We start from the raw sequence: 144,179 nt of genomic DNA, 5'->3' as shown, positions 1-144,179 counted from the left end.
TGAAAGCTTTGCAATTAAAAACTATGAGGTGATCATACTTAACTTCTTTATCTGACCAAACTCTCTGTGGAATATTTTCATCTAGAGGCACTGAAGAAGATCTGTTTATCAAATAAATTATAGTGTGCATTGTTTCTCCCAAAAAATACATTGGCAACTTAGAGCTACATAGCAAATTTTTTATTCTCTCAACTATAGTTTTGTTCATCCTTTATGCAATTTTATTCTACTGTGGAGTATAGAGAACTATCTTTTCATGTCTAATACCATGCTTAAAACAATATTCTCGTAGAGAAGAAACTATGTATTCACCACCATTATCTGTATGTAGTCTCTTCATCTTCTTATAAGTCTCACGCTCAACCGCTTCATGAAAAGTCATAAACATATTACTTACTTCACTTTTGTTTTTCATTGTAAAGGCCCACACTGTAACTGATTACATTTAGATGTCGCATTTATAGGTTCACATACATCTGAATAAACTAAATCTAATACTTAGTTTTTGAAGAACACTTTTTCTGAAGAGAGATTCTATGCAACTTACCAACCAAACAATGATAATAAGGAAATAACTGTACACCATTTGCCTTTAGTAACAAATTTTTCTTGGCGAGCAAATTGATTCATCTTTGACTCATGTGACCTAACCTCTTATGCCACAAATCTGATAAAGTATCATGCGCAATTGCATTTACCTCAACACTACTTATTCGAGACTTCATACTATACAAAGAGCCAAATCTATTACCTCTAGTCAACACTAATGCCCCTTTTGTCAATTTCCAACCTACCTGACTATACGAAGTACAATATCCATCTTCATTTAGTTTTCATGTAAAAATCAGATTCTAAGATATAGAACATGTCTCACATCTTTTAAAGTCAATTTGCATCATGTGCTCGTCTCAATGCAAACATCTCATATCCTAATAATCTTCGAATTGTCACTGTTACTCATGTGAACTACTTCAAGATCACTTGCTCTGTAGGATGAGAACAAATCTCTACATTGTGCGGTATGATAAGATACCCCAGCATTTAATATCTATGTAAAATCACCATTCTCAATTGTAAGACAATCATTTTCCTTAGATAAAAGTAACACTACCTCATCATCTAAAACAACTACAGTGTATTCTTTTAGTTTCACACTCTCTTGACTTTTTTTTGTTCTTTTTGTTCTTTTCATTTTCTGCAATCAATCTTTTTGTGACCTAAAATACCACAAGGAAAGCATTTACCTGTCATCTTGGGCCTTGATTTGGACCTATATTTTGATTTGTCATGTCATTTATTATGACTCTTCTGTCTGCTCCAGTCTCTTCTCACTAGCACTTGTGAGCTAGTAGTACCAAGAGACTTTCTCTTTGTCTCTTCATTGAAAATGTTACTCGTTACATACTTCATTGTTAGCACACCATCTAGAGCGGAGTTGCTCAAAAAAACATTTAAAGTCTTCCAACTATCTGAAAGAGAACTGAGCAATAATAATGTATGTAACTCATCATTTTCATGACTGACAAGTAATTAATTATGCTATGCACTTCATTCAAATACTCTGACATAGGTTTCTCCTCTCTAAGTTTGAGGTTTACCAATTGCGGGATCAAGAAAGTCTTGTTTCTAGTTGTTTTTCTCGTGTAGAGATCATGCAACTTTTGTCATAATGATTTCAAGTTTGTCTCTATTGATACCAAATTAAAGACACTGTCATCTAACTATTGTCTGATGGTACCAATGAGTTTTCTGTTTAATAATTTTCATTTATCATATATCATATTCGTTGGTCTCTTGTTCTCAATGGGTGCATACAAATCTTTATAAATAGAACAAATCCTCCATTTTTACTTTCTATATAGTTCAATTGTTTCTATTTAGAGAGATCATCCTAATGAAGGTCGACTCCATCTTTCAATAAGAATGAACACAACAAATCTAACTCTCTGATACCACTTTGGTTTCCCCCAACAAACATGTTTCCAACTTCACTGATTGCTCCTGCAAACAAATACTTAGAAAGACAATAACCAGCCAAAAACAACACTTAATGTTGTCACAAACGCTTTCAAACTTCAAGCACATATATATCCAATAATTACGCAACTAACGATAGCTTTTAGCATCAACATAGCAGTCCAAACAAGCTGATTTTATATGACGAACTGCACTAAATCGTTGAAAATCAAAAATCACTTGGCTGCTAGCACAAGGTAGAGTTTCCAACACCAATATTGTAGTAATATGTCAAAAGCGTATGCTAGATAATGTAAAAAACAAGAGACACCAATACACGTGGAAAAACCCCCAATAATGGGGTAAAACACCACTGACAAGAGAGAGATATATATTTCAAAGAGGCAATACAACAACATCATTATGTGTTGTTCTTTTTGTATAAAATAGCATAAATCATTTTAAAGAATGAATGCAAAAAAAAACTACAAGAAAAGAAATCACTGCGTGTTCTTCTTTTTTTTCTCTTGTTTTCTTCACTTTCTCTCTTTGCACTTACACCCACACGGATGCAGAAACCCACAACATTGTTCTTCCTCTTTACATCTCCCTTTCTTCACCGTTGGCACACACTCACCCTGCTCTTCTTGCTGCTTTGGAGATCCGTCAACAAGGGGGCTCGTTTGCCTCTTATTCTTGATTTCAAAACGGTGGAGAGTAGGGCACCGTCAGGTGCCCTTCTTCATTTACTCACCCAGAGCGGTTGGGTCGGGTCCGGTCAGGTCCTCTCTTGAAGCTGGACCCGACCCAACAAAAGGGTGTTTGTAATCTTCAATGGATGGATTTCTTGAATGATGTCTTTCATGTTGTTGACTTGCAATAGTGATGATTCATCAATAGTAGATGCCATCGAGGAAGAAACTTGTTGAACGAATTAGCAAAGAAAACACTCATGACGTTGCGTTGATACCATGCTCCAAATGGCAGCACTCACACAAGCATTCACAATGCAAGAGAAGATTTACGTGGTTGGCCTCGAAGAGGGAAGGGAATCTCGCTTCTGTAAGACAGGGGGGGCCCTAATGAACCACAAACCTCGCCAAATCAATTTGGGGCATCTTTGGGGTGCATTTATATATGCCAAGAATAACATATAATTATGTAATTGACTGGGGCTTGTAAGCTATATCCGAGGAAAATCACGCCTCAAGGTTGGCCTTGTAATCAATGGGTCATACTTTTAAAAGTTGATGGGAAAGCTTGAGTTAGGGCTTTTGAGGCATTAATTATGCTACCATTTGTTCAGGTTATCAAGCACAAGCAGACCTTATGATTTTATCTACTTGAGCTTGGCTAAGGACTATAAGTGGATCAACTCAATCAAGTGATCAGGGTTGGTCTGGTCGCGATGTGTTTAGGCAGTCCTAGTCCGAACCGAGGGGATCAACACTAAAAATAAACTGCTGGTTTAGTGGTTTGCAATAATATTTAGTACATATTGGCGTGTGAGCTGCAATTTGATCTCTTATGTGGTTTCAACTTCGTCTGGTTCACATGTAAACTATCCAACTGAAACTTCGAGCCGGTTGGATTTTTATTAATTATATATGGATTGATCCAAGTTCCACCCTTGTTCGTATATGTGAGAGTGCGTGCGGGCGTGCGTGTGTGTGTGTGTGTGAGCGAGAGAGAGAGAGAGAGAGAGAGACGGACAGTTTTAACTAAGACGGAAATAGACAATAAAAGTTGTTTTCATATGATCTTTAAATGAAAACTGTTTTATCTTGAGCTAGCACATGACAACCACGTAAATAGAAAGTATAAAAGAAAGAAGGAAAACAATGAAAACATAATTTACCTCACCCAACAAAACAGATCATACAAGAACTCCAAAGCCAAATGTGCTTAGAAGAGAGTTCCCGCTGCAAGATCCACAAGTTGGGATTTTCATAACCGATATTTATGAAGGAAAGGAGAGAGAGGAGAGGTGGAGGGGAGAAACAAAGAAGAGAACATAAGTTCAACGTACAACAAGGCTAAAGTTGATGGCGAGACGTTCTTCCTCAGATCGGCTTGAACATGACCGTTGAGTGCTTAGCAATATGCAGGCTAAATTGTCCACCTTTCTCAGCGACGTCGATCTTGTCGGTGCCGGGAGGTGGCAGCATTTCGAACTTTGCGACCAGCCTTCCAACAACAAGGCCTAAAATGGGCAACGCCAAGATGATGCCGGGGCAGCTTCTGCGGCCCATGCCGAAGGGCACATATCGGAAATCGACCTTGCCGCCGACGATGGCGTCGGTGGCCTGCTCCTCCTCTAGGAACCGTTCCGGCCGGAACTCCTGGGGGTCAGTCCACCACTCGGGGTTGTTGGCCAACCACCAGGCATTCACAACAACCTTGGTGTCCTTGGGGATGTCGTACCCACCAAGCTGGGCCTGCTCAAGGTTCATGTGTGGCACTAGCAGCGGGATGGGTGTGTGCAGCCTCAGCGCCTCCTTCACCACCGCTTGTAGGTAGGGCAGCCTTTGTAGGTCTCCTTCTGTAACTGGCTTTCCCTCTAGCACCGTTGTGAGCTCTTCCCTCAGCTTATGTTGCACCCTTGGGTGGTTCACTACCTCAGCAATTGCCCACTCCATTGACCAGAGTGTGGTTTCAATGGCTGCGTTGGGAAAGTTAAAAGAAAAACACAAAAGTAATTCTTTGTTAATTACTGGTTTTAAACCGCGTAAACTACAATGATAAAAAGCTTTTATGTCTCTTGATTCTTACTATCGTAACTTACCTTTATTATATTAAAACCTGTCAAGGTGGCCCACTAGCCTCACATTACCACTTGATTTGGTTAAGTATGTATTTTGAGTTGTTTAATCATGATCAGCAGAGCAGCCAACTGATTAGGTTAGAAGTTCGGGTCAGAATCGAATCCGTGTCAAGATGTTCATATATTACCGGATCCGACCCATTTGCACTTGACGTCACAGATACGTGATTCAGTCGGTAGGCAAACCCTGCACGATTCAAGATATGCCCACTAAAGCCTGCCAAACAACTGGCTGCTTTCGCTTGAGGTGAATGTGGACACATTGACGTGACATGAGGGCCGAGTTCATTATGCAGCGAAAGGGGGTGGGGCCTCCGTTTTAAGGGATTTTTTTTGGGGAAAACACAAGCTTTTCGAATCCATATGTGGTAGCAAATACATGTGGGCAGTTATCATTTCGAATCTTGTGCAGCGTGAGTGTTAGGTCATACAAGGAGGGCGTTCTCACCTGCCACGTTGATGTTCTCCACAATGTAAATGGTGTTCGCTTCTGAGATCTCTCCCTTCATCTCTGCTTCAATGATCTGGTCCATGGCACACTTCACTATGTGCTTATCTCCATTAGCAGCCATCACTTTCCTGCAAGTGCAACCCATCTGTTAGATCGGAAGGGAAGAGAGAGAGAGAGAGTCAAACTGTTATGCCATTTGAGAGAGCCTCTCATGAATCCTACTGATCAACTTGTAGGTCCCCACTATCCACCTACCACCCAACCCTCTACCCACACCTTAGGGAAGGAAATGTTGCTTGAAATTCTAATAGTTTGCTGAAATTCCATAAAAGGAATTTGACTTTTTAAAACTTCCTTTTGGAGACTTGAGTTTCTGGTGACGATTGTCCGGTGAGAAGCTCATGTTACTTATTACTAATCCCAACAGTGACTTAAGGAAACTTGCAAATTCTCTTTTTCTTCAAGTGCCCTGCCCATCATGTTTTAAAAGTCAATCATCCAGTAAAGGTGGGACCGATTCTCTTCCGAAGGCCATATCTTTCAAATCTATTCTTATGGAGGCTATCCGGAATTCAGTTGAAAGCTTTGTACGTGTCGTAGAACGTCGAGTAAAAGACTTGATGAATCAGAAGCTTCCCAGTCACGAAGACGATGAAGCCCTGACGCTTCGGAGGATTGCCGATGAGTTGGAATAAAAAAAAGTCGTCACCTAACTAACAGTGAGACACCAACTAAAGGCACTTATGAAAATATCAGAAAATTTTTCTCTTAAGCAGTTCTAGGAGAAATGTTGTCTGAATATATCTGAGAATTTCTCAATTAAGAGAAACGTTGAAATCTGAAGAAGAAATTTTTTCCCTACTTATGGAAAACTGATTAAAGACATATAAGTTCAGAATTTGATCAACTGGTGAAGCTCTAATGGAGGGGCCTGGTTACCATGAACCGAATTGAGATCCACCACATATTATCAGTCTCCAGCTTCTAGGTTTGGTTGGAGAAGGGAAATGACCAAAATTGAAAATGAGAAAAGAAAATTAAAAAGGAAGAGGGTAAAGAGCAGAACCGACCTCCTATGCTGCACATAGTTGTTATTGAAGAAGGCCAATCTTCTGTTCTGGAGGTCCTTGCAGTTGTTGAGGTAGCCCCTCAAGAAAGGCCTCAGAATAGGGATGAAGTCACCATAGTTGTACTCGAAGCTCTGAGCCAACCTGCTCCTCTCGGCGTTGAACTTGGTGGCTTGCTGGAAGAGAGGGTCGTCCATGGACTCAAACCTCGCATCAAACATCATCCTGTACATGATGTTGTACAGCATGAGCTGCAGCCTCCTCCTGATCAGTATCCCTTCCTTCTGGGCCACGTCGCTCTTCATCAGGTCGGCGACGACGGCGGCGATTTCAGCCTCCCACCCTTCCCGGTACTGCTGCACCACCTTGTTGGTGAAGAAGGGCAGGGTCATGATCCGCCGCATCTTCCGCCAGTGGTCGCCGTAGATGGTAAACACCATGTCCTGCCCGTTGCCGGTGAAAATATCGAAGACGACGTTGCGGGGGCGGGAGCCGAACTCGACGCCTTGGCTGTGCAGCACCTCCCTGGCTAAATCTGGCGTCGAGACGACCACCAGATTCCTGACGCCCAGTTTGAGGAGGAAGATGTCGCCATACTTCTTCGCCATGCTGGCCAGGAACCGGTGGTTGAGGTCATTGCCCACTTGGAGCCAATTGCCGAAGATGGGAAGGGCCACCGGGCCGGGGGGCACGTTGCCATCCTTGGAAGAGCCAAGGAAGAAGGAAACCAGAGAGAGGGAGAAGAAGAGGGAGAGGGCCACAGCTAATGGGGAAGCCGGGAGGGAAGAGAGGAAGCTGAGTTGGGGCGCTGCATGGTAGAGAGCCAGCGAGAGGAGCAAGGGGAGGATGAAAGAGGTGACGGCTCTCACAGCCATGGCGGTGGCAAAAACGAGATAAGAGAGATAGCTAGCAAGCAGTGAAGCCAAAGGAAGGGGTTGGGTGAAACCTTATACTTTTGGGGCAACTGGAGTTAGTGGGAGAGAGTTGGTGGAGAGAGGTAGAGAGACTGGCTCTGAAGCAAAAGGAGGGGATTGGGAGAGTATATATATTAGTTGGTGGGTGTTGGTGAGGGTGTGGGTTCCTCACCGTTCATGATATTTTTTAATGACAATATTCATTTAGGTCCCATGTTTTGCTGCGAAATTCAACCACTCGTTTCTAAGGCCACCTCTTTTCAGATTATCAATAAAGGACCTCGATCCAACTCGATCTCCTTACAGAAAATTTACCGTACAATCTCAATCATTTATTTTTTCTCTTCCAAAAGAACTTGCCTGATTTCATTATAGAATGCATGAAAGTATCTTCATATCCCCATCACTTGTATCAAGAGCACAATTAAGTGCAGTTTGGGAGGTTGTCATTTTCGGTTTAACGTACGCCTGGTTAACTCCACCAACAATATGAGCAACCTGGTTCAGTTTCGTGTGTATTTTAGCTTGTTCAAATTCGATCCATTAACTGGCACAGCTTCTCTTTAAAAGATGTGTCCATTACAATAAGCGGTCCCCAGGATATGGGGCAAAAATGGTAAATAGAGTAAGGGTGGTTTTGCATTAATAAGAAAAGAATGGGGGTTGGGAGATATGGTCTGGGTAAGGGGGGAAAACAGTGGGCCGGTTGGGAGGGAAGGAGGAGGAGAGGGGGGTCAAAAGAGGAGGTGGTGGTTGGTGGAGGAAAATGCCATTGACGGGTAAGGCACCAACCACCCCCAACATGGCAACCTAAGTTTATCAACTCGTTGTGGGTCCCAATTAATTGAGAAGGCTAAACTGTCAAAGTTGACCACCCAAAAGCCAATCAGGAAGGAAGAAGTGCATACAAGCATACACAAAGTAGTTGGTGTTCTCACTCGCACACACACACACACACACACTCTCTCTCTCTTTCTATATGGAGAGAGAGAGAGTTGCAAAATGAAGATTTTATGAATATTTTTCCATATCTCTAATCTTTTTCATTTCGTGTTCTCTAATTTAATTTGAATTATGGCGTGGACCAGATTTATTATTTTCTCTTCTTCTTAACATTTGCATGCTCAATATTCCTTGCAAACGTGTGATTTTTTTGTTGTCATGTTTGGGCACAGTTAATTTTTTTTTCCACCTTCCTTGAGACCTTTCAAATATATAGTTCTTTTGTCGGACGAGCTAGAAGGCACTCTATAACTTTATAAACCAACGGCGACTACATTAATAGTATTTATAAACCAACAGAAATGTCTTGTAAATAAAAGTTGAAGTTAAGTCCTACAGTCAGAACATTTGCTACGCATCTGGTGGCTCTTTTAATTAGGTAATCGAGGGGCTAAATTTATGTCACGAATATTATATTTGAGGGAGGACGTAAGTAACAGCTGGTAAAGACGCTCGTGGGAATCGTTGTACTTTATTTGTTCATCCAAATTCAATAGACGACTAATTTTTCTATTAGTTGTCATCTAACTTATTAGGCAGCCCCATCCTTTTTTTTAACGTATGTTTCTAAAAAACTTGGAATTGATGAATATTTCATTGCAGTCCTCAGGGCTCTCGCATTTTCAATTTTCACCATATTGGCCAGAGCATGTTATATGTTAACGTCTCTCTAATGGGGACCGCGTTATGAGCTAAAAGGACCAAAATACTCCTATTGGGTAAACGAACGAAATCCTCCTATATGTTAAAAGAAGAACCCAAAAAATTTTTGCTCTTGCAAAATTACCAAAATGCACTTTTGGTAGGACATGAGAACAAGTCTTCCCATGTTAGAGAAAGACTCTACTCTAATGGTTGTATGCATGCGCGTACAATCTCATTAAGAAATATTGACAAGCCATAGTATCTTCCCTAGGAAAGGAAAAAAAAAAAAACCATTTATGTCAGGTTGAGCATATAATACGTTACAAAAGAAAGGACCTCCTTTTGAACGTAAGTTTTTATGGATCATTTTTCTAATTGGATGTGATAGCTGAAGTGATTATAAATTTATTATGGTTCTCATATTTCAATAAATATGAGGATGGAAGAGATAATCTACAATTTTTTACTTTTTGTTTTTCTCTAAAATTTTCAGGTTCATGTTGGAACTTGACCATGTGGACAAACTCCGGGTAATTGAATTAGTCAGCAGGCTGCTTTTAGGTGATCGGATTCACAACGCGCAAGGTTCCCATAGTTTTGAAGTCAGATAAACCAACACACCAAGAGATGATTTCTAATAAGAGGGCTTTAATATACGAAAGGTTAATTGTAGGGCCCAACTTTAAATGATTGTTTGTCTACCTTCAAAATTTGCAGCTTCACATCATATGGAAGATACAAATGTAAATATAAATATATAATGAAATTGCGGAAGTAAAGGTTTAAAATTCAAACGTAGAAAGGCACACGATGGTAATACGTGAGAATGAAAATGGTGAAAGTTTTGTATACATGAAGGCTGAGTTCTCAGAATATGAAAATATTTCACACAAGAAAAAGTTAGAAGACGACGTTAGTCTTTAGTAGTTCACAGGTTGCTACTTCCATTCGTTTCAAGTGAACATCATGGGGGTAAAAATAAAAACACCTCGCATAGGAAGCGTAATAGAGATCAAATGCTCATTTTAGTTTTATTAGATATGTTTAACAATCACAGTACAAACGTGTGGGCATAACTTAAGTTTCCACTCTGTTTAAGAAAATTTAGACTGAGAAATACTAATTCAACAAATACCGGTACCTTTCGGGGCAGTGTTATATATTAATGAGCAAAAAATGAAATATATCAATACGAAAATAAGAAAAAAAAAAATGGAGCTTGTGTAACCAACTGCTACATATGCCTGGGCTCCGTCAGTGACAAGATTTCTTATTTATAATTGCAAAAAACTCAATAACAAAGAACGTCAAGTTGGTGAAAAGGCCATAGCCAACAACCGGAACCCACTTCCCTTTTTTTTTTCCAATTTTCTTAATAAAAGTGTGGATAAGGTCTTTTTTTTTTTTCCTCACACACGGTTGTGTGCTAAGAGCCCAAAATTATAAAAATATCCTTTGTAGTTGAAAAGGAGGGCTCTCCCCTATAAGTGCAAAAACAGAGAAAATAAGTTACCGCTTTGCAAAATGATGATAATATTCAATTTTGTAATGACGAAAATACCCGTTGCCGCTGGCAGTAGAAGGCAAGCCCATGTTAGCCACGGACCGGCAAGTGGCACTATGAAAAGTATGGTTTTTATTAGAAAGGGCGTAGAAGGTAGTCTTTCCTGGAATTATGGGAGAAAACGAGTTTAGTGAGTAAAAGTTTCCGTTATTTTTACTTAAATTTTGTTTTCTCACGGGATTGAGCATCCTCAACTCAGTTTTATAAAACTAGATTTTATGAAAGCCAAGTATTTTTAATGAGTTTTAAAAACTTTATTTTTTGTTTGGGTGACACATCCAAAACCTAGTTTTGACTAATATAAGGGAACCAGGTTTTCCGCTCACCTTTACAAAACCAAGTTTTTGTCCAAAAATTAGTTTTTTTCAAACCCAGTTTTGATAGCACCCAAACACTTCAAAAACCAGGTTTTTGGAGGTAAAATCAGGCTTTATCTCCAAAACCTAGTTTTGAAGTGTCATGCAAACACCTCCATATGAGTGTACAGGTAAAAAAATCTAGCTAATCATTTATCTCTTGGTCCCTCCATGCCAGATCCAAATCGGTGTGTGTTCCTGTGCAATTGGTTGGTTCTAATTCAAATAAAACGTGAGACTTGGATCTACTCCCATAGATTCCTGTTCGTAAGCAGAACGACTGGTTGGATCTAATTCAAATAAAAGGAGAGACTTGCATCTGGTCTAATAGACTCCCTGTTCTTTTCGGGGCCAAAGAGTGGGATCCACATGCTAGATTTAGACTTGGGAAAAATGGATCCGGGTTCCAATTATTAAGAAATTGGCATAGTAGTACTCATCAATGCCCCCAACTGATTTAGCGATCAGGCTTTCTCAAAAGCAAACTTGATACTTGAATAGGAACTTGAGTATAACCACCCTTGGTAAGACTATTGCGCACACAAAAAGCTTATTCCACCTAAACTTACCAACAAATTCTTACTGAAATGGACATGGGTCAAACAGGCATTTCAATTCATTTATATTTATCAAATTACAATTGACGGCAAAATATGTCCACATATATGTAACCATTAAAGGTCGTTAATTTTGCCTCGAGGAGAATCGTCCTTTTTTTTCCCGGACTCATGAGATCATACGATCGAGTTCCATTGGATCTCAATTTAAGGATTGGAACTTGAATGATAAGAATCTAAAGTTTGAATATCTGGATTTTTCACAATTGAGAGTCAACGGCTGCAATTGCGCCAAATTTGCAACTTCTGTCATATAGATGAAAAACGAGTTGACTAAATGACTTTAGACCCAGTCAAGATGCATAACATTAAATTCAGTCAAGATCCCCTTTTTATATATGGAGGTGAAATCCTCCGGCCATCCAGATTTCTATCCAATCACGATGGATAATGCAAGTACATCGGACAGTAAGCCGTGAGTGGCTGAAGAATTTCTATGTCCAAACTCCGATGGAGAAATCTATAAGAAGTATATATATATATATATATATATATATATATATATATATATATATATATATATATATATATATAGAGAGAGAGAGAGAGAGAGAGAGAGAGAGAGAGAGAGATTCATATTTTGTTTAAAATACTTTTTAATAAAAATTCAAGAGGTCTGGTTTTTATCCTTACCCAAGTGAAGTGATCTGGTTATCAATTTCTCTCTCTCTCTCTCTCTCTCTCTCTCTCTCTCTCTCTATATATATATATATATATATATATATATATATATATATAGAGAGAGAGAGAGAGAGAGAGAGAGAGAGAGAGAGAGAAATTGATAACCAGATCACTTCACTTGGGTAAGGATAAAAACCAGACCTCTTGAATTTTTATTAAAAAGTATTTTAAACAAAATATGAACCTCTTGTTGTGTTTATAAATACTAATTTTTTGTAAATCATGTTTTAGTTCACATTATTTTGTCTTTTCTACTATCAAAATTTTGATGCTGAAAGAGCCCGTTTATGTTTGAATTATAAAAAAAAAGACATTATAAAAGTAAAAACAATAAATTAACTTAATATATGTTTCTCACCAAATCACATAAGCTTAGATTGCAAAAAAAAGAAAGTTTAATAATTACTTTTAATAAGTTTGAGTTTTATCCCTTATCCAAGCGATCTGGTTTTCATATATATATATATATATATATATATATATATATTAATAGTGGCAACAGCAACACTGATTACATATGTTTCCTTAACTTCAATCCATCCGCTTCCACAAAAAGCCCATGAAAATGAAGCACAACCGCGCCCACATGACAGTCAACTTATTCAAGAAAGGCTGGTTAAATGTGATTTACCAAACTTTAGATGGTTAGCATATATGCCTCTTGCTGTTTTTGTTGTCCGCATTGAAAAGGGAAGGGAACTTATAAAACAGGTACATCAATAGAGGTTTGACCTCGTGTTTCTGGGATTTCGTCTTTGGGTTTGGAAAGCGAAGGACATAAATGTAGAGGTGGTTTGGTGGAGTGGGTGGATGAGGAGGGAGTCAATTTTGTCACCAACCCGTCTCCCCTGTTGGCTGTATTATTTGCACAAATTTCTTGGCATTCACTTGCCTCTGCACGCGAAGGTGGAACCCACGCCTTATTATATATATATATATATTAGACCACACTACTCAATGCAACATTTTGACCATTTCTTCCTGCTCCCTCTTTTTCTTTTTTTTTTCTTCTTAGAGCGTACCAACCCACTAATGAATTCACTTTAACAACTATATATATATATATATATAAAAGGGCGGAACCAATATTTTTTTATGAGAGGGGCTAAATTATAATTTCAAAATTTTGATGTAGGCCAAAATACCATTATTCAAAATTATTATATAGGATAAATAATTTTTTTTAGACTTACATGTTAATTTGAAAAAAAAAATTGAGGGGTGGGGGAGGAGGGGTTTTAGGGCTGTTGCTTGAATCAGAAATCTAATCCGAACATGTGAATATCCAAACATGCAGATGTCATAAAAAATATATCAGATTCAAATATGATCTACTGACATCCCTACTCAATGGTTTAATCTTCTAAAAGACTAATTTGTTCATATATTTGAATACACAGACAAAACACATGTATATTGGTTCACTAATTTGTAACTAAATATTATATTATTGTAGACTCATTCATTTATGAGTAGCCCAATAAACTTAATGATGACTTATAAGGTTGCATGTATAAAATTAGCTTTTAAAAAAGCACTAGATAATAATTATGCCTTCAAAAAATTGTATACATATATTGTTAATTATTTCTTACATTTTATGAGACATAGCTCATAATCAAATATCGGACAAAATCTATGATCAATCAATCTACATACCTATTTCTATGGTTGCCCTTTAAATAGATGGCTTCATAAGGTCCATTTGGCAAATGGAATAGTTTGTAACTGCTGCATGAATTTGCCCCAAATGGTGGGGCACATTTATTAGATATATTTTAAGGTGTTCGATAAATTAGCTGTTTTTCTTAAGCTGTATTTACGAAACAATTATAAAATGGTTTACTTACCAAACGGGTCTTAAGGGGCTATTTGATAATAGTAACAATTTGTTAATTTCTCATGGATATGCTCCAAAAGTTAGGATAGGTTTGTGAAACACTATCACATAATATTCTATGGATCTTGCTCAATTCATGGAATAGATTTGTTTTAACAACCTATTCCTAATACCAAACAAACTCCAAAGAAAACACCCTAAGGACAGTTCAATACAATTGTACTAAAAGGGCCAGCCATTGAATTACTATAGTATTCTCTATAACCAGCTGAAATTTAATGGCATAATTATGCAGATGGCACGAGAGGCATAGGACCAACTTGGAGAAATCTCAATGTTTCGATGAATTGCACAAAGAGAGAAAGTGAGAATGAGAGAGAGAGATCATTGCAAAAACAATTTGAGAGGTCCAAAAAGTTATTTTATATTCATTATAGTGGAACTACATTATTACAATTAGTGGTGACATAGTGTTTAGAAAACTTAGTATCTTTTTACAATTGCTTAATTAATAGTTTAGTTTAGAGGAGGAGGTGTTGACAATGAAAGCCTGGATAAGCAGCAATCGCAAAGGTAGGTATATGGCGGCCACCACGAACGCGGGCAATGCCTGCTCTAGATTCCAGTCCCACGGTTGCTAATTTCTGTGTCCACATTATTAAACTTAATATGGATGAGACATGCTATTGTTCTTTATTGGACAAAGTCCTTTCCTATGTGAATATGCCCTTATATTTTGGTTTGGATTCTTTTCCCCAACTTTTAGTTTGGCGGGGCATTCAATCAAGAATATTAATTTTAGAATATTTCATTATAAACATATATGAGAATTTGTGGAGCATGCGAATCATCTAATTTCTTTAGTTTAAGCATTCAGTAAGAAAAGAGGGAGAGATCTAAGTCATCCAATCTGTCCCATTTTGAATGTGATCTCGGAAGATTTTACATTTTTAACGTTTCTTAGAAAGGCAATTATGCAAATGTACATCTACACGTTAAAAACATATAAACTGGCATAAAGTTTACGGTTTCGGGAGAGGAGTTTTGGAAGCTAAAACTTTTTGGATTATTAATTTACCCTCTTAGAGTCATAATGTGTTCAATGTAGAAAACATACTCATAAGGTAACTATTAGACAATGAGTGAAAATTAGGAACAATAATTGGATCCACGTCTCATGTATGTGGCAAGTAAAACCTGATCAAAAGACAATTTTAACACCTCTGACAATTGCTATCTATCTGTTTTAGCAACTCTAGAAACATTTTTTCTTTTCACTTTTCACTGAAGGTTCATTACTAAATATTCAATAAGGAAAGAATATATTCATTGTAAGGGCTGTTAAGATAGGTGATAGCCAAGATATTAGTTTATAGGATTTATGGAGTTTGTTGATCAATTAATTAAATATGAGCACTATGTGAATTTGATATAATTGACACTTATGGTAACTGATACTTAAAAGGTATTGCATGTAAAACAAGATGTCAACATATTGGACAAGAATCCGGTGTATGCTTTATTAGATGTTCATGTAGTAGAATCCAAATACAAATGAAAAAAGTCTATATCATATACAAACCCAAATTCAGATTCACAATCCAAATCTGATTTTAAATTCATAACTCGATCCAAATCTAACATATAGACCAATTTCAAACTGCATTATCTCACCAACTTTCAAAATGAATAGATTTTACATGTAAGTCCTAATCTGATTGGTTATTTATTTAAATCCAAATTCTATTATGATCATATGTGATTTCGGATTTCCTTAATCCGATGTTAAACTTTTTATACATCCAATTTTTTTGAAGCATTTGCTTGGATATCCAATCTGATTTAGATTTATTGGCATCTCTTCGGCCGAAGTAACAGTATACATTTACGAGTGCTCTCCAAATGTATTATATATTGAGTTTCGGTGTAGGACTATAACATATAAGACTAATTTACTATGTAATACCTACTTCAAACCTAAACATTTCACTTTGTAGTCAAAGATAAAATTTTTATATATATCTTGCTACTAAGTCACATAGGTACGAATACGGGTTACGGGTATGGGAAAAAAATTGTGTGTGTCTATAATACCTAGTTTTTCATTTCTCTCGATTCAATCCGATGGATGACTACTATGTCAATCTATGTCATCATCTCCTAATATTAAATTAATTTAATTAAATCAATTTAATTAAAAAAGGAACAAGAGAAAAAATTTACAAGAGAATGTATATATACATATAGAGAGGGGACCGAATTGACCCCATGAGCCAAGTAGCCTGAAGTGTTCATCGATCTCCCTATGACCCTTTCCCTATGACCCTTTTGTATGTCATGTTGAACACTTGAACTTACTTAACAACTAACAGATAAAACAAAGTAGCTGCTATTTACGGTGGAAACTTTGATGGCTTGACCAATAACCTGTGACTCGGCCGCCTTGCTCCGGAGTTCTATAAAAAGCTTAGCAAATACAAAAACATTGAATCTCAACGTCTCACTAAATCTCACATTCAACAAGTAAAACGTATAATGACAAGAAAGAACAGGAATATCACATATTTCATTTGAGCTTAGTTTTAGCTTTTATATATATATATATATATATATATATATATATATATATATATATATATATATATATATATCATCGTTTGCTCTATTGCCTAATAGAAAGACTCGTTCTTCACATTAATGTTGCATTCTAAGAACTCTTTTCTTTTAGGCCCCATTTGATATACACGAAAAATCCTGTGCATCGGGTGAAAAATGTACGGTGAGGGGAAATTCACCTTGGTCAGTGGTGTGTGCATCAAACGCTGCAAAACTTCACCCGTAAAATGTGTACGACGACGATAAAATTCACCCGCAAAAAAGTCCAACCTCAAAGCCGGGCTCTCAAAAAAATCTTGTTTTCTCCTCTTTCCCCTCTGTCACCTCTTCCCCTCTCCTCTCTCTGTCTCTCGTTCCTCTCCTCTCTCGCTCTCTCGTTCCTCTCCTCTCTTGCTCTCTCGCTCTCTCTTTCTTCACACGCAGGCCTTCAGGCACCATCTTCAACAGGAAATTTCTATTCTTCCCTCTTGGCTGCTTCTTTACTCAGGTATATGGCGATTTCTCATTCACTGGTAACAGTTGGATTACTTATTTTACAACAGGAAATTTGGCTTCATCCTTTTGCTTTATTTGATATCTTGTTTTCGGTTTATGATGCATGTTCCATGGTTCGGATTAGTGTTTACAACATTTTTTTCTTTTTGTGAATGTATTAAGCATGTCTGTTGTTTCGATTTTTCCTGAGTTGGGTGCTTGTTTGCTTGTCTTCCTATTATGGTTCTTTTTGATGAATTTGGAGAATATGGTCATGTTGATCTGCTGTTGAAGTGGATATGTATTTTGTTGTGCTTCCTGACTGAGGATTAGTTGTGTTTTTGGTTCCCCTTTTCCTTCTTTTCGTATTTCCTTCCTCCAAGCCCCACTATTTTAAAATCTTCATGATTTTATTTCACTTATTTCTAGCTGTACTGCTAAGTTGTGCAATTTCTCTGGCTTGCAGTATGAGTCGGCAACCTCAGATGAATGAATGGGGGCAAAAATTAGTTGACGTTGCGAGGAAATTGGCGATGGGGTTGTTTAGGAATGCTTCTTCTAAGGTTCTTCAAATTGCATCCATAAATTTTTCATAGGCCAAAACATCGTGTTCCTGCTGAAAAAGCAATATGAACTACATCTTTAATTTCTTAAGCATCTGGCTTTTGCGTGTTCATGTCTTTGATTTCATATTTTCATTAGAAATAATATTCATATATCAACATATTGCATCGTAAATGATAAACTTGTGAAAGTGAGGAACAGAAAGAAAGAGAGGAAGAAAAATATCACACTTTGTATTCATGACAGACCAACATATTTATAGTTGGCGTTACACAGTTTTGGGTAAGCCTCTCAATGAGATAACAGAGATCTTGTAGGGATTGGATCAAGCTGTTGATAAAGATGAACCAAAACTGTTGTGATACCAAGATTTTTGTTATGGAAAGTTTATCAGTTGAGATCTTTCCAACACTCCCCTTCAAGTTGGCATTCCTGGATTGAAGAGTGCCAACTTGCTTCTTAATGTTTGGAACACTTCTCGTCCTAGTGACTTAGTGAACACATCTGCAACTTGCTGAGATGAAGGCACAAACTGAGTCTGAATCTCTCCACTTAGAATTTTGTCTCTGACAATATGGCAGTCAATTTCAATATGCTTGGTCCGCTCATGGAACACAGGATTGGCTGCTATGTGCATTGCGGCTTGATTATCACAAAATAAAGTGATCGACTGTGTGTGAAATATCCCAAAATCTTGTAAAAGCGCTTTAAGCCATATGAGTTCACATGTTGTAAGTGCCATGGATCGGTATTCAGTTCAGCGAAAGACCTAGAAACTGTTGTTTGTTTTTTTGTTTTCCATGTAATGAGACTGTTGCCGATCATAGTGCAATATCCACTTGTAGATCTTCGAGTCATGGGACATGATGCCCAATCTGAATCACAATATGCCTTAAGTTGAATGGGACATTCTGAAGAGAATAATACCCCATAGCCTGCAGTTCCCTTTAGGTACTTTAGAAGACGATTCATTGCTTCTCTATACGGGACGCGAGGTTTGCTCATAAATTGACTTAATATATGTACTGTATGTACGATATCAGGTCTAGTTATAGTCAAATATATGAGCTTACCAATGATTTTTCTGTATTGACTGGCTTCTTTGAGGACCTCTCCTTCTTCATTATCAAGCTTCAAGTGTTGTTCCATAGGAGAGTCATGTGGTTTTGCTCCCATATAGCCTGTTTCATGTAAAATATTGAGGAGATATTTCTTTTGAGATAAAAATATCCCTTTTTCAGATCTTGCGACTTCAATGCCGAGCATGTATCTAAGCTTGCCCAAGTCTTTTAACTTGAATTTTTCATTCATTACAAATTTGAGATTCTTGATTCCCACTAAGTCGTCACCTGCAATAATTATATCATCTACATAGATTACTAGAAAGATGCTTCCTCTAGTCGTGGTTTTGGAAAATAAGGAGTCTGCCTTTGATTGGAAAAACCCCAAATTTGTGAGAAATGTTGTCAATTTAGAGAACCAATTTCGAGACGATTGTTTAAGTCCATAAATGGATTTGTTCAATCGACATACCATATCTTTCTCCCCTTGTCGAGTGAACCCAGGTGGCAAATGCATATATACTTCTTCTACTAAGTCGCCATGAAGAAATGCATTATTAACATCAACCTGAAATAGATGCCACTTCTTAATGGATGCAAGGGCGAGCAAACAGCGGATGGTAGAAATTTTGGCAACAGGGGCAAAGGTTTCATTATAATCAACACCTTCAGTCTGAGTGTATCCTTTGGCAACAGGACGAGCCTTATATCTCTCAACTGATCCATCAGATTGGTATTTGATCTTAAACACCCATTTGCAACCGATGGGGGTTTTGTTGGGAGGTAGCTTGGTGACTGTCCAAGTCTGGTTGTCTTGCAATGCATCAATTTCAGCACGCATGGCTTCTCGCCACTTTGGGTCCTGCATAGCTTGGCTAAAGGATGAAGGCTCATGTTGCTCAAGTAGGGTAGTCATGAAACATTGATAATGAGAGCTGAAATTTGAGACATCAATATATGATGCAATTGGATAACGTGTACCTTTTGGTGTTGTCGAACCATCACTTGTTAACAACTTGTTGAAAACGGGTAGGGCAGAAAAACACTTGTAGTCCTTAAGGTGATTGGGCATATGGCTTGGGCGGGAAGACCTACGGAGTTGGATGGAATCATTGGTGGTGTCGGGGTTACTAGTATCTTGGGTTTGGTTGCCTAGTTCATCACTAGGTTGAATATTGTGGTGGTCATGATTTGTTTGTAAATCAGGAATGGGATCTTGGTGTTGGGTTGGATGTGGAAAGAGCTCATGTTCGCCTAAGATTGGATCACTGAATGGTAAGGGAAGCACTACTATTTCATCTCCATTAGTAATATTCTCACTTTTGTAGGGAAAATAGTTTTCACAAAAACGAACATCCCTACTTGTGAACAAAACATTGTTTTCAAGATCATAAACTTGATATGCCGCTTGTCCATATGGATATCCAAGGAAGATACATCTTCTTGCACGCATATCAAATTTATGCTTTTTGTAAATATTATGGGCATAGCATAGACATCCAAACACACGTAAGTGTTTGTAATTGGGGGCTTTTTGGAACAAGATTTCATAAGGCGTTTTATTGTGAAGTGCATCGGTGGGCAACCTATTTATCAGATAAGCTGTTGTAGTAATGCATTCTCCCCAAAATTTGATGGGAAAATTTGCTTGAAAAAGAAGGGATCAAGCCATGTTTAAAAGATCTCTATGCTTGCGTTCAACTACTCCATTTTGTTGTGGTGTCGCAACACAACTATGTTGACGATCAATTCCTTTTTCATGAAGAAAATTTTGCATATCTTGAGAAAAAAATTATGTCCCATTATCACTCCTAATAAGTTTAATTTTTCTTTGAAATTGATTTTCTATAAGTGTGAAAAAATTTCTAATCATGCAAAAAACTTTAGATTTGTGTCTCATAAGATAGACCCATGTAGATCGAGAAAAATCGTCTACTATAGTTAAGAAATAATGTGCGCCACTTAATGAAGGTGTCTGGTAGCCTCCCCAAACATCACAGTGAATCAATTCAAAAGGTGCATGAGTAGAGATTGAACTAGTTGGAAATGGAAGTCTAGTACTTTTAGCAACAAAGCAAGTATCACAATTATCAGGTGTACTCTTACTGGCCATGCCGACTATCTGAACACCATCGCTGTTCCCAACGGGTCTCTCTGTGCCAGCGCCAGCAAGCAGAAGATAACGGCATTAATCAGAGGAGAGTGAACTCAACCTTGATGACATCTGGCCTACCATAATAAGGATCGATTGGGGCACCCGATTGAAGAGGTGCTCTGATACCATGATAAACTTGTGAAAGTGAGGAACAGAAAGAAAGAGAGGAAGAAAAATATCACACTTTGTATTCATGACAAACCAACATATTTATAGTTGGCGTTACACAGTTTTGGGTAAGCCTCTCAATGAGATAACAGAGATCTTGTAGGGATTGGATCAAGCTGTTGATAAAGATGAACCAAAACTGTTGTGATACCAAGATTTTTGTTATGGAAAGTTTATCAGTTGAGATCTTTCCAAACTCACCAACGTTATGAGCCGTATCTCAGCTAGCAATACCAACCAACACTTGGGTCACGTCAATTCTGCATCTTCATCTGTTGTTGGGACCATGATACCGACCCCAGGTATGCCACAAAGTGCCAACACTAACTGTATTGTAGTTCTAACTTGTAGTTGGTCAGCTACATTGAACTCGTGGATGTTATGGACTTCTTCTGTAATTATTTGTGGATAGTATGAAATGATGTTAATTGTTTTTACAGCTTCAATTTTTTAGGTACTGGATGCTTTGTTTGTTGTTTCGAAAGATCATCTTCCAATTTGTTTCTATGTCAAATTGGAGGAGAACAAAAAAAAAAAAACAACTACTACTAACAGTCTTGAAAAGTCTCTCACATGTCTCTCACATATTTTACCATGTACATCATCAAACATGATTAATTTTATCCTACCAAAATATATCATGTGCATCAAACAAAGTTAATTTTACTATACAAAAAACTACCTTGTCATCAAACAGGGCCTCAGATTGAAAGAGAGAAAATCAAATGAAAAAAAACTGGGTTATATTGACCACCTCTCAGGATTTTTCTAAATTCCAGCTACGGTTATGGCATGGAGATTTGTGGTAAAAAAGTGAATGAAAACATTAAATTTATAATTTATTTTTTGTTTTAATTTAGTAACTGCAGAATCCTCATTGCAGTTACAAAAAAAAGATAGAGCTCAAGGCCACTATCCAACATTTGGGGGGCTTAAGGCAGCATATATCTGTCTGGATGTGTTTAAAGAAAGCCATGTGTGTGATGGCTATGCAGAGCAGAGGGCACCCATGTTCAACAAACGTTGTTCCAAAACTTGAAAATCTCTCTCAGAGTTGCAGATGAAGGTGGAAGGCGGAAGAGCGGGGAAGGAGGAGGAGAGAGAGAGGGCGGGGGCAAATGACTCAAAAATGATAAGTTTTTCGTTCCCCCGACAAGCACCCGCGGTTTTCATTTCAGTCGTCCAATCTTTCCAGATTGGACGGTGGAGATCGGTGGACCCAATAGGCTGATTTACCAGTCCGTGTATATATATATATATATATATATATATATATATTTGCATGTGCTTAGACGGCAAATCGGCAATACATAGGTAGCCAGCGTCTTCGATGGGGGAGAGAACGGCAAAAGGAAACTTCATCTGTTGTTTAGAATTGGTTTAAGTTGGTGAAAAGCTCACACACGACTCAAGAAAAAAGTATTATATATATATATATATATATATATGATTAGTAGGTATTAGACCACTTGGGTAAAGGATAAAAACCAGACCTATAAAATTCAAAGTATGAACCTTATAATGTGTTTATATGCACTAATTTAATATAAATCATGCTTTAGTTGGAGTCTTTTTAAAAAATTGATTTTATACTACACTTTTGATGTTGTAAGAGTCGTTCATTTTTTTACTATTTAAAAAAAATGATAAGAAAACAACTAACTTATTATATGTTTCTCATCGATTCATTTTTATGGTCATATAATCTATAAGGTTAGATTGCAATATATATATATATATATATATATATATATATATATATATATATTTAATACTTAATTTCAATAGGTCTGTATTTTGCCTTTTATCCAAATGGTCTGATTTTTACCGACTTTCATATATATAAAAGAAACGGGTATCCAGTCATCGTTGGGGTAGAGAACGGCAAAAGAAAACTTCATCTGTTGTTTAGAATTGGTTAAGTTTGTGAAAAGCTCACAAACGACTCAAAAAAAAAGTTTATATATATATGATTAGTAGGTATGAGACCAGTTGGGTAAAGGATAAAAGCCAGTCCTATTAATGTGTTTATATGCACTAATTAAATCAAATGATGCTTTAGTTCAAGTGTTTTTAAAAAATTGATCTTTATACTACAAAAGTTTTGATGTTGTAAGAGTCGCTCATTTTTTTACTATTAAAAAAATATCATTTAACTAAGAAAACAACTAACTTATTATGTGTTTCTCATCAAATCATTTTTATGGTCATATATATATATATATATATATATATATATATATATATATAATAGTCTTGAAAGCATGCTGTTCAGATTAGGTCTTATATGTGTGATTAACATGCATAATCGATTCTTTGCTTGGAATAAATTCTTGGATCATGCCCTTTTCGTGGAAATCATTTTCCGTAGCACCAAATAAAAAAAGAATGGTTGGGACCTCGGAGTTGATTTCTCCCGTTTGATCTCGCTTAATTATGTGCTGTAGGTGGATGACGTAATACTGAATTCTTTGGATAAAGGAATCAAATTACAAATAGAATTGACCTCCTCAACTTCATTCTTAAATCCAACGTACGACACTGTATTTTTCATTCGTTTTGTTAGATTATGTTATAAACACCAAGAGTTCAATTTTGATATAGCAAACTCCACTGTGTAATTATTTTTCTAAGATAAAATAATATTTTTAGCTGTTGTATGGGAATATAATACCATATCAAGAATTTCCAAAAACAAAAAAAATTGGTAATTTTGGTAGTGAATTTACAATCCACTAAACAGAAAATGATTGGAAAAAGGGGAGAAGTTTTGATGCGCAGTTGAAGTGAGATAAATCACCACAGCATCTTCAATGGGAAAAAAAAAATTAAGTTTTAACGTATTTTAATCAATTCGGAGCGGATTGATTTCTTTTTTTTTTTTTGAAATATTAATTATAGGAAACTGTATATGTAATAAGAACCCATGGTGTATCTAACCAGGTACCTTCATCTCTGCATTTTTTTTTTTATTAACAATATGAACACGTAGACATGCTTCTAACAATGTTTAATAGTGAGATTTCTTTCTATCGTAAGCAAATCTTTGTGTGTGATTGAAATCTTCAAAGAAACTTTTAGCATAAAAAAACTGAAAAAGATGGAACATGACAACACCATGAGCGTGCCATGTTGAAGAGTTTGAGTAGTCCACGTTGCATGTACCGGGCTGAGAAGAGGCGTATGATTTCCAGAAAGCTACCAGCCTTCAGCGCGCGTTACATAATTCTCGTCACCTGCGCTTGGTCATCGATGACGGCCATCACTTGGTACGTCAGTAACTCAGTTCGCCCTCTTTGAATTGAAATTTAGTTCCACGCCCACCTGACCGCCTGTCAATCAATTAAACATGTTGCATCATCTAAACTCAAAAATATTTCGAGCGTCCTTCTTTTTTTATTCTATTCTTTTGGCTTCTTTGTCTTTTTTAGTTCTCCTTTTCTTTTCATGTTTCAATTCCATTCGTCATGACAGTGTTTTTCAAGTTTATGTAAAGGCAGCTAGCTACCAACCTTTGACGTTCTTTTTGGTCCAAGTTTTTCAATTCTGTCCTTAATTAGGTAATATGGGTTAACTTAGCTTGTTGGTTATCTCAAGAAAAGACATTCTCACTCACGATTATACATTGATAGATACAAAAAGGATGTTTCTAAGAAAAAGTCCTTCCGATAATGATCTGTGTTATGCCGTAACACGGAAAGCCTTGTTTCCACAGTTTAAACTCAAAGGTGTTTCGGTCATTTTATAAGAGAGATTTTTTTGACCCATACCATTATTGCCCTTACAGGGAGAATCTTCCATCTAACCAATAATGGCATTTTGGTCATTTTAATCGATAACACATGCTCCTTTGTTATGGGCCATGATACATAACTTGTTATGGTGTCTTGAAATTACCTCAAAAAAGTTACATACCTGTCAATGGATCATATTAGAATTAGTTGTTGACGGCAGAGGTGTAGAATGCAAATGTACGATCAACTAATTAACGACAAAAGAACGAAAGAGAACAGGGATAAACTGTAACTATGAGAAGCTAATCCCCTATAAGTAGAGTCCAAGAATGCAGATTGGATATAGAAACAACGAACCAAATAACCAAACAATGAACAATAACATAAGTGAATAAAATAAAATAATATATATATATATATATATATATATATATATATATATATATATATATATATATATATATATATATATATATATATATATATATATATATATATATATATATATATGAGAGAGAGAGGCAAAAGCCTCAACAGTGTCCATGATGGGCTGGCTGTAGGTGCACCTCTGCTCCTTAATCACTCAAGGGAACCTACATAGAGAAACGTGGACTTGGCCAGAATCTAAATGTATAGCTCAACTCCCGCCTCGAGTTAAATCACCTATGTCTGGGTTTGGATATATAACCTGAGCCTCTATGCTTGAACTGGGTATGTGACTGATCCGGGCTCACTCTCTGTCATTCTCTTTGGTTGGAGATAAGTCGCCTCTGATGCCTCATTATCACCACAGTACGGAGACACATTAGAGACATTAAAACAGTAGCGAGATGTGTCAATCCTCGAGCAAATCAAGAAGATCTATGTTTTTTGCCCAAACTCAGTAGGATCTGAAAAGGCCCGTGCTTACTGGGGCTCAACTTATGGCGTGTGCTAACTGGGAACCTTTCTGGATGCAAATATACCCACACAAGCTAACCAACTTCAAATTTGACATCCCTGCAACCCTAGTCAGCATAAATTTATAGGTTTAATTACTCTTCTACTTTTTGTTTGACCTGCTCGTGAATATCTTTTAAGTACTCAACAGCATCGAGGGTTGGTGAAGCAAGATCCCTAGGTGGTGACACAGGAACCAAATCCACACATGAACAAGAGTCGAATAGAGCTATGGTAGGCAAACTCGGCATGTGTAAGACCAAATCCCATGTTTAATATTGTCTCCTAATAGACATCTTAGTAAGTTTCCAAAGGTTCCGTTAACCACTTCAGTCAGGCCACTTGTTGGGGGATGTACACATTACTGAACTGGAGCTTAGTTTTCATCAAGGCCCATAAGGACATATAAAAGTGGCCCAAGAATCTCTCGTATAGTGATCTGAAGTAATAGAACAAGCTAGAACATGAAACGTCCCCAAAATAATCGGAGGCAACAGGGGAGGAATCGATGGTTCTTTTGGAAGGACAAAGACTACTATTATTTTTAGACAAAGACTACTATTATGGAAAACTGGTCAACAACGACTAAGATAGAATCAAAATCCCAAATGGTTTTAGGGAGTCCAACAATAAAAGTCCATCAACACATGCTCCCAAGTTGACTAGAATAGGCAAGCGGGCATAAGGACCGCTATTCTGCTTTGACCCTTGGCAACCTGACACACCTGGCAACATTAAACAATCTTAGCCACATCTCTTCTCATTTTGGACCAAAAATATCATTCATTGAAAAGTGCAAATGTTTTAGCCTGCCCAAAATGACCAGGTAAACCTCATTCACTCAATTTAGAAATCAAATGAAGTCGAAGTGAAAAGTCAGGAATGCACAACTTGTTACTCTTAAACAAAAACTCATCTGCAAATCTTTGGCGAAGTATAACTAGAAAGTTTTGACATGGCCCGTGTACCTCAGAGTGCCTATCTTAAACAAAGTTCTGTGGTGGGCAAATGTGAACATCCAACCCAAATGGTTACTTCGTTGTCGGAAGTGTACTTCTGGAGTGGTTATATGCACTGTGTGGTCTTCAAGAAATCAATAATGCCCTGCACCTAGAGGAGGATATGTCTTTGGCTGGGAATCTGGCTCGTCTGTGGAAGATTTGTAGGGAGAAATATCTCAAAATTGATCTGAGAAAGACACAATTTGCAGAAAAAAGTTTGGATGGATACAGGTTTGCTCACCTCCATCCCTAGAGGTTTGCACCAGGGACGTGATGTAGTTGAGATCCATGTTACTAAAGTTCAAATAGGTTTGTTATTTAAAACTGCATATATAGTGAAGCGTTCATATGTAAAATTCTTCAATCAAATTTTACATGCAGAACGTAATAAATAGGATATCATTACTTGCACTCGCCTTTGTTTTCTTATGTTGCAAGAGATGGGACCTGACCTGTCGGTACAATGTCTGACCATTCATGACACCTTTATTAGGTGTAATCAGAGCAACGACTATACTAAAATGTTATGTTTTCTAAGTCTAGACGTCGTCCAAAATCTAAGAAAGCAAGTGTATTCTAATTTTGAAATCATGTATGTTTTATAATATAAGTAAATCTCATAAATGGACTAATGAACAAGAAAAAATTAGTCAGTCTGTTTCTGTCCAAATGATCATAGATCCTTGATCTAAAATGATGCATGCAAAACTAAGTCATGTATACTTGGAGTCTGGTCTCTACTAAGATTGAGACGTAGGACATGCACCTATCCGGAAGGTCTCAATTTAAATCAAAAAATTGAGATAAAGATCTGAGATATTCTTATTCTAAATTGAAATAGGAGATGTCATGAAGATACAAAATATCAAATCATGTTAGGGAATTCTGGATCCAAAAGCTGAGATTTGAAATCGTGGTTCAATATCCATGATCTAATATTTGAGATCCAAAATCTGAGATGCAAAATCCATAATCCAATGCTTGAAATCTGAAATCTAGAATCCAATATAAAGAATCTTAAATCCAAAATCTAAGCTCCAAAATCCATAATCCAAGATCTAAAATCCAAAATCCATAATATAAGGTTCAACATCCAAACATTCAATATCCATGATCTGAAATTTATGATTTGAAACTCGTATATGAAATCTGATTCAAAATCCAAAATATAAGATGTGAGATCCATAATCCAAGAATCAAAATCTTATATTTGGGATCCAAAATCTAATATTTGACATCAAAATCTAAGTAGGTAAACTCGGGTTAATGTCATGGTTTAGATGAAGATAAAGTTTATAATTTGAATCCAGTACTAGGAATTGAAATTCAAGATCCAAATGAACTAAGGGTAAGCTGGTCAAAGTCATTGGGTTCAGTATTTTTTACACTGGGTTTGAACCTACTTGGGATGGGTTTGACTGTAACAAGAGTGTTTGATCTTAGTCAAACCATATGATATATGATATACACTTCATTCATTTTATATGAATGAGTCATTAAAGAAGTTTGACTAAATCTAGATCATGGGATTAGGTTCATAAGTAGTAGGTGGTAAGACCAGTCTTAGCTAAGTTAGACTCAGTTAGGTTGGAACTTCATATCTACATGACCTAGGGTTTCAAAATTAGAAAAGTTGATTTTTGAAAATATTTTGGAAAACTATGTTTTTGAAATGGTTCTTGTATGAGGACGAGACTAAATTCAGTTCTTCACATACCTGGCTAATGCACATAGGGTATGCTACTAGGCTGACCTAGTTTGGTTTCAGACAAGGGGTGCATGTGGGTGCAAGGTGACTTAGTATATATTAAAACATAATTGTAGTACATGAGTAAAGAAAACATGAAAAAAACTATACTATATATGCATGACTTAAGTAAAACTACATAAGCAAAATCAAATAAAATTAAAAGAAAAGGACAAAGAAGAGAGGGGCATACCTGACTCCTATGCCTACCCTAAGGACATTAAAATAAATCTAATCTAGAAAATAAACATGCTAAACTAAGCAAGAAATAAACTAGACTACACATGCTATAAACAAAAAGAAAACTAAACTTACGAAAAGCAAAAATAAAACTAAATCAGACATACTAAAAGCAAAACTAAACTAAACATGCATAATGAAAAGAACAAACTGCAAATAAGAAAAGAGAGAAGAGGGAAAAAGAAATTACCTAAAGCTAGCACCATGGCTGAGCCTGCTCCCACGATCCCCACATTGAGTCTGGTTGGGTTTAGGTTGAGTGTTAATGTAGCCCAAACCAAGACTTAGTCACTTAGACCAGGACTCTTAAAAATTTAACTTGTTTTGAGCTAGACCCATTTTTGAGTGCTCGGTTGAAATTTTACCAACCTTTTGGGCTTCTCGAGGAATAGTTCAAAGTGTGTGGTGAGAGAAGGGGGGGGTGGGAGGAGGAGGGGGTGTGAGGTCCTATTTATAGGAGAGATAGGAGGGTTACCTCCTTGAGATTCTCGATTTAGGACTAAACTCCTAGACCCTCTCTCTCCTCTCAAAAGCACTAAACTTTAGATTAAAATGTGTTTTCAAGCGAAAAAATGTTCATTGCATTCTCGTCTAAACTCCGAATTTGGTTCCATAAAAAGTCACACATGCATGGAGTAGTGCACTACAATTCTTGATAAAGTATTTGGATTGACATTGAGCATGGAGAATGAATGAAGTGAGAATATGAATAAAAAAGATCATATCTAAAACATGGATATGAGATCAACACATAAAAATAAGACATGGATATATGATCTGAAACAGAAATATTAAATGGAGATATGAAAATAGCAAGAACTAGGACCTGGCTCAAGCTGCGCTAGGTGGGTTCAAGCCATATGACATGGATTGGACCTGAGCCAGGTTCAGATTCTTAAAAAAAACTAGGTTCACACCTCGGCTATGTGCAATCTATGGAAAATTCGGTTTTGATGTGCTATGAAATATTTATGAAAAGTTAACTTAGGTTCATGTGGCTCATAAGTTAGGTTTTATGAAAAATACATTCATAATGACAAATGACCAAAATACTTTTGTATGTGATTGTGGGCTAACATGAGTTCAAATAAGAGGATTGACTTGAATTCACATTATAAAATCAAAGAAAATCATAAACCAAAATATATGTGACCTACACCTTATGTTTATGCAAAATAATATGACTAAAAATATAACTATTTTGCTCCTATTGTATTTCTAGAGTTTTGGATGAATTTTCTTGGTCTGACTAAACCAACCTACAACTAGGTTCCTAAATAGGGTTTCGTTAAAATTTTGCTGAAAATTTCTTTCTGGATTGCTCTAAAAACTAAAATAATTTTTACCACACCATATATGACAAAATTGTAATGAGAAATCAAGGAAGACTATACAAATCAAAATTTTTAATAGAATTTTCACAAGTGGAGCTAAGGGCACTCGGAACAGCTACTTGCCTGTAAGGACATGTTGAATTATTGGAAACATTAGCTTTAATTTTGCAGAATTAATCTCAAAAGTAGTTTACAAAGTGTAGCAAGTACTAAGAATGAGCTCCATGGCCTTAAGAATTGAAGTGAACTCAAACTAGGATGAATGAACTCAAACTGAACTAAAGAAAGCTTGATTCATATTAAAAACATGGTCTTAGCTTGGTTTCAGCTCACTCTATTAGGTTAAGCTCAAATTCAGTTCAAACCCCTAAAAATAGGAGAGAGAAAGCACTCAAAACTAAATTGAACTCAAAGCGGGATCAATTAACTCAAACCAAACTAAGGGAAGCTTGATTTATATATGATAAACATGGCCCTACTTCATTTTAGCTCAACTTGAGGTTGAGCTAAATTCAACTCATACCCCTAAAAACAAGTGAGGGAAAGGCCTAGTAGAAATCTTCAAGTTAGTAGCTAGCTGAAACTTGAGCTAGATCAATCAAAATCAGTAAAATAAAACTTTCTTTCCATTAAGATAAACTTGTTTTGACTTGGTTGAACTAAAGATCATAGTTTTAAGTTTTGAGAGTGATAGTTATAGGGGAGCTGGTTTCATATTAGAATAACTCTGATGAGCTAAGTCTGGCGACTCGTGGGTCCATGCGAAATTGAGAAATGGCCTAATTGCTTAAATGTTAGGCAATTCTTAAAAATTTGGTGAAAATCTTTAATTTCTCGATGCATTGTCAAGATGTAGGAGCAAAATGGTAATTTTTTGTTTGGCTGACCTAGGGTGATATGGGTTTAGATTGTTCAATGATGGTGTCAAAAGTGCTTGTTTGGCTTAGAAATGGCCCATTGTTCTTGAAATTTGGTCATTGTATATTCATTTGGAAATCTAATGGTAAAGGATAAAATGGTAATTTGGACTTATAAAATTTTTGGGTGTTCACAGAAAGGTGATAATGTGATTCAACGAGCTGAGTTCAAGGTAGATAGGATGAGACTAACTCATCTCATATCTTTCTTTCTGAACTATTTCCACGAACATTTGAGGAGTATGCTTTGAATCAAATCCATTTTGCCAAGTTTATTGCAAGAAGAGAGGATACCCTTTACTGTCTCAACATTAAAGTGTTTGAAGCTCTCTTCTTGTTTTGCACCCTTCTATGATTAGTGGTTGCAGCCTATCCAAACTCATCCCTATAGTGGAAGTAGGGGGGCTTTCGTTCTATGCTATCTCGGGTGTATCTACAATTGAATGGAATTTTCCTTTTGTGTATAGTTTTTCTAATCTCTGTAGGGGGATAATTGAGTCTCATGAGTGACTGTTGTTTGTGCAGTCCTTTCTATCTTCTTTTTTTTTTTGTGTTCCCTTATGTTCTATCCCTTTCCCTGTTCCTCATTTTTTGTGAGTAACATTCTTTTTTGTTATGTTAATCCCTTCAGGCTTTTTTTTTCAGGATAGGGAATGGAAAATTAGGTTCATGAATTTTGGAAAGACACTTCCCAAATGCTCTGAAAATCTGGTTCAAAGGGATAAAGTTCTTTGAATTGCTCAAAACTAAGAACTTGCGTTGACATGGTCACTTGTTTCTTCTACTAAGGGAATCAATGACTTTATTTAAAGTTCTAGATTTGTGCTTGATAGAAATTGTGCATCCTTGTAGAAAACTCGTCCACTTTCATGTCTAGCAATGAGCTTCTTTTGGCTATTAAAGTACTTCAGTACCTCATGGTTGGTGTATAGAACAACCACTTTACAAATCAATATTGAACCACAACATAAAATTCTAAATCGTATGTAGGATAGTGATGTTCGCCCTTAGTCAGCTTTTCAGTAAAAAAAAAGAATTAGTATTCTATTTTGATTCAAAACGATGCCAATATCTATATTAGAGACATTACACTCGACTTCAAAAATTTGAGAAAAATCAAGGAGAACTAGCACATGATCATTGGTCATCATTTTTATTGAGGATAATTGCTTTCTTGGCTGTAGAAGTTTAGTGGAGTTCAACATCCGTAAGGTGGATTTAAATGCATGGTATTTAAAAGCCCCTAAGCACCCAGTGATAGGTTCCATGATGGTGCTGAAATTGAAGTTGAACAATCAATAAAAGGTGCCTAGCCTATAAAATTTTGGGCATCGCCTATAGTTCATGGGGTTGGCCAATCAACTATCACCAGCATCTTAGAGGGATTTGTTTTCACTCCCTCAGATGAAACAATAAATCAAAAGAAAACCAAGCTGGAAGTAAGAAAACCACACTTTTAAAAATTGAAAAATAACTTTTGTTTGCAAAGAATTTCAAGAACATATTTTAAACAAGAGAGGTGGTGAGACATAAACTTATTACATATTAGGATGTCATCAAAATAGACACAACAAACTTACAAAGGCATAAACATAAAACCTGACTCATGGTGTTCATGAAATTGCTAGGAGTATTTAACAAGCCAAATGACATAACTAACCACTCATATAACCTGTCATGAGTATTGGATGTCATTTTCCATTCATCTCCCTCTTGAATGTGAATCTGGTGGTGTCTAGTCTTTCAATCAACTTTAGAAAAAAATATAGACACTAGCTAGCATGTCAACCAAGAGAGGAATAGGAAAATGATACTTAACTGCGATGTGGTTGGTAGCTTATTTGTCTAGACACATATGCTTTGACATGTTATTCTTGAGCATCAATGGGCAAGAACTGCACAAGTGCTAACACTCTTTCGAATGAAACCTTTTCATAGTAACTCCATTATCTACCTCTGAATCTTGACATGAGGAGTGGGATTCATGCCGTATGAAGACAATAAGTTAGGGAGACTTGATGGAAAAACAAAACCTATTGCATGCTAAAAACATAGGTGGGCTAAACTAGATCATCAAGCATCACGACTCATGCCTAGGTATGGTAAAACATCGATGGATGTTAGACAAAGAGACAAGAACTAGTTTTGCAATCAATATATAGTAACACCCCTCCTCTTAGCATTGCTTTAAAAATGCCCTATATGATATACCAATGAGATTATGGGCTTCTGCACGCTTGTTGACATGAGAAAAGCATTTCTCTTTAATAGGCAAGAGAACAATCTTTTCCCATCCAAGAAAAAAAAAAGTTGTTCTTTCACCCATCATAAATGGCTGCCTTATCATATTGCCATGGTCTCTCAAGGAGGATCTGATAGATAAGGGTGAACAATGAGCCGAGTTGGATCGACTCTACTTGTCAAAGCTGGACTTGAGCTCGAGTTGAAGCCAAGTCTTTGAGCTTGTGAGTCGAGCTCGAGTTCACATCTTGACTCATTTACTTTAGTGAGTCAAGTCATGCGTTAGTGGAACTTGAATCACATAAACTCAACCCTCAAGTTTATGTGAATCGGCTCAACTAATAAGTTGTAGCAATTCATCTTTTGAATTGTGAACTTGTAAGTTATCGACAAGTTTAACAAGCAGCAATTTGATGTGAAGCTTCGAAAGGAATGGAGCTGTCGAGCCGATCTCGAGCTCAACATTCTACAGCTGAGTGGATTTCAAACCTTTTTGTCAAAGCTAGCAGACCTCGAGCTTATCATTTTATGAGTTGAGCCGAGCTCGAGTTGGCTCAGCTTTGCTCGTGTTTACCCCTAATGACAAACATTCATAGGGGCAACATCAAACCAAATTTCATCTAATAGAAAATTTGACTAAGCACTTATGAGCAATAGGGACCTCATTACCATTCTTAAATTAAGTCATTTTATGGGGTAATCATAATTCTCCACCTCCAACTTGAGGGTATTGATGACGACTAAAGAAACTATCTTTTTAAAATGCCGAATGGCAATAATGGCATCACATACATGCCCCTCACATGTACATGATGTCCAAAGCTCTTATGTGTAGTATGCTACAGTCTTTAACTAATGATGCAGGAGGTGGAGGTACTCCTTGTATGCCTTAGAAACATGGTTTGAAGGGGCAAACTTTGCCTTGAAAAAGTTATTGCATCTCTAACCATGTCTGCAATACCTCGCATTCCAATCTCTCTTATGCTTTGGCATCTTGTGGTACACAAACACATATTTCACTACACACACCAATCAAATCATTGGTCAGTGTCTTGCCCAAAACTTGGGTAAGTCCCCCCTTAGGAATTGGAGGTGCTCCTGTGCATGAGGTTCTCTGTAACATTATTCTTTTTAGTAGGTTGGATTTTGATCGGGATCCAGACCCGAACCCAAACCCATTGGATGAAAAGCCCCATGGGTTCCCCTTCCTCGTCTCCCTCTTCATCTCCTTCGTTGCTTTCTCTCTCATAGGTGTGAAGTAGGATGCAGAGGAACAAGAGGCGGAAGAAAACTTCAGCAGCAGCGGAGTGAAGGGTGATGGCGGCGGCGGTGCATAAGTTGAGCCCTGTCGTTCCCCTACCTCTTCTCCCTTCTCTCTTCTTTCTTCTCCTCCTCCCTCTCACGTTGTTTTTGTTGTTTCCCTCTAACCCGAGTCTTCTCCCTCTCTCCCGCACGGCCTCCCTCCTGCGCAATCCTCTTCCCCCCATGCTCCTCACGCGCCCTCTCTTTCTTTCTCTGCATTCTCTCTCTTTGTCTCTTTTGTTTCCTCCTCTCTCTCCTGTGCTATCCCTCCTCCGCCACTCTCACGCTCTCTCTCACTCTCTCCTTGCCCACGCTTTCTTTGCTCCACCCCTCTCCCTCAACCGAACACTCCTTATGCTTTCTCTCTTGTGCCAGACCTTTCCCCCTCACCTGAAGCCTTGGTTTCCCCTCTCTCACTGTCTCAATCACGTGCACTGTCTCTCTCCCACTCCCATTCTCTCGTGCCCTCTCTCTCTTGTCTTCAGCCTCCCACGCAACTACCGTGGGCATCTTATAACGACAGACCCCTCTCTTAAACCTCTTTTTCGTTTATTCTCGTCATATTGATTGCCATTTGGTTGGATTTCAGCTAGGGAAGTCTGCCTTCCCCCTCTTACCAGCAATTAAGTCGTGTTGTTGGCGATGGCAGCGATCAATCATTGGCATTGGCGCTTGATCAAATACTTGAGGTGGTTGTCAAGTACACTACAACAGTTTTGACTCTAAGATTGGGGTGAAAAAGGCTTAATCAAGCCTAAATTGTTGAATATTTGTTGTTGGAGCATGTATAATTATTAATTGAGGATGCTAGACTTAAGATTTGATGAAGTAGAATGCATGTTGGTGACGTTGCTATTTTGAGGAAAGTCTAGGACTATTTTGCAGGGGTGATGATCCATGTCTACAATGTTATTTTTCAGCATGATGAATTGATTTTTGAAGCAATTAGGAAGCATGATAGAGATTTGATATGGTGGAGAAGGTGTAGGACCGTCGTTGTGATTACGTGGCGCACGCTATTGTCGATGTGCATAGTACATGTTGGTTAGGAAAGAGTGTGTATGTTGGGAAGACGCCTCAACTAAGGAAGCAAGGGAGAATGGATTAGTGATTGGTTTAAATCGAAAGCACAAAGCTTAAATCATTTGGTGACAACCTCAATGAGTTGGGAAGTATCCTATTGGAGGGCTTTGTGGGTCAACACTACTCATCGACACCTTCTTGAGGTGATGACCTATGCGTCAATGATTGTATTTTACACTTCTATAGATTGTAAAACGGAACAAGTATAGAATTTATTCACTTGCTTATGTTTGTAGGTACACCAGGCACGTCAAGTAGACCTTGAGCGACCAGATTTGAAGCTCAAAACATTTTTGGGTGTTTTGTGGATGTGTGGCAGGTATGGCGGCATTCTTAGCAAATCCCTACATGGGGCCGACTTTTGAATATGTGTTTTCAGGATTGTTGGATCCTGTGATTGTGATGTTATTGAATGATTGTAATATGATAGAATGTTTGTGATGTAATTGAATGAATGTATACATGAAAATTGGATGCTTATGTGATAAGTTGTGTTTTGAAAATTACTATGCAATTGCATGTGCATGCTAGAATTGATAACTACTTAGGACAGATGAGATGGGGTATCAAGTCGAGTATCTTCTCAACCCGAATTGTGCATTAAAAAGCATTCTCGAATGATTTGAGATATTGTGTTGATGTACATTCGTGGTTTGATTTGAAAGATTGGTCATAGACCTTGTTTGAGAATGAGGGTTTTTGTTTGTACAGATGGAGTACCAACATAGGGGGTAAGAAGCGAGCTAGGCCGGCTGTAGAGGCACAAAGAGAGCCAAGTTTGGCCCATTCTGATGCACATACCCCATTAGAAGATAGTATGTCAGGGCAACAGTACGCCCAGGCTAATGTGGGTGCCCAGACCCCACTGAGGCAGACTCCACCTATGGATCAGCAGACTATACTACTGACAACCTTACATACATTGACCTCCCTTGTATAGTCGTTGATCAGTAATAAGAGGAGTCATGCATCTCCTACAAGAGACATCATCTCACCACCTAATGAGAAAGCAACAGTGGTGTCATTCAAGCAATTTATGTCAATGCAACCGCCTATCTTTACTTTAGATAGCAATCCAAACAAGGTAGAGGAATGGATTGAAGAGGTATCTTTGAGCTTCTGAAGATGCCAGAACGAGACAAAGTGAATTATGGCTCATATTAATTGAAAGGTGATGTCAAAATATGGTGGCAATCGACCCGTGAGATCCGGTTCATAGGCCAACAATCGATCTTATAGAAGCAGTTTAGAGATTCCTTCTTCAGTACTTACTTTTTCAATGCTTGTTAGAAACAAGAAGATGTAAGAGTTTCTTGAATTGCAGCAAAATCATTTGAGCTTGGAAGAATATGTTACTAAGTATTGGCACTTGGAGGTGTATTGTCCGTACCTCTACACTACAAATGAGGCTAGAGCAGACAAGTTTGTGCATGGGTTACGACGCAAGGTGATGTCTAGCAAACCTCGTGATTTGGGTGAGGTAGTCACCATGGCTAGACGCATGGAAGAGGACTGGGTGAGGACACATAAGGACCATCACAAGAAGACAAGCCAACACACACATGGACATATACATGCCAAGCACCACTATCTTGCAGGCAGCGCAAAGCCTTATGAGAGGCGTGATGACCGAGCATTCAGGCAGAACAGGCTAAACCGCAATGACACCATACAGGGAGCAGTGAGAACTCTGATTCCACCGTGGTGCCCTACTTGCTCATGTGTGCACCCTGGGAAGTCGTGCTATCGGGAGACCGGAGCATGCTTGCATTGTGGAAGGATGAGACACTTCATCAAAGATTGTACACAATGCGAGAAAAAGAGTTTAAAAAAGCCTGAGGTCGGTCCTTCTAACACCCAACAGAAGGTTGGATGTGTCTATGCAACTACCGTGGAGGAACTTTAGGCACACGATCTTATCGAAGGTAAACTACTTGTTGGTTCTCACATTGCTAGAGTGTTGTTTGATGCAGGGGCGACTCATTCTTTTATGTCTAGTCAATTTACCACTTCGCTAAAAGTGTCGGCTAGGATGATGTCGTATGTTTTAAAAGTGGTCAGCTCTATGCGTGCGCAAGATTCGTGTAGCCAATATCTACCTAATGTAGATGTGGAGATCTATCAACAAGACTTACCTGCACAATGGTGATCATAAGTCTTAGTGGGTTTGATGTCATTTTTAGCATGGATTGACTATACACGCATTATGCCTACATAGATTGCAGAAAGAAACAAATACAATTGTGGACTAATGAGATGAAACCAGTGGAATACCAAGCATGAAAAGTCAGTCGAACCGATAAGATCTTGATGTATGCACTAAAGGCTAAACGATTGTTAAAGAATAGGAGTGTTACATTCTTGGTCAATGTGTTGACTAATGAGACTGAGCGGGTGAGGTTACAGAATGTTGCCATTGTGAGTGAGTACCCCGACATGTTCCATGAAGAGTTATCAAGTTTGCCTCCAACACGAGCAGTTTAATTTAAGATAGAGTTGTTACCAAGGACAACTTATATTTATAAGGCACCATACCATATGGTACCAGTAGAATTAGAAGAATTGAAGAAGCAATTGCAGGAGCTCTTAGATAAGGGCTTCATTCAACCTAGTGTGTTACCTTGGGGAGCACTCGTATTGTTTGTAAAAAAGAAGGATGGAACGATGCGTTTGTGTATAGATTACTGTATGTTGAATCAAGTCACCATCAAGAATAAATATCTGCTTCCTAGAATTGAAGACTTGTTTGATCAGCTCAAGAATGTAAAGGTATTCTCCAAGACTGATCTGAGGATAGGTCACCATCAACTCTTGATTCAGGAAGAAGATGATGTTAAGACTGCCTTTCGAACTAGATATGGGCAGTATGAATTTAGGGTCATATCTTTTGGGTTGACCAATGCTCCTGCAGCATTTATGGACCTCATGAATCGGGTTTTTCAAGACTATTTTGATCAGTTTGTTATTGTGTTTGTTGATGATATTTTAGTGTACTCAGATAAAAAGACAGTGCACAGAGATCACTTAAGGAGTATGTTGGGTATTTTGCGCAAGCATAAGTTATATGCTAAGTACTCGAAATGTGAATTATGACTAGAGAAGGTAAACTTTATTAGTCATGTGATCTCAAAGGATGGAGTTTTCGTTGATCCAACTAAAGAGTCATCTGTACAGGATTGGAGGATGCCATGCAGCATAACTAAGGTTAGAAGCTTTTTGGGATTGGTAGGATACTATCACAGGTTTATATAAGACTTTTGGAAAATAGCTACACCCATGACTAAGCTATTAAGAAAATGATTGAAGTTTGCTTGGAATTAAGAGTGTGAAAAGAGTTTCCAAACTCTGAAGAACAAGCTTATCACCGCCCCTATTTTGATGCTTTCATCGGGTCATTTTGGATTTGTGGTGTACAACGATGCATCAGGAATCAGTTATGGTTGTGTATTGATGCAACATGGTCGCGTAGTGGCTTATACATCAAGACAGTTGAACGCACATGAGAAACACTATCCCACTCACGATTTGGAATTGGGACGGTTGTGTTCACGTTGAATATATGGAGACACTTTTTCTATGGAGACAATATTTGAGTTGTTTACAAATCACAATTCATTAAAGTACATATTCTCTCAAAAGGATCTCAATCTGAGACAAAGAGGATGGATTAAATACTTAAAATATTATGATTTCAAAATATCATATCATCCGAGAAATGCGAATGTGATGGCTGATACTTTGAGCAGACATGCTAAGGCAACGATGTGCAGTATGTTGACTCGTTCTTGGACATTGTTACAATATGTGATAGCATAGAAGCCTCAACTTTGTGATGAAAACAAAGCAATAATGATAGGCTTGATACGACATCCTATGTTGGAAGATCATATATTGAAGCAAAAGGAAGATCCAGATTTTGCTACAAATACAAAAGAAAGTAAGAAGGCAGATGCTTCTTGGTATCAAGATGGAGATGGTTCATTCTGGTTTTGACAAAGATTGTATGTCCCTAGAGATGAAGGGTTGATGTGTTAGTTGCTTGATGAAGCTCACAAATTCAAATTTGCTATACATTGTGCCAGTACAAAGATGTTTCAGGATATGAAACGAAATTTTTGGTGGCCTAAAATGAAGTTTGAAATTACAGAATATGTAGTTAAGTGCTTAGTTTGCAAGCAGGTCAAAGCTGAACATCAACGGTGAGGAGGCTTGTTGCAGATGATAGATATTCCAGTGTGAAAATTGGAGGACATTATGATGGATTTTGTGGTTGGTTTGCCTCACACCAAATGACAACATGATGCCATATGGGTAATTGTTGATCGACTTACAAAGTCTGCTCATTTTCTACCAATCAGAATCAGTCAATCATTGAAAAGTCTCCTAGAGTTATACATTGATGAGATAGTGAGATTGCATGGAGTGCCAAAGACTATTATTGCAGATTGAAATCCACGTTTTATCTTTAGGTTTTGAGGGCAATTGCAGAAGGCACTGGGGACCAAGGATAAACTAAGTACAACATTCTAACACCAAACTGATGGACAATCTGAGAGGACTATTCACACCTTAGAGGACATGTTACGTGCTTGTGTTTTAGACTGGAAGGGAGAATGAGATAAACATGTGAAATTGGCAGAGTTACCACTCTAGTATCAGAATGACACCTTTTGAGACCTTGTATGAAAGGCCATGTAGATCGCCAACTTGTTAGACCGAAATGAGTGATGGCAAGATCGAGAACCCTTTGATATTGCAACATTACACTGACCAAGTACAATTGATAGAGAAAAATTTGTTGACTACTCAGAGTAGACAGAAAAATTATGCCGACAATCGACGCAGAGAGTTGGCTTTTGAGGTTGGCGATCATGTGTTCTTGAAAATTTCACATACTAAAGGCATTTTTCGATTTAGTATTAAGGGAAAAGTTGAGCCTAAGGTTTATTGGACCTTTTGAGATATTAGAGAAGATCAGAGAGGTGGCGTACAGATTCGCACTACCACCTAATTTGAGTCATGTCCATGACGTTTTTCATGTTTCCATGCTTCGAAAATATGTACTCAATCATATACACGTAATTGATTTACAAGGTATTCAAGTGCAAGATTATTTGACAATAGAAGAAAAACCTATTAGAATTGTGGATCAAAGAGAGCAAGTACTTCGCACCAAGAGGATTCCTTCAGTAAGAGTGGAATGGTAACACCATGGGTTGAAAGAGAGTACATGGGAACTCTAGGATGATATGCGAAAGAAGAATCCACACTTGTTCTTACATTGAGGTATGATCTAAATTTCGAGGACGAAATTTTATTTAAGGAAGGTAGGATGTAACGTTATTCTTTTTAGCAAGTTGGATTTGGATCGGGATCCAGACCCGAACCCAAACCCATCAGGTGAAAAGCCCCACACGCTCCCCTTCCTCTTCTCCCTCTTCATCTCCTTCGTTGCGTTCTCTCTCACGGGTGTGAAGCAAGACGCAGAGGAACAGGAGGCAAAAGAAAATTTCAGTAGCACTGGAGGTGAAGGGTGACGGTGGCGGTGGCACATAAGTGAGACCTGTCGTTCCCCTGCCTCTCCTCTCTTCTTTCTTCTCCTCCTCCCTTTCATGTTGTTTCTGTCGTTACCCTCTAACCCCAGTCTTCTCCCTCTCTCCCGCACGACCTCCCTCCTGTGCAACCCTCTTCCCCCCACGCTCCTCACGCGCCCTCTCTCTCTTTCTCTGCATTCTCTCTCTTTGTCTCTTATGTTTCCTCCTCTCTCTCCCATGATATCCCCCTCCTCCGCCACTCTCACACTGTCTCTCACTCTCTGCTCAAGCCCTCTCCCTCAATCGAACACTCCCTACGCTCTCTCTTCCTCTCTTGTGCCAGACCTTTCTCCCTCACCCGAACCATTGGTTTCCCTTCTCTCACTATCTCCCTCACATGTGTTGTTTCTCTCCCACTCTCACCCTCTCGTGCCCTCTCTCACTCGTCTACAACCTCTCACACAACTACTGTGGGCCTCTTCTAATGACTGACCCTCTCTTAGACCACTTTTTCGTTGACTCTCATCATATTGATCGTCGTTTAGTTGGATTTCAGCTAGGGAAATCTGTCTTCCCCCCTCTTACCAGCCATTAGGTTGTGTTGTTGACAACGGCAGGGAGCAATCATTGGCATTGGTGCTTGATCGAACACTTGAAGTGGCTGTCAAGAACACTACAACAGTTTTGACTCTAAGATTGGGGTGAGCAAGGCTTAATCGAGCCTAAATTGTCAAATATTTGTTGTTGGAGCATGTATAATTATTAATTGAGCATGCTAGACTTAAGATTTGATAAAGTAGAATGCATGTTGGCGACGTTGCTATTTTGGAGAAAGTCTAAGACTATTTTGGAGGGACGATGAACCATGTCTACAATGATCTTTTTTAGCATAATGAGTTGATTTTCGAAGCAATTAGGAAGCATGATAAAGATTTGATGTGGTGGAGAAGGTGTAGGACTGTCGTTGTGATTACATGGCGCATGCTACTATCGATCTGCGTAGTACATATCCTACTCTCTGTGGTTTGGCTAAGTTTCGAAAGATATGATTGATGTGTTGAGTGATGTGAATGTTGTAATGTTTCATATGCAGTGACATGGGCACGAAACAATGAATGAAATGGGAGAGTAGTTGTACCCGTAATGTTTTAACGGCTAGCTATGAATGTTAATGATATGTGTAGCCCTCATGTGGAGGCATTTGGAACTATAGGTGCACTCATGGAGTGAACCATCCTCATCAGCTGACCAGTCATTTTGTGAATGTGTTTCCATAGTGATAAGTAAGAAAGAATAAGAGATGAGAGACCAGTGGCTTGCAGCAATGTGTTTGGGAGTTGTCCTGCCTTTACCACTGGTCTCGCCTGTTCAAAGAGCATGAGGTGCAAGGCTACAGGGTATTGTTGTATGATGTGCTTGAAGTGTTGGGCTCTCGTATTCCCAAACTGGGTGTCCCAAGGAAGGCTGAGTATCTTTCCTTGGAATTCACATATCCATGGACGAGTGCTCTTCCATTGTAGCGTGAATGGACCTATATAGTTTCAGGCCACCACAGGGGTTGTCTCCGGGCTGTAGGCCGCCTGTGGTGTGCACGTGTTTGTGTTTGCACCCATAGGAACTATCAATTCACCAAAGTTAATGTAAATGAAATCAATGTGAATGAAATGAAAGAGAATGATATGTTTATGCATGAGTTGCATGTAATGTGTGACTGTGTCGTGATTTATGTGAGGGGTCTTTTTGACAAGTCATGTGACTATGTGCCCTATCACGACATGATAGTAATTTGTTTTTGTAATTGTTATATCTCATATTTGAGCTCCTACCTAAAATGTTTAGGGATTTATCTAACTTGTTATCATACTGCGAAGGCTAAGTCTTGAATTGTCTTTCTTTTTCAGGTTTTTGCAGACCCAGGGCAGTAGGATGATCAGATGGCTCTACTCACATCCTATTGGGGAGGTTTTGGGTCTATTGTAATGTTGGCGTGTCTTGTTTGGTCTTATTGATGCTTTGTTTTTTTTTTGTTAGGCATCAATGTCATGGTTTTGGGGCATTTTTGTCATATGTGTTATTGAGAAATGTAAAGTAATTTTGTATGAACGAAATTGATTATATAATGGAAAGTTTGCCTCATTGTTTTGAATTACATGGCTCATTTCCTTTTGAATTATTGTGTCGTCGCACCTCAACATTTATGTTTAAAACAAAATTTAATTGGGGGTTGAAGGGTTGGGGAGTGACATTCTCACTGATAACCAACTCATAAGGGTGACCATACCAAAGATAATCATCATCGAGGTTGATATGGTCTCCTTTGGGTTGCCTCGATCTGTATGTTATGTGGTCATTGAGATCTTGCCTAAATAACTATCGACAATCTTTGATAGTCTCGAAGAGGAGGATTTGCCAAGGGAAGCTAGTGAGGTTATGGGGGTACTGGGATGGGGTTCAAGTGAGGAAATGAGTTGTAGATTTAGGCTGGTTAGTTTGGAAGGCTTTGTAAAGTCTAGAATAATAATGAGGGTTTGGATAGGAATAAAATGACTGGCCTTAGAAAAATTAAGGACTAGTGTAGGGATGATCAGAAAACTAGTAACTCGAGGGAAGGAACATTAGCTATGTGCCTTCACTGAATCCCAATTAAGGTATGTTGGGCTTTTAGCAGAGCTTAGCTAGGGGGAAGGGCCACTGTTGAAGCTCACTCTGACCCCCAAAGTGTGGAATGGCTGATCTTAACCTGCCTAAAAATCAAACGGAGGTACCGTTGGGATTCGATTAGGATTGGATGTTCAAGGGGTCACGAATGTAGATGTAGGCAATTTCCCATGTTCATGTTTAGAGGTAACCTTGACCTTGATCCACTATAAGTTGTTCCAAGGATTGGCTTAGACCAAAATCCGGATTTTGGAAACCATGAATCAGCATGACAACACTAGGTCTGGATTGATTTTCATAAGGAAATGGACTGGCCAGCCAGATCTGGATCCCATGAAAGGACCTAAAATTCGGAAGCCATCTTGATGACATCAGGTTCAACCTTGTCCCCCTCTCTCTTTCACTAGGGCAAAGGCTGAAGACTAAGAGGTGCATTCTACCACCAGCATGAGGAGCATGCCTAAGCGTAGTGGTAGTCGCCTGTCAGTACAGATTCCACCTCGTCATCGTTCGTCGATTGACATGGAGCCTGCCTGCACCTTGGGCAGTTCCTACAAGGATGGAGTGAGGTGACACCAGAGAGGATGGCAACCATTTAGTGATGCTAGTGTTGACTGCATTGCCCCCAAGTCCTGTGACCTTCCCTATGAAAGAAAATAATCTCCGCCTGCAAGATGATTACACCAACAGAAAGAAAAACTACTCACACACACTATAAGCATGACATCTTCCACTTTGAGGTGGAAGTTTCTCCAATATAACTTATTCTTTTCATTAAGGCTAATTGTTCCCCATGCACCAATTACACCTCTTATTGGGATGGTAGACTAGGTCTTGGAGTCCTTAGTGGAATTGCTCCAAACCTGATTTAGTAAATCACCCAACTTAAAATAAAAATCAACTAATGACCGAAGAAACTATCCTATCATGTGTCTCTAGCTCCTGACACCTATGCAGCCTTATTCATCCAACAATATACTTTATACTCTCTCCCTTGAGAATCAACTTGTCCTCAAGCTCCAAACCAAGGGACACGTTGTTGTATGTCAGCAGAATTTTTTCAGGTGGATGCCTCTTCCTCATCGCTGCTCCACTCCTCTAGCCATTATATAACCAATCTACACTCTCTTCTATCTTTTTTCTGATCCAGAACCTCCAAGGGTCGGGTCTCTTCAACATTTCATGGTCTCGGAGGATTGCGTAATGGGGCAGTTTCCTCATCCTCTCTAAATTCTTTTAGGCTTGACATGTAAAACACTGGATGTATTCCTGAATCTCAAGGTAAATCTATCTCGTAACCAACCAAACTGATCACCTGTAACACCTTGAATGGATCGTGGTACCTTTGGGAGAGTTTATTCCTCCCTTGCGGTGACCTCCTTTAAATGTAAGCAAATTCTTAAGGCTAAATCTCCAACCTTGAAAACTCACTCTTGCCTATTTCTATCACAGTGCTACTTCATTATGTTCTAAACTTTCCTAACATTCTCTTTCAATACATTAAGAATCTTGTTTCGACCCTGTTATCACCCCAAATTTTTCCAAAAAAAAGACTATATTTTATTATTCGGATTTAAATACTAAACCCAGAACAAGTTAGTGCTTGTTCTATCTAAAGTGAATCTTCAAACCCAAGTTTTTTACCCAAACACAAATTCAAGACTTAGACGTGAGATTTAAACCCAAACTTGACCCGCATTTCTTTAGATATATGTTAGTGGGTCTGGTCTAAACCCAGACCCAACTTGCTAACTTGTATTACCAACTTTTTTGTGCAATCAGGGTGAGAGGGCCAAGTCATTGCTTCAGAGGTCGACCAAACCTAGTCACTCTCACGCACGATGAGGATGGTGTATAGCGGCATCTAATCACCACCGCTACAGATTCATGTGGACTGCACGAGAATCTAGTAGAAGGTGCCAGAGGATCGACAAATGACATCACAAGGAGTCATTGGGCGTGCTTCCTCACCCGACCATCGCTGCAAGGGGCGGAGTTCGAACGACATAGCATCAAGCGGAAGGCAGCCAACGATTGAGTGCACGGCACACCGCCAACAATAGGAGATATAGGCGAGCAACGTTGAGGGCTTTTGATGAACAGCATGGGGGACCGACGATCTGGCTTTGCAGGCAGTAGCAGCAGATGACCTGCGGGCAGCAGTTGGGTTTCCGACGAAGGCGTGGACGACCGGCGATCAAAACAACAATCATTTGGTCAAGATGATGCCTTTTCAAATCGGTTCCCCGACCTACTACGGTTCCAATGAGCCCAAGCTTGACCTGGTGCTATGACTCCTACCGGTCGGAATGAACAAATCTCCTACCACCGATTTATCCCCTGTTGTAACCCTCCCTTGTTCATACGAGGCAAAGAGTTCCACCTCCAGTGGCTGATCATCTAGGTGTCGCTGTCTCCTCCAGCTATCAATCACTCTGGTATTGCACAGACTGCACCGCCAATGTGTTACGGTTCCATCCTCAGAGCTCGACTGGAGAAGTGGCCAGAGTCGGCCGGAGTTTTCCAATCGCTTGTTTTTGTGACTCTTGTCCATGCTACAACGAAACATACCTCTGTTCAACAGGCCATAACTTCAGATCTCATCATCGGATATTCACAAGAGTAGTTTTTTTTGTCTTCCAGGCTTTCTCATAGTTCCTATTCCACGACCAGTTCCATCCAGATCTACTGCTGATTCAGTCTATCATTGGCTCCACGATGTACTTGAGGATCTCACAACTCCAACGAGCCCAAGCATGCCCAATTTTGAGCTCTGAGGAGGGAGTGAAGGCGACTGGAAGCTGTATGCTCTCTCGGTAGCTGCAACATCCCCTGCTTCACCCGACCCTATTGCAGTCTCTCCTCGGCATCTCAGGTAGACCAACAGATGAAAGGCGCTACATTTTCGGCAATATCCTTAGTCGTCGACGACCACTCTAAGGTCTTTAAAGTAAGAATTTATCTTCTAAATCATTCTCATTACAAGTATGTGACAAATATCTCAGTTCATTTCTTTTCCTTATTTTCTCTCTTCTTTATTTTCCCATGGCTACATGAGATAGCCCTCAAATCTACTTTTTGAAGTCAACAAATTATTCTTGAGTGCATCGAGAGCATTAGAAGATGAGATGACATTTCATTCTATGATTGAAACATGTTCTTTCTGTTGTTGAATGTTGCTTTGTTTTGAGATATTGTTCATGCATAGTTGGTTAATTTTTCCTATTTATCTATAAATGCACGGCGAGAATGAAGGTGTTGTTTGGGGTTCTTCTTTTTATTTTTATGTTAAATTTTGAGGTTGAGATTTGTCCAACCTAGGAAAACCCTCACGAATATGTACATGTTAATATCCATTTTCATGTCATTCTTGTGTTTAGTTTCCTTTTTAATCATCCAATTAGGAACTCTAATGAGCACCTTATTATATGGTTTGATTTTATTCCATACCCAACGGTGAGAAAAACATATTCCTTTGTAAAAAATTGAATAATTATGTTTTACGTTTATATATAAAAATATTTGAAATCATGCTTTTCAAAAGATTTTTGAAAGTAAGAATCCTCTCTAATGTGGCATTCGAGACTTAGCTTAGGCTTTTGCATTAGCCCAAGCACTTCTCCAGCCTATATAAAACTTGAAGTCAGATATTTTAAGTTATTTCTTTATGTTTAATATCATGAAGACACATACGTATATATATGTTATATATGTATATGTGTACATGATGATGTTTTTTATCCTTCTTCTCTATGTTTATACGTTTTATTTTACAAATTTTTGTATACAAATGATCCAATTGAAGAGATCAATATTGGAACCAGTGAAAATCCTAAAATCCTTCAAGTTGGCACCAGTTTGTTAGTAGACTAGAAGAAAAAATTAGTGGACTTTCTTATAAGCCACCAAGAAGCTTTCGCGTGAACCTATGAAGATATGCCAAGATTAGACCCCCGATTGGTTGAACATCATTTGCCCTTAAGTCCTAGTTGTAAGTCAGTTAAGCAAAAGTTGTGCAAGTTTGATCCTCGACTAGAAGGGCCCGTAAAAGAAGGATTAGAGGACCTATTAAAGGTAAAATTCATTTGTACCATCGATTATCCTGAAAGGTTGGCTAATATCGTGGTGGTCCCAAGAAAAATGGCAAAGTTAAGTTATGCATCGACTTTGGGGACCTGAATAAAGTCATGCCTAAAGATGATTATCCACTTTCAAACATTGATTTGTTGGCAAACAATACTGGAGGTCATGTCATGTTCTCTTTGATGGATGGACATTCAGGATATAACCAAATCAAATTAGCAGTCAATGATAAACCTAACAACACCTTTTACTACACCCTGAGGTACTATGGTGATGTCGTTTGGGTTAAAGAATGCTAGAGCAACTTATCAACGAGCCATGGCTGTTATCTTCCATGGTCAGATGCACAAAATCATGGATGCATATATCGATGACATATTGATTAAATCCAAGACAAGAAAAGTTCACATTGAAACCCTGTCCCAAGTGTTCGAAAGACTCTTATTGAATCCTCAAAAATGTGTGTTTGAGGTTGAATGAGGTAAACTTTTGGGTTTCATGGTTAGAGGGGAATTGAGATAGATCTTATCAAAGCTAAAACAATCATCAATATGCCACCACCTACCAATATCAAGGAACGACAAAGTTTGCAAGGGCTAATCCAGTTCATCAGACGATTCATTTCTAATGTAGCCATGAGATGCGAACCATTCAACTAGTTGCTAAGGAAAGGTGTCAAGTTTGAATGGAGTTTTGAATGCCAACAGTCATTTGAAATGATCAAGAAATACCTTCTAAATCCACCAATCTTAAAACCCTCTGTGTTAAGTAGACTATTGCTGTTTTACATCACAGTAAATGACTCAGTATGTGGTGGCTTTTGGCGCAATATGAGGAAGAAAGTCGTATCAAACATGCAATTTATTATATTAGCAACACTTTCATCCAGTATGAAAAGTACTCTCTTATGGAACAAACTTCTCTAGCATTGGCTTGGATGTGTCAAAACCTGAGACATTATTTATTAGCTTGTAAGGTTAAATACTCTCCAAGCTAAATTCTCTTAAGTGCATCTTGGAACAGCCCTTCATTAATGGACATATCACCGAATGGCAAGTTATGCTGATGCAATATGATCTTGAATATGTGTCCCAAAAGTCAATCGAATGACAAGCAATTGCAGATCAGTTAACAGACTTTCCCCAATACGACGAGATCAAAACTAACGATGAGTTTCCAAACGAGCATGTACTAAGATTGGAAATGGTCCTAGTATACAAGATGTTCTTTGATGGATCCAGAAATGTAATGGGAGCAGGTATAAGTATCCTACTTATCACTCTGAAAGATGAAATGATCTCGTACTCCTTGAAACACGACTTTCCATGTACCCATAACATGGTTGAATATGAAGCCCTTATACAAGGACTTCGTTCTTTATTGAGTTTTCAAATAAAAAGGATACATGCCTGCAGCGACTCTCAGCTTATCATAAATCAAGTGAATGGAGAATGGCAAGTCAAAGACAAAAAGTTGGTGCCATATCAAGAGATCACCACCTCCTTAATTTGTTAGTTTGAAAAAGTACAACCGGCTCACATAAAAAGAGAAGGAAACCCTATTGTAGATGGTTTCGCAAGTCTAAGATCCACCATCTCTTTTTGAACCAATGAAGCAATCTGTTTTTTTGAAATTGAAAGTTTAAAACACCCTGCTTTTGAAACGGTGAAGCACGTTCATCATATTTGAGAAAGGAATATTCCTTGGTATCATGACATCAAAAGGTACATTGAAAGTGGAGAATTTTCGACCAAAATGCCCCAAAATGAACAAAGAACAATTCAACGTATGTCAGCAAGGTACTTTATTCTTGTAGGGGTACTATACAGACGTGGATTTAGTACTGAATACTCTCAATGCCTTGATGAAGACAAGACAAAGAAAGTCGTCGAATAATCACGTCAAGGAGATTGTGGGGGACATGTTGGTTACTAGACCCTCACCAAGAAAATAATTTCAGTAGGGTATTATTGGCCTATTATGCAAAAAGATTGTTATCAATTCGTCAAGAGATATAAAGAATGTCAACTGCATGATCCAATGATCCATACACCAACCTCTCACTTGCAGGTAAAAGGGTTAAACCTACAACGCGAGAACAACACATGCAGGTCAAGGGTTAGACCTGCAATGCAAGAGCAACCCACATAGGTAAGGGGTAAACCTGCAACGCAAGCCAAGGCAACTCATTCAAGGGGGGTTAAACTTGAATTCAATTTTAGCAAACCCGTGCAGGAAATGCATTGCATGGGTTAAACCCATACCCAACTTGCTAACTCGTATCACCCAACTTTCTTATGTAACTCGAGTGAGACAGCCATGTCATTGCTTCAGAGGTCGACCGAACCAAGTCCCTCTTACGCGCGATAAGGATGGCGTACAACAGCTTCCAACCACCACCGCTGCAGATTCAGGTGGACCACATGAGAATCTGACAAAAGGTGCCAGACGACATCACAGGGAGCAGTTGAGTGTGCTTCCCCACCCGACCATCGCTGCAAGAGCTCCAACGACACAGCATCAAGTGGGAGGCAGCCGACGATTGAGTGCATAGCATGCCACCAGCGATAGGAGATGCAAGTGAGCGATGTTGAGGGTTTCCGATGAACAACATGGTAAACTGGCGATCTGTCTTTGCAGGTAGCAGCAACAGGTGACCTGCGAGCGGCGGTGTGGGTTTCCAACAAAGGCGTGGACGACCGGCGATCAGAACAACAATCATTCGGTCAAGACAATGCCTTTTCCTCTCCAACGGGGAGCAGCACGTGAGTGGATCTCCCTTCTTCTATTTAAACCCTTATCGATGAAGAACATGGAAAGCTTTCGATCGTTTTGTGGAACTTAAGATCTCTGAGCAACCCCCGGTCGATTTGAGCACCAATCGACAATGCATTTAAACTCGTATGAGCTCCCTATTTCTTAAGCAAATGACTTCCGCCAGGTCTGTTTAAACTTCCATCGTTCTTTACTCTGGCGGTCATTCGCCCTCCAAGTGCTCAAATATGTTCCCGGGCCTCCTACGGTTCCGACGAGCCCAAGCTTGACTAGTGCTCTGACTCCTACTGACCGGAATCAATGAATCTCCTGCCGCTGCTTAGTCCCCTGCTGTAACCCTACCCTGTTCGCATGACGCAAAGAGTTCCACGTCCAGCGAATGATCATTTGAGTGGTGATGACTCCTCTAGATTCCAATCACTGTGATATTGCACAGACTGCACCGCCGGTGCATTACGGTTCCATCAGACTGGAGCTCGACCGGAGAACTAGTCGGAGTCGGTCGGAATAGCAAGCTTTCCAGCCGCATGTTTCTATTACTAGTGTCCCTACTACAATGAAACACGCCTTTGTTCAACAGGCCATAACTTTGGATCTCGTCATCAGACATTCGCAAGAGTAGGTTCTCGGTTTTCCTGGCTTCCTCATGGTTCTAAAGAGTTATAGCGTGCAGATTCGAGTGGGGAGCAGAAGTCTATAGAGCTGTGACGCTGTCGTTGTCCTTCGGCAGGCTCAGAACGCAGGACTTGCGATAGCCACGGGAATAGTTCCTATTCTGGAACCACTGCCACCCAGATCTACCACTTATTTAATCTCTCATTGGCTCTACAACGTACTTGAGTATCTCACGACTCTAACGAACCCAAACATGGCCAATTCTGAGCTCTGAGGAGGGAGTAAAGGCGATTGGAAACTGTTTGTCGTCTCGACCGCTGTGACATCCCCTACTTCACCTGATCCTGTTGTTGTCTCTCCTCGACATCTTAGATAGACCAGCGGATGAGAGGCGTTGCATTTTTTGTGATATCCTTAGTAACCGGCGACCGCTCTAAGATCTTTCAAAGTAACAATTCATCTTCTAAATCATTCTCATTAGAGGTATGTGACCAATATCTCAGTTCATTTCTTTTCCTTATGTTCTCTCCTCTTCATCTCTCATGGCCATATCAGATAGCTCTCAAATCTCCTTTTTTGGAGTCAAGAAGCTATTTTTGAGTGCACTAGAAGTATGAAAATATGAGATGACATTTCATACTATGATTGAAACATGTTCTTTCTTTTGTTGAATGTTGTTTTATTAAGATATTATTCATGCATAGTTGATTAATTTATCCTATTTATATGTGAATATATGGCGAGAATGAGGGTATGGTTTGAGGTTATTCTCTTTATTCTTATGTTGAATTTTGATGTTGGGATTTGTCCAACCCGAGAAAACTCTCATGAATATGTATATGTTAATATGTATTCTTATGTCATTCTTGTGTTTAGTTTCCCTTTTAATCATCCAATTAGGAACTTTAATCAACACCTTATTATGTGGTTTGATTTTCTTTCATACCCAATGGTGGAAGAAACATATTCTCTTGTAAAAAACAAAATAATTATGTTTTCTGTTCATATATAAAAATATTTAAAATCATGTTTTTCAAAAGATTTTTTAAAGTAAGAACCCTCTTTAATGTGGCTTTGGGGACTTAGCTTAGGCTCTTGCATGAGCCCAAACTCCTCTCCATGCTACACAAAACTTGAAGTCAGATGTTTTAAGTTATTTCTTGATGTTCAATCTCTTGAAGACACATACATATATACATATTATATATGTATATGTGCACATGATGACGTTCTTTATCCTTCTTTCTTTATATTTCTACATTTTATTTTACAAATTTTCATATACACATGCATGCGTATATGTATGTGTTTTATTTTCTGTCTCTAGAATCTTTTATTTCCCTTTCCAAGTCAAATGTCTCCCACTATTAACTTCTTATATATATATATATATAAGAAGTTAATAGTGGGAGACATTTGACTTGGAAAGGGAAATAAAAGATTCTAGAGAAAAAAAATAAAACACATATATATATTTGTGTATATATATATATATATACATATATATATATATTTCTCTCTTTTTCTTCAAATCGATATCTTTTTTGTATAAACTTTCATATACGTGTATATGTGATAGTACTTACACGTATATGTACATTCTTTTCTATCTCTCTCACTTTCTTTCTTTCTTTCTTTTAACAACTTTTTTTTCCTCTATTTAAATTAGGACTTTATTTTCAAAAGTTTTTACATGCATACAAGTATATATATATATATATACATCTGCTTATATGTGTATAAAATACATAAAGATACGTATCTCCCCCTCTTTTAAAATTTTTCATTTAGGGGTCTTTAAAATCTCTTTCTCTCTCCCTCTTTCTATCAGAGTATTTCATTTTTTTCATTCTTTTGAACATTTTTCTCCCAAGATCCTTTTATTTACCGACTTCATCATGACCAAAACTCAAGTAATGACCCAATATTAGAATCATTCTTGATGGTCTACAACCCCACTCCTTGTTCAAAAACTTTTCTTTCTTTATAAAAACATTTATGACAATTATAAAAATAAAAATATTAGATGTATGTGGTGGTAGGAATGTTATGATAAGAATAAGTTATTCTCTTCTAATCATATAGGATCAATGCTTTCATGCACTCACTCACTTAGCATCATTTATGAACACAAACACCTCTTCAAAGAACTTAAGCAAGACGAGATGAAGCTCTGACTAGGTGGTAACCGAATTAGAGTAAAATCTCAAACCTACTTAAAGTCTTAAGAGAACATTAAAGTGACTTCAAAGGTGATCTCCAAAGTTTTTCAAATATTTATAAAGATTTCTCAATTCAAAATTTCTCAAATCAAAATGTTTTATCCTTTCAAAAGACTCTTCAAAACTTTCTCAAAAATTTGAAACATCAAATCTTCAATATTTTCTCAAACACTACAACGCATATTGAATGGAAAATATGTTTAAGCCAAAATGAAATGCATGGACCTTGGATTGATTACCCCCAGTAAAGTTGCCGGTAATGGTCAATCCTCATACCGATGGGTGGATCCGTTTCTCTCATTTCAATACAAAATCTCATTTTTCTGAAGTACTCCAAAAACCAAAAATTTTTTGAGGATGCGAAGAAACCCCTTAGCAGCCAATCCACCTCTTCATCTCCTACCAAATGGCCTCCACAACGAACAATTTTAGGTGATGCTCTTCCATGGACAATCTTGTATGGCATCATTTTGATAGAAGAGTGCCATGCTGTGTTGTGTGAATACTCTGCCTATGCCAGATACCTTGTAAAACAGCGGAAACATGTTTCTAATACTAGACTTCCCACCATTGAGAGGCTATTGGCCTCCTTTCCTTTCCCTCTTGCTGATGTTTTTTTTTTTTTTGAAACTTGTTATGAGTTTCCTATGAGTAGGAAGTGTTTCTTTGTGAAGTTGTATCTCTTGTTTTTCTCATTGAAAGAGAAAGCATTGATGTATCTTGTATTCTTGCTAGTGAAAGAAATAACAAGCAGTGTGAGGATTCTCACCGTGGATGTAGGCTCCAAAAGTCGAACCACGTAAGGCCTTGTTGCCCTTGAGATTGTGTGTGTGAGTCTCTATTTCATTGTGTTGTGCTTCTTTCTACTGTAACATGGTATCAAAGCTCAGTCGATTCTGGTGAGTTGTGGTTTATTGTTTCGATTCTGGTGAGTTGTGGTTTATTGTTTCAAATTTTTCTGGCTTCTTCTTCAATGGCTCAATAAAAAACTAGAGCATTATTTGGGACCACCGATGTATCCAAAAGTGATAACTCTGATGAAAATCATAGTCATATCTTGCAGATAACTATGAAGCCCTTAGCAAAAACTGATTATCTAAGCTGGTCGAAATCTATGAAGCTATTTCTATGTGCCAAATCAAAGCTTGGATATGTTACAAGAAAAATCAAGGTGCCAAATTATTTAGATTCATCGTTTGGCAAGTGGAGATCTGAACATGATATAGTAATGGGTTGGCTGTTGAATTCTATGGAGCCTGAAATTTTTAGAAGCCATATGTATTTAAATGCCGCTCAAGAAATATGGGATGTGGTAAAGGAAGTGTATGGTGAACAATATAACTTGGCAAAAGTATGTGATCTTCAGCAAGAAATTCAAAAATTTAACTATGAAGGCGAAACATTCAATATTTATGTTAGAATGTTGCGTGACATGTTCGATGAATTGCAACAATACCAATAGCAGACCGATGACACATGAAACAACATATTGAAGAAGACAAAGTATTTAAACTTCTTGCTGGTCTAGGTCCTGATTATGAGCCGTTTTAAAGCCAAATCCTTATGACTACTCTGCTACCCTCATTCAATGCCATATGCTTTTTAATCCAGCAAGAAGAAGCTTGAAGAAAAGTAATGAATCCACCTCCAAAGCCAAGGGAAGATCAGCCTGACCAGATGGTTTTACAAGCTAGTTTCAAGAAGTCGATGCCTCAGCCAGATGACTCCATAATCAGCAATAATGTGGATCGTGGAAAAGGGCACTCAAGGTTCAAGTGCACCCATTGTAAAAAATCAGGCCATACAAAGGATTGATGTTGGGATTTGGTGGGCAGGCCTTCACGCGACAAGGAGAGGCTGACTTCAAAACAACCTTCATCCAGTTCATAGGTCGTCATAGCTAATTTTGTGACTAAAGAGGAGCTCTCACGATTTTGTGAACAATTTTTCAAGGCAAATATTGCAACCACCAACTTGGCATCTACCCGTCTCATGATTGAACCATCATGCAGTGCCACATGTAACTTCTTAGCTCTTATTTATCATGTGCATTGGATATTGAATGGGTGATAGATTCTGGAGCATCTGACCATATGACTAGTCAAAATTTTAAATTTGAATTGTCTAAAACATGATCAACCGGTTTATACTGCGAAAGGGACTAGCAAGGTGAATTTTCTTAGTTATGGAGATGATTTTGATGTTCTTGTCATACCTAAAATTGCTGCTAATCTCGTCTTTGTTAGTAAACTAGCTAAGTCTCACATGTTTAGTCACTTTCTCTCCTAAGGATGCATTTTTTCAGGACTTGAAAACGAAGAATGTAATTGGTAGAGGAGTCAAGTGTGATGGTTTATACATTGTCAAGCAACTTACTACATCCTTCTATAGTCTCAAGCCATCAAATGTGGATTTTAATTTATGGCATTTGTGTCTTGGGCATGCTCCATATAAGATTTTAAAATTTATTATTCCTGAGTTGACTTGTGATGGTGCTTATTGTGATGCTTGTGAACTTGCTATAGCTATTTGTTTGCCTAAAACTTCAGATTCTAGAACCAGTGAATTGTTTGATTTGATTCATTCTTATGTATGGGGCCCATTGACCCTATGTTTGGTTTTAAATATTATGTCACTTTTATTGATGAGAAATCACATGTCAGTTAGTTGTATTTTTCAAAATATAAGCATGAAGTAGCTAGAGTTTTTAAAAACTTTTACAACATAATAGTCACTCAGTTTGGTAAAAAAATAAAAGCATTAGGTCAGATAATAGAGGAGAATGTATAAATGACATGTTGAAAGGTTTTTATGATGAAAAAGGGATAATGCCACAAATTGCGTGTGCCAGCACTCCCTAACAAAATGGAGTTTCTGAGCACAAAGATAGGCATCTCCTCAACGTAGCTTAGTCTATCATGTTCCATATGAATATTCCTCATGTGTTTTGGGCTGATGCAGTGTTTGTTGCATGTTATGCAGTGTATGTTTGCCAAGTTCTAGTATAGATGATCAGGTTCCCACGGAGATTTTGCAAAATAGAAAGGTCTCCGTCAACCATGTTAAAGTTTTTGGGTGCAAGTGTTATGCCCACATTCAAGATAATATGCAAAATAAGCTTGAGCACGGGCTGTCAAATGCATTTTCATGGGGTACTCTACTTCTAAGAAGGGTTACAAATGTTATGATCCTATCAATAAAAGACTTTACATATCTCGGGACATCAAATTTTTTGAAGAAGAACCTTATTTTGAGAAATCTATCACCAAGGACTTAAAGTGAAGCCATGAAAAGGATGACAAAATGGACATCATTCTTCCCATGCCGAGTTTCTCTCAGAAGTTTCAACTTCCACCTATTGAAAGTACGGATCTCAATGATATATCCAATGAGGCATCAAAATCAGAGTCATTGATAGAAAATGTTACTAATGAAGAAGCACTATCGCCAGACCAAAGTGATAGAGAGCTTAGGTGATTTACTTAGAGTTTCAAGACCCCTGTCTAGGCTGAAAGATTATTATTCCTATTGGTCCCTTTCAAAGGTTGCGGCTTACTCTATAGAAGACCAATTTGATTTCAACAAGTTAGGGGGAGGCTGTAAAGGGTTCATGCCTAGTGCCTATGCATGTAATGAACACAATTTTTTTGAGGAAGCCTTCAACAACACCAAATTGAAAAAGACTACAGACAAGGAGCTGGGAGCTCTAGAAAAAAATGAAACTTGGACTATGGTGACATTACCACCTGGGAGACTACCTTGGGGTGTCATTGGATATATAAAATAAAATACAATAGTAACAGGTCAATCGGAAGATATAAAGTGAGGCTTGTAGCAAAAGGATATACTCACAAAGAGATTTCCCTGAAACATTCGCTCCTATCGCCAAGATGAGTTCCATCCAAATTTTACCCTCGGTTGCAGCTAACAAAAATTGGTATGTATTATAGCTTGATGTTAAGAATGCTTTTCTTCATGGGGAGTTAGAAGAGGAAGTATATATGCATCCCTCCTGGATATGGTCTTGTTACTAGAAAAGTTCGCAAATGTCAAAATCCATTTATGGGTTGAAGCAATCTCCTCGGATGTGGTTCTCTAAGTTGAATAATGTTCTCATCAAAATGGGATTCAAGCATAGCACTACCAATTATACCATGTTTATATCTCATTTTAACCAAGTATTGTGATGTTGTTGGTCTATGTAGACAATATCATTATGACAGGTGATGATCAATAATTGATGCAAACTGCAAAAAGGACTTGCATACAATATTTGAAATTAAAGATCTTGGCAAGTTATGATATTTTATGGTAATTGAGGTAGCCCATTTAGATAAATGTATGTTCTTTTGTCAAAGAAAATATATGTTGGATCTTCTGAAAGATACATGAATATTGGGGTCTAAAGTTGTGGACACTCCACTAGAAGTGAATAGTAAACTACAAAAGGAAGATGGTGAGTTGGTCAAAGAAGTTGACAGATTTCAATGCATAGTAGGAAAACTTATTTACCTGACCCTCACTTGCCCAAATATTGCTTGTGCAGTCAGTGTAATCAGTCAGTTCAGTCAGTTCATGCATCAACCTAGATCAATACATTTGGAAGCAACTCACATGGTTTTTTATGATATTTGAAAGGATGTTTAGGAAAGGGTATCCTTATGAAATGAAATAACAATTTAGACATTGTTGGGTTCACATATGCTTATTGAGTTGGAGATCCAAATGATAGAAGATCGATACGGGGTTTTGCATGTTTGTTGAAGGTAATCTTGTCACATGGAAAAGTAAAAAACAATCGGCAGTGGCTCGATCAAGTGCAGAGGCCGAATACAGAGCTATGACATTAGGCACTTGTGATATGATTTTGATCAAATCTCTCCTAATAGATATGGGGATTATGATGAACCAACCTATGGTACTTAAATGCGACAACATGGCTGCTATATACATCAGTGCCAATTCAGTATTTCTTGAGAAAATTAAACACATTGAAGTTGATTGTCATTTCATTTGATAGAAGATTCAGAAAAAGGAGATTGTTACAACTCACGTTAGTAGCCAAGATCAACTTGCAGACGTGTTCACTAAACCTCTACTTCGTGACCTCCATATGAAGATGATTGAAAAGTTGGGGCAGACAACATCTGTGCACCAACTTGAGGGGGAGCATGCTAGACTTCCTACCATTGAGAAACGGTTATTGGCCTCCTTTCCTTTCACTTTTGCTGATGTTTTTTGTTTTTTTTTTTTTGAAACTTCTTATGAGTTTCCGATGAGTAGGAAGTGTTTCCTTGTGAGGTTGTATCTCTCTTTTTTCTCATTGAAAGAGAGTGCATCGATGTATCTTGTTTCTTGCTGGTGAAAGAAATAACAAGCAGTGTGAGGATTCTCATTGTGGATGTAGGCTCCAAAAGCCAAGCCACGTAAGTTCTTGGTGTCCTTGGGATTGTGTGCGTGAGTCTCTGTTTCATTGTGCTGTGTGCTACCGTAACATCTAACACCCGATTAACTACTTCAGTTTGCCCTTCAGACTGCGGGTGAAGGACCCAACTCATTCAACATTTTGTACCCTACAGTTCGAGATGCTTCTGCCAAAATGGGCTGATGGAAGATAAGACCCCTGTCTCTGACCACTATTATCGGAATCCCATAAAGCTTCCCAATGTGCATGTGGAAAGCTACAGCCACTGTTCGGACAATGTAAGGGTGGCTTAAGGGTATGAAATGACCGAATTTAGAGGCAATAAACCATGACAAAAGTGACATTCTTTCCGTTTGATGTCAGCAGACCCTCCACAAAGTCTAGTAAGATATCCTCCCATATTTGTTGAGGTACGGGAAGTGATTGCAAAAGACAAGTCCATTTTATGGCTTCATATTTATTCTTGTAACATGCCCGACAATGCTGAACATGCTGGTCTATGCTTCATCGCATTCCCTTCCAATAGGAGGACTAAATATGCTTGTAGGTTTGGTCCACCCCACTATGGCATCCTTCAAGCAAACATTGGAAGTGACACAATAGGTTGGGAATCAAGGGAAAATCTGAAGTGAGATAGATTCTGCCTTTGTGATAAGAGTAGGGATCCTCTCAACTTCAGTTTGGGTTTTCACTGGCCTGCTGCCTTAGTCTTTGTAACTCAGTGGAACAGCCGTACTCTTCAATAAGCTCTGATCAAAACATGCAATAATGCTTTCATAGGGAGCAACATCTGTTGTCCTCTGCCAGTTCTTCATGTCTAGAGAGGGCGTCTATTGCTAAGTTTTTGGCTCCTCTTTTATACTTATGAAAAAATTATATCCCATCAACTTTGCAATCCATTTCTACTATTCGTGGGTAGAGATTTTTTTTATGTACTAGGTACTAAAGACTTCTATGATCAGAAAGGACTACAAATTGCCTTTTCAAAATATACTGTCTATTTCTGCACAGCTAGCACTAATGTTCTTAGTTCTTGTTCGTAGGCTGATGACAAACCGAATTGGGGAGACATCATATTGCTGAAATAAGAAAGCGCGTGACCTTCCTGCATTAGGACTTCCCCCACACTTGTGTTACATGCATCTGTTTTTATTGCGAATTCTTTTGAAAAATCAGCTAGATTCATTACTGGAGCAGAGGTGACTGCTAGCTTTATCAAGTGCTTGTTCTTCCTCCGTTTCCCATTGGAACCCACTTTGCTTCTTCAACAGGTTGGTGAGTGGTGCTACCAGTTTGCCCATTACGACATATTAATCTTCCACTGCCAGAATTTTCTCCCCATCCAAGGACTTCCCTTGAGAAATGACGTGGCCTAGGTAGGTGTGAACACCCCAAATGTTTATTTCTGCTAAATGACTATTTTATCCCTTGCTATGTCAATTGTTGGGAATTTCAAACAAAATAGAAGTTTCATTGCCGGTATTTCAAAGATCCTCAATTGATTCCAAAATCACTGTTAATATACTTTCGAAACCAATTTACAAATAGTTTGGAATAAATTCGGATCAATTCCAAATAATTTCTAGTCAAAATTTAAGAATTTCTTAAAAAGGTTTTCATGATTTTCAACTAATTTAAAACCAAATTCAAGGGATTTTCAATTAGTTTTAAGGTCTTGAATGGGGTAAAATAAAGAAATTTACGAGCAGAATTTAAAGGTGCTTTTTCAAATAAACTAAGAGGGTTTTCTTAAAAAAATTCCACTTTACCCCTCTGATTTTTTCATTTTTAATCTCTTTCTTTCTCTTCAATTTTTCTTTTTCTTATTTCTCTCCCTTACCGTTATTTTTCTCCACTTCCACTCTATTTTCCCTTCTCTTTTCCCGAGGAAATTTTTCAAAATTTGATTTTTTTTCCTACCACTGCAGTACATTTCACGCTATCAAACGGGCCGTAAGAAGTTTACAAACCGGAAATATTAAATGGTAAATCGGGTTCAGGTCAATACGCAGTTTTATGACCGAGTCTGAAATCGGACAGTGAGTCAACGTATCAGATCCAGTTAGTAGCAGATCCGAACGAGGTCCGAATTGTTGGCGTTCGTGTCGACCCTTCTTTTCCTCCCGCTGCCACTGCCCTACGTTTCCGTCTCCTCAAGGCGGTAGGGTTTTTGCAGGGTTTTTTCTTTTTTTCTTTCCTGACGTCATTCCCGTCATCGTCCCTTTGAATCTCTATCCGGTAACCCTACCGTTAGTTCACTTGTTAGCTTTTCACGCCGCTGTTTATTTGGAGGAGAGGAAGATGGGCATATTCGAGCCTTTCCGAGCCATTGGCTATATCACGGCCGGAGTCCCCTTCTCTGTGCAGAGACTGGGGACGGAGACCTTTGTCACCGTCAGTATCGGGAAGGCATGGCAGACTTATAACGTGAGTGTTTCCTTTTGCCCTCTTCGATTATTTTTCGTCTCTGGAATTGTTGCTTAATTCATAAAGGTTTTGGAAATCATGTACTTGTGGCGTAGTTCCGCGTTCGTATTTAATTTGAGTTTTGTTTGTTTTCCTCTCGGATTGCATCACTAGAGGGTCACCGCATGCCAGGAAAAGATGACTAGTATCAAAATGGGTTCCGGCTCATTGACGGTAGTGCTAGTGGTTCCGGCTATCAATCATATGTGAAGGATCATCTGTAACCACGGCAATTTAGTGTCATTACTCATCATCATCTTCATAGCCGTGTCAGATTTTCAGGATAATGCTAACTTGTATAAGTTTCTGGACTTCTTTATGTCGCGAGAATTTTGGCCGGTAGAACCAAATGTTTTCATGTTAATGTGCACTTGCCTAAATGTATTATCCATGTACGTGAGATATTACAACCCGCACACCTCAAGGTACATGCAACTCTACGTGTTGAACTCTACGTTTGAGTGTTAAACGTGGTCCTGATACCCATTATAATTACTCACTGTAATACTAATCCGTCTGCCGCATATGGTGGGTCCGAACTTGCTTCGGAGGCAGCTCTAGATCTAATACTAAAGAAAGTGATTGCTCATGGCAACCAATAGACTGGGGGGCAAGTATGTAAGCCCCTTAAGGTTTCTGTATGGTTTAGGACTATTCACAAGTCCGTCCACATATATTAGGCATTACAGACAATATGGGTTTGATGGAGTCCAGAAATGCATACGAGGCAGAAGGGAGGTGCCTATTCCTCATTGGAAGTCACTAAACTTCTAAAGGTTGTTCAAGGGGGGACATATTCGGTGACCATTGACAATTAAGCATGTAAACTGCTTCAGTCTAAAAGGTTGACTATAATTGTCAGCCAGATATTTGACCTCACCTTGAGTAGCACCAACACCCATACTCAAGTGGCATTTAGTCTGCGTGAGTTTACCGGCCTATTATAAGCATCTTGTTACTTGCAGCTGTTTAGAAGATAGCCCATGTGCTGAATAATCCTCATTTCACCTTTTTTGGTTTTGCAATTCTTTTCAGCAGTTTTAGGATTGCATGGTAACATCTGCTTGTGGAAGCTTGAGATAGCCCTTGCATAACAAACCTCCTTCTTCTCTGTGGTTTGTTTAGCAGATCAGTAGATGGCAGCAAGACTGGAAATAGGGATGATATAGGCTTTGTGGCATGCTATGTCACACGGATACGGGTACGGGTATCCTATGGATACGGGTACGGGTACGGGGACACGACATTTTCAAAATTTTAGGATACGCGGATACGGCGAATATTATATTCAAAAAAATTAAAAATGATAATAAAGAAAGTCTCAAACACAACATTGTTCATCACCAATCTCAAAAGTGATAACTGCTAAGACATAAGCAAGAAAGTCTCAAAGAAAGTTACAAAGCATTGTTCATCAATCATCACAAAACATTGTTCATCATCATTCTAGTCATCATCAATGCCCAAATCATCGTTCTCCCCAATCTCCTCTTCTTCCACAATAGAAGATGTTGAGGGAATACAAGGTTCTTCGAATCTTGAATTAACAACTTCAAGTTCATTCTCTTGTTCTAAGTTAAAGTCCTCAACATTCACGTCCCAATATTTAGTTTCTCCTTCCCTACAAGACAAAAAAATTGTAATTATTATGATGTTAGCGAATAAGAAGAGAAACATCTAAATCAATAAATCATATACTTAATTTACCTATATTCTTCTTTGTTCCGTGATAGAAGCCGAAGGTTAGAATGCACATAAACCAGATTTTCTGCACGTTTGCTTGTGAGATTATTTCGTTTTATAGTGTGGATTTGTGAATATGTACTCCAATTTCTCTCACAGCATGAAGATGTAGCAGGTTGAACTAGCAATCTGAAAGCAAGGTATTGAAGAGTAGGATAAGCAGTTCCATGTTTAATCCACCAAGATAAAGATGGATAATTATCTTTGTCTACAGTTGCACCTACATCTTCTCCAATTCCAGTAGAAAACCTTTCAAACTCATCATTAGCTCGGCGATTTTGATGTACATCAATGAAAATCCTATTAATACATGCTACTCTGTTTGTTGATAATTCTAGATCCAGATGTGGTGGGGTTCTTCCAACACCCCCTGTAAGCCACTTTTTTCCATAATATTTAGGATTTAATGTATGTGCCATGCATTGAAGAGGATTGCTACTTTTATCCCATCTTGCAATCAATATTCTATGCACATGATCAAAAAATGCTGAATCTTCAAGTGCAATACTTTTTTTTTCATGCTTAAAAATAACCTCTTGGATTTTTTCAATCATAGTGTCCCACATCTCATACACACAGTGCAACGTTGAATTATCACAATCAAGAACTCTCAACATCTCCCAGATCGGTTCTGTGAATGCAAGAAAATAAAAGATTTGATCCCACCACTTGTCTTCAAGAATCATTCCTTTGATTGCTTGAGCTTTGTCATCATCATCAGCACGGTAGAAACTCCAATCATCATCAGTCACCATACTGATCAATGCACTTTTCACCCTTTTTATCCTTTTGACCATAACAATTAGAGATGCAAAACGTGTCTCTGCAACTCTTAATAATTTTAGATCAGAATGCTTGTTATAAATGGAAAGTGCATGTTGATGATTTACTATGAAATTTCTGATGTTCCTCACATCCTTTTCCAAGTCTTCAATCCACGAACATAATTCATAAGCATGAGGATCTTGCTCTTTACTTGGTGGATTGCATATACTCTTTAGAGCCAAATTTAAGCTATGAACTGCACAAGAAGTCCAAAAGATATGAGGGTACTCCTTTTCTATCGCAATACCAGCTGCTCTACATACAGGTGCATTGTCTGTAATTAGCTGAACAACGTTTTCTTTCCCCACTTCTTCAATTATTTCCATAAACAATCCTTTCAGATACTCAGCACTTTTGTATTCACCAGATGCATCTATTGCTTTCAAGAAAATTGGTCCATTTGCTGAAGTTGCAATGAAATTAATAAGAGGGCGTCGTTGCAAATCTGTCCAGCCATCAGAAACAATAGAAACTCCGTGTTGATCCCAAGTGAACTTTTGAGACTCTAACAATTTGTTCACTCGAGTCATCTGTTGTTCTAGTAGTACAGTGCGAAGCCTTTCAGAACTAGGGGGAACATACCCAGTCAAGTTAGAATTTGCAATAGATGTAACTAAGTCTCTCCAATATGGACTTCTAGCTACATTAAATGGTATGCAATTAGCATAGAAAAATGTCGCCACTTTTAGATCTAATTCTCGCCGTCCTTGTAAACTAAATGAATCCTTAATTGATTTCTGATGAACATCAACAACTTTTCTTTTTTTGGTAGGATTCTGAATATCATCATGTAAAATTGAAGCAATGTCAATGAAACCAGATCCAGATGATGTGCTTTTCTTATTCTCAAAGGCTTTTTGTTCTTTCTTCAACTGAGCCAAAGTCTCGTTAGTGATTTTCTTACATGGTTGAATTCCTTTTTGACTGATTTTTAATAGATGTGCTTTCACTCTTGTATATGATCCATTAAACTGTCCCTCACAAAAATTACACCTAAAAAAAGCATTTCCACCGCCTCCAGGAGGTTTCCCCATTAGATTCACGTATGACCATAATGGTGGCTGAGGTGTAGCTGATCCAGAACCACAACTTGTAGGTTGAGAGTCTTGAGACTGAGACACTGTTTTTCCTTTGCTCGCCATACTAGATTAAACATAATAAAAAAATGGAAAAAACGTATAATGAACATAAAATTTATGAAATAAAACAATACAACAAACTGACAAAGTATAAACATGCACTGCAGTCACAAAACTTCAAAGATTCAGAAGCAGAACGAAGGCTGAATAGTGAACAGGAACATTCAAGAATGGTAAATGATAGTACTGCCAGATTGAATAGTGAACAGGAACAGAAGCAGTTCGTTAAAGCCTAAAACTAAAAGAAACATGAACAATAGCGAAGGCTGAAGTGAATAGTGAACAGTGAACAGTGAACAGGAACATTCACGAATGGTATATTATATGTTAATGCCATCTAGATATCACGTATTCATCATTGTCTAGCATCATGAACAACAGCGAAGGCAAAATCCCCAAATCGGTTATACACCCAAAACGGCAAAATCCCCAAATCCCAAAATCAAACAAAAAAAAGAAAACATCGCACATAGCATTGAAGAATATGATTCTAAACCGTCCAATCTTCAAACCAAAACATTCCCAAATCAGATTTTAATACCCAATGTAAAAAATCCCCAAATAAAAGTTGAAACCCTAACTTCTATTATCGAAAATAATCGACAAAACACTTACCTGTCTGTCGCTGGCTGCCGCCGGACGCCACCGGAAGTCGCCGTCGATCGCCGGAGGTCGCCGTCGCCCGCCATTGCCTTACTGTGCTGCCAGCCTGCTGCGGAAGCCATCGAGGGTAAACGAAGGTCGAGCGTCGATCGCCGGAGGTCAGTGCGTAAAACAAAACGCGGGTTAAAAAATCGGTTATACAAGTGGTTTGGATCGGGTCTGACCCAGACCCGATCCAAAACGTATCCAGCCGTATCGCCGTGTCGGGATCCCCGTGTCCGCGTGTCGACACCGGTACTCGACCCAGTCTGCCGTATCCGTGTGACGTAGGTGGCATGTTTAGGATGGCAGAATCAAGAGGACATTTAATATTCCTTACTTTAACATTCATAATAATAATTCTCTTTCAATGACTGGCATGATGATATCATGAATTGAATGTGATAGGACTTGTGCAAGATTTACTTTGTTTTGATGTATTATTGATGTCTTGTCACCTTCATGTGAATAATTAATAGTATGCTTTTTCCTCCAAACGTGTCTATTTTGTGTATGGTCTATCATAATTGTTGTATCTAACTTGTTCTGTTTTGGGTGATTTTGTAGTGTTCAAAGCTTACGCTTGTGTTTGTTGGTAAGTCATATCAACAAGGTTTTGTCTTTTGTTGTTTCTTGGTCTTCCTCCTATTTTGGGATTTGATACTCATGTATTTTCAGCTCTTATGTTCATCTCATTATATAGCATTTCCTTTAGTTTCATATTTGATATAGTCTCATGCATCATTGCACATAATTTACTTGTTTTTCACATTTTTATCCTTTTTTTTTCCTGTCTCTTTCTTTTTTCCCTCACAGCTTGATCATGTACATGTTTTTTCATCTTCCACAGCCACCACTATGGTGAATTGTTATTCATCCAGCCATGAGTGGCAGGTTTTGCTGCTCTGGCTGTTTTTGGATCACCTTGTGGTTAGGAATGGCAAGAGAAAATTGGAATGGGACATTTGTTTTTCTGTTTTCAATTTTTTCATTATCTGACCACTTGGCCCAAAATAAGTTGGCTGTGGTCACCTGACATAGGTGATCTCAATCACCCGATTTTCTGGCTGCTAGAAGTTTGAAAAAAAAGCGATGTAAACTTTTTCCTTTTTATTTTTCCCATTCACCTCGTCGAAAAAGTCTTCCAGGGTCTTTGAGCATCGGTCCTGGCTGCAGGGTTAGGTGCATACACACTTAACAATGCTAATGCCAAAAATAAAATCTGGTTTTGAGGAGGTTTTGCATCCTGATGTCATCCAAAGACATTCTTTAGTGTTATGGATTCCACATATTCAGGCTTACACATGCATATCCGTGTTTGCATTTATAATGAAACTGAGTTAAACGTTTCAATTTGATTGTAGTTTCTATGTAGTAGAAGATATCTAAATAGCAGAAATGTAACATTAGCATAAAATCTCCTTTTACTGGAAAGTTCCCGCAGCTATATCATAATATTTTTTGTCATTTACTGGGAATTTGATCTGTTTCTTTTCTATGACTGCAATTTAAGGGCCACAAATGCCAAAAAGAATTCGAGCACTTGCAACATATCGTGATTTTACATTTGCTGCAGTTGGAAATGTCGTTGCAGTTTTTAAACGGGCTCATCAGGTTTGTTGATGAATGGAGTACTTGTGTTTCAATTATTTATGTTTAAAGCTATGCAACTTCTGTGTACAAACTCACCACCATTTGATTTTTTGAGAATTCTAAAATTCTAAACCTTGTTTTTTCCTTTAAATTTTGGCTTGTTAAAGGTGATTTATGAATGGTGGGAATCTGTTTTGTTCTGAACATGTTCTTCATGGACTTGCTCCTCATTCTTCTTGGTGGTTCAAGTATATTTAGACCATGTTCTTGGATTCTTTGCATGATTAAAAAAAGCTATTGGAAATGCTTACAGGGGTTAATAGGATTATTCTACTGTCCTGAAAAGAAAAATCCGTGCATGACCATCTGAAACAAATGAGGAATGATTCACTTGTCCTCGATTTATTCTAGCTTCTACACATACACACACATAAATGCATGCATGCACACAAGCATACACATGCCCACACATTTTGTCTTAATGTTTTTTATTTTTTCCTGTGTTTTACCAATAGGTGGACAGAATCTGGTTTTAAAATTGAAAAGAAATTAAAAGCATGTCAAAATTACAGAATCAAAAGTATGTAGAAAAGACTGAGACAGAATAAACTTCCTTTTTAATTCTCACCATCTACATCATTGACATATTTACAATTCTAGGATGAGTCCCTATAACTAATTTTGGTGTCAAAACTTCTTTTGTTCTGAAAAAAACTAAAACGGAGAACAATAGTGTGATTCAATTGAAGCTCAAAAATATAAATCTTGAATAATCAAATCCATTTTGCTGAGGAAATAACAACGGGAAGTTGCTTACAATGGTTAAGTGACAAAAAGATGGAGATCTCCTGTAAGCGAAATCAATGTCACAGATACTTTTGGACACTTATTGATTTCAAAACTATTGTTAAAATGAAATAGTGCATAATATCTCAAATCCTCAATAATGTTGAAAAATGTTTTGATACTTTCACAAGATTTTTCAAAGCCATTTAAAATATATTGAACATTTTTTGGTTTCCTTTTATATTTTAGAAAAATTAGTAGATGTCTCATAAATTCATAATACATATATATATATATATAATTTTTAGTTCTCGGATTTTCCCAAGAAAGATGAACTTTTCAATTAATAGTCAAGAAAAAGCCTTTCCATGGAAACCTGAGAACATATTGGTGAGAATTTAGTCAAACATTAGTCAGAAGCGAGGATGTATTTATTAACCATTAGTTGCCATAAATGACGATGTATGTAGAAACCTTGACAGAAGCAGCTCAACAGCTCCAATTCTTCTCTCTCTCTCTTTTATGGTGAAGACCGTCTTACTTTAACAGTGGCGTTTGTAGTGGATCCATTGGAGTAGAGGTGAATTCTGTTTTGGGTGATTTCATTAATCATATACAAATTATATTTAGGTCAATTACACAATTGTTTGTGAATACGGGACTCAATGACTCTGAATGAATTAAGACCAAACCAGACTTCTAAATGCATTATGATATCATGTTATTTCTGATGCGACAAAAGAAATTTGTAGTCTAGAAAATTTGTTCAATTCAATTTAGGTTTGAAGAATGATATGATTAGCATGGTATGAAGATGTTATTTTATTTTTCAGTATCTAAAACACACTATTCAGTTCTGAATATGTGATAATGCACAAAAGTATCTATGTCGGCAATGGATAAACTGCTTGACTAGCATTTACCAATGTCACTAACATTTCAAATAGCATACAAATTGTGTATCAGCAGGTCAGTTGGGTCATGGGTATTGGGTGGTGCTTGGGACAACAAATGTCCTTAAAACTTCTTTCAATCTTCTTTATTTTCTTGATTGCTTATATATGTATGAAGCACTATGAACTCCCTTTTCTTTTTCAAGGTTTATAATTATTTGCCTTATGATCTATGGATATATGTTTCTATTTCTATCTGTGCATATTTATATGGACTGTGGAAAGGGAGGGATTCTTCATAAGAGAGGGTTGTAAGAACAATTACAGTTTTGCATTTTCTTTCGTTCTTTTCCAGCTTTATTTCAAGTGTTGATGTAGTATACAATCTTTTGAGGGAGTATGCTTTGGGGTCATCCAATCACAACAGCGAGTCTACATTTGAAAAACATGAAAACATGAAAGGTTCACTAGACTTTACATTTTAAAGTCTCAAGAAATCTTTTCATTTCTGTTGTGAAGAGAAATGATCCAAGCATTTTGTAGTGCAAGTATTATGATGTGGGGACAAAGTATTGGAGCACTGAAAAAGTAACCACATCTACCTTGTTCTTGTATGTGAAATCGTGTAACAATGTGCATGTGTGACCATATACTTTTAATTAGAATTTTTGGCATACCGAGTTTATCTACATTGTCTTCTATTGCTTTTTTCACACGACTAATTTTTTTTTTTCTCACTGTGATGCCATTCTAGCAGTGTTACAGTGTCATCATTAGTTGAAAGGCCAAATGCATGCTTTTATGTATTGGTTTATTTTTGCATTTAAGCGTTTGTGTGACTATACACTACTAATTGGAATTGTGTATCATACAAGCTATATCACATGAGTACGGGTGCGGGTACCGGTGCAGGTATGGGTACAGACCATTTTCAAAGTATATATATATACATATATATGTATATATATACATATATATATGTATATATACATATATATATGTATATACATATATATATGTATATATATATATATATATATATATATATATATATATATATGGGTGTATAAAAATTACAAGCAGAATAACATATTCATAAATCATGATCCAAAATTTATAGATACTATCATACTACTAAAGAAAGTATGGAAGTAATTAACATACAAAAGATATCAGCTTTCTTGATTCTCCTCAGTTGCATCATCAAGATTAAAAGGAACAAGTTTTTTAAGGTCCATATTAAGAGCATGCAAATCTCGTTCTCCTTCAAGTTCCAGGTCAATGTCATCTGGATTAACATCCCAATACTTGGATGATCCTGAACTGCAAGTTGCAACAAAATCAAAATATGATTTAAGTTAATATTAACTTTAAACAACCAACATAATATACATATGTATGCATATCAAAGATAAAAAAAGAAAGAAATACCTGTAATCATTTGAAGTACGTGAAAGTAAGTGTAAGTTGGAGTGGACATAAACTAAATCTTCTACTCGCTTACTAGTTTGCTTATTTTACTTGATGTTGTGAATTTGAGAATAAGTGCTCCCATTTCTTTCACAACATGAAGAGGTTGCAGGTTGAGATAATAACTTCAACGCAAGTTGTTGGAGATATGGTGTCGATGCTCCAAAACATAACCACCAATTAACAGGATCTTCTTCATCTCTTCCCATTGCAGCTTGTATTGAATCACTTCTTCCACCAGAGAAGCTCGCAACATCATTATTTATTATCTTCAACTGATGAGCATCAAAAAAGAATCTTCCCAAACATATCTCCCTATTGTTTGATATTTCTGGATCTCGATTAGGAGGAACACGACTAAGGGTGGGCATCGGGCCGGGCTGGCCCCGGCCCGACCCATTTAAAATTAAAAAATATTTTTTTAATTATAAAATATTTTTTTTACATATAAAATATATTTAATAATAATAAATATATATTATTAAAACAAAAAAAATTTAAAAAAATTTAATTTTTTAATCTAAACGGGCTTAATGGGCTGGGCCGGCCTATCGGGCCCGGGCCAGGTTTTTCCCGGCCCAGGCCCTGCCTGGCCCGACCCGACCCGGCGATGGCCCAGCCCGACGCTCAGGCTTAAACACGACCAGTACCTCCTGCCAACCATGTTTGTCCATAATATTTTGGATTTAAGGAGTGTGCCATACAATGCAAAGGGTTATTGCTTCTATTTCATCTTACTAAACTTTTATGCACATGATCGAAAAATTCAGAATCATCAAGTGCAACATTCTTCTTCTCATGTCTAAAAATGATGTTTTGAATTTTTTCAATCATGTTGTCCCACGTATCATAAACTCTGTGAAGCATGAGCCCTTCTTTATCAACTTCTCTCAGCATTTGCCGAATAGGCTCTGTAAATTGCAGAAAATATGTAATCTTATCCCACTATTCATCATCTAAAATACATTTTTTAATATCTTGAGCCTTCACAATGTCATCACTCCGATAAAACTCCCAATCATTGTTAGTCACCATAAGTGTTAATGCATATTTCATCTGCTTTATTCTTTTCATCATTACAATAATGGATGCAAAATTAGTCTCTACTACCTTCAACAATTTCAAATCAGAATGCCTATTAAATATAGCTAAAGCATTGTTGTGGTTTACAACAAAATTTTTGATGTTTCTAGCATCATGGTCAAGCTCCTCAATCCATGAATACAATTTAACAGTGTTTGTATCATCTTTTGATGGGTTGCAAATACTTTTAAGTGCTAGATTTATACAGTGTGCCACACAAGGAGTCCAAAATATGTGACTATACTTGGGATCACTTGCCAGATTCATCCCTGCTCATTGGCAAACTGCAACATCATCAGTAATAATTTGCACAACATTATCTTCACCCACTTCTTTGATAACTTCTATAAATAGCCCTTTTAAATACCATCAACACATTTCAAGAAGATTGGTCCATTAAACAAATAAACAATAAAATTTATCAGTGGCCGTTTTTGTATATCAGTCCACCCATCAGAAACAATGGATACTCCATATTGTGTTCCATGAAAATTTCTTCTTCTCTAATAATTTTTCGATGTTTGCCTTCTCTTCTGCAAGAATTACTGTTCTCAACTTCTCTGATCTTGGGGGTACATAATCAACCAAATTGCAATCAGCCAAACCTGTAACAACATCTTTCCAATAAGGACTCCTGGCTACATTAAAAGGAAGTGAACTTGCAAAAAAGAATCTTCCGATCCTTCTATCCATCTCTGCCTTTCCCGTGTTTTTGAATGCTTGTGCTAATGTTTTGGTAGCTCCAATTGCCATGTTTATTTTTCTTTTCTTTGAAGCATCTTCACCTTCTTCAATAGCATAAAGAGGAACAGATAGTTCACTTGACTTGGCTGAAGATTTCTTTGTCTCAATTGCATCTTGTTCTTTTTTGAATACCTCCATCAATTCTTTGCTAACTTTTTCGCATGGTCTAATTTCATGGCTTTTGATATGCAATAAATGTGCCTTGCAACGTGTATAAGAGTCAGTAAACGTATTATGACAAAAATTGCAAGAAAAAATTATATTCCCACTGCCACCTGGTGCTTTTCCTAGTTTTTTCACATAGCGTCAAAGAGGCCGAGATGGATTATCCATTTCTAATGCAACAGTATTAACACTACTATTGCTGCTTGCCATCACTTCCACTTGTAGGCATTGTTTCTTTTCCTTTATCAGCCATTACAACTTATATCTGAAAAGCAAAAAACTATAACTGATAAGGCGATAATCGAAAAGCCCGACTGTTAAAAATACAACTGAATCAACATCATAAGAACCACAAAGACAAGAGTGCAAAAGAACATCATAGTAGAAGAAAAGTATAGAGACACGGACGAAATTGTAGGGTGACAATTGCATATCATAAGAATCACAAATTTATTAAAAATAAAATCATTGGGGTGATTTGGATTGAACAAAACAACTAGAATCACCCTTTTCTCTGGCTTATTTTGTTCCAACTATACAGAGCAAATAACAATAACACCAAACTCGAAAAAGAAAATAAAACAAAGGAAAACGAAAAGATAAGATAAAACTGAAAAGCAGCTGGATCAAAACACTAAAAGGAATCCAAGGTATCGTCTGAACCACAAATTAAACCAAAATGTATCCTAAAAGGGAACGCGCGAGAGAGAGAGAGAGAGAGAGAATAGTTACTTGCAGACTCATCAATATCAAAGAAAAACCAAAAACAAAAAATGAAGAATCGAGGAGAAAAATCATCACAGTAACAAAGACAATTGCCAACACATGCAATAATATCTCATGACAAAGCCAGGACGACGAAAGAAAAATGGACAGAGGCATGCAAAAAAGCTAATACTTTGTTTCTACTTTTTCATGTCACCAAAACGAGAAAACGAGAACAAAAAGAAGCTCCACATCACTCACCAATTGAAAAAGCGACAATAACAAGAACGGCAGCAGAGAAACGCGACAATAACAAGAACGACAACAGAGAAACTCCTCCGATCGACCCCACAAAATCCAAAACTCAGTACGACCCAAAACTTTTTCTTCTTCTTCTTCCTTCTCTAACACTCTACAAGAACGAAGCTCGATCAAAAATGAAGAAAACAGCAATCAAAATTACAAAAGAACAAAAAATGAAGTCGAAGTGAAGAACCGTCGTCGTTCGCCGTTCGTCTGTTTTAGTGAGTGTCTGTCGGTGAAGGGTGAAGACGAAGAACCATCGTCGTTTAAGCCTTAAGGGTTTTGATAATTTTAACGTGAAAATTGCAGAAAACATTAAAATGTGAAAAACGTTAAAATTCAAAACTGGACAATTTTGGACTCGGTCAAAGTTGACCGAGTCCGAAAATGGTAAAAAATGACCCCGGGTACTTGACCGTACCCGGTGCGGTGAATGCCGCACCCACACCGGTACCATGCGTGGACTCCTCCTTAAGAGGAGTACCCTTGTTACATAGCATACAAGGTTTTTCCACATTATGTCCCATTAATTCATTCATATGCAGATGTCTATAGGTAGTCACTTTTTTGGTTGCGCTTCGGTATCACAGTCTAGACAGATAGTGGCTAAATCTCTTTTACAATTAAAAGTAACCAAAATATCAGTAAGAAGATTTAGCTAGATATGGTCGATTCAGCCTATTTACTTCTATCTCATATGTTAGTTATTATCCTTGTGTGTAGTTTCTGCAATTTCCTGAACCTAGCTGAAAAAATTGCTTATTTTGTATGGCTTAATAGGGAAAATCAAAAATCTATTTGTGTGCATGCAATATAATTGAGATCTCTTGCACAGGTAGCAACATGGAGCAGGCATGTTGAAAAGGTCAATTTGTTGCTGCTGTTTGGTGAACACATATATAGTGTAGACATCAAGGGCAGTGTCTTCATATGGGCATTCAAAGGGGTGGAGGAGAATTGGGCACCTGTTGGGAGTATTTCCCTTGATGATAACTATGGCCCTAGTTGCATAATGCACCCAGATACGTACCTTAACAAGGTTAACATTCTTGCTTTGAATTTCTTCTCTGAGCTATAAAAACTTCAAAAACTTCATGACTGTTTATTTTAGCTTCTTTTTGTTGTTTGTTTTTTTCCTGTACTTGGTATCTTTATTGCCTTGTTCTTAAGTCTATTGTCACAAAAAACGTGTATGGGTATTATACGCCAAGGAATTTCTCAGGTATAATACGACAAAGTTGTATATCTCGGGAATAAAACGGGAAAATCTCGGCAAATTTTTAAAAAAATTAGAACATTTAATAGATCCTGAAAAATATAAAAAAAATCATGAAAATATGAAAAAACACAAAAAAATGCGTATAATACACGTTTTTTTCACGTTTTTTATTTTCTGGCGTTTTTTTTAAAATGCATTTTGTACAGGTATTATACGGTTGACTATGTTTTGGCGTATTATACGGCTAACTATGTTTGCTCAAGAAGATCTATCTGTGAATGGCATGGCATGGTGAGGGCCGTGAGGCACATTGAGTTAGAGAGTAGTAGAGCCATTGCCCTACATGCTAAATGCGGAGCCAAAGACTCTCCATACACAAGCAGTCAATGAGTCAACTGAGTTCTGAATAGGTCAGCTCCTTGGTTTCAATCTAGAGATAGATAGCCCTTTGGTGGGAAATTACAACCTTATGTGTGGGAAAATGCTCTTGTTTTTATACCAGTCACCACAAAGTTGCAATGATTGTCTCTTCTTTGAGTTTCTTGCTTTTAAATCGTATTCTCTTAGGAGGCAGTGATGAGTTTTGACACACTCTTAAGAATGTGGACTCAAGTTCTGATGCATAATTGGGCAGGCCTGTGCAAAGTAGGATTGCCCATTGTCACAGAAAACACATTCTATTCTTCTATTCAAAGAAAACGCGTATAAAATGTGAAAAAAAGTCAGCCGTATAAAACATGAAAAAAGCGCATTCTTTTTAAAAATGCCAAAAAATAAAAAACGTGAAAAAATGGGTATAATACGGGTATAATATGGGTATTATACGCGTTTTTTCCTGTGTTTTTTTTATTTTATTATTATTTATTATTTTTTTATAATTTTCAGGATTTATTAAATATTTTAAAATTTTTAAAAATTCGCCGAGATTTTCCCGAGATATTCCTGAGATATATAACTTTACCATATTATACTCGAGAAATTCCTTGCTGTATAATACCTGTACACGTTTTTAGTCATATAACTTTGCCTTATCTTACAACCTGATTGGTCTCAGAATTGAATCCCCATAAGCGAAATGAGACAGTTCAATGCACATGTTTAATCATCAAACCTGATTGGTCTCAAAATTGAACCTATGGGGGCTTTCCCCTAACTTGGCTATTCTAAAATGGTCTTCTTAGTTTTGTTTACTTTTATATTTAGGTTATCATTGGAAGCGAAAAGGGAATGCTTCAACTTTGGAACATCAGTACAAAAAAGAAACTTTATGACTTCAAAGGCTGGGGATCATCTGTGCAATGCTGTGTATCATCATCTGCACTAGATGTGGTTGCAGTAGGCTGTGCAGACGGGAAAATTCATATCCATAATGTACGTTATGATGAGGAGCTGGTTACATTCACACATTCTTCTAGGGGTGCTGTAACAGCCTTGTCTTTTTGTACAGGTAGCTCCTTCATCTCTTTTGAATTGCTGTTGTTTGTTATCTGATATTTCCATTCATTCTTAAGTGTCTTGGAGACATTTTTGTTGCTTTACTATGTGTAATTATGTTTTCAAGTGCCTCTGACCTTGCTTTGATGCTGTGAGAAGTTCCCTGATATCTATGTATGGAGTTAGGTTGAACTGGATATTCTGAGGACCTTTTGATGCTGATGTGGTACCCTCTTAGTATTAGAAACACAGTATAAATGGCAAAGCTGCACTTGCCTACACTAATAGGTTTATCTGATAACCTGAATTATTTTTCCTTTTGTGACAACGAGCAATGCGATATACAGAGACACATTATTCTTGAAATTTTCTTTTTGATTGCAACCATTGCTTTGAAAGTTTCAAAGCTTTTGCCAAAGCATGGCCTGTGCTCTCTCTACAAGCAATGAATTCTATATTTTGGGAAGGTCACTTCTGTTATTGCTATTCCTAACATTTTCCTGGTATAGTACTCATCAAGAGTGATGTTCACATTTATGAAGAATATACAAGCATGCTGGTTCAAGTCATTTGTACCATTTCCATGTTTAAGCTGCCCCAACCGAATCTATGTGTTTTTCTGCTTTAGGTTTACTGTTACATCAATGACTTTGTATTTCCTCATTTTGTTGTTTTATCAATCTTGTTGTCAATCAATTATCATGACATATATAAATCAAGGGCACGTACCATTTTGTTGATCAGTGCTTTACAGTTTCCACAAACTTTTTCTTATGTAATCTTTGTTTTAGGCCCTTTTGGTTGAGATAGACTTCTATGATAATGGCATCATTTGTTTGTTTGGTGAGTACAAACAGCCGATGAACAAAATGATCCTTTCTAGTTTAGTGTATAACAAGTCTAGTTACTCAAGTGGGATTGATGCATCTTCTCTTTGCCGGGATAGATGAACTTATCTACGGCAATGCTGTGGATGGTTCAGGTTTCATTTCTACTTGGTTTTATTTGATGCTACCGGAAGAAACATATTTCTGAACTTGAAGAACGAGAATAGTCTATTGAAACGATCCCTTCTGAAAGTGACATTTTGCTTTCTATTCAACTTTAAATAATTGTTACAAATGTCACCCTTTTTCCCAAAATATTATGTTAAAAGAGAAAAGTGTTCTTAAAATATTGAAAAATAATCAAAACAAAAGTACTTTGAAAATTTTCACCTTTTTTTCATGAAAACACTTTTATATTTTATATCTATTGGGGTTTCTTTTTTAAAAAATATATTGGGTACTTAATCAATATTTTGCTGATAAAATTAGTTGAAAATTCAACATTTCATATTTTTTAACATTTCACAAGGAAATAAATTTTCTTATCAACACCTCCAGAAAATGATACCAATAAGAATCCAGTATTCAAGAATGATATTTGAGATAATGACCATGGTTGTACTTCCGATGGCAACCTCTCCTGGGAAGCTTTCTCCTTGATTTTCTTCTTACTGTTCAATTGTTCTGTCGCACATAGATGCAATTTATCTTTTGCTTTTGATGGTTGTACTGTTTTTCTTAAATTGTCATCAAAGCGACCCTCAACTTTGTGCTACAGTTTTTGCCTAGAAAATAATGTTTCTGTTAAAGTTTCTTGTTTGTGGGAAGGATCCTACAAATTGGATTTTATTTTTATGCCTGTATTTTATCAAATTTCAGAATGGATTGAACTGCTTCGCACTCATTGTACTTTTTGAACTTCACACTGTGCTGTGATTTTATCTTGTTTGGTAGATGGGCAACCTTTTCTTGCATCCGGGGGTTCCTCTGGTATCATAAGTGTATGGAATCTTGAGAAGCGAAGGCTTCAGTCTGTGATACGAGATGCTCATGATGGCCCAATTGCGTCCCTGCACTTCCTTGCTAATGAGCCGGTCCTTATGAGCTCTGCAGCTGATAACTCAATCAAGGTAGGTTTCCTTCTTAATTATGTCTTGGAGATATTCTTTCCATCTGCAAAAATTGCTGATCGGTCCACGTAGACATGAGATTTATGCTCTAGACAAAAATTCCTTGCAACCAAACCTTTTTTTTGCTAACAATAGCTATGAACAGCCAAATATCATGTTGTTATTTTCTTCAAATCCATTAATTTGGAATAGGCTTTTCTATTTGTTTCTAGATGTGGATATTTGATACAAGTGATGGAGAGGGCCGCCTACTACGTTTTCGAAGTGGTCACAGTGCTCCTCCTCTGTGCATAAGGTGAAATAATGTACCCACTCATATTTTCATTTGGTTTTGCGACTGCTCTCAACATGGTTGGTGCATCAATGCCCTTTTGTTCACATCTTATCATCCGTGAAACATTGTTTCTTTCATTTTCTTTTCTATGACAACAGGAAGAAGGTATTGTGTCTTAAGTTTTTCTTGGAAATGTACTATAAAATAATATCGCAATCCAAGAGGAATGTTATTTGTGAAATCGGTCTATGTATGGTATAAGTTTGTTGTCACTACTGCCTTGGCCACCCATCAAGATGCTCCCATCTGAGTTAAATTTTATTGCCGCTTCTGTTGTTCACATACATCTGGTCTTTGTACTTTGTTAGATATTAGATGTACATGTGGTGCTTTCATTACATTCTATGTAAAGATTAATCCATTCGTAGTTTCTTAAAGTTGTTTAATGCCTGAAGAGACTTCATATGGACATTGAACTTCTTCCTAGGATCATGTTTGCTTTTGTGTTTGAACTGTTTTAAGAAGATTCTTCCTTAGTAATTTTGATGCAGGGCTGGTGTCAACAGGATCTTGATTAGATCCATTTTGGCTTTATTTTATTTGTTTCCTTAATTTATGATTATAGATTTGGACCTTTTGTAATTAGTTTTTGAATATCGTTTATTGGATCTAAGATCTGTTTGTTTAAGAGCATCTTTTTTGAAGGACACGCTGGTTCATATTTGTGGCTAGTGGGAGTTGATTATTGAAATCCTAATTTCCTCTTCCTTTCCTTGTTTTCCTTTGTTTTTTCCTTGCTTTATGTCGTCTTACCTTTTTGTTTGTCGTTTATTTCATAGTTTGCCATGGGGATTAGAGGTAACCCTCTAATGATTGCATCAAATTGGTATTAGAGACAGATTTTTTCCTTGATCTTGGTAATGGCCGAAGACCCAATAAACAATCCATCTATCGAAAAAGAAAAAGAAACTTCTGAAAACAGGCTTAGATATATCATGCTTCGCTTGCTCAAGTCCATGGAAAATATACGTGATCGACAAGAACGTACATCAAAAAGGTATGCACAGATAGAAAAAGCCAAATCAGGAAAAACAAAGCCAGTTGGACCAAATATGGGTTGTGTTTATGAGGACATTGGATGAGATTGACGATCATATGTTGGAGATGGGTGAGCAGCCGATTGACATAGGGCGAGAAAATCAAACAAAAAATCAGTCGGACGGATCCTGTCTACTGCTGGATTTCTGTGACATTGGGTTGGGCAGAAGTTGATCTTTGGCAGTCCAAGAATCTGTTGAGGCTGTGTGTGATCTGTTGCCAGACCCACTTGAGTAGAATACAATAGGAGACGGCGACCCGTTGCTAACCGCACAACATGTCATGGAGGTGCTGGATGGATTCCTTCGTAGTGCATACCCCACTGGCAATAGCATGTGGCGTTGCTCCCATGTCGTCCAGGCCACCAGTAAATGCCTCTCCCCTAGCCCATCTGCATTTGACGGCAATGCCCGTTTGGGGGCTTGCTGAAAATGGACAAAACAGAAGCTCTTTTTTAGCCACCATTGGTTTTAGAGACTATGAGGCTACCAGCCAAATTCCCCGACCACCAGATGCTCTCTGCCTGTCGTTGGTTGTGCTCAACCTGTCCACTGACGATTTGCCACTCATTACCACCCTGATTTTCCCCTCACCACCACCTTCATCGTGTTCGCTGCTGCATTCACCCATTGTGCCTTCGAGCCCATCGACGGACCTGTGAGAAAACGTCGCTGGAACGGGGTGATGTGGTCCTGCCTTGGGCTGCATCCACGTTCTCAACCTTGGCTTGCGCACTATCAGCCTCACCTGGTGAGTCGCTGTCGGAGCACTTCAAGAGACCAAATTGCCAAGACAAGCACCGAACCTCAGTAGTCTTGACCGAGGCAAAGGTTGATACATGCAGCCCGAACCAGTGGCTACCCCAGCTCGTGCAACTTGCTGCTTCATAGGATCTCAGCCCAAGCTGAAGGGTCTACTCCCAGCTCATACTTAGCCGTGTGCTAGCTCCCCTTTGCGTGCCCATGCTTGGCCACCTACATGCCGGGAGAAACTGCTTCAATGCAGACCTCAGTAAGGGCCCACACCCTTCATGTTCATTAGTCTACACCCTTCAGCCATCACCACCTATAGAGCCTTAGGTGGAGACTCTGCTAGCAGCAGCAACTACAGAGGCCAGCCCATCCAACTGTCAACCCTCGGCAAGCTTGACAGTTAATTTAGGAAGAGCTTAGGCCAAGCCCAAGTACTTGCCCTTAGCTCGAGCCTCCTCGAGCTGATCTTGATCCCATGTTACATGGGTGCGGGTGTTGGTGCGGGATGCTTCAAGTTCCAAAAAAAAGAATTGGGTGCGGATGAGGCGAGAGCATATATATATATATATATATATATATGTTATTTGTTATATAAGTAATTTTATTTGTTTATATTTTTGAACTTGTTTTTATCAAGATTACCTTAATCTCATACAAAATTCAAAGTTTTATTAAATAAAATAAGGGAGAGAGAGAGAAGAGGGAAAAACGAATAGGGAAAGATAGGAGAAGGAAAAAAAAGAAAAAAAACAAGAAACAGCACCCGATTCGGCTTGACTGAGTCAAGTACCGTGTTGGGGTGCACCCACACCTGCATCGGTGCGGGTGCGCCACCATAGTTGGTGCACCCATGTGACTTAGATCCAGGCACATCCCAAATCCAGGCATGTGTCCAATTAGCAGTGGCACCCTCCACTGTGCATACGTAAAGAGGCAGCCTCCCATGTGCCTCCCACTCTCAACACACGCCTGCCAGGGTTAAGCACATACCTGCCACACAAGCTGCACATGGTTTCCATTCAGAGGCACGCCACTTCATCAGCATACCCATAGCTTGCCTCCTTAACGTGCCACCTTTGGGACACACAAACACCACCTCACTCGCCGAGTGCCGTAGCTGGAGTGCGCTCTCCTTTTGGCAGGCTCCCACTTTGTCCAATCCCCATTGATGCTAGATATGAAAGCCTCCTTGATTGTAGCCAACCATGATGAGGAAACCTCTTTGAGAGAAATTTGAATTTGAAATTAGTTTTCAAATTGTTTTATAAATGAGGCGAGAGATGCCTGTGCCTATTTAAGCATGCTTTTGTTTATTGTTAAGGGGATGTAATTTGAAGAACGAAGAATTAGTTTTGTTTGATCTCTCTCTCTCTCTCTCTCTCGCCTCCTCCTCCTTCTCGCATCCTACCCGAGTGCTGCTGCCGCCATCTAGGTGTGGATCTCACTCTCTCTTTGTCTGAAGTCCCTTTTGGATGACTGGCAGTGCATTGGCGTCTTATCTTGGTCCAACCGTCGCAACTTTGCCCTTTCCACAGAGCTCTCCAGCATGTGAGGAGAACGCACAACCACCTGTCAACAACTTAGCCCTAGCCGCCGAGCTTTTCTGTGGGATCATGTGCTTTAGGCCTCCATCAATCCCAACACTGTTAGATCCGGTCTATGAGACAAAGCCCTAGCTTGTTAGCCAAGATCTTGTTTTGAAGGGGACACAATGTTAGGCATCACTTCATCAACAAATCATATTAAGCAACCGACATCGCATCCTCACATGACTATTCTCATTGGAAAACTCTTGAAATTATATTTCCAATGAGATATTATATGCCTGAATCAAAACTCAGATGTGAGAGCTATCATCGATTCATTTGGCTATCGTTTTCTAAAAGCGAAGATTCTGATATGCAGAAATCCAGATTCAGACGTCATGTTTCTCAGTAGATCGTCCTACACAAACGATGTCGAATCATTGCGTGCCTATGCAACAGTTTTGAGCTTATCTTTTCAACAAGCTATTACACACCTCGATCAGAGATCAGATGACAGAGCTATCATTGTTTTATTCTAGCTGACTGCACCAACTGGAACCTGCCCCTACGCATGCCACCTATTTGACACTCAATCCAGAGACTTCTGAGGGCCAGAAATCCCTCTCCCGTGCTCGGGTCATAAAAATGCGATACGATACGGTTACGATACAACTATGATATGTTACGATACATTACGCTACGGTTACGATACAGGTACGATACGGTAATTTTTACTGATTTTTTATTATTTTTTGAGAATTTTTTATATTTTTATGATTAGTTTTTTTAATTTACGATGCGGTTACGATACGCTAAACATACGTTACGATACCGCGTATCTTAAAACCAGAATGATACGACTTACGATACACTTTTTACAACATTGGAGCTTATAATTAAAAATTCTTCCAACAGCCAAAAGCATGTTCGAGCAAAGTTGCTATTTTATTGGGCATGGTCGTGCCCAAGCATGGTGTAGGGCAGCGCTGCCGACTCAGCTCCACCATGGGTTCCTGGTAGCAGGCCTAGACCAGGCTCCACCACGGCAGCACTCTCATTCCCAAAGCCGCTGGCCTCACCATGGCTACCGCCAGCCTTAGTGAGTGCAAGTCCTACTTCGTCATCAGCTCTATACCCTAATGCGTAGAGTTGAGTCGAGCGGGAGCGCTCGAAGGGGACATCAGGTCTGATTGGGGACGTGGGTCCCCCCTTCTGGTTCTGCCAAAATAAACAAGGAAAAATAAACAAAAAAAAGGACGAGAGAGAAAGACAAGGATAATAAAAGAAAGAAACCTTTTCTTTTTGTGGACATTGCAAGCCGCTCCTTGGATCAGATTTGGGCTGTGCGAATCTTGCTCTTATTGCTTTCGACTACTACCGAGTTCTACATCATCGAGGTCGACTCTTTTTCAACTTGGGGAGAATGACAGAGGGCTGAAGTGAAACGGATTTTGATTCATATCCATTTTGTCTCCATTTTATTTGTTTCCTTATTTAATTTATGATTGTAGATTTGGACCTTTTATTGTTAGTTTTTGGATATAATTTATTCGATCTGAGATCCATTTGTTTAAGAGTAGGCTATTTAAGGAGACGTTGGTTCATTTTATGATTAGTGGAAGTTGATTAATGAACCCTAATTTCCTGTTCCTTTCCTTGTTTTCTTGTGTTTTGTCCTCGCTTTCCATTGTCTTACCTTGTTCGTCATTTAGTTCGTTGTTTGCCATGGGGATTGGAGCTAACCCTCTTATCACTGCATCAAACTTTATCAGTTTTGTAATCAGTTTGTTTGATGCCAGATTTTATAAGAATGGACGACATATTTTGTCAGCTGGTCAGGATCGTGCATTCCGCCTGTTTTCGACTATTCAGGTGTATTTCCTGCTCTTAGCATTGATTCCTTGATACATTGTGGGTGCTTTGTAGCATTTATCTCTTTCGGAATCACTTTCTTATATTTGTTGGGTCATGCTTATAATATGCAGATTATTTTCTTTGTTTTTGTTTTATATCAAAAAGATGCATCTCATTTGTTTTATGTAATTCTTGGACTCCTATAATTATCTGTCTACTTTTTGTCTTTTTTTGTGTATGCTTGAATGCTGCTTGTTTATACTTACTTGAATGACTATATGGTTCTGTTTCTCATGCTTGCGAAGGAGATATTTGGATTGCACTTACATTTTCTTATATGTTCTTTCATCTATATTTCCTTTTACCATGATATCTTCACTTTTATAAATTTATTGTTTTTTTTTTTGTGCATGATTCCCCTTTAGTATTTTTTAATATGTATTGTTTAGGTTCAGTAATTTCTTCCATTAGATTCTGCTGGGGATCTTGCAAGCTATTCATTCATGTCATTTCAATTGTCTTTGCAACAATCTTTGACTTTGTTGCAGCAAACTATAGATTCTTTATATAGACCATAAAGGATTGTGTCTTTGCATTTGTTAACGCCACCAATGAGAGACTGAAATTCCTGTGTCCTCCATGCAAATCTTGTTATAAGTCACACTTTGAACCTACCATGGTTGCAAAGTTTCTTGTTGGGCTATCACCTGAGTATGCAGTTGCCAACGCTCAGTTGCTCACTGGGAGTGAAATTTTTGAGCTCTCTGATGCATACAATCGACTTAGTCGTCTGGCTATTAGCTTGTTCCAACCAGTTGATGCTAGCTTCTGTTCTTGCTATGGGGGTGGTCGTGGTCAGGTCCCCACCTACAGTGCCAAAGGAAGAGGTATAGGTTGTGGAACTGGCGGTCGTGGGAGGTTTCAATACACCTATTGTGGGAAGTGATAAATATGGTTGTCCATCCACTATATCTCAGGGCAGGGGTATTGTGACCAAACAGGGCAAGGGCCTTACTCATCCTCCTATGGGCTCTGGACAGGTAGCCACTCCTACTATAGACGATTCTTCTAGCTTAGCTCCAAAGACAATTACAGTCAGCATTGATAGATCTGAATATGAGCAGTTTTTGACACACAAAGCCTTACAAGATTCAGCTTCCACAGCTTTGACCGATAGAGCGCTCTTTGTGGGTACATCTACAACCGATTTAGGTATCTCTTAGATTATTGACTCAGGTGCATCAAGACATTTCTACATTAGACCTGGTTCTTTCACCACTTTGCATAGATTTTGTCAACCACGTTAGGTCATCATTGCAGATGGTAGAATGTCTCCTATATTGGGTTATGAAGATGTGAAGCTTTCTCAGTCCATGACCATTCCACATGTTTTATACGTTCCTGAGTTTCCATCCCATTTGCTTTATGTTCAACAGGTGACTACCGATTTACACTGTCGCATTATTTTTTACCCTAGTTCGTGCTCATTTTAGGACTTACAAACTGGGAAGACGATTGGTGGCGGCTATGAGAAAGGGGACGTCTACATCCTGTCAGCTACTATTGGTCTTGCTGCTACCTCTTCTACATCAGAGTGTACATTCTTGCAGTGGCATCTCAGGTTCTGTCATCCTTCAGGGCCCAAGCTCCATTCCATCCTACCTCATCTTTCTATCCCAGAGTCATTTCAGTGTGAGAGACCTGTGGACCTGACAAACACACTCGTAGTAGTTTTCCTTTGAGTCTTAGTTCATCGACTCAAGGGTTGTTTGATCTTCTTCATGTTGATGTGTGGGGGCCTAGCAGGGTTGCTAGCCAATCTAAGTTTAGGTATTTTTTGGTCGTTGTTGATGATTACTTTCGAGTTAGTTAGGTATTTCTTTTGAAAGAAAGGTCTGAAGTAGTTTGTATTCTCAAAAACCTGATTATTGAAATAAAAACTTAGTTTGGTTCTCTGGTTAAGTTTATTCGCTGATAATGCTCGAGTTCAAATCATCTATCTTAATGACCTTTTATGCTGAAAATGATATCTCTCCCTAATTTACATGCCATCATACCTCACAACAGAATGGAGTTGCCGAATGAAAACATAGACAACTTCTAACTGTTGCTCGTACCATAATGCTTCATAATCATGTACCTGTATACTTATGGGGCGATGCCAGACTCATGGCTTGTTACCTGACACTTGTTTACTGTCATCCTCCATTGACAACAAAGTATCGATTAAACTCATTCATCCCAATCGAAGCTTATTTCTTGTTGCACCTAAAGTTTTTGGTTGTACCTATTTTGTTCACATCCTTTAGTCCCGTTGCAATTTTTTCCTCTCCTACTCTGACTATGAATAGGTTCCAGGACCCTCCATTGGACTACACTCGTCGAAAGGATCCCCCTCATGGTCGACCATCAGAATCTTCTTAGGATTGAGCTCCATTGAAGTAAGTTTACTGTATACCAGACATTGATCATTCTCCGGACTTGCATATAGCCTTGTACAAAGGCAAGAGACAATGTACCGTGCTTCCCGTCTCACAATTTATTTCCGCTGACCATCTTTATGACAACTTACAGTGGTTCTTTCATGCTATGTCAGTCCATACTGTACCAACTAGTCATCAACATGCATTACTAGACTATAAATGGCGGAAAGCTATGCAAGATGAGATGGATACTCTTTTACAACATGGTACTTGGGAATTGGTTGATCCACCTTCAAAATTTGATATTTTTGACTCCAAATAGGTATTTACAGTCAAATACCAGTCAAATACCATTCAGATGGGTCTGTAGAGAGATATAAGGCTCGATTAGTGGCTAAGGGTTACACTCCGACATATGGAGTTGACTTCTTTGAGACTTTCTCTCTTGTGGCCGGGTTGAGTACTATTTAGTTCATTATTTTTGTTGCGGTACACTCTGATTGGCCTATGTATCAGCTGGATGTGAAGAATGTCTTTCTCTATGGTGATCTTGAGGAGACTGTATATATATATGCAGCAACCTTCAGGGTTCGAGTGACAAGAGGTGTGTAGAAAAGTGTATTGTCTGAAGAAGACAATTTATGGACTTAAACAAAGTCCCAGGGTGTGGTTCCACAAATTATCTGAGGTGGTTTCACAGTGTTGATTTGAAAGATCTCCTTTGGACCATTCTCTATTCATCAAGATGACCTCCAAAGGTATAGTTGTTATGTAGTATATGTTGATCACATTGTCTTGACGGGTGATTGTGATAAAAAAATTTGGTTACAAAGACTTTCCTTCAGAAGTACTTTGTCACGAAAGATCTTGGTCACTTGTGGCATTTTCTTGGGATTGAGGTTGCACATAACAAAAAAGGTATAGTGTTGTCTCAGAGGAAGTATGTACTTGACCTACTGTAGGATACAGAGATGTTAGATGTTAGAAGCCAAGCCGGCTAATCTTCCTATGAATCCATGTCTTCATCTTCATGATAATCAATCGGAGCTAGTAGATTCACGATCTTACAGGTCTCTCATTGGCAAACTTTTTTATGTCACAGTGAAAAGACTAGACATTAGCTTTGTTGTTGGGAAACAAAGTCAGTTTATGGAAAAACCTAGAAAAGTTCATTGGGATGCTGTGTCGATTGTTTTGAAATATCTAAAGTCACCCCCGGGCAGAGGTCTCTTTTTCAAGAAAGGTGAATATCTAAATGTAGTTTCTAGATCAAGTGCAAAATCTGAATATAGAGCAATGGCTCAAACTGAGATGATGTGGGTTAAATCTATGCTAACAAATATAAGTATTCATGTTCCTTTTCCTATGAAAATGTACTTTGATAATAAGGTTGCCACTTACATTGCAAATAATCCAGTATTTCATGAGAGAACAAATCACATAAAGGTGAATTGTCATTATGTTCGGGACCTTATACAAGGAGGTGTTGTGTTTACAGTTCATGTAACTTCTGAAGATCAGACAACAGATATGTTTACTAAGGCCCTTTCTATTGGTGATTTTTCTAGATGTTGTGACAGGCTAAGCATGGTTGATATCTTGCTTCAGCTTGAGGGGGAGTGTTGAAATTAGAAAGTTTATGTTTGGTAGTTTTCTGATTATTTAAAGAGTTGGAGTTTTTTTTAGTCATTTTACATCTTTATGTGTCTCTCATATGTAATGACTTCAGCCGATCCCTAATCTCTCTTTAAGTAGAAATTAGGGTAAGATAATGAAAAGATACATTGTTCATCTCTCTCTCTCTCTCTCTCTCTTTCTCGTTTCTTCCTCCATCGTTCAACATCTATTATATTGATCATCACTTGTGGCTTTTGTTGTCAGGACCAACAATGTAGAGAGCTTTCTCAACGTCATGTATCCAAGAGAGCCAAAAAATTTAAAGTGAAGGTATGTACATAGATTTAAGGTTTAACAATTATATATTGTCGCAGAGTTGTTTATTTCCCAGTTTTTTTCTGATGCCATCCTTAAATAGTATTTTTTTATGAATTCCATTTTTTAGTGGTTTTCTTTTGCATAGTAGACATTTTGTGGTGCCATTTCTCTGAAGTGATCATTAGTTCCTTTTTTCCGCCTGCTCCTTAACCTTTCTTATTGCGGTTTTCAGGAAGAAGAAATCAAATTGAAGCCGGTCATTTCATTTGACTGTGGTATGATATTTCTTTTAACATTTTAATATGACCTAAGTACATGGGTATTTATTTTAGTAAGGTCCACGTATCTGTGTCGCCGTACCCGTACCAAAAATGGGCACTTGGACACACTTAGGTACCTATAGATCCAAACTGATTAATTTTACTTTGATTTAATTTTTTCCACCTTACTTTTTATTCTATTCTTTAGATGTGAAAATTTGATTGATGTTCATATTTGACTAGGGGGCTGCTCGGTTGTCCATATGTTTAAAATTTTTCATAGGTTTCTTAAACGCACTGCTACAAGAGCCGTGGGTATATATTTTCTATGTTGTTTATTTGTTTATGTTGATGTATATTCTTTATTTTGATACATATTTTCTAAGTATTTCTTATTGTTTATATATATATATATATATATCAGTGTTGTACGTATCGTACGATACGGGGCCGTATCGTATCGTTTGCAAAATACGATACGATACACCCCCTGTATCGCAAATGGGGGTGTATCGTACCTGTATCGTACGATACGTGCGATACGGGCCCCCGTATCGTACGATACGGTGCGATACGGCCCGTATCGTACGATACGGGCTGATTTCTAAAAAGGAGACTTGAACCCCATTTTTTCGAGTTTTTTTTATAAAAACCCACCCCTTCCTCATTTCTAATCTATAGATTGTACCGTTTTAGAGGGAAATCATTGATTTCCATTGTGAAATCATCGATTGTCACCGTGAAATCATCTATTAAACCATGGATTTGTGCATGGGTGGCTGATTCCCATTGAGAGGAAATGGTTTTTTTTTAAACCATGAAGATAAAGATGAAAAAGAATGATATTGTTATGAATTTTGATGTCTATGAAGTATGAATGATGAACCGTGAACGTGTAAGTTTATAGCATTTAGCAAAATAATAAGTCTATCATTATCTAAAAGACTAAACCATGTTTTCTATGAAGAATTTATTATTTTTAATTTTTTCTGATTTTTTATGAATTTTTTGATTTTTTTTTAAATTTTTTCCGATTTATTATTATTATTTTTTTAAAATTTACGATACGGTTACGATACGTAACGATACGGCGTATCTTAAAGCCCGACCGATACGCCTTACGATACGCTTTTTACAACATTGATATATATATATATATATAATATATATATATATATATATATATATATATATACGGTCATACCCCCGCACCCTAGTTTTTTGAAAATTGTCAATACCCGCACCGGCACCCGTATAGCTATGTGACATAGAATATGACCGACGAAAAGTTTTAAAGCTTTTGCTTCGCTATGTATTTCAGAAATGATAGGCAAATGTCCAATTGTCCATGCAAAGTTGGATTCTCATAACATGTCCAATTCTTAGAGTATTTGACTATTTTCTCTTATTTTAATTGTTGGATGTAATTTCTGATTAGATTATTAATAAACGTTGCCTTAAAACTGGTCTGCTGTAAATGTGTGTCGGGCTTCCTTTTTTCTACTTTGAACTCTCAACCAGCTGTCTTTTGGCAGCTTCTGCTTACAACTTTCTCTTATTATTCTTTATGATCCTTGCTGATTTGAACTAGGTCTCATATTCTATGAAGTAACTTTTTTTTTTCTCCAATTAAGGAAACTTATGATTGTTTGATAATTTTCTTTCATATGTGACCAATTAAGTTAAGCTATGATTGTCTGACTATCTTCTTTTTCTGTCAAACTCCAATGCAGCTGAAATCCGTGAGCGTGATTGGTGCAATGTTGTGACCTGTCATATGGATACTCCTTATGCATATGTCTGGAGGCTTCAGAACTTTGTCCTTGGTGAGCATATACTCTCACCTTGCCCAGGTCAACCAACACCAGTTAAGGTATGTTAACATAATACATTGTTTTCATTTTTTGGTTCATTTGAAAGGAAGTTGTGCATCTGCTGATATTTAGAAGAAAACCATGATATACTAACAAGTGAGAACACGGCCTAAGATGCAGAAGCCTTCAAATGATCTTTGAAAGTGCTATCTATTTTTAACAAATTATGGTGTTATTACTACACTGTCATGGTGTCACCATTCCAATATTTTATTTTCCTTTTTTTATTTTTTATTTTTTGGAAAAATATATTCTTTTATTTTTCTTATTTACTCCCTTATTTATATTACTTTACCTCTTAAAGATGTAGTATATTTTTCAGAGATATATCAAGGTGCAATAATCTACTTTGCAAATATATAACTAAAGACAGGTTGTGTGTACCTAATCATGCTATTTCTAATACATTTAGTAATTGGTCTTAATAAAATCTGCAAAAATACTCTTACTGTATGCTTGCTCTCAAAAATTCCATATTAGACAGCATTTTTAAGAGAACTTTTTTAATTTTCCAAGAAAAAGATTTGGGATATTTGACTTCATTTTTTCTGCATGTGAGATGCGATATTTGACCTCATAGGCTAATAGAAACATAGGTGGCTCTGCTTCACATGAAGGCATCTGCAAACATGACACACAAAGAAAAGGATAGGAATCTTACCTTTATAAAAGGATAGAATAGTGAAAACACAAAATTTTGATGAACGAGAGTGGTAAACCTGTGGGGTTTTGTACATATTTAAAAAGAGAAAACAGAGAAAATTGGTGCTCTTACTTAGTATTTGTTTCCCTTAATTGCTGGGTGCCATTGCAATATCTCTGTTACTCCTATGGGCAATGACTGCAACAGTTGTAAGGAACTCTCAAATGCAAGGGTATGACTGAAGTCAAGAATTTTCGACGAACGAAAATTTGAGGGCATCTTGCTGGCCTCTGAAGCTAAAATATTGGCTGAATGAATTTATCATGTGTAGTTAAAGGTGCACCAAGGCTCTGTCAGGGCACAAGACTAATGCACTAGCTGAGATTCCTTTTTTTTTTTCCATGCTTCTAAACATTGTGACTGGAGGTTATTTAATTTTTTTGCTGTATACATTTTCTTTGATTTTTCTTTAAGCTTTCTTTTGGCTGCTGATGAAGCCTGCTGATTCTGTCCAGGCTCTGACTAATGCTTTTGATGGCTTAGATTGTTGTGGCAGATGATCCTGTTTTTCAATTTGTAAGGGGAACCAAATTTTTTGACTTTGTTTTTCTTCTTCATTCTTTAACTGTAAAAGAACCATCCGTATATTTGCTCTGGATATGACAAGTAACTGTAAATTTCATTCTTGGAACCTTTTATTCCATGTATTTCTTAAGATTGATAATGTTGTTTGTAGAACAATATATTCATTGTTCAATGTATATCTTAATAATAATTTGTTTTATCTTTTGCTTTCCTTTTTCATGGCAGGCCTGTGCGATCAGCATTTGTGGTAACTTTGCTATACTTGGGACTGAGGGTGGTTGGATTGAACGATTCAATCTCCAATCTGGTCTCAGCCGAGGCAGCTACATAGACATTTCTGTCTCCAATGGTTGTGCCCATGAAGGGGCAGTAGTCAGCATTGCTTGTGATTCTACCAATTCCCATCTGATCAGTGCTGGATATCATGGTGATATAAAGGTCTATTTCCTATTCCCATCAGTTGTCAGTATAGGTCCTTTGTTTGATCTTAGCAAACTCTTTAGCTTTAGACACATTGAGTTTGAATACATCTATGAATGAGAATCACCTTCTTTTCTATTTTTATTTGCACTTAAGGATGAAAAAAATCTTGCATTGATACTCCTTTGCTGGATCTGGTTCTTGATTTTGCTTTAATTTTTTTCTTTTCTTTGTGTCTGTTAAATATATTATGCTTCTCAGCAGGTTTGGGATTTCAAGGGGCATGAACTGAAATCTAGATGGGAGATTGGTTGCTCAGTGGTCAAGTTTGTATACCATCGTGGCAATGGTACTACATCTACCATTAAATCATTGCCAGTAAATATGCTTCCATTAAGGATTTGTTGCAGCTTCAACATTTCCATATACGTGTTTTCATTAGCAATGATATATTAGTGTTTTCATTAGCAATGATATATTAGTAACGGATCTCAAGTTGCTTACTTAATATTTTCAGGTCTTTTGGCAACAGTAGCAGATGATATGGTCATAAGGTTATTTGACATTATTGCTGTAAGAATAGTTCGAAGATTTGTGGGTCATACAGATCGCATAACTGATCTGTGTTTTAGTGAAGATGGGAAGTGGCTTTTATCTACTAGTATGGATGGGAGTCTCAGAATATGGGATGTTATCTTGGCCAGGCAAATAGATGCAATGCATGTTGATGTGCCTATTACTGCACTTTCCCTGTCCCCTAACATGGATACCTTGGCAACGTCTCATGCTGATCACAATGGGATCTATCTCTGGTAAGTTAGGTATCATGGGCCATGTTAGAATTCCTGTATGCTTCCTCAGTGCTTGCTTGCACTTGAAGCACTAATATTCTATGTAAATTCTTTCATTCTCAAATATAGTTTCTTGAGAAGTTGAATTGGCCACAAGCCGGTGTCACGTGTGATTGTAGTTTACGCTTTACACCTTTCACTGTATGCATGACTTGTTTGGCATCTGATGTCTACCTTTATTTTGGCATTTTGAAGGCTTAATCAGATGATGTTTTCTGGATCCTGCAATGTGGACTTCTATGGAAGTGGGAAAGAGATTCTAAGCGTCCAAATGCCTGCTGTATCTACATCCAAAGGAATCGAAGATGAGGAAACTCCTGATTTGGATGACAAAGATTTATTTGCAAACAAAGCAGCTTCCACTTATTTCCATAAGCAAATTCCTAATCTTATAACCCTTTCTTTACTTCCTAAGAGCCAGTGGCAAAGCCTTGTTCATTTGGATATGATAAAGGTATACCATAGCTGTCGACATCTGTGTTTGTAAACTACAAGAAATGTTCCTATTTTATACGTTTTCCTGTTTATGTTATGAGTTATCTGGTGCTCATTGTAATGAGGGCTCTATCCTACTCTGGTTGGTACATTTTTTTACCTTCAGATGTATGGGGTGGTCTCCAGCGTAATTTTTTGATGCCTTTTGGCTAGTGAATTTCTCCTCCATTCGTATGTTTTTAAGTCTGCATTCCAATTAGGTCAATCAAATAGACCATAATGGGATTTTGCTTTCCGTGTTTAAAACTTTAAACTTTAAAGTTTAAACAACTCTGAGGGACTCAGAGTTGATCTGGTATTCTGATTGGGTTTAGCCAGAACTCCTCTGTGAACAACTTGCAGTTCAGACAAGGCTAGTAAAGATGGAGCCTTGGCATCACTCAAGTACTCAAGCTGACGCCACAGGGAAATCTACTGGGATTGTGGTTCAGTATTTGCCGACTCTCAGAGTCAACTCATGATCTGATTGGAGTGACCAGGATTTCCCAGCGAATAATTTGCAATTCACACAATGCTAGTTGAAGTAGTTTGTGTCATGACTCAACCTGGACTAAATGATCTCAACATGAGTCAAACTGTTTGACACTTAATCTGATACTTGAATACTTGATGGACATGCATGTGCATATGCTCACATGTGTCAAGCCTTTATGTGCTTTTGGATTTGTTGTTATTTCTAACTTTGCTTCACTGATTTTTATCATGCTAGGTCAGAAACAAACCAGTTGAGCCACCAAAGAAACCGGAAAAAGCCCCTTTCTTCTTGCCCGCTATTCCTTCTCTTCAAGGTGAAGTGTCATTTAAGCCTAATGCATTCGCTGCTGTTGAAGAGAACATGAATTCAGAGCGCAGTCAATTGGTGCATGATAAACATAAGCCTGCATTGTCATCACAGTTTTTTCAGCTTCTGTACTCCTGCTCAGAAACCAAGACCTGTGAGTATTTCCTGCAACTTATTGTTTTTTGTTTCTTCTATTTGGTTGAGAGCACAGTAATACCTATGGTTCCATGGCATGAATCTGGTGAAGCCAGTAAATGCTTTTTGGAAAAGTGTTGAGGTGTAGCTGTAGGCTTGTGCACATACCTCACTGACTCGTGCATACACTTCCACTGTACTGTGAGGAAAATATAATATGCATGATAGATAAAATATTCTTTATAACTTTGCTGGGTCCATCTGCATATCATTGTCTTGAACAATCATGTGTTGGAAAACTGGAGACTCTTTGTATGTTGCCTGCATGCAGGGGCTAAAACAAAAATAAATTATGTGCATGTGAGAGAGAGAGGGCGAGAGAGAGAGCATAAGAAAATGATATTTGAATAAGATGGGTTCTATGTCACACGGGTTCTCCTCTTAAGGAGGAGTACCCGCATGGTACGGGTACGGTGCGGGTACGGGTACGGCCTTAGGTGCGGTAAGGGTGAGGTCAACGCAGTATCGGGTACGGTCAAAGTACCCAAGATCATTTTTGTCCATTTTCGGACTCAGTCAACTTTGACCGAGTCCAAAGTTGTCCAGTTTTTGAGTTGAAAATTAAAAATCCCCCTCTCTTTTCCTGTTTCCTTTTTCACTCTAAACCTTTCTTTTACATAGTTCCTCACAAGTTTTCATTTAAAATCTTCCATATAATGTTTCGAAAATTGATCCCTTCTCTATAACTTGACTCTTCAATAATAGTGTGAGCCATAACGATAGCGATGTCAATATATCTTAAAAGTGTGACCTGTTGCTGCTTCTAATCATGATGATACGACGGAGAATCAAGAAAGCTGATATATTTGTATGTTAATTACTTTCATACTGTGTTTTGGATCATGATTTATGAATATGTTATTTATTTTGAAATTTTTGGACATATATATATATATATATATATATATATATATATATGTATGTATATATATATATATATATATATGTATGTATATATATATATATATATATATATGTCTGTGAGTGTGTGTACGGCCGTACCCCCGCCAGTACCCGTACCTATGTGACATAGATGGGGTTCTCACTTGACTGCCTTTGTAGTTTCTCATGAATTTGAGCAAATTCATGACCACTATTTTAAAATTAAATATACCAATTTCCTGTCATATACTGACACATGGACGCACTAAATCAGATGCTGGTGCGGATGGATGTCCATGCACATTTGCCCTGTATGTGGTACTCGATTTGGTCAACACAGGTGCTGCTTTTTGCACTGACCTTTTCCACAGTTGAAGAAAAAACGACATATGCACTTGTTCCAGCATCTAGTGTCTAACAACTGACAATGGCAAAAACCATTCCAGAGTATGAGGTGGCAAGTTACCCATGCCCCTATGCCCCTCTCTCCCCCTCTTTCTCTCTCTCTCTCTCTTTTCCTCTTTCATTCTCCCCCGTCTCTCATTTCTTCTTTTCCCTTGCATCTCCCTACTTATTTCTCCTCAGGCAGTCACTTTGGCTACCATTTTCCCCTCTTTCATTTTTTCTGTCACTCCATTATCATCCTTTTGGAAAGGAAGATACAATGTTTTTTTTTAAAGAGCTCTGATGTCTTTTTCGAAAGGACAACATGGGTGTCCCTGTTCAAAAAGAGTGGCATCCTGCTTTTTTTCCAAAAGGATGACTGGTTGTCTCTTTTAAAAAGACATGCTTGTTTTTTTAAAAACTTTTTTCTATTTCATATATAATTTGGAGTTTCGACAAGAGTAGCTTTAATACAAACTATATTTACAATAAAGATATTGACTTAAAATTTAAAAAATGTGTACAATGAAAATTATAACTAATTAGTTAACTTAACTATATAACTGATTGCACATATGTATATATAAAACGTGTGTTGGCCTATGTCACCTGAGTGCAGGGTGCAGTTGCAGGTGCAGGATATGGCAAATCTAAAAAAATTTCAGTGCGGGTGCATATATTTATATATAATTTCAACCAAAACTAAATAATAACGAACAAAAATAATTGACAGAAATCAAGGATTAATTATTAGTCATTAGACTCACAAGGACTGTTCTATTCCATCACTATCTTCTTTGATGGAATAATAGTTACAAAACTAAAAGGTTAAAAAAGAATGTCAGGTATTGATCATGCTTCATCTTCACTGACATCAACATCATTTGTAGGAATGACATTGTCAATTCTATCCATATTAGTTGTGTGCAAGTTGTGCTCTCTATCGAAGTAGAATTCTTCTACGTCCACATCCCCATATTGAGATGATCTACAACTGCAATTTATGAACAAAATAACAACATAAGTAATTAACATCAAGTTTAAAGAAATATCAAATCAGATGTACAGTACCTATATTCTTTGTCCTTTCTAGAAAGTAGATGCAAATTGCAATGCACATAAACCAAATCTTCTGCACACTTGCTAGTGAGTTTGTTCCTTTCAACAAAGGCAGACAACATGAATGGCAAACAATTGTCCTTTTTTGTCTTTTTGATTTCTAACAGATTCACAAATATGGGTTAAAAAGACATTACATTGTAAAGAGCTGAAACCAAAACTAAAGATTTTTTTTACTCTGCAGAAGTAGAGGATTATAGAAACCCAAAATTCAGAATTTTTTGAACAATTTTGGTATTTCTTGTATTTTTTTTATTCTGCCCAATTTCTGTACAAAGTAGAACGAAATTAAAAGTTCTCAAAAAACAATTTCCTAATTAAACTAATAAAGATCAGTAAAAGTCACAGAAAAATCAGAAAACTATAATCACATGCAAGAAGATCAAAACACTCCTCATTCATTTTGTTGTTAATTTGGATCTAATTTTTTGAATGCATTTCTTTTATAAAAGAACACACACACACACACACACACACATATATATATATATACATATATAAACTATGTAAAATAATGATAAACCGTTAACCTAGTTTTTTTTTGTTCGAAAAGGCGACTTTAAGCATAGATCTAAATCATCAAAAAAATTGTTTAAATAGTCTATAGATCGATTTACATAATTAAGTATATGTATATACTGTGTATAGGGATCCTTTTTGTTCACAAATTTTTTTGCATAAAATCAAAATCGCCTTACGTACTTCCCTTAGCATGCAACAAATTGGCTTTGTAAACTCCAAAAAATATGTCAACTTAACCCACCATGTATCCTCCAAAATATTGTTCTTAATCATTTGAGCTTTAGCTTTATCTTCAACACGATAGAAACTTCAATCATTGTGAGCCACCATAAGAACTAATGCAGACCTTACTCACAAAAGCTTTTTGAACATGATAATGATGGAAGCAAATCTCGTCTCAGCAACTTTCAGTAATTTCAAATATGAAAAACTACTAAAAAAAGTCAATGCATGTTTATGATTAGCAATGAAATTTTAGATGTTTTTTACATCTCTTTCTAAATCTTCAATCCATGAAAATAATTCATATCTTTGAGGAATGAGGATCTTTTTCTTCATTTGGTGGAGTGCATATGTCCTTCAATGCCAAATTTAGTGTATGTGCCACACATGGAGTCCAAAATATGTTAGGAAAGTCATTCTTCAAACTTAATCCTGCACTTTTGCAAACAGCAACATTATCTGTGATGATGTGCCTTACCTGTGTGAGGCCAATCTTGATGACTTTTACGAATAACCCTTTCAAATAAGAAGCATCTTTATACTCTCGAGATGCATCAATTATCTTTAACTTGTTCATCACATGCAATAGCAATAAAATTAATTAATGGACGCCTTTGAATGTTTGTCCACCCCTCCATATGAACATTGTATTAACTAAATTTTGTTTGACTTCATTTTTCTCACCCATATGAAGTGATACTCGCAATCTTTTTGAGCCTGAAGGCAGATACCCAACCAATTTGCTATTTGCAACTGCAAGCCCAACACCCACTTGGGTCGAACGGGGACCCGGGTCCCATTTCAGGACCTAGAACTGCCCGCCCCAGTTGGTTCTTCTATTTTTTCGAATATGAATGGTTTTTGCTAAACCTTTTCAACTCGTCCAGGTCAGTTTTGCTCCTTGGAGCCAGTTTTTGGACTCCAGGGCCCAAAATTAGATTCTTAACCTCTTTCCGCAGCCACTTATGGTGGATCGTGTTCATTTTTACCCCTGAACTCAATCCCAGGCATTTGCCCATGTCCAGATACATGATCATGAGACCACCCCGGCCATCATCGGATCCCAACGGCACCCCTGTTTCGCCATGAGCCAGGCCAAAGTCAGTCCTCACATGCGTTGGACCGCTGATTGAGTTCTCACCTTGTTCTCCATCCCCCACACGACTTGAATGAAAGTCTGATCTATCCTTATTGGGATTTGACGAAGAGTTTAGGGGACCTCAGGCTCGACCCCATGGGTGATCAGCATATGCAGCGCCCCTACCCACACTCACAGTTTCTCTAGGGCCACCCATTTTACCCTCCACCAAATGCAAATTATTATCTTGTACCTTACCAAGAGTTCCACACACTGACTCTAGACCAAACCAACACCCACATACTATCCCCAACCTACATCTCACATCTCATCAGGTTCGACCAGTTGCACAAGAGACACCACCTAGGCTGCTTGGGCCGGCCCCTTATTTTCAGTAGTACCAGTAGGGGCAGCCCTAGGGATATCAGTTGCAACATAGGCAGGATCACCGAAGAGCCTGTATGTGAGGACAGATGGTTAGCCACCCCAGAAGCACGCCGCTTATGGTGACCTTCCACATGGCCTCATGCTAGACTTGCCTCAGTCTATGTTGTCAAGGTGCCTGGGCGTTGTCTGGGCCCTAGGTAGAGTCTAGGCAAAAAAGGGCGACCAATCTTTTTTTTTTTTTTAATTTTTTAGTTATGTTAATATATCAAGTTATTTTGACTAACTATTACTAATATTTGAAATGTGAAGACTACGAATATAACAAACATAATCAACTTAAACAATCAAAAATTAATTGTGGACTTCGCAAAATTAATAGAATAAGTTAAACAATAGTCACTAAACGTAATCTAATACAAGTAACCCAAAAAAAAAAGAATCTAATCTCTAGAAGAAGGAATGTAAATTCGTAGGAAGGCTTTAATCCATCTATGCTTAAAGAAAGACATAATATGATAAAAAAGACTACCAATACATAATAGTATAACTATAAGTATATAACAGTAACAATACATGTAAGTATATAACCATACTAACGTATATATACAACAGACATCACAATATTGCATATTATATAACAAGGTAATGGTATATACATATAATAGGTTGATGCAATACTATATAATAGGTATAATAGACTGTACATAACAATATTTACATACAACTTGTATTACAATATATATAATAGGAATAACAAATTGTACATATAAGTTTATAACAGGTATAACACTGTAACAATACATATGACCATATGATATAAGTAGGTAACATAACCATACTAATGTATACACATAATAGGTGTGAGTTATGTCACACGGATATGGGTACGGGTACGGGTACGTGGACACGGCAAGTTTCCAAATTTTAGGATACGCGGACACGGCGAATATTATATTAAAAAAAATTAAAAATGATAATAAAAAAAACATGAAATTAATAATTCACTCTTAGGGTGTGCAATAGACGTAGCTGATCCAGAACCACAACTTGTAGGTTGAGACTGAGACACTGTTTTTCTTTTGCTCGCCATACTACATTAAACATAATAAAAAGATGGAAAAAACATATAATGAACATAAAATTTATGAAATAAAACATACAACAAACTGACAAAGTATAAACATGCAGTCACAAAACATCAGAAGCAGAAGGAAGGCTGAAAACTTGTTCAAGAATGGTAAATGATCGTACTAAACCTTCATAGATAAAAAAGCAGAAGCAGTTCATTCATGTCTAAAAGAATTTTCAACTCCTTCAATATCGTATATCTGTCATGGAGCCAAAAATATATGCATTTCACAATATATATGCATACTATCATGTCATAAACTTCTAAAATTAACATTTTATATGTTAATGCCATCTAGATTGGATGCTACAATCATTAATTTCCGAGCAACAGCCGAGTTCATCTATAAAATATCTAGCTGCAATCGACTATGTAGCTGAACCTGCTTATCTCACTTGATTGTTATTATCACGTATTCATCATTATCTAGCATCATCAACAACAACGAAGGCAAAATCCCCAAATCGGCAAAATCCCCAAATCCCAAAATCAAACAAAAAAAAAGAAAATATCGCACATAGCATTGAAGAATAGGATCCTTAACCGCCCAATCTTCAAACCAAAACATCCCCAAATCCGCAAAAAATACCCAATCTAAAAAATCCCCAAATGAAAGTTGAAACCCTAACTTCTAATATCGAAAAGAATAGAAAAAACACTTACCTCTCTGTCGCCGGCTGCTGCCGGACGCCACCGGATGTCGCCGGAGGTCGTCGCCGTCGCCCGCCATTGCCGAACTGTGCTGCCGCGGAAGTCGTCGAGGGTAAAGGAAGGTCGACCATTGAGGGTAAAGCGTAAAAAGAAAACGAGGTTTAAAAAGAAAATCGGGTTATGAAAGTGGTTTGGATCAGGTCTGACCCAGACCCGATCTAAAACGTATCCAGCCGTATCCATGTGTCGGGATCCGTGTGTCAGCGTGTCGACGCCGGTACTTGACCCAAACTGCCGTATCCGTGTCACATAGCACGGGAAGAGTACCCGCATGGTACCGGTAGGCCCGTGGGTGCGGAGGGGTGCTGCGTTGACCGTATCGGGTACGGTCAATGCACCCAAGGTCATTTTCGACCTTTTTTAGACTCGGTCAAAGTTGACTGAGTCCAATTCTGTCTGATTTTAATGTTAACCTTTTTTTACATTTTCACGTTTTAAACCATTTTAACGTTTTTAACGTTAAATATATCGAAACCCTAAAACCCTTTTTCGTTTCGTTTCATTTCGTGGGTTTCTTCTTCTCTCACCAACGACCACTCACGGCGACCGGCGACGATAGACGATCTCTTCAGCCTCTGAGGTTCCTCTCTCTCTCTCTTGGTCGGTCGGCTGACGGTGGGGCTGGTACACTCCCTTCCCCATCGGAACCGGCTCACTGAAGTCTCTCATCTAGTTCGACCTCTCTTCTAACTCCGTGAACGGCTCCCTTCAAGCGTTGGTAACTTGTCCCCCCTTATCGGGATTTTAAACCTCTTGTTCAATGTGTTCTTTCTCGCTCCCTATCTTTCTCTGTCTCTCAATCTAAATACAATATGCGTATTTGTGTTTTATGCATTCGTTTTGGGCTAGTTTGACTTCCCATTTGTGTTTGTCTGTTGCATATTAGTTTCTTATGAAAATCTAGTACATATTATTTTAGTTTTATGCATTAGTTTAAGCTAGTTTGGTTTCCCATTCATGTTTGTCCATTGCACTTTAGTTTCTGATTAGTAGCAATGTGTGATTTGTGTTTCTACTTAGTGTTTTTAGTTTGAGGATTGTTCGAGACTATGGTTTTGTTGTGGATTTGATTTCCCATTTGTTTGTGATTTCTCATATTTATCTCTGGTTTTCTCATTTTGCTGGTGGTTTAAACTTGTGTGCTGCTTGGTTTTGTACTTTTTTAGGAACCCATTAGCAGTCGTTTAAACTTCTATGTTGCTTATTGTTATGTGTTTTTCTTGTGAGCAGTCGAATAGGGTCTGTATGCTATCAACATTGCTGCATTAGGTCTGTGTTTTTTTTTTTCCTTTTTTTTTTCATTCACCAAAACTTGATTTTTCATGTCTATTGTTTTGGTTTTATTTAGGATCGGGCAAGGAGCCAAGTATTTTTTTTGCAATTTATTATGTCTTTGCAATTTTTTGATATATATATGTCCGCGTGTGTGTACTGTTGTACCCCCCGCACCAAATTTTTTGAAAATGGTTCGTGCCCGCACCCGTACCCGTACCTATGTGACATAGAGTGTGAGGTATTACAATACTATATAATAGACTAAGTGACTAATTGTATATACATATAACAACATAACAATACATAAAAATACGGAATCAATACTATTTCATATACCTTTCAAATAATTTGGATGCACCTTCTTTGCACACATCTTAGGCCTAAACAAAAACAAACTTGCTGCTCAATCCATCAAATGTGTATTCATTAGATACTTTGCCAATAAAAAAGGATATAACTGCTTTGATCCCTAGACCGAGAAAGAGATTATCAGTGCTTATGGTACCTTTTTTGAGTCTCGTCCTTATTTTTCTTCTCTGAGTCCTCCTATGTCTGAGATGCATGTTTCTATTCCTCCAGTGTCAATTGAGTCTATTCCTCGTTCTCAACCTATGTCATGTGAACGTTTCCTTGATTCTCCATTAGTTTACTCTCATCGTCATGATCCCTCTTCCAACCGCTCACCAGCGTTTTCTCAAGAGGTAAGCTCCACTAATAAGATTGACTTAGGTATAAATAATAACTACTCTGTAGATGATCTCCCGATTGCTATTCGCAAGGGCAAGCGACAGTGCACACTACATCTGATTTCTAATTTTGTCTCTATTGACTATCTGAGTACAAGTTTGGTGCAGTTTGATCGAGCTATGTCTTCTCATCATCAAACCTTGTTAGATTCTCGGTGGAGGCAAGCCATGCAGGAGGAAATGGATGCTCTTATCTTTCGGGAGACTTGGGACTTGGTGGAGTGTACTTCTTTGAGACTTTTTCACCTGTGGCTCGATTGGGCACTATTTAACTGATTATATCTCTTGCTGTCCAGCAAGAGTGGCATCTATTTCAGCTTGATGTGAAAAATGCCTTCCTATATAGAGATTTCTCTGAAACCGTCTATATGCAGCAACCACCTAGTTTTGAGTGACAGGGGGTGTCATTCAAGGTATGCAAATTGAAAAAGACTATATATGAACTTAAACAGAGTTCCCGTGCATGATTCCATAAGCTAATTGAGGTTGTGTCTAAATGTGGATTTCGACGATCCCAACTTGGTCATTTGTTGTTTATCAAGCAAGGCACATCTGGTATAGTGATATTGATTGTATATGTTGATGATATTGTTCTCATCGGGGGAAGTCATTAAGAGATAGCCCAGACAAAGGAGTTTCTACAGTAACACTTTTGTCACAAAAGATCTTGGACAACTCTGTTATTTTTTTGGTATTGATGTGGCCTGTAGTAGTAAAGGAGTTGTAGTGTCTCAAAGAAAATATGTTATTGATCTTCTGTAGTAAGTAGGTTTATTGGGGGCTAAACGTGTCGCACTTTCTATGAATCCTCGCGTTCATATTCATGATGAATTAGAGCATTTTGACTCTAGATCGTACAGATCTCTGATAGGGAATCTTTTATATTTGATTGTCATGCGTCTTGACATTAGCTTTGTTGTGAATAAGCTAAGTCAATTCATGAAAAAACCCCAGAAGGTTCATTGGGAGGTTGCTCTAATGGTAGTCAGATACTTAAAATCAGCCCTGGGCAAGGGGTTATGGTTCAAAAGGGAGAATGTGTTGACATAGAAGCTTATAGTGATGCTGATTATACAGGGTATGTAGATGATAGGAAGTCTACTACAGGTTTTTGTGTCTTTGTGGTGGGCAATCTAATTTCTTGGAGGAGCAAGAAGCAGAATATGGTGGCTCGATCTAATGTTGAGTCTGAATATAGGGCTATGACTCAAATTACAGCTGAAATGACATGGGTTAAATCAGTGTTTCTAGATTTGGCCATTTCGGTGAATCTCCCAATGAAGATGTATTGTGGTAATAGGGCAGGAACCTATATCGCAAACAATCCTGTCTTCATTGAGAGGACGAAGCACTTTGAATTCGGACCGAGTACAAGAATGTGTTATTAACACAGTTCGTGTCTCCTCAAAAGATCAGGCTGTTGATATTTTTACCAAGGCTCTCCCCATAGGCGATTTCCTAAGAGGTTGTAACAAGCTGAACATGATGGATATATATGCTCTAGCTTGAGGGGGAGTGTTAGATACTCTAACCAATCGACTAGAGTGTTTCTGCAATATTAGAATGTAGGTCTTTTAATATTATACAATGTTGCTTGGGCTAATATTGTAAATGATGTACCGCCAGCCCTAGTCTCTTCAACTTGAGATTAGGGTAATGTTAATGACAATTCTTTTGGCTTCTCTCTCTCTGGCTATAACATCATCAAGGTGTAAATTCGGGAAAACAAGACTGAATGTTTTCTCATAACTCCCAGGTTGTTGGCGGATCATCATAAGTGTTCCACTCAATGAGCCATTCCGTCTGTAGCTGCTTCCCTTGTCTCACCCTTCGAGTTTCCAACCTGTGGTAGGGGTATAGGGCTGCTGGTTTAGTTAGTGTAGGAGCAGCGCTGGCCTCCATACTGATGGATGGATTGAAACATGTTTTCAACTTTGAAACGTGAAACACTGGGTGGATTAAACTCCCTACAGGCAACCCAAGTTACATAAGCTACAGAGTGTATCCTCCTTTTAACTTGGTATGGGCCAACAAACCTTGGTGCAAGCTTGTCACTGTCGTTCTTTACTGCTGAGCCCATGCCATGGGTAGGGCGTCGAAGGAAGACCCAGTCTCCTTCCTTCAGCTGCAAGTCTTGGTGTCTCCTGTTATACTGTTTCACCATGTGATTTCGGGCAACAACAAGTGTTGTTTGAGATCTTGGAGGACTACATCCTTGCACCTCAATTGGACATCTACATCTTCCTCCCTTGTTGTTCCTTGTTGGTATCTCTTTAGGTCAGGTGGGGGGGGGGGGCGTTCATAGACAGCTTCGAAGGGTGTCTTCCCTGTAGAAGAGTGCTAGCCTGTGTTATAAGCATATTTAGCCCAGCTCAAGTAGTCTACCCACAGTTTTGGATGCTCCTGTGAAACATCTGAGGTAAGTTTCGAGGCTTTTGTTTTTACTATCTCCGTCTACCCATCTTATTGCGGATGATAGACTGTCGACATCTACAGCTTGGAGCCTTGAAGTTGGAAGTATTCCTTCCAAAATGAGCTTAGAAAGAGAGAGTCTCGATTGCTGACTATCGTTCGAGGCATGCCATGGAGTTTGCCCATGTAGTCATGGAAAGCTCTAGTGATTGTCTTCACGGAAAAGGGGTGGGCTAATCCTATGAAATGGGCCTGTCTCGATAGACGATCTACCACCACCAAAATGACTGACTTTCCCCTAAATTTGGGCAGCCCTTCCACGAAGTCCATGGAGATATCTTCCCCAATGCGGTCCGGAACAGGAAGTGGTTGAAGTAACCTTGTGGTTCATTCTTGTTTTGTTGGCAGACTTAGCACCTCCTAACATAATCTGTGTTTGACCTCTTCATTCCAAGCCAATAGAAAGAGGATCGCATCCGCCTATATGTCCTTTCCACTCCCTTATGGCTTGCTGCCTTGGAGTTATGGAAATGCTCCAGAAGCGTCTTCCTCAACTCCGGTTCCAGAGGTATAAACCCCTTCCTTGGTATTACATGTATGGTTCTCGCCACACATACCCATAGCATTTGGTCGGGCTGTTGCTTATGTGCATCCCTATGTCTTGTATAGAGGCGGTTGTCTGATGCACCTGTTTAATCCTATCCCACAGCTCTATTTGTGTCTGAGAAAAAGTCATTAGGGTCATTAGAGACTCATCCAATTGATTGCTGGCGCATGACATTCCGTTCGCCACTGGGTTCACCTTCCCTTTTCGAAACTGTATCTCAAAATCAAAGCCCATGAGTTTAACAATCCAGCGTTGTAAGATAGGGGACAAGGACTGTTGCTGCAGTAGTATTCGAGGCTATGGTGGTCGGTTACCACCTTGAAACGGCGGCCCATCAGATATTGTTTCCATTTCAGGACTGCAAGTACGATGGCCATCAATTATTCTTCATAGGCTGACCTTGCTTTAAATGAAGGCCCCAACATTTTGCTGAAAAAGGCGATGGGCAGGTGCTCTTGGCTGAGGACAGCTCCCACTCATTGGCTTGATGCATCATTCTCCACCATGAAAGGAAGATTGAAGTTGGGCATCCTTAGGATACGTGCGGTTGTGATGGCCTGTTTTAGCCTTTCAAATGCATCTTCCTCTTGGCCTTCCCACTTGAACCTGTCTCTCTTTGTCAGCTCTACCAGTGGTGTAGCGATCTAGCCATAGCAGTTGTGATGGCCTGTTTTAGCCTTTCAAATGCATCTTCCTCTTGGCCTTCCCACCTGAACCTCTCTCTTTGTCAGCTCTACCAGTGGTGTAGTGATCCAGCCATAACCTTGCACAAATTTATGGTAATAACTGGCAAGGCCCAACACAGCTCCTTGACAGATTTTGGAGGTTTCCATCTTCGTATGGCCTCCACCTTATCCCCTTCCATCTCTACTTTTCCCTTAATGATTACATGCCCCAAATAGGCAAGCTGCCCTGTTCCGAAGACACACTGAGCCATTTTTGCATGCAATTGGTGCTGCTGAATAGTGGATAAAACCAGTCGGAAGTGCCTCAAATGCTCCTTTGCTCTTGCATTATATACTAGGATATTGTCGAAAAATACCAACACAAATTGGCGTAGGAATGGTCTGAACACATCATTCATCAATGACTGGAAGGTGGCTGGGGCATTAGTCAGCCCGAAGGGCATGACCTTGAACTCGTACAGCCCATCATGAGTTCTACATGTTGTCTTGGGGACGTTCGCGGGATTCACCCTTATTTGGTGATAACCTGCTCGGAGATCTAGCTTCGAAATATAAACAGCCCCATGTAATTCATCCAAAAGGTCTTCAATTATAGGAATGGGGTAGCAGCTTTTTACTATGATAGCGTTGCGAGCTCAATAATCTACGCAAAATCGCCAACTATCGTCTTTTTTCTTGACTAGCAGTGCCGAAGAAGCGAAGGGGCTGTGACTAGGCTGGATAATGCCATCTTTAAGCATCTCTCGCACCATTTTCTCCAAGTTCTCCTTTTGATTGTGGTTGTACCTGTAGGGGCGCAGTTTCACAGCCTTGGCCCCTGGCTGTAGCTCGATGTTGTGATCACTTCCTCTTGTTGGGCAGTCCTCTTGGCGCTTTGAATAAATTGTTGAATTCCTTCAGCAGCTCCTCTAAGCGTTTGGAGTTGATTCCTCCTCGCCAGCGTCGACCATCTGTCGCGTCATCTAGTTCCTAATCAGACTTCACCAGCAACATTAGGGATGCAGCCTTACCTTTTAATATTTTGGCAACAGGTTGTTCCCCATTTGGCTTCTTAGCAGCCGCGGTTAGGGTCTGTCCGCTCCCTCCATTTTGGTCAAAATGCATCTGCATGCCTACAAAATCCCACACCACTTCGGCCAGGCTGCCAACCATTGGATTCCCAGTACTAATTCGGCTCCCGCCATAGCCAAGGTGAATGGCTCGACTAACAATTTGTGGCCCTGAATTTCTAGCGTTTTAAGTGAACATCTGCCGTTGCATTTCAGTGTGCTCCCGTCTCCCACCCCCACATTGAACGTTGGCTGCTGCTCAATTGTGCAACCTAACGCCTTAGCTGTCTTCTTCGCTATGAAATTGTGGGTGGAGCTCGTGTCCACCAGCACACTGACTCTGACTCTGTGCCCTCTCAATGATCCGTCAATTCACATTAATTGGGGCACTTCGTTTTACCGCTAAAGCGTGGGGAGAAATCTCTGGCGGTAAACTGGCTGAAGACTCCCCCAACATCTCTTCATCTGGCGCAGTGGTTTCTTCCCCACCAGGTGGCTCGTCTTCTTCGTCCACCAAATACATGTGTAACTTTCTACAGGCGGTGATCATGGTTGGTCTCAGTGGAAACATATCCCTTTGCGTCGTTTGTCCTTAATACAGGTGTGAGATGCCTAATCACCTGTCGAGGGGCTAGATGTTGTTTTGATTCATACATTTGTGGCGGTGCATTCTTTGCTCGTGATCCGAGGCTCTGGCTGCCTCTATCAATACCCCATAGCCTATTGTTTTCTCCGAGACACCTGTGCTTCTCTTCCACCATTCATGCTATCTCAAAACAGTTTGGAAGCGTGCGGGGTTCGGCAGTCTGCACCTCAATCCTGATTTCCTCCTTTAGGCCACCTAGGAATGCTCCCACCAGTGCTTCAGTCGGCCATCCTCTGACCATGTTACTATGCTCCTCAAAGCGCTCCTGGTAATCGACGATAGATCCCCGCTGTTTGATAGGGGACAATTCGACGTTGTAGTCAAGAAACGTCTAAGGTCCAAAAACGTGATTTCATGGCGTCGACTAGCCCATCCCATGCCGGTCTGCTATGTTGCATCACCAACCATATGTATCACTTGATAGCAGATTCGTCGAAGTATATGGCAGCGTGACCCACTCTTTGGTCACTGGTGATTCCATGACATTCAAAGAATTGCTCTACCTTGAAGATCCAACACGGAGGGTCCTCTCCTGAGAATCACGGGAAGTCCATTCTAGGCTGCTTCCAAGGCCTTGCGCCAGGTCCGCTGTTTCCTCCGGTGAACTCCGAATCAGGTGCGTTGCCTGGCGAAGGAGGAGGAGGAGGGAAAGAAGGAGGGGGTCGAGGTCAACAGAACTCACCGTTTGCTATTTTTGTTCGTTCGGTACTGGGCGACCCCAATCCACGATTCGGCGGAAGGATGCCCTTGATCATTGTCACCAACGCGTGCTTATCAGCCATGAATGCTTGCATCCAATCTTCTGCCTCCTAGTTCTAGATTTCGACTGCATACAGCCTCTGATTCATCAACGCCATTGTTTCCTCCATCGCTCCCTGTGCGCCTCCACAGTTGCCATGACGTCCTTTGAGGTTACGTTGTTGGGGTTGGCCATGGCTCTGATACCAATTTGTTAGCCTAGGACTAACAGAGGAAGACAACTCACGCACTCTGCTTCGGTGAAAGCCCAACCTCCACTGCAATCTCTAATATCTCATTCGTAATTAGGTTTAAGTCACTAAGAAACTTATATACTCAGATTCTTTAGATTGGGGCGGGTTTATTGTCACCTAATATCCACCCGATCTGCGACTCTACTGAAACGGATCCCTGACCCATGGGCTCCAGCCCTTAACAAGTACATAACAATATATACTCAATTAAGGAGCTTTAATTGAAAGGGAACAACTTTTCACTTTCCCATGGGCTAGGCGTGTTGGTGCCTAGGCAGCAGCCTAAACGCCGACACATATCTTGTTGCCTAGGAGTGTCGACTCAGGCTTTAGTTCATGCCTAGGCAAGGCCTTAACAACATAGGCCTGAGTCAACCGGCAAATTTGATGCAATCATTTTTTAAGTGGACTTATGCAATGCAATTCACGTTGGACTACCATGATGTTCTAGAGCACTGACGAGCTCCTTTAGCATCTTACTACAGGGGCTTGTACAGATGTGGTGGTCGAACTGCAAAGGTCAAGGATGAGATAGGGATAAGACATTATTTGTGCATGGGTCGAGATGCAGCAGTTGATGCAGACAAAGTTCGTCCCATCTTGCTTTGCTAAGACCAGGAGTATCTTCAGCTTCACTAGGGGCCTAGGACTGTGACAAAATACACTTGAAGAATTTCATTGCCTGTCATTGTGTGTGTAGGTGGCAGCAACTAAGCACCAATAGGTCACGAGGTATATCGTTGGTCTTCGTTCTTCTATTAAAGATGCTTTCAATTGTTCTACAACAGTGTCGGTAGACCAAGAGTCCCCAAGGCATAAACAGGAGTCTCGTTTGTCGAAGTCTGATGGTTTCCACCATTGCTTCAAATATCAAGAGTCATGTCATATCCAGTCACAGTGTCCTAATGTCGTCAAACGAACTGTCATGGCCGAACCTACAGACGACACTGTTAAATCCGATGATGAGGTTCCCAAAATGAGTCAGAGACTGCCTCCACCACTGATGAAGTGGTTGTCGCATATAACGGTGACGTCATCTATAACCTCTTAGCCATGCGTCATGTCTTAGCAACCCTTAAAGTGCCTGTCCAACCATAAGTGGTTGCGAAACAGTTCTCCTAGGACTAAGTGTTACTGTGATGGGTATGTTTGCATTGTCATTATTGATAGTGGGTTGTATGAGAACATGGTTTCTCAAAATATTGTTGATAAGTTACACCTACAAACTAAGAAACTACCCAATCCCTTTAAGGTGTTGTGGTTTAAGGAGGGAGATGAAGTCCCTATCATCCATAGGTGTTTAGTGAAAATTTCCATGGGTGACCACTACAAGGATGAGGTTTGGTGTGATGTATCCCTTATGACTGCTAGTCATATCTTATTAGGTGTCCGTGGCAGTATGACTACAGAGTCATTCACGATAGTCCTCCAGAACACTTACACCTTTAAATTTAAGGGTAAAAGCTTGCCTTATTACCTAGTGGGGAGTCTAGTTCTATTAGGGGAAAGGACTATGGTAAGGCATCACACATTGTCTGTCCATCTTATAGGGGTTGGCATGGTTTTGGCCGATTTGCTGTCTTATTGTGATTTAAATGACGCATCAGCTTTACAACGAGCTCAAATTGGTTATATATTCGGTAAACCCTTGTTGGCAATGGTTCTATAGTGATGCATTTCTAGTACTGGATTTCAAGCCGAGGACACTTGGGCACCCCACCTATAACACCATCTTCGTTAGGGCTCGATTCATCCAATTTAGGGTTTCTTGGTTAGATTTCTTCATTTGAATCGGCCTTTCCTCTGTGTGACCTGTTTTTCACGAGTTTAAGCTACGAGGTTTTTTTTCTTTTTTTTTTTGAAATTTTCAGGTTCCTTTTTTGTTTTTTGACAGGGTCGTTTCTCGAGATTTCAGCCATTGCAAAGATCGAGGAAAAAACCTGGGCTTTGGTACCAATCTGATGCAGTAATTAGAGGTCCTCACTCTAATCCCTGTGGCAAAAGCACCAGAAAACAAGGTCAGAAGGGAAAATGCAGGAAAAAATGCGGGATTCAATAACAAAGGGAAATTAAAGTTTTCTCAACATCAATTAGCCCTAAAAAAAACAAAAAATGCCTTTTTAAGAGGCCTGGCCTTAAATCCCAATTGATCCAGACCCCGAAATAATATCAATAACCAAACAAGCCTATCCAAATTCTAAACGGATCCTAATACAGGATCCAATCCAACTCTAAATTATACTGCGTCAATAATGCTTTTGATAAGCATATGGTCAGATGGGTATAGATTATAGTGGCTAATAAAGGCAGGACCACAAATTGACCAGATATTTATCAGCTTGGAAAAAATCAATTTGGAGCCAAGCCAAATTCAGTATTTATTACTGCAATAAGACTTGACATGAGTTATTTAACCATATTTAGAACTAACAAATTCATGTTTTAAGAAGGTTAAATGTTAGGGTGTGTGTGTTTGGGTTGAACGGTCTTAAGCATAAGCCAGTCCATGGCCGCTGTACTCAACTGGGTGTCAGTGGCACCCAGTCCCATTTCCCCAAATTTACAACTTTATTCTAAAATTTTTGTTGCACCTTTAAGGGTGCAATAGAAATTTTGTGTTGACACCGTGTCATAGGCAGGGGTATCTTAGACAGTTGTTGCAGACACCCTGTCCAGCTCAAGCAAACATACTCTTACAGTGACCAATTGTAGCCATGTTGATGGTTTGTTGGTTCCTGTCGCAAAAAATGGATGAATGGATATAATGGTCTATCATGCTTTTAACTTATTTCAGCAAAAAATGGATGAAGGGTTATAATGGCCTATCAAGCTTTTAACTTATTTCATTAAAGGTGCAAATTATTTTTAAGTTTTAACACACTTGTGCATACCTTAATTGCTAGACTTGTAATTTCATGTATATTATGCAGCCAATGCTCTAAAGTAAATTAGTTATATAAACTGCTAAAGTTAGACATTGAGTTAGTTTCAGAATAGCGGTAGTACGAGCTTAGCCCATTTTGCATGGTATTGAGATCCTGTTGTTTGAGCGGATTTCTTATTTGCACTTAATTTTTTTTTTTTTGGTCTTCGTTTGTGGCAGTTGAGCCTTTGACAGAGTACCTTAAGAGTCTCTCTCCATCAGCGCTGGACCTGGAGCTTCGTATTCTGCAAATCACGGATGAAGATCTAGAAAATAATGACCACACAGAAGAAATTCATTCAATTGATTTGATTCTGGACTACTTTACCCATGAGCTGTCCCGCAGCAACAACTTTGAGTTCATCCAGGCTATGATCAGGCTATTTTTGATGGTAAGCATCAATAATTTGATACTTGTGATATGCTGTCAAGGGAATGCCTTCTTCCCCTCTTAGATAGTGCTAACAATTGAGCCTATTGGATATCATGGATTTGATGATTTGGAAGGCGTATGTTTAACATACCTTGTTGTCGTCCTTTCAATGTACTCAATTACTTTGCATAGTGCAAAGTGCAAACTGCCTAGCTATGATTATGCCTTGAGGCAAAGGAGACGGATGTATTTTGTGCTCCGAACCTCTGTCTATTTGGAGGCCTTAAGCCAACCTGCTTAACCAAATTCACAGAGCCTTTGTGAATGATTACCTACAGTTAGGACGCAGACTTACCATAGTACTGTGCCTGACATGGTCTGGTTTAGAAGGTGAGTTCCATGAGTTGAGACACTGGACCTGAAATCCAACTAAGAGGAAGCTATTGTGATAAGTAATTTTGATGTGCATTTTACATCCTAATCCATAAACTGGCCTTAATGTCTTGGATATCAGGAAAGAATCTGACATATGTTATCATTTTCTCTTATATGAGCAGATACATGGTGAAACTGTCAGATGCCAGCCGACCCTATTGGACAAGGCAGGGAAGCTTCTTGAGGTTCAAAACTCAATTTGGCAAAGATTAGATAGGATGTTTCAGGGTGCAAGATGCATGGTGACCTTCCTCAGCAACTCCCAGCTTTAACACTTGGGGCCAAACCCTTTCTGCAGCAATGCCCAGCTTTGACTCTAAGGTGCCAAAACTCTTTCGTTAGTAACTCCCTGTTTTAGCTCTCCGGTGCCAAAACTCTCGGATACAAGTTCACCTCTGTTGGTTCTGTTCCCTTTGTTACGGGCAAGTTTCAAGGACGTGGAGAGGAACTCTTTGGCAGTGAAACCACTCCTTGAGCGTGTGTATGATGAGTCAAATTTCCGTAATTTGGCCACATGGTCAGTCGCTTTTTTGTAATTTAGCCATTAATTTTTCATTTCTTGTTATATATGCTGCTCTGTGATGTAGAGCAGATAAATTTTGTATACTTCCATTTGGGCATGTTATTTATTGAAATTTTGTAAACTTTAATTGAACGGCATTTGTGAAAGAAGCATTAGCTATATATTTTCTGCTAGACAACACTTTGTTGCTGTGCTTTTAGAACTCGGGAGAAGTAGACCTGTCCAGTTGGCAAGGGGAAGAACTTAGCCTGCCCTTTTAAGGCCAAGATCATGTAATACGGTGGCATCATGGATGTTTTGTAAAACCAGTAGTAAAATCTTTGAACATGGCAAGTCAATGTGAATCTTCTGATTCAGACTCCAGGCGATAAAAAAACTATCTTCTGGGCAAATCTACTCATCTCACTATTCATTATTACTTTTGGGTACCGTGCGGATGACATACTCATAAAAAGGTGGTTTTGTGAAAACTTGCTTATGTATTTCGGTAAAAAGACCGGATTATATTTTTTTAAAAAAAAGCCTGGGGTGCTAGGATCCCTTTTAAAAATAGTTTTGACAAAACTCATTTTTGTTGCCGTCTAAACAAGCCTGAAACAGCGCTTTAGAAGGAAACCAATCTTTACTTTCAAAAATTGGTTTTGGGGTGTTATCCAAATGCCCCATTTAATTTTTCTTGGTTTGTTCTTGTTTAGTATCGTTAATATTATTTTCCAGTTATTTTAGTAAACTTGATTTCATTGCCTTGTCTACAAGTCTTTCTCCATTTTAGTTGAAAATTTCCATCATTGATACAATTTGCCATCTTCCAAAAACGTATACTCTTAATTTTACCAAATTCAGAATGTTTCTTCTCGGGAAACTGTTTTGACTTAACAAATTGGTTAAATTCTATGATTTAATGCTTTCCTTTTAACAGTTTCCGTAATGCCATGGCTGACCAACATCACCTGAGCTTCGGTTGGTAATTAGACTTCGACTTTAGTACATTCTTTGGGACCTCCCACTCCATCTATTGCTATCACCGGGTTTTAATCTTTTGATGTCGCCCAATTTGGTGATATAGATAAGATGACGAGTCGTTCCCATGCGCTATGTACTAATTTTCGAACAAAATATAAGGCATTCAGTGTTATTTTTTTTCTTTTCTTTTTTTTTATAAAGAAGAATGCTATTGTTGACTTCGAAAATTCAAGGAGGAATGGTCGTCGTTTCCAGAATGTAAAGGCCAGAACGACTACATCAAATTTAAAATTGGCCTCCAAATTTGACTTTGAATCTCCCGTGCGACAAGAAGATCCGGTCGGACGTGTAAACATCATTGCCCAAAGACGTTACCATTGGCGTCGTGAAAGTCATCTTTTCCCTCCAGCTAAAACAAATGTATGTTTTTCCCTTATGAATCGCTGTAATTCTTTTGTGTTAACTTGTTTAGTTTGGCACATATGCATAGCCCTCGCTGCGTGCCTGTCAAAACTGAATTTCTAAAAAACATGGCCAAATATTTTTGAAAGGACGTGAACAGGTTGGTTTCCTAGTTTTTTAGAAAACATTATTCTAATCTCGTGAGTCAAACACAAGCTAGATTCCAAGGCCAAAAAACCAGTTTTCATAAAACTTAATTTTTACAAGTCAATGTTTTTTGTATGAACATTTGGATACTCATATGTGAGAAGGGGAGGATCAAGGACACTAATGTTTTTTTTTCTTTTTTTTTTTGTTATTGCAAATAACTGTTCAACATTTGAACCAACAACAAATGAGCCATCAACCTTTCAACTACAGTAAACCAGCTGTCAACTTCTTATTAGATAAGGGGCAGTGGTTTCAGGAGAGGGTCACTTGACTTTTGTTGGAACAATCAATCTTGTTGTTGATAGGGAGAAAGTCAAAAATTTTTCATGAAGAGGACCAAATTCTAGTTTCAATATTGGCATAGTCAAAATATCATTTTTTAACAATTTTTATTTAAGTAAATGTAATTTTTAAAACTTTACATATAATTTATTACTTTTTTTTTAGAGGGGGCAGGGCTGCAGCCGACCCCTTGGCTCCGCCATGTCTGTTGCCCTTTGTGGGATTCGCGGGGTGGTGACGGTTGGCGCCGTTGCCCTTCACTGACGAGTAAGAGGTGACGGTGATTTTTTATTTCATTTTTTTAATTCTGATAGAAAAGTTGGGGTGTAGTTGAAAGCTTGAGAACCTAAATGTGATTGGCAAAAAATTGGGCTGTTGTTAAATTTTTCTTTGTTCTTATGAAAATTTACAAAGACGCCAACCTTTGAGTCCATAACAAATGGATCATCATCTTTTCAAAAACAACAAAACAGCCTTCAACTCTTCCACTAAACTTTCAAACAGATCTTTCTATTAAAGTATTAAAATATATTATCAATTAACGTTTTAAACTTTTTTTAAATTAAAATTATTTTTTCTCAAAATAAAGCAAGGGTCGCAGGCCCTTGCCTGAAACCTTCACAGCCACCCTTCAAGGTTTCAATCCAGGATCGCTCAACCCTCGCTTTCTAGGAGCACCTGACCTTTACGAGAAACAATGAGGGTCGTAGCGACCGTTGCTTGAAATGTTTCATCGAACGACCCACAATGAAACCCGTAAGGCTGTCGATCTTCAACGAAGCTGACCATTGCTAGGTGGTAAGGATTGAGGCTAGATATTTTTTATGAAAGAGGTCGAATTAAAGTTGTAAAATTTTGACATCGGCATGGGTTGAAAGATCATTTTTCAAAATTTTTACGTAAGACAAATAAAATTTTATAAAATTTACATGTAAATTTAAAAAAAAAATTAAAGTGGGGCCCGGGCCCATGTTGATTGAGTCAATCAGTTGAACGGGCCAATCTTGTTTTTGTCTTTAGTTGAAACAAAGTTAGTAATTTCATATTTGTACTTAAACAAATAAGGGCTATGGCTATAACGGCTAAATGTATTTATATATTTCAAAAGTAGTTATAATCCTCACAAATAATAGTTATTATTTGTTTGACATGAAAGAAACTTACCTACTTTTTTTATCAAAACTTATTTTTATTTCTAATTTAATTGGTAATCGTTCTTGAATCAAAGGTTTTCTCCAGACATTTTTATTGGAGTTGAGTTCATAATTGTTCGAATTGTGTAATCTCCAATTACAGACATTGGTAACTGACCCAAAGCAATTTGATTATAATTTAATTCATGACAATTGTAAGTGAAAAGTTCACATTCTTCAGTCATGATAAACAGTTTGTGGGGCAATACTCTATGAAATTACCATAAAATATACAAATTCCGAAATCAATACTATAATTAAACCATCGTTTCTTTCCAAATATTTGATTCTAATCGCCAATCAACAATAGGTAGATCTATCAGACATACACGAACATATACTTCACAAGCAATGCATTTATAAGATTCAAAGTAAATTCACCTATGATGTGATCGATTTTTCATAAATATATTGAATAGTTACACGTAAACGATTTGAGTGAGATAAGGTAATAATGAAACTTTGACCAATGTATCTTGCCCCCTTAGCCCTTGGTTGAGCTACTCTTTCTTGTTTCAAGAGGCAAACTATAGTTTCATTTTGACAGGAGCTCAAATATTATTTTTTATAATTTTTATACAATATAAATGAGAATTTGAAAATTTAAATGTAAATTAAAAAGAAAAATTAAGACACCTAGAGCTCCTTGGGTCAAAGGCCCTTGACTGAAGATTTGAAATTAGGTCGAACCGGCATGATCACCTGCCGTTGAGCGGTGACTTGTGATGATTTTTTTTTTTTAAATAAATTTTTATTAATAACAGTTAAAAATGTTAATGGATAATATTTTTTTTAAAATAAATTTTTATTAATAACAGTTAAAAATGTTAATGGATAATATATTTTAATATATTTAAAATAAAGGGGCTGTTTGAGAGTTTGTAGAAAAGTCGAGGGCGTTGTTGTTGTTGTTGAATGGCCCATTCACTATCGGTCCAAACGTCGGGCGTCCTTTTGAGAAGTTGTGGATTTTCTTTCATAACAAAACCATAACTTGATGCGTTATTGTCTCTAAACGCGTATTAGAAAAAGATTTTGACCCAACTTTTCGTCGGGCCGGTTGCCCTATATAAGCCGGGGATCTCATATTGTGTAGGCCTCGAATAGCAGGCGACGAATCTGTCGGAGCCCGATCGCGTCGATCCTTCACAAGACACTCATTTGGTTTTTTGGGGGACGACTTGCGGTGAGTTCTTCGGTTCGCTATGCCTTCATTTCGTTTTTGACTTTTGTTCTTTTTCGAGTTCGATTGCATCTTAAATGAACCGGTCGCTTTGCTTTTTGTTCTTGCTTTTTTTTTTTTCTCTCTTGGAATACTGTTGTGTAACGATTTTTTCTGGATTTGGTTAGATCCATCGTAGTTCATAATTGTCTTATTATAGTGGGAAAACGATGGGGTTGGATTTGCTTCCTTGGGTTATTTTTGCGGCATCGAAGTCCGATCGCTATTTCTCTCTTCCGATGGACGTTAAAGATTTTTTTTTTTCTTTCCCTTGCTTGGGATTGGTTTTTTAGAATGATCTAACTTTTAATTTTTCGTGTTCGATGAGCGACTAGACTAATCGATTACCGTGAGATCTTCTTACTGTTGGGAAATAAATGAAATTAAGCTGAACGCGAAGGATTGCTAGGCGAAGGTGACAAGATGGAGTCCTCTTTTTGGTTTCCTAGGGTAATGGTTGAACCGTTAACACGGATTCTGCCTAATGCATGGAGCTGAGTTGAGGAAAAACGGATTGGTTTCTGCCTTCTGGTTTATTGTTTTAAGGGGGCGCAGAGGTTCGCCATATTCTGATGTTAGAAGAGGGCCTGTGTACGGGCATGCCTCTGGAAAATTTGCAGGCTTGTGCTTCCTGATTAGATCATGGGGCTCACATTTTTATTGCCGTTGTACTCTCATTTTGGGGTTATTGTAGTTGGTGAATAAAGACATCGTTTCAAGTTTCAACTACAAGCATATTTCACATTTTATTTTTTTGATCGAACAACTCTGCTTACCTCAAGATTCAGCCTGGAAATAGGTAGTTGAAGCTTGTTGAGACCATCATTTTTTATGTTTGAGTTCAAGAAATTTGGTCGATCGCTGCTTTCACCAAATGTTTACACATAAAGGAAAGAAATTAGTGGAGTTTTTCTTGTAGTTCTTCTGTATACAGTAGACACATTAATCCAGAACTACCTATAAACCTACACCACTTAAGAAACCTATGGGAGATCCAAGCATTAATTGGTAGTGAAAACTTCTATTTTCCATTGTTAACAAACTGCCCCTATGAGAAAACAGAGGAGCTTTTCTTGAGGAACCACTACTGGGGACATAAAAAGAAGGAAAGGGAGACATTTTATGAAAGAAGGGCCCTCTGACATCCAAGGGATGCAAACAAGGGGAAATTCGCTTCTCCATCATACACCAACTTCACAATATGTTCAAAAAAACAGTTATTGTAGTCAATATCTCTGGGTTTTGCTGTCCAGATTTTTCAGAGAGTGAAATGTGACAGGATTACCAGGCTAGATCTTATGAGTCTGAAAACAGTTATCTCAAGATTTATGGACAAGGGATGCTGCGAGTGTTTGAAAGTATATTTGAGTGTTCAGGGAATTGCGTTATCAGCTTTAGTAACTGTTCATTGGTGATAAAAATTGGTCCACAAGTTTCCTAGTGAAAATATTTTAGAAGAGAATGTTTCCATCAAGTTTTGGGGAAAAAATAATATCTGGAATTTTAGATCACCTTTTAGTAATGCATGTTTCCGTGAAGTTAAAACTCTGTTTGCATTGTTCCAGGTCATCATTTCTGGAAGACATGCTTTCTTCTGAACAACCTATTCTTAAGATGTAGTCATACTCTTGTATTATGAGATAAAATAAGGAAAACCTCAACTAAAAAACCAAACTTTCAGTAAAGTTCCGAAGAAGCTAGCACACAACTAAATTTACAAATATCTTCATTAATGTCTATTCAGATTCTGTACCAATCATGTGTATAAAGTGTTCAAATGAGCTTGAACAATTTCAAGAGCAGCCTGAGCTTGAAAATGCAGTGCTTTGAACCGTATATATATAGATATAGCAAGAGAGAAAGAAAGAGAGAATATGACATGGTTTAACACTGAAACTGTATGCTTCTCCAGCAGGATGTCGAGGAGCCATGGTTCTTGTGAGACAACAAACTAATAAGAAGTAAGAACAGGGTGAATCAATGTTCTCCTCTGAAATGACGATATCCTTTCCCCTACCTGCTTCATTCAATTTTCTCAAGGGAATTTTGTAACAAATTAGATAAATGTAATAAATGAAAAAGAAAGGTGAAGACAGGAGGAAAAAAGAAGAGTAAAGGGTGATGGTGGTAGTTTTCTTGAGAAGGTTTGTTTTCTTGGGGAAACATAAAATGGTAACGTAACTAAATTTCAATATAATATTACAAAGGGGGGTGGGGAATTTGCTTTGGTGAAAAACAACAATTCTATGTACCAAAAAAAAATACCTTACATTTTTTTATCATAGGAAGGAAAGTTTTGAGAAACTACAATTCCTCGTTTCCTTTGTCTTCTCATATGAATTTAAAAGCTCTCGTGACTGTTTCTTTCCATAATTTACATGCAAAAAGATCACATGAATTCATCACCCATATGACTGGGTACCCTTGAGAGGTTATTATTGACTGCATGTGTGAACCTTGACTGATGAAAGTGTACCATGTAAACTCAGGTCACACACACGCACACACACACACACACACACACACAGAGAAAGAGAGAGAGAGAGAGAGGGAGAGAGAGAGAGAGAGAAGGATTGGTAAGAGAAGGAGTAACATTGCTTAATGACATGCCCAACGAGTGTTGGACCATGCAGAGAAACATAACTTGCATAACAGGAAAACAGTTAAGAAACCATAAAGTTCACTAATTACTGTGGCCCACCTATTTGCAAAATTTAATGGAAGGTTCTAGTGTTAAAATTTCTATCCTGGCTGTTGAGAAAACTTTCATTGTTACAACAAAAGTTGCTTCACATGGAATTTCAAAGAATTGATTTACTTTATAAATATTGTATTAATAAAGCTGAAATTTTGGTTTACAGCCGAAGTATGTAAATTTCTTAATCAAGTAGAGCATCCTCATGCATGCATGGCACCTCACAAGTCCAGTCCCAGTATCTCTTGCACATCCAAACTATATATCATATCCTTCCCTTGCATGTACATAACTTCGTACTTGTACATCTGTTCACTTATAATGATGCTTGCTGGGGTCGTTTCTGTCTCGGTTATAAAAGAGGTAACTTTTTTATACTAAATTTATTTGGTCCGTAGGTATTTTACAGTGAATCTACTGCTAACTTACAGTTCTTTTATGAGTCAAAATTTGGCATCTATCTTGTGTTAAAAATTGTGGAGCATTAGCTGCCCCTTGTGAAGTATTAGCTCATGTAATTACAGGAGAACATACACAAGTGTTTTTCTGCTCTAATTGCATATACATTCCTTGTTATATCTGCATAAAGGTTGGACCATGTCCCATGCTTGCATATTTCTTTTTCAGCATGTGAACGAGTCAGTTCAATGCTTCAGGGTCTTATAAAGCTAGATAGCTACATTTTTGTACGATGCAACTTATATTCCATTACAATCAAGTTCTTTGTGCATAATCCAGAACTTCGACTCTGGTTGAATAATTGTCAGGTGGTTATTCAAAAATCTCATTCTTGTAACCGATTGCATTGTATTTCTCTGTTTCTCTCATGATCTGCTAATTGTCGTTGTTGGCCTTAAATAACATTGCCAATTTTTAATGCTTTTGCTTCTTATTCTTGCTTCCTCATGTGATTTGCTATCTCAGAGAACAATGGTCATTCCAAATGGTGCACCTCCAAGGGGCAGTGCAGCAGCAGCTGCCAGTTTGCGCAGGAGACGGGCAGCTGGAGGCAGTGGCAGTGCAGGAGCTGCTGGGAACACCATGCTGCAGTTTTACACAGATGATGCACCAGGGCTTAAGATCTCACCTAATGTGGTTCTCATCATGAGCATTGGCTTCATTGCTTTTGTTGCTCTTCTGCATGTCGTTGGTAAATTTTATTTTGTTCCCAGGGACTTGAGGAGAGCTCAACAGTGATGGCCATCTACTTGTAGTCTGAATTTTAAATGGACAAGTTTTTCCCATTTAGTACCCTATAATTTTATTTGAGAGTTATGTTTCTTTATGAACAATAGACTAGTAAATTAATTTTATTTACAGATTTTAATCTTCTGGTTTAACGTTTCATATGGTCTTGGATTGCACTTCTGCCACATTTTTGCTACAATTCTTTCTGCAGTTTTCCAGTGTCCCAAGAGAAAGCCTTTAGGCATACAAATTATATTGGAACGGGAAAATGCAATTGTCAAGGGTGAGGACTGGGAGGACATACAAAAGTTAGACCTGGGCAACGGGACGGGCCCGGCCCGGTAAAACCTGGCGCGGGTTGGCCTGTTGGGTCCGAAACCCGGCCCGGGTCCCGGTCCGTTTGGTAATAAAAAATATTTTTTAATTATAAAATAATTTTTTAGTAATAAAATATATTTTAATAATAAAATACATATTATTAAATTTAAAAAAAAATTAAAAATTTATTTTTTTTTAATTATAAACGTGCCGGATCGGGTCTAGCCGGCACATGAGGCCCGAGCCCGGCCCGCCGGGCCGAAAAAACCCAGACTCGGGGCCGGGTACCCGATGGGTACTTGGCCCCTTGCCCAGGTCTAACAAAAGGCAGTCGGCTTGTCTTATTGTTGGGGAGCCAAGCTTTCCTCCTTTAGCAAGTGCAGTTTAAAACCTGATGCAATGTTCTGAGCTCAGATGATGGTCGGGTACTTTCTGCTTGACATTAGTATTTGTTCTTGACAAGCTGATGTATTTTGGTGCATATGATCTGATGCAAGTACGAATGAGAATCAGACAGTCGGTGCTTTAGTTTTAACATTATAAATTACTGTAAGGACCATTCATTCCGTTGACGGTCTAGAACTCTGAAATACCCATGTGTCGGTGCAAGTTGTATGAAAAGTTGGATGACTTATTGTCGATATTCTGTTAATGTTCTAGACTTATGATCCTGAAAATCTTTATTGTCACTTTTATGTACACGAGCCTTCGAAATCTCGTAACCTTGAGATGATGGCCGCCTGTGACCATGTAGTTGTGAGTTGTGACTTGGAGAATCGGTAGTTTTTTCGTTGGAAAAATTGGATCGTCAAAACAATGGGGCTCCCATCTGAGGTTCAAAATTGTCACAATCATGGTCTTTTGGTATAATTTTAAGCTCCACTGTCTGGCCAATTATTAGATTTTTGGATCTTTAGAACCTTTACAAAAATTTTCGGAAGAAACCCTGCTGGAGGTTAAGCCTCCCACCATTTTAATATAACAAAATTACAGAAGTGCTATATGTCAAGGGAATAGCCAAACCAGTAAGAAAACTGGAGATTATAAATTTAGATAACAAAGCAATAGTTTAAAACTTGGGTATGTTTGGAAAATTAAAATTCTATCAATCAGCTGAGAGATGGAAGGAAGAGACAAAATACAAAAAGCTCTGCTTTCTAGAACCCTTCTAGGACAGCTTAGCCAAAATTTGTTGCTGGCAACTAAGAAAACAGGCAGAAATATCAACAAACAAGGGTAATTTCGAGCATCATAGATTCGGCATCAATACCACTCTGATCACAATACTTCATCTCAAACCTGATATTGCTGCTAGTTCCAAGACGGAAACCACAAACCACCACCTTTCTGGAGTTCTTGAAACCGTCACCAATTGGATGCAAAGATCCTTGTCCGGAATCGAAGGCCACTTATCCACTACATGATCGGTAGAGATCCATAAGTCAAATTCTGCCTTCTCACTAGTATCCTCCTTCAATCTCAACATAAAGCACTCCATGCAAGCCATCCATATTCCCACCGCGAGGTTCTTGGTATGATCGAACTCAAGACCATGCAGATACCTATTTTTTGCCATCCAAAGCTCTAAATGATTACGTGAAACTATATCCTGCAACATCTCATCATCCACCCTCGTTTAAAGATTGAAGAGAACCCACCATCGGAGTTCGGTGATAAAACTTTGATGTGGGATGCGCTTTCAAACTTCGAAGAGATAAGCCTCCATACTTTGACCGCCCGATGGTGGTGAAAAAGCTGTTGGTCATTTTTTTCATGTTTCAGGCAAAGGGGGCAGCTACTGGCTAGGTGGAAACCTCTCAACTGGAGACGATCTTGAGTGGGTAACCTACAGTGGCTAGTGATGTAACAAAAGAAAGCTACTCGTGGAGGGTATCCTTAGTGCACTTTTGTCGCCAGGACTCATCAACGACCTCCATGATTGCTTCAATAAGCTGAAAACTTTTACAATGGGCAAGGAGCTGGTCTGACTTGTTACGGAGATTTGGCCAGCTGATTAGAACTCTATCTAAAAAATTGAAATCTGGCCACGCATGAAAGCTGGGATCTGCACAATGTCCTGAATCGAAAAATTGAAGAGGTTATGCATCTTCATGTACTCTTGACCATTCACATAAACCCCGAGACGTTTGGAGGATCACTTCTCTACCCAAAAGTTCAAAGAGCCTTCTCCAACCCTCCACTGAGTGTGCTGTTGAATAGCCTTCCAGCCCTCTGATAATCCAAGAAGGATTTTTAATGGATTAGATGGACCATAGAGAATGAGATCACAAGTACTAATGATGGACAAAACTGATCCATTCCTTGTTGCGTCTACATATCTGAAGTGCTAACAAGGCCAATGCAGCTTTCCCCATAGTACGCAAGTCAATAAGACCCATACCACCCTCCAATTGGGGCCTACACAATGTGGACCATGCTAGCAGATGATTGCCCATGCTATCATTCATATTCCACCATAAAAACCCTGACATCAAAGATTTAGTCTTCTTCATAACAATGTTGGAGTTGCGACAGCGGAATGATTCCTTAGATCTCATCTACGCTTCCTCAATAGATTTACCAGCAGTGTCTCCAGGATGATCATGTGAACGTCAAGAGGCAGTTGTGGCAGTGACAGAAAAAGAAAAAGAAGAAGAATAAAGAAAAGCATAATGAAGATAGTTTTATGGATTTGCTTATGTGAGGCCCCGATCAGAGTAATCCTTCGATTAAACACTAAATCGTGAGGTGCTGGGAATATATAAACCACCTCATAGGATTTCCCAAAGCCCAACTTGTGGTTAGGGCTGGAGAGATTTGCAGAGAAAACAAGTAATGTAAATCGTTTGATTTTAAAATCTTTATTTGAAAACCAGTTTGCAAGGTTAGCTCGTACCTGTGAGGGGGCCTATGAGTGGGCCCCCTTGGAGTTACAAGATGAAGGGATATGGCTCATGGCCACTACCCAACATCTCCCACTTGGCCATGCGACCGCTAGTTTGCTTTCACTATGTATGAGTTTTCTTAATCTTTAGTTACGTGGTTTTTCTTAATTGGTTTATCCATCGTAACTTTTTTGTTCAACGTTTATAACGAAGTTTTTCTTTCAATGACTTTCTATCATAACCTTTTAAATATATCTTAACCTCATATGGGTTATATGCTTGGTGAACGAATCTTCAGTTATTCCCTTAGTTAAGGGATCAACTACCATATCATTGGTAGACATGTAATCAATTAAGATTTGATTTTTCTCAACCATTTCACGAACATAATGGTATTTTATCATTATATATTTACTCTTTGAGCTAACAGATCTATTTTTTATAGAGATATCGCTGCTTGATTATCACAATATAGTTGAACTGGTTCATGATCAAGATCTAACTTCAATTCTTTACGGACTGATTTATCCAAACAACAAAGGTAATTGCAACATTACATGCTACATAATTTGCTTCTTGTGTATGCTGAACAATACATCCCTGTTTCTTACAGAACCACTCTATCGCCCTACCTTCAAAGAGGAAAACATATCTAGATGTGAACTTACTTTCGTCTTTATAACCAGCAAAATCTGCATTCGGAATAACCAACAAGAGTCAACTCATCAGCTTGGTAAGAGAATTTCAGTATTTTCGTTCATTTAATATACTGAAAAATTATTTTAATTGCTTGCTAGTGAGGCTAACCATGATTATTTTGGTAACGGCTCACAAGACCAATAGCAAAGCTTATGTTTAGTCTTGTGCATAGCATTAGATACATTAAACTGCCAACAACCTATGCATATGAAATATTTAATTTCTATTATCCTTTACTGGGACAATCACTTCTGCTTAAATTTGCTCATTTAGCTATGAGGGTTCCAATATGTTTGCAATCTTGCATTCAACGCTTTTTTTAAGATATATTCAATATATCATTCTTAACTCAAACTCAAAATTCTCGAATCTCTATCTCAGTGAACTTTATCCCTAGTATAACAGATGTTTCACCCATGTCCTTCATTTTGAAGTTCTCGTTCAGCCAAGTCTTTGTTATGAGTATCATATTGTTATCATTTTCAATCAATAAAATGCCATCGACATATAGTAAAAAGATGCAAAAGTGACTCCCACTTTTCTAGACACATGCACAATCGTCGAGCTGACTTGATATGTATCCAAGCTTTGTGATTGTCTTATGAAAAACAAATACCACCATCTAAGTGACTGCTTCAAACTATATAGTGATTTATTCAACTTGTATACTTTGTCTTCATTTTCTTTGATGACATATTCTTGTGGTTGAGCTATATATATGGTTTCTTTCAATTCACCATTTAGAAAAGTAGTTTTCACATTCATTTGACAAACATCCAAGTCATAGAAAGCTGCGATAGTCAGAATTATTTTGATTAATGCAAATTTTACAACTAGTGAATATCTTTTTAAATAATCAATTCATTTTTTTTTCGAAAAAACCTTTCACCACCAGTGTTGCTTTAAATTACTCGAATGATCCATTAGCTTTATACTTTTTCTTTAGCACCCATTTACAACCAATGGGCCTTCTATCCTTAGAAAGATCTATTAGTTTTTAGACTTTATTATTTTTTATGGATTCAATTTTTTCATCCATAGCATTTACCTAGTCTGACGATTCATGCATGTTTATTGTTTCATCATATGTCAAGTTGTCAAACATTTCGTCAATATCTGTTAAATAATATAGGTCCTCTGCTAGATATATGAAATAAGCATTCAAATATGAAGGAGGAGCTCTAGGTCTTTTATGACATGACAAAGTATGAAAAGATGAGGTGCTTGAATCAGTTGGTTTATTACTAAACTGTTCTTCAAATGGTTCATTGCTAAATTGTTCCTCAGATGGTTCATGCTTAGTTGGATCATTACCAAACTATTTCCCAGTCGGTTCATTGTCATATTGTTCTTCTAAATAAATCATATCATCCTATAGATCAGTTTGATCTCCCACTGGATCATTGTCTTTGTTATTGAGTTCTTCTAAGAATTCTACATCCCTACCTGTAGATCAGTTTGATCTCTCACTGGATCATTGTCTTTGTTATTGAGTTCTTCTAAGAACTTTACATCCCTACCTTCGATAAGTCTCACAGTCGAGTGATATAATATGTAGCATTTCATATAATATGTAGCATTTGAATCCATTCAGATACCCAATCAACAAACATCTTACTGATTTGTTATCTAGTTTATCCATTTTTTAGATCTAAAATTTTCACATGGGCTACAGATCATCTCCTGAGATGTCCTAGATATGGTTTACACCAGTCCATTTCTCATAAAAAATGGACGGGACAACTTTGCAGGGCATTCAAGTTATAGTATACATAGTTGTTAACACAACTTCACCTCAAAATACTTGAGGTAACTATGCACCTGTTAACATGGATCTCACCATGTTTAACAAGGTTTTGCTACACCTCTTAGTGACACCATTTTGTTGTGGTGTACTAGGCATTGTTCTTTGCCTATTAATTTGAAGTTCTTTGCAGTATTTGATGAATTCATTTGATGTATACTCACCACCTCGATCAGACCTTACAACCTTGATATATTATCTAAGTTGTCTCTCAACTTCACTTTTGTATTCCTTGAATTTTTTAAGTGCTTCAGATTTATGTTTGATCAGATAAAGATAGCCAAATCTTGAGCAACCGTCAATAAAAGTTATGAAATATAATATGCCACTATGTGTCTGGACTTTAAAATGTCTACAACTATCAATATAGAGAATCTCCAATAAACAGTGACTCAAATTACTTGAGATGGAAAGGGTTTCCTTGCCATCTTTCTATATAAACAAGATTCACATTTCGCAAAATCGTTTACATTTATATATGGTATTATACCTTGTTGTGCTAGAGTGTTCATCTTGTTGTTGCTTATATGGCTTAATCTTTCATGCATAGGTTCACACTCACACTCAATAGACAGTCAGTACTTAAAGCTTTATTCATTTCATTGAGTTTAAATATGTTGTGTTCATTTACATATTTTCCTTCAAACATGGTTATCCCACGTTTTCCCACTGTAACTTTTTCTGAAACAAACCGAACTTCAAATCATTTCTCAGTCAGAGCAGGGGTAGACACTAGGTTCCTTTTGATGAAAGGAACATACAAAATTTTATTAAGAATGACATTGGTGCCCCCCTACATTTAGTCGATATAACCCAACCCTCATGACATCATAGTATGAGTTATTTTCCATATATACCTTTTGAATGACTAGACCTAGGTTTTCCATACGAATCCCTAAGTAGTAATATCGAAAAAAAAACATTTACCTGTCTACCACCGGTTGCCGCTGGACACCATTGGACGTCGCTTTGGGTTGCCGGCCATCCTCGTCCCCGCCAGTCATTGCTGCAGTAGAGCTTTGCTGCAGAAAATGCAGGTGAGTCGAGCTCTGCTGTAGAGCTCGACTTTTGTTCATGAATAAAAATGAACAAATTTTATGGTTTGGATCTGGCCTGACCCAGACCCGATTTGAAGTTCGCATACCCTTGTCACATATATATATATATATATATATATATATATATATATATATATATATATATATATATATATATATATATATATATATTGAGGTGAAATTATTGTTTGTGTGCTTCATAACTTGATATCATTCCCACAACCTCTATTCGGCATGCAGACATGAATTTCCTAGATGTCTCTATCTTGGTCTCCCATATGTCCGTCATGTCTTGGTCACGTTGACCAATTCCCCAATATATGCCACAGATGTTGGCGTGCTCATGCTATGAACATAGGCCTATGGAGCTATTTATCAGAAATGTGTTTGGCGATTTATGCCTTCTCCTCCTGTAGTAATTGGGAATGGAAAAGTCACGGTTGTATGTGCTACGAATATGCCACATATTATTGAATTAATATGCTTTACATCCATAGTCAGTGACACGGCAATTATTTCCTTCGCATAATTTAGTTTAACTTTTCTCCTTTTAATTATTGATATATATAATGTTACCTTGCCAACAATGTGTAACTTTTGGATGAAAGCATCAACCATTGACAAATTTTAATTTTATGCATTCCTTTTGCTGATGATGACCAGTGGTAATTTTTATGATTCTATGCATATACCAATATGCAATTATCTTGGTGACACTTACACTAGGTAAGTCTATTTCTAGTTAACTTTGGGATCTTGGGGGCCAATGTAGAGCTTTATATTCCTTCCAGTCATTCCCTGGAATAATGATCTTTCTTGCCCTTTGTTCATGGAAATTCTTTTTGTCAGTTAGAAGAGTAGAAAAGTTGATATGCAATCAAATAGACGTGCATCTCTCTCTCTCTCTCTCTCTCTCTCTTTATCTTCTCTTCTGCACACACATGTAAACAGGTTGAGATAGCGATATTTTGATGACATGTGGATATGCAATGTTCATTGATTTTTTTTTTCTTTTCTCCAGCATTATTGATCTTGGGTTTCATTTACAGGTATGCTATTATGGACAACATTATCACTGTTTTGCATATAGTCATGAGCACAATAGATGGATTATGTATGACGATACCACCGTGAAGGTAAAATAGATATCTCCTGCTCCACATTCCTGTAAATGTGTTCTAGTCCTGATTCTTTGACGAAAATGATTCACCATGCAGATAATTGGTGGCTGGGATGATGTTCTTGCTATGTGTCGAAAAGGTCATCTGCAACCATAGGTTCTATTTTATGAAGCTGTAAACTAAAGGAAAAGGTCCCATTCAGCTTCTATTTTCTGCCAGTATGCTCCAAGTTGCTGATGCAACAACCAAATGCATGGCAATTCTCAGATTAGCATTTGTTCCATTGTCATTCACTTGGAAACTGCAGACCTGCACTACCTACAGGTGGAATGGGATGGAGGTTTCCTTAACGAAATTTATTGATGGATATCTCACTACATTCCATGATTGAAGATCCACTTTTTTTTTGTAAAAAAAAAAAGGTTCACATGTGAATGAAATGAAGATTCAGATGTGCCCCACATCACCTCATACAGGAAATATTATGATAGTAAATAATATTGATTGAAGCTGCTTCATTTTCCACTGGGGCACAAAAAGAATTTGCGATCAATAAGTATGTACAGTACAGCTGCAAGTTCCAGATAGTATTTTGTTGTGAATCAAAAGAAAATTTGGCTTTTGGCAACCAGTGAAGTTTTGGTGTATTCATGTTGGGCGTTTGAGCAGGGAAAGGTGGAAGAGTTTTGCCGTTCAAGCTGAGCATGTCGTGGCCTCTTGAGATTTGTTTCTATTCCTCGTAAAGATGCCAGTTACAAGTGTAATTGTTGAGATCTTTTTTCTTCGTTTAACTGAAAATTTTAGTGTTCCATGTCAAAGTTGTGGGAGCACATATGAGAATTTTGAGACATTTTTCATTGTAAAGAGGCTTGTGCCTTAGGGTTGGGATTGTTATGCACAAATACTAGAAGTTAAACTGCATATATCACCAGCGATTACAGATTACTTGGTGGTTTGATATTTGTGATTGTTCATGGAGTAATTTTTTGTTTGTTCCAGATTCACTAGAGTTGATAAACATGCACTTTTGGCTCTAGAACATTAGATGACAAAGTATCATCTCGCTGAACCAATTGCATGGATATTGTTGGTATTCCATGTGGGAAGAGGCAAACTCATGGAAAAATGTGGTGACTTTGAATTACGATGGAGCGTCAGATAGTGATTTTAATTACTCTAGCTTTATAATCGGTGACATAAATTATTGGGTGAGCTCTTATGCTTGAAGTGCCAAACTGAACTCACATTCAAAAAAATACATGAGGCAACTTTTTTTTTCAATTTTTACACTGTACTTTTGTTTCTTTCATTTGGTTTGGGTGGGGCCATGGCCTAGGCGGGCCCCCTCTCCCTCCGCCCCTGTATACATGTACATATACATCTAACATATATATGTACATATTTGTTTTATATGTGTACGTACATATGTACATTATGTGTGGATATATAGATATATATGCATTATACATACTATATATATTATATTATACATGTGTATACGCATATTACACAATACTATATGTACATATATATATATATATATATATATATATATATATATATATATATATATACAGATATATAGCATATATGCATATATATATATAATATATTATATATATATATATATATATATATATATATATATATATAATGTACAAACTTTATAAATATCTACGTGTATGTGCACTATGCAAAGATTATGTTGTTTGTAGGCCTTGCGTCTTAAAGTTCATAGATCTCAAATCAAATCTCATCCCTTCTAACTTGAGATCAATGATATATAGATATATATTACATACATGTATTAATATCTATATATAAATATGTACAATGTATAATACCATATATGTGTTATGTATGCATTGTATGTATTATATATATTATATTATACATGTGTATACGCATATTACACAACACTATGTGTACATATATATATGTACATAATATATACATTCGTACGTATATACATTAGCATATATGTATATATATTATACGTATGTATGAATATTTATACATAGATATATAGCATATATGTATATATACTATATATATGTATAATGTACAAACTTTATAAATATATATGTGTATGTGCACTATGCAAAGATTATGTTGTTTGTAGGCCTTGCGTCTTAAAGTTCATAGATCTCAGATCAAATCTCATCCCTTCTAACTTGAGATCAATGCATTTAAAAGATAGTGGTGATCATAAGGGGGTGTTTGATGGCACTTCAAACTGGAATTTGAATGAAAACTCTAGTTCTAGTTTCATTTTTAATTTGATGGTATAGAGTTTTGAGTCTAATTTTGAAAATAATGTTTTTGACAAAATCACAATTAAAAGTATAAAATTGATGAAATAAAACCATGATGACATGTGCTCAAAGAAAGATGAATAAATTATAAATTTAAGCAATCATAATTCCACCCCTCATAATAGAATCACGATTCCTAAATTTTGATTCAAGAATGAAATTATAATCTTAAAACATAAAATCTTTGTTTGAGGATTCAATTCCCATTTCCTCGAAAAAAGAAAATTTTATTTACATAATTATGCAATTCCGGCCTTGTCAAACAGCCCATAAATGATCATTTTCAAATTTGCTATTTGTCAAAACAGTATATTTAAGCTAAATCTTTTGTTAAACCAGATACAACCGAGAGAGATCCAAAAACTGACTGCCATCTAGACACATCTCTCTAATAACATGGCCCCCCTTGATTGGAAGGGTCATTTCCCAGATCCTTGTTATGAGATATACAACTCATAAGTTTGATCCATATCAAACGCAAATAGAGAACCTTTCTATCGCTTTACCACACTCGACCGACTAAGGAAACATTTTGAGTCCACTGGACCACAACAGATGGAAAAGAAAAACGAAGAACTGGGTTGACCATATCCAAGTGCACACATCATATGACGATTTTCTTTTTTGTTGTTTTTTTTTCTCACATTTCCAAGTTGGATTCAACCTCACTCGCCTCATCCATTCTGTAATATTGGATTGGGGCTTGTCATTGTATTCGACCCTTCCGCTTTTTTCTTTTTGTTTCTCTCCTTTTGCCGTTTCGGGAAGACAAGAAAGAGGAAGAGCGACTGACGTCCGCTCAGAGAGGAGGAAAGTGGGGGAGAAGGAATAGGAGAAAGGGGAGAGAGGGAAACATGATAAGAGAAGGGAGCCATGGTTTCCACCAGGCGCAGCCCTTTATCGGCGAAGCTTTCTATGCCATCACCGACACCAAAAAGCAAGCATCTCAAGGTATTCAGATGAAGCAAACCTTGCCCAAAGAGGGTTGTCGACTCCAACATCTCATTTATGTGTTTTGTGGTTTTCTTAGGGGGTTGTTTTCTTCAGGGCTTGATTTTGGGGAATCAGGCGGAGAACTTGTTTTTCTTTGGGGGTTGAATTGGTGGAATCAGGCGGACAACTCTCATCCAAAAGAGGTGCCGGTCGCACCGAGGGGCGATGTGCCCAACTCGAAGGAATTGGCACCGTCGTCTTCACGATACCAGCTCCCCTCTGACCCGGCGACCGGTTCTATGGAAGATCCGGCACCGGCTGAAACCCTAGCTTCCAATCCAGATGCCGCGGTCGACAAACCAGTCGCGATGCCACCTCCTTCACTAGGTTTGTATCCCGAGTTCTACATGTGCCACTTGGGAGAACGATAATTGTGAAAACCGGCTTTCCGTCATCCTTTTCCATTTTGCTTATTGTGGCTTATAGATTCTGCATTGGAGAAATTGAATACAGTGCCATCGACATGGAATAATATGTCAATGAAAAGGACACCTAATTTGGAATCATCAAGTGCATGGGGAAAACTTATATCATAGTATCTGCAAGTATTTTCCCCAATCCACTTTGTGATTGCTGATCGAGTACCTTGTTTTGCTGATTCTCTTGACTTCGGCTTTAGGTCAGGTATTGGGATATTTTTAGTGCCACAATTTGGTCAGGTTTCAGTTGTAGGCATCAGGTGGATCGGTTGCATATAATTCTGATTTCATCAACTAACATGGACTGGAGGTCTCTTCAGGGATTTTTGTGTTTATAAAGTATGGTGCCTTCATTTCAATTAAGTTGTCATGCTCGTCAAGAACGTTAGTGTTGTATGTTGTTGCTGTGGATAGGAAATTTTGGAAGTCTATGTTTGTTTCAGGCGAAACAATTTCCTCACTTGTTAGCTTAATCATTTTTTTCTCTAACCTGGATTCAAGAGTTTTGAGATTCGCCTCGTCGCTTGGTCATGTTTCACAGGGTAGAAGCTAAACTCTAGGGTTATCATTTGTAGCCAACGAATGAAAATCAGTTCTCTAAATGGTGTAGCTTGGTTCAGGCGTTTCATAGATATCTCAAACAGGAAGCAAGCCAACATATCATGCAAAAGGAAGGGCAGCAAACGGTCATGGTAAGGAGTAGGTAGATGACATAAATAAAGTCAAGTCCATGACACCTCCATGTATGACGACATTGTGTTTGGATGTTTTCTGCTAATGCTTTATTAGTTTGTGGTCAAGAACATATTTTGCAAAGTCCTTATGTAACCAGGGCACAAGACTGATCAAATTTTGCTGGATAGTCATACATTTAGAGTCTAACAGAGTCCAATCCCGTAGTTGTCATTATCATGCACTTGATGATTTTACAAAACCCGTCACATAGGATTGATTTATCCCAGGCTTCCTTTGGGAAAAATAAGAGCTTAACCTAAACCATTTGTAAAACTTTCAATCAGTTGAGGACTCAAACATTTATGGAAAATCGTCACTATTAAACCAACCTTTCGTATAGAAGTCCCTAGGAGAGTTGGTGAAGTTCATTTTTCTATCCAACCAACCTATGCTATTTTGCATTCACCCTCTTCTTTAAAGTAGAATTCCTTCCTCTTGGTGATACACCATTTGATGTTAAGAATTTTTGTAAAAGTGATAATTTTCAGTTCTACTTAAAAACATTTTAAAAGTGTCTTCTCACACAATTATGTGGCTTTTCTTTATTCTTAGTACCTCATTGAGCAGAAGGATAAAATTTCAAATTTTTGTTGCCAAACAATGGAAGAGGAAAATTGAAAAGATCCTGAATATGAGCAGTAAAGAAAGGTCCTATGAAGTTGAGAAAGTCGAGACTAGGAAATGCTATTGACTCTGGTAATCAAGCATTTGCAAGGATTTAGCAGGAATATATCTTGAGAGTGAAGCCAAAATGCTTTGTAAGATCTTGGTAGGTAGCAAAATGAGAGTTGAGAGATTGGCTCGGAGCTTGTGTAGTCATTCCTCTGGGTCAGTAATCAAGAGTACCAGGTAGGCATATAGGTGATTTATGTCTATACCACGAAGATAACGACTTGTGAACCTTTGGCTCATCAAAAACCGGCAAGGTGAAGCGGGTTGGTTACGCGATAAAGCTACACATAACCACCAAAGCGGTGGAGCTTCACAGTAGCCTTTGGGGTGGTGAGGTATTCCCTGAAAGGTGAAGGTTGGCCTAAAAAAAATCAAGAAAAAAAAAATTAAAGGCAAAAGCTGAATGCAAGAGAAAGAAAAAAAAAGAGGAAAAAAAAGCAAAAGGTGTTTGCCAAGAGATGAAAGGCATGAAGGCTGAACTCGTAGAAATTGAATGTGAAAATCTTTGGTAGATGTGCGGTCCTAGGGTCAATATCTTCTCCTATTTTTTATTACCTAAGATGCTTATGATGATTCATTTATGTTCATATTTTGGAAATTGAAAGGCATCCCTTATAGAGATTTGATGACATTGACGCGAAATGAATCCTAATGCTTGTACGTAGGTGCTATGTGTAAATGAAGGCCATATTATTTGTACAACACGAGCACTCATGCTTATTAGTTAAATTGACCATTTTTGAACTATTTCAAACTAAAACTTGACATCACTAGTCATAGGAGGAACTAACCAGTCTCCTTTGGTCTTGAAATATGTTTGTCATTTCATTCCCAATCCCCTTTGGCCTTGAAAGATGTTGGCCATTCCATTACCAAACCATTAGTCCATTCATGGAATAGATAAAACTCCTCGAACCTAGTCAACTCATGTTGAGTGTGACGAATTTCATTTCTCTGTCTCAAGAGATGCATATCAATTGGGATAAGTGATTAAGCCTGGCCCATTATTCCATCTTAACCGAGTGTCTTCAATCAGTTATTTCAGCAGGGAGAAGAAACTAAACTACTGGTTGGTTTGAAGAATGGAGGTAATTGTGCTTGAATTATTCTTTGCCTACTGTCATACTCTTTTGACTTTGGTTTTATTCCTCTTTCAATTTCATGTTTCTTTCTTTTATTTTCATAATGATTATTGTTATTTTGTACAGCTTATAGGTGAGGCAACTTTGGAGGTTCATGCCATAAGTGCCAGTGTCCATCTCTCCTTTGATCATAAATTACTAGTGCAGAATCTAGCACTTCAGGCAAAAAAAAAGGTGTTCTACAATTATATAATTGAAGCTGTTGAATCTGGTGGTTTTCTTAGTGTGCAATTTCTGGTCACTACTATTTATTCTTGTTTTAGGTGGTAAACATGATGGATGGAAAAGTGGATGACCTGAAGCTTCTTTCGATCAAATTTAATGCAAGCTTTCTATAATGGGCATATTGAAGAAAAAAAAACGTGAGTTTACATTATGCAGTTTCTGGATTCATAGATGTCCAAAACATTTGTAGGTTATGCAAATAGATGGAGGTCCTTAGTTGCAGCTTCCTTGCTTGTGCTTATAATTTTCTAACCTTTTTCTTTATTCTTTTTCTACATGCAGCTTACTGCTTTGGACAATTTGAAGGATATATTTGGTTTAAACAAATCTAAAGCCGAAAGGATTATGCTTGAAGTTTTCTCTGTATTCTACCTTAGACGGCTTTCAAAAGCATTTTCTCAAGGAGAATTGGAGAGAGCAACTAGCAAAGAAACTTTCCTTCGCAGTGAACTGCATTTTGATCCATTTCTTTCATCCGAAGATTCCTCCATGTATTTTGTAAGGGCATCTTTTGTAATTTTAGAATTGCAGGTCAGCCCAACCCCCATGTTTATATGGGGGGATTCAGAGAAGATGTTGTAAAGGTGGACATTTGGAAAAGTTTCTAGATATATATAGGACATGCATGTATATATTTGTCATCAATGAATGTATTGGTTGTTTGTTTAAACTTTCCAATTATTTGCACTAATATGCAGTTTTACTTTTAGAATTCTAAAATGATTTGCCGTAGCAGCCATTATGTCTTTAATTTCCTTGTATATATTAATTTATTTATGTCAGTTACATCAAGAGTAAGTTTGTGGTTTTGCATTTACTTTGTATGTTTTGTCTCCCTTCAAGGTGGTTCCCATCAGATGAACTACACTAAATGCATCAACACTTTAGAGCATTTACTTGATGCGAAGGTATGAAGTTCATTAACAGCAGCTAGGATGAAATATTGCACTCTCTCTGAGATCTTCTGATACTTTATATCTAGCTTCCATGAGCAAGTAACATTTTTTTGCTTTGTATTCTTGGAGTGAATAGGTCTATAATGTTGAGGACAAGGAAGAGCTTGAGCTTCTTGTTCCTTCACCAGATGTGAAGATTTGTTTCTATGGTCCTGCTGTTGAGAGTACATGTCGATGCACTCTGACTTTTGGGAAAAAGCTTGAGGAAATTAAGAAACAAGTAGTATTTGCACCACATTTGCTTAGTGGGATAAGTAACTAACTGTAATGTCTTCCCTCCAAAAGAATTAGATTTTTTTTTTCCTCAAAATTTTTGGGGGGTACTTTAGGGAATCAGTCATTTTTCTTATGACTGTTCCTTATTTTACAAATATTGACATTTGGGGAATCTTTTATTTCTATGATTAAGGCAATCTTCGTTTGATCTTTCAGTGTATAACAATTACAAGAACAAGTATTGACATCCTCAAGGATTTCCAAAAGAAGGCTGGTCCAGTTAAAATGTCACACCCCAACCCTTTTGACCCTCAAATTTTTTTTTCTACTAAACATAAAACATTGAGGTGCGACGACACAACAATTCAAAATGAGATGAGCCAAGCAATTCAAAACAAAGGGGCAAACTTTTATTTATCTAACAATTTCAGTTGATACAAAAGTACATCAATGTGTATGACAAAAATGCCCCAAACCATATGATTGATGCCTAACAACAACAAGACATCAATGTAACCCAAAACATGACGCGCCAGCACAACAAACGACCCAAAACCTCCAAAGTAGGATGTGAGTAAAGCCATCTGCTCAACCTGCTGCCCCGGGTCTACCAAAACCTGAAAAAAAAAAACAACTGAAGGCTTAGCCTTCGCAGTATGGTAACAAGCCAGGAAAACCTCAAACCCTCTTAGGTAGGGCTCAAATATGAGAATATACAATCATAAAACAAATCATCATCATGTCGTGTCAGGGCATAGTCACATCATTTGCCAAGAAAGCCCCTCACATAGACTACAACATGTAAAGGCCACTCAATGACCAAGATAACACCATTTCGATTCACACACACATCAATCATAAACTTTCATTTTCATTAGCTTTAGTGAATTGACAGTTCCTGTGGATGCAAACACAGGCACGTGCACACCATAGGCGGCCCATAGCCGAGAGACAACCCCTGTGGTGGCCCATAACAGTATGGATCCATTCATCCACTGCAGCGGTAGAGCACTCATCCATGGGTGTGTGAATTCCAAGGAGAGATACTCAGCCTTTCCTAGGACACCCAGGTTGGGAAGGCGGGAACCCAACGCTCCAAGCACATCACACAACAGTACCCTGGGGCCTTCCACTACCTGTACTCCGAATAGGCGAGACCAGTGGCGAAGGTGGGACAACTCCCAAACACATAGCCACATCCCACTGGTCTTTCATCTCTTATTCTTTCATTATTATCATTGTAATTGCACATTCACAAAATGACTGGCTAGCTCATGAGGTTGGTACACTTCATGAGTGCACCCACACCTCCAATTACCTCCACACAAGGGCCATACATATCCTTATATTCTTAGCTAGCCGTCATACAGTATGGGAACAACTCCTCCAATTCATTCATTTGCATCATTGCCCATGACAATGCAGATGCAACAATTCACAATATTCACATTCATAAGCACTTACACCTTATCAAACACATCATTCACATCTTTCGAAACTTAGCCAAATCCCAGATAGTTGTCTCGATCTGTGATAGCTCATAGTTGTCCTATGCAATTATCATTCTATGATATCTCTAATGCACAATCGGGGTCGAGGAGACACTCGACTCGATACCCCACCTCATCTGTCCTAAACAGTTATCAATTCTAGCATGCACATGTAAATGCATAACAATTTTCAAAACAAGCTTCTAATAGTTTTCCGAAACAAAACTTGTCACATGAAAAATCATTCACAACATGACTGGCTAGCTCCTGAGGTTGATTCACTTCACAAGTGCACCCTGTTAAGAAATATGATTTCTTATTGTTGTTATCTCTTAATTAGGTATTATCTTAGTTAAGAGCTAGTTTAGGATTAGTTAGGAATTAGTTTAGGATTTAGTTTATTTCTTTCTTTTCTCTTTATTTTTTATTTTTTATTTTTTTATTATTTCTGCCAAACTAGCCGTTGGCAGTTCCAACAGCTCTATTAAGAGCTGTTGGAACTAGCCCAACGGCTAGTTTAGCTCATCTCTTCTTATTCTCTCTTATAAATATCCTTGTAACAGTCTTTGTAAAGGATAAGCTGTGTTTTACAGCCTTTATATTGTTTATTGAATGAGTATTACTCTTCTTCACTTGGCCTTAGTGCCTTTTTGGTATTATATGTATTCTTTGTGACTGTTATCGAGGTCGAGGAGACACTCGACTCGATACCCCACCTCATCTGTCCTAAACAGTTATCAATTCTAGCATGCACATGTAAATGCATAACAATTTTCAAAACAAGCTTCTAATAGTTTTCCGAAACAAAACTTGTCACATGAAAAATCATTCACAACATGACTGGCTAGCTCCTGAGGTTGATTCACTTCACAAGTGCTCCCCACCTCCAATTGCCTCCACATGAGGGCTACACATAACATTAACAGTCTTAACTAGCCGTCATAACAATACAAGTACAACTACCCTTCACTTCATTCATTTGCATCATTGTCCATGGCAATGTATATGCAACAATTCACAACATTCACAATCACACCGGTCAGTCATATCTTTCAAAACTTAGTCAAACTACGAAGAGTAGCCTCGATCCGTGATTGGCTCGTAGCTGTCCTAGGCAATTATCATTCTAGGATGCTTTCTAATGCACGCTTGGGGTCGAGGAGACACTCGACTCGATACCCCACCTCTTCTGTCCTACGCAGTTATCAATTCTAGCATGCACATGCAATTGCGTAGTCATTTAACAAAAAAACAAAACTAATCACAGACATTGATTCTTATGCATACATTCACTCAAACACATTACAATCATTCAATCATATCACAATCTGAGGATCCAATGATCCTGGAACACACATTCACAAATAGGCCCCAGGCAGGGAATTGCCTGGAATGCTGCATACCTGTTGCGCGTCCACTAAACAACCTCAAACTACAACCCACCCACGTTGCTCAAGGCCTACTTGACGTGCCCGGTGTACCTACAAACATAATCAAATGGTAAGTTCTCTACTTGTTTTGCTTTACAATGTATACAAATAAAAAATATAACTAGTGAGGCATGTCATCGCCTCAAGAGGGTGTCAACGGGTAGTGTCAACCTACAAGCCCTTTAATAGGCCTCCTCCCAACTTCTTGATGTTGTCACCAAATGTCAAAACTCAATGCTTCAATCAATCCATCACTAACACATTTCTCATTAGTTTTCTTTAGTTGAGGCGTCTTCCCCGTAATTAAGATTCTCAACATACAACGCATATGTACATCAATAGAAGCCTATTTCCCAAGCTTGCTAAAACGATTCTAACGTTCTCCACAACAATACAATCTCTACCATGCTTCCTAATTGCTTCAAAAATCAACTCATCATGCTTATAAGATCATTGTAGACATGGATAATCATCCCTCCACATGAGTCCTAGACCTTCCCCAAAATAGTAACGTCGTTAACAAACATTCTAATACATCGAATCTGAAATCTAGCATGCTCCATTAATAATTATACATGCTCCAACAACAAATATACAACAATCTAGGCTCGATTAGGCCTTGCTCACACCAATTTTAGTGTCCAAACTGCCGCAATGTTCTTGGCAGCCACTTCAATCGTTTGATCAAGTGCCAATGCCCAAAATTGATCGTTGCCTCCACCACCAATGCATTCTAGCCACTGTTATGAGGGGGAAGAACACGTCCCCAAGCTGAAATCCGATCAAACAGCGATAAGAGAATCAAAATCGGCGAAAAGGAGGTTTAGGAGAGGGGTCTGTCGTTAGAAGAGGCCCACAGTCGTTGTAAAAGGGGCTGTAAGAGAGGGAAAGGGCATGGGCAGAGGGTGATGAGGGAGAGGGGAGAGTGCAGGCAGAGAGAGAGCATGCAAGGATGCGTGGGAGGAAGAGGGCGTGCATAGAGAGAGAGGGCGAGCAAAGAGGGCTGGGACAGAGGGCAGAGGGCTCGAGCAGAGAGCATGGACAGAGAGAGAGTGCAGGAGAAAGGGCTGGCAGAAAGGGGAATAACACGGGAGAGAGAGAGGAAGAGATAGAAAGAAAGACCATTGGTTTACCTGAACGCCACCGCTGCCGCTGTCCACTTCCGTCGCCACTGCACTGATCTCCATCTTCCTCTTCTCTGCGTTGTGGACGTAGCAAAGGGAGAGACGAAGAGGGGAAACGAGGGAGACGAGGGAAAGACGAGGGAGAGGAGGGCGACGTCGGGCTCCCTTCCACGAGTGGAGCTCGGGTCTGGATCTAGGCCAGATTCGACCCGCCTGCCAAAACAAATCGAGCGTTACATAAAAGGCTCCATGAGGGGTTATTGTTTTGTTTGGAAAATCTTGGGCTGTATTCTGCCACTGAAGTGAGTAGATGTTGTCTATAATGGCAGTTGCAACTTTAGCACTGTGTTATTTATCACTTAGATTCTAAGTCTTAGACCATTCCAATCTGCTATAGAAGGGATCAGAATGTTTTCTTTTGAGAATAGCATGAGCGTGTTAAAGTTTATAAATATATATGTATATATATATATATATATATATATATATCTTTGGCACAGGCTTTTTGTTCAGTTTTAAGGTTTCTTTTGTAATTTTTGCATTTTGTATTTATTTTGTCTCTTCCTTTTTGTTTTGTAATCTTCGCTTTGTTTCAGTTTTTTATGTTTTTTTTGCAGCTGAATTCTCCAGCTGAAAGAGCTGCTGGGCTCTCCAATGCCTATAATTCTAGTCATCGGATATCCTAATAGCTCATTAATGATGTCTATGTAAGGGTCTTTTGGTCCTTGTCATTCTATGCTTCTTTTGAAGCTTTTCTAGGCATTTTTATATATTTTTTGCCTTAGTATACTTTGTTTCATTGAGAGTTTCTTCTTATGACTATTTGTTTCACTAAGAGTTTTCCTTGTGACTTGATATATTTTATTTCTATATCATAGTTATTCACAAAATGTTTAGCTTGGGCTTAGTTGAATTTTCTGCATATAGCTATTTCAGATTTTACAGTTCAATGGAGAATTGAGATTGAAAAATGGCAATGGAGATGTAGTCCGCTGTCCAAGAATATCTACACATGTCTGTCTTCCAAGTGTATTTGTTTGAAGATTGTAATTTATGAAGGGCAGAGTTTTTGGTTTATACTGAAAAAATTTGTGAATCTCTTAATGTTCTTCTAGTTATGGTCCTTTTTTTCTACAATTTTATCAGTTATTTATGCTAAATTTGTAATTTTGTCTTGGTGCAAGGCTGTGCAAATTCTTCAAAGTGGTGATTCAGAGGATTTACCTGAAATAGTGGGGGGGCAAACAAGTTCCTATGATAATATTACAGAAATAGAAGGAACACAAGATGGTTATGATCATGACAAAATTGCAGATGTATACTTGCAAAGGGCATTATCTGTTCTTGATGTTACTTTGTTGGAAGGTAGAAGCAGTATCCTATTACTTGTTTCCTAGCTTTCTTATCTTTGTGCTCCTATAATATCCAATCGTAGTCTTTGTATTCTAAGAAAATCTTATTCTTATAAGGTGCATTGTTAATAACTGAAAGTTGAAAATAAGATGTTTATATTTAGAACATCTGGAGAAGAAGACACAATCCAATGGCTTACTGGGATTTAACTAAATTGTATCCGAAAATGGATTTTTTTCCCTACTGAATCTGATATTTGGTTGAATCTGTACACTCAACTATATCTGATTCTGCCTACTTGTAGGCATTTCTTGTCGTAATATCATTAACTTATTTTTGATTGCTTTCAACAATTTTTTTCCTTTGCAAAATTGGTCATTACAGTCATTGTGATTTTTAAAAGATTATATATATATATATATATATATATATATATATATATATATATATATATATATATATATATATATATATATATGTTAAAAAGTGTTTTTGAAATATTAGAAAGTTAGAGAGGAGGTCTTTAAATACTTTCTTATAGTAGTTGGACTGTTTTTGTAAAGTTTGTACCGCCAGCCCTAATCTCTTTAAAAGGAGATTAGGGTTACGTTAATGGATTATCTCTTTGGCACATCTCTCTCTCTCTCTCTCTCCTTTCCTCAACATCTCTCTCTCGTCTCCTTCAATCTATAACATGGTATCAGAGCCCTAGACCTAGGACTGTGCTATCTAGGGTTTCACATTCCTTCCTTCATTTCTTGCCTCTTCCTCGAAGTTAGGGTTCACGTCTATATTTTTTTTTCTGCTGATTTCAAGAAAAGCAAGTAATCTGTTTGATGAAAGGGGATAATCACGTTTAACATGTAGAAATGTGATTAGTACCCTTGTGTTGTAGCTGCCGTGGAAGACATGGAGAAACGTTGATGAAGTTGCTGCCGTGGAAGATCAGATCTGATTTATTGCTGATTGGTTGGAAGCAAATCTATGAAGTCTTGTATCAGATCTGCCCTAAACAGATCTGAATTTTTCTGTTTTTTTTTACTGTCATGGAAGAAGATCTATGAAGTTATATATCAGATCTGCCCTTTTGCTGTTGTGTGTGGTGTCACACTGTTTGAAGGCTGCTGATTGGCGTGTGGAGCAGAAATGACCTGCTGATCGTGGAGGCTTAAGCTGCTGTTTGAGGGTGTAGTTTGGCATGTGGAGCAGAAATGATCTGCTGATCGTGGAGGCTATTTTAGCAACAACTTGATGTGGATGGTGTTACGCTGATCATATGTGGGGGGAAACAACAACAGTCAGCCGTAAGTAGCAGAGATCAGCAGCTGTCTTTTGGAGTTTTGTTCGTGGGCCTACTGTCATCCGCAGCAATTGATTCAAATCTCTGTAATATGTTATCTATTCCCTTTTATACGGTTCAGATTTGGTTAGTTTCTGTGATTACAGATTCTCCCTTATTGCATAGCGTGTGATATTCGTATAATCTTTGAGGATAGTAGAGATTTTTTTTTCTGTGGTGTCTGACTGCTGCTTCCTATATATTGTGTGCCATTCCATTCATAGAATAGATGAAACCCCTCAAACTTAGTATGTTCATATTGAGTGTGAATTCCATCGTTTCCTTTGTCTCAAAATAGGATGAACCATTTGGGATAAAAGATTAAACCTGGCCCATTATCTCATTGAGTTTCTTCAACCTGCATAACCCCGACTTAAGCCGCTACTTTTTGCTTTCCATTTCTTTCCATTTGTCTTTCCATTGTGTGAGTTGATTTATGAATTGGATGAAGTTAGCCTCACCCCTTCCTTCCAGTCGTGAGACTGCGGGAACCAAAAAAACAAAAGCACCACTCGATTCTGAATTGTGACATTTTAAAAAATTCTGTCGAAATTGCATGGTTTTTTGTGTCCCTGACTTCACTTAATCTTTATGTTGAACTTTTTGCAACAAGCTGTTTTGCTGATATTCTATTATGTGAGGTAAAAGGAGGTAGAATATGACCTAACCCATATCGACCGTGGATTAATCT

General features: G+C 38.1%; 4 protein-coding genes across 4 annotated transcripts; 2 read left to right on the top strand and 2 right to left on the bottom strand.

Moving 5' to 3' along the window:
- Positions 1 to 3,689: 3,689 nt before the first annotated feature.
- Positions 3,690 to 7,306, bottom strand: LOC116267900 (cytochrome P450 CYP73A100-like). The gene is made up of 3 exons (XM_031649828.2): positions 6,302 to 7,306; positions 5,229 to 5,359; positions 3,690 to 4,618 (listed from the first exon to the last, which is right to left on the bottom strand). The coding sequence occupies exons 1-3, from the start codon at positions 7,171 to 7,173 to the stop codon at positions 4,020 to 4,022; spliced, it is 1,602 nt and encodes a 533-aa protein (XP_031505688.1). The 5' UTR covers positions 7,174 to 7,306; the 3' UTR covers positions 3,690 to 4,019.
- A 53,617-nt stretch (positions 7,307 to 60,923) lies between these two features.
- Positions 60,924 to 113,200, top strand: LOC116267853 (uncharacterized). The gene is made up of 18 exons (XM_031649782.2): positions 60,924 to 61,232; positions 66,188 to 66,215; positions 67,134 to 67,234; positions 74,198 to 74,401; positions 75,785 to 76,028; positions 77,797 to 77,972; positions 78,185 to 78,267; positions 83,422 to 83,494; positions 87,781 to 87,846; positions 88,067 to 88,109; positions 89,828 to 89,967; positions 91,422 to 91,634; positions 91,881 to 91,965; positions 92,134 to 92,428; positions 92,663 to 92,921; positions 93,672 to 93,897; positions 111,889 to 112,100; positions 112,639 to 113,200. The coding sequence occupies exons 1-18, from the start codon at positions 61,107 to 61,109 to the stop codon at positions 112,786 to 112,788; spliced, it is 2,724 nt and encodes a 907-aa protein (XP_031505642.1). The 5' UTR covers positions 60,924 to 61,106; the 3' UTR covers positions 112,789 to 113,200.
- On the bottom strand, positions 61,257 to 66,169 carry LOC126409262 (uncharacterized). The gene is made up of 2 exons (XM_050075338.1): positions 62,979 to 66,169; positions 61,257 to 62,892 (listed from the first exon to the last, which is right to left on the bottom strand). The coding sequence occupies exons 1-2, from the start codon at positions 64,979 to 64,981 to the stop codon at positions 62,718 to 62,720; spliced, it is 2,178 nt and encodes a 725-aa protein (XP_049931295.1). The 5' UTR covers positions 64,982 to 66,169; the 3' UTR covers positions 61,257 to 62,717.
- A 3,915-nt stretch (positions 113,201 to 117,115) lies between the features above and the next one.
- On the top strand, positions 117,116 to 121,333 carry LOC116267833 (protein transport protein Sec61 subunit beta). The gene is made up of 2 exons (XM_031649756.2): positions 117,116 to 117,275; positions 120,931 to 121,333. The coding sequence occupies exon 2, from the start codon at positions 120,937 to 120,939 to the stop codon at positions 121,201 to 121,203; it is 267 nt and encodes an 88-aa protein (XP_031505616.1). The 5' UTR covers positions 117,116 to 117,275; positions 120,931 to 120,936; the 3' UTR covers positions 121,204 to 121,333.
- The last annotated feature ends 22,846 nt before the right edge of the window (positions 121,334 to 144,179 follow it).

This window comes from Nymphaea colorata, unplaced genomic scaffold, assembly GCF_008831285.2.
Source record: "Nymphaea colorata isolate Beijing-Zhang1983 unplaced genomic scaffold, ASM883128v2 scaffold0001, whole genome shotgun sequence".
NCBI lineage: Eukaryota > Viridiplantae > Streptophyta > Magnoliopsida > Nymphaeales > Nymphaeaceae > Nymphaea > Nymphaea colorata.
The sequence above is the reverse complement of the archived record's forward strand: the minus strand, read 5'-3'. Positions and strand labels throughout refer to the sequence as shown.

Bases quoted from the DNA above. Each gene is read 5' to 3' on its own strand.
- LOC116267900 (XM_031649828.2), bottom strand. From the start codon at position 7,173: ATGGCTGTGAGAGCCGTCACCTCTTTCATCCTCCCCTTGCTCCTCTCG. The intron at 5,360-6,301 runs GTCGGTTCTGCT...TTGCACTTGCAG, and splicing joins AACTATGTGCAGCATAGGAG to GAAAGTGATGGCTGCTAATG. The intron at 4,619-5,228 runs GTGAGAACGCCC...TTCCCAACGCAG, and splicing joins GGAGAACATCAACGTGGCAG to CCATTGAAACCACACTCTGG.
- LOC116267853 (XM_031649782.2), top strand. From the start codon at position 61,107: ATGGGCATATTCGAGCCTTTCCGAGCCATTGGCTATATCACGGCCGGA. The intron at 88,110-89,827 runs GTATGATATTTC...ACTCCAATGCAG, and splicing joins GGTCATTTCATTTGACTGTG to CTGAAATCCGTGAGCGTGAT. The intron at 93,898-111,888 runs GTGAGTATTTCC...CGTTTGTGGCAG, and splicing joins CTGCTCAGAAACCAAGACCT to TTGAGCCTTTGACAGAGTAC.
- LOC126409262 (XM_050075338.1), bottom strand. From the start codon at position 64,981: ATGGCGAGCAAAGGAAAAACAGTGTCTCAGTCTCAAGACTCTCAACCT. The intron at 62,893-62,978 runs GTAAATTAAGTA...TTTGTCTTGTAG, and splicing joins CGGAACAAAGAAGAATATAG to GGAAGGAGAAACTAAATATT.
- LOC116267833 (XM_031649756.2), top strand. From the start codon at position 120,937: ATGGTCATTCCAAATGGTGCACCTCCAAGGGGCAGTGCAGCAGCAGCT.